The following is a 144,179-nucleotide window of genomic DNA, read 5'->3' as shown; positions in this document are numbered from 1 at the left end:
TTACAAATTGCTCCTTACATCTTATAATGGTTTTCCTCTTCTTGGTCTGTTTTGAGCCAGTTTAATTCTCCTCTCTCTTCATCACCCTCCTTCACTCCCCAAACGGCCCGCTCTCCTCCCCGCCTCCTCCTCCTCCTTATTTACTGGGTCGCTGGTATGCCTCACACTCTGTATAGGGCCCCACTTTGCATTTCCCTGCCTATCACAGAGTTTGTGTGTGTGTGTGTGTGTGTGTGTGTGTGTGTGTGTGTGTGTGTGTATGTATAGGAACCCCCCCCTTCTCCCACTAGCTGAAAGCATAGAGACAGCGTCCCTCTCCTTCAGCCCTGAGGATAAGTCTACTATCATGCTAATGTCCATGTCCTGAGACTAATAGGTCCTTTTACACTGGAGGTTTTCATTCCCCTTGCCTCACTAAAGGGTTTAGTGCCAAGGCCCTTTCACTCCTTCCTAAACTTTTAAACAGGATAAATATTTCTGTGATTCCCCCGCCTGGACGATGGGTTTGGAGACCACTCTTTGTATAATTGGCTCGAATGGCCTTGTTACGCTTTCTCTAAATACACCAGGCAAGATGCAGAAAAGCACAATTAAAAGGGCTGATCAAAAAAAAAAAAAAAGATCCAGTATTGTACCGTGTGTGGGGGTATGTACCCATACATTTGTGTGCATGTGTTTATGTTGGAATGGTTTAGGTGAGGCCCTTAGCTTCTCCGCTCTCTGTTTAGCCACAAAGAGTTTTGATGCAGTAAATCAAAAAGTTGTTAATCTATGACCTCAAAGAATTGTACCCACTATTGTTAACTAAAATAATTACTTTATTACATACACTCTAGCAAAGGCCCTATTTACTCCTAGGACCTTATCTTCATGAAATTTACATCAGTTTAGATTCACTTTTGGCTGGTTACTGTACATTCCTGTCCACCACGTTTAAAGGCCTGGTCACATCAGAGAATTTACAAGGATTCACATTCGCTAAGTATGTGGTTTGCTTGGTGACTAGGTAGGTGGTGAGCTATCCAGTTACATACTGACAAGTTGGGAACATGCAAGCGCCAGTCAGTTACATCAGAGAGCTGAAGTGAAACTGGAACTTCCGGCTTCTACTCTACTCTAGTAAATCCCTGCTTTCCAAAAGATTCAGTAAATTTTGTTATTCCAGCCCAGTCAACAGAATAAAATGTTGGCATTGTAAGTTTCTGCAAACCATGGATATATTGTTCCAAAACGTTTAATATGTATCATAACAACATTTCTACAGTATATAGCATAGAGAAACTGATGTAGTTCAGATGACTAGCTAGATGAGCTAACTTTCTTATCAGGAAGAGGAGGAGTTGGGTGGTTGGCTAGAAACAAAACTGGGTGTTTTAAGCAAGATATCAGGACATTTGCAGACATTTTTCTGGTGATAAAACAGTAAAATAAAAAACCAAACCATGATCTCTCTCTAACCCTAACCAAGTGTTTTTTGTACCTAAACCTAAACAGACCTTAAAGTCTGTGTAAAGTAAGAATACATATGTGTTCTGAGTTTGACGTACAAGACGAACAAGCTTGATTTTTTCAGACAGAAATCCTAAATGAGAGATTGCTTTAAGAATGTAATGGGACTAGAGGCTAGAAATTACATCATAACTATTTATAACTGAATAGCTGCTAACTGTCACTAAGTTTTAGCTTGTTCATTAATGGGACATACAGCTTTTCAAGGGATGTGTTTTCATCTACTCAAGTCTTATTAATGGCCTGTAAATCATTTATTTTTTTAGTGGAGGTTAAATAAATGACTTCCTTTCTGGTGATATCAACTATGTCAGTGAAATATGTTGTTTATGCGCACCATCTTGACATTTCCACTTGATGTTCATCACTCATTCAATCAATCAATCAATCTTTATTTGTATAGCGCCAAATCAAAAGTTATCTCAAGGCACTTTACACATAGAGCAGGTTCTAGACTGAAATCTTCAGGTTTTAACTTTATAGAGACCCAACATTCCCACATGAGCAAGCACTTGGCAACAGTGGCAAGAAACAAACTCCCTTTTAACAGTCAAAATCTACCCAAGGGGCCTTAATGACATCCCCATCACAGTTGGATCAAACAACTGTGCACTGTTTAAATAAATATCTCTTTTCCCTCTTCCTTGTGCAAAAACGTATTGCCTTTGGAGAACCTGAGCGACATTCCAGAGAAAAGGATGAGCGTTGGAGCATGCTGGACGTTTACTGTGTTTTGGGTTTTGCTTATCTCACTGTACAATAAACAAACAGACAATTCGCTGGCAGCAGACTATCAAAGTACAGGCCAACCGCTTCATCGCTCCATGTGTGAAGCCTCACACACACACACACACACACACACACACACACACACACACACACACACACACACACACACACACAGACTGTCAATGTTTCTATTTACATCAAGCATGAAGAAGGACCCAGATACCATTGTGATGTTGTGACACGCCACTGATGAGCCGGCCTGGTCACTCAACAAGATTTCAGCAACGACTCAAGAGGGCTCTGCAGATTTCTCTCAGTTTTCTTCAACTTGATATCTTTATCCTTTAACCAGTGGTGCTTTGGTGAGATCAATGCATTTCCCCCAAATTCTACAGATGACATTTAATCAAATGCATTGACAGTCATCAGTATGATTTATGAGTTTTATACTGTATTTCATAGTGATAGAAACGCATTGAACCTTAAGGAATGCATCATGATCGTTGTGAACATGATTTATGAATGTAAACCTTTCATGGTAGGATTGTAGTCATATAATGTATTAGTAGCTCAGTCATGAAATGCTGCTTGCATGTACATAAAAAACACATTACTTGACTTTACTGTACTTCTGATTATACCTACTGCACGTAGAGTACAATACAGCATATTCACACAGACAAACACATATTAGAAGTCAGTTGGCGGTTAAAGGAGTTCTTTTGCTGTAATTTGGCACGGGATGTGAAAGGCAGGCCTGCTCATGTCTCAGTACATGGCTGAGAAAGAAAGTAGCCTGGAGCAAGGATGGATTTGACTCGCTCTGTGTGTGTGCGTGTGTGTGTGTGTGTGTGTGTGTGTGTGTGTGTGTGTGTTAGCAGAAAGTTAAGGGCAAACATGAACAATATTTTTCACTGTCATGGTTCAGGATAACTTTTAGCACTCGTTCAAACTTAAGTTACATTTGCTCTCCTGTTCACCAGGTTGTGTTTGTGACACGTGGCATGAGGGATGGCTCACAGGCCACACTCCACTGAATCGCAGTGTCAGATCCTGTCTGTTTACATGTCTATAGTACTGTCCTTTGTGTAGTTCTGTCTGTCTGTATGGATAAAGACACCTCCCAGGTCTCATCCTTCCATTATCTGACGGAAGAATGCATGCCCTGTGCTCTTGACAGAGAAAGGACGAGGCGATGCATTCTGACAGCTCCGTCAAGCACAAGAAATGGCTGCTGGCCGTCGCTGATGCTGCTGGGTGTCCCCACCCTGTTCAGACACTCAAGCATGCAGATGTACAGTACATGTAAGTAAGCAAACGCCATGTAAGTGCCAACACAGAATACATAACGTTAAAATGTATATTTATAATGTAAGAATTTGAAAATGTGTAAATGATAAAAATTTCTATCTCAAATCTTGATACTGTGCCAGCCCCCTCTCTTTCTCGTTCAGTGGGCAGGTTGAGACAGAGAAACAGTTTCATCATTGGTCATGAGAAAAAGACAGCAAAAACCTCATGTGTACACGTGCACATAGGGTAATGCACACGCACACACACACACACACACACACACACACACACACACACACACACACACACACACACACACACACAGATAACAGAAGATAACAGAAGATAACATCTTACATGTTTTTAACTTTCATTTTCATCAGTCTTGTTTACAACAATGTCTTGTGATTAAAGTTTTAAATATTATTGTTGAAGCATATGTAAGGTAGTAACAGTAACATTAGAGTTAGAGGTAAACAAACATTTCCTTCTTTGTCTCTTACTCACTAAATTCTTTCGAAAACCAAATATGTCAAACGTTTTCATAGCATGATTTATTTGCATAAACTCATAAAATATTCAAATATCTGTGACTCAGAGCTGTGCTGGTTTTCACTCCATTCAGTTGGGGAGTTTTTCTGGCACTAATTGTACAAATATGTGCATGGTTGTTGTCAGGAGTTTTGACTTCTGAGATAGAAGTCAAATGTCCCATTAACGTTTTCCTAAATTACAAGCATTTGGGAGTTTTGCTTATGCTGAAGGCAGCCTGATCTGAGAAGTGGACTGAGAAAGGTAAGGGATAGGGGTGAGGAAAAATGAGATGGTAGTTATTGGGAAATTAAGTGACCCTCCGGGCAGTTGGTCCTCTATTTTCCCACCAAAACCTCTCTCAAGGTGAAGTATTCAGTGTGGAAATATGACAGATAACAGTGTCATCTTCCTTACATCTCTGACCTTTTAACTTTCTCTTGCTTGTTAGCTTCGGGCCACGTATGAACTCTAACTGAAAATGCAAAATCAATGGTGGAAGCAACCTCAGTCTCGTTGACAGTGGCCATTAGATTTACAATTTCAGCTAAGTGATGAAATTCATTTCGTTCATTCGTTTCTTTCATTTGTTGTGCTATAAATGTGCCTGTGTAACATACTGAGAACTTACTAAAACTCTCATATGATATGACTTAATGGTCTTAAAAGAAAACTGAAAAACACAAGTGTAGAGTGAAATTTAGCATTGAAGGAAAACCTGACATAGACTACTGTATGCTATATGTGTCTCTAGTGACTGAAATTATTAGTGCTGTGTGAGCACTAATCCCTAGTTTACTCAACAGTGTTGAGGGCAGCCTTTGTGAGCCGTGACATGCTGTGATTGACAGGTAACCTGCAGGGAAGAGGGCCAGGTATGCACACGGCTCTTCCCTCCATCTCTACATGTGTGAACACCTGATAGCTTGTGACAGGCAACCGTGCAGCCCTAACTTTGTTCTCTTTGTGTTTGTTTGTGTGTGCATGTGAGGTGAAGGTCTCTCACAAAACAACAACAAAACATCAACAACATCTCTACATTTTGCCATCCCCATCTGTATGAAGCAATAATGTAAACTGTTGAAGGCTCTGTAGAGCATCTCCTTTGTAGTTTAATGATTTCTCATTATGGCAAGAATAGCTGTGGGCCTGGTAATCCTGACACTCAGTTACAAGCCATTACCTCTTACATGCCAGTCTCCAAGTTAGCATGAAAAGGCACGCATGCACACGCACGCACGCACGCACGCACGCACACACACACACACACACACACACACACACACACACGCACACTGTCCAAATGAGATGACGTGAACAAAAACATATGTGTGTGTAATTTACTGTTTGCCTCCCTGTGTCGACAGGGTATTTGTGTTGACAGATGGATGTCTCTAAGTCTGTTTATATTAAACATGTAGTTGTGCACACACACACACACACACACACACACACTGACACCCACACACTGCTGTGACCGTTAACTGCTTTAAGTCTGTGGTTACAAGTCCTAAAGGAATGGAAGACAGACATAAAGAGGAATGACAGGAAAGAAGGAAGGATGATGACAGGCATAAAGAAAGTTTACCTCTTTATGTGATTGGGTGGGTGTGTAAGCCTGTGTTAAAATGTGAATGAGAAAGACATGATGAGATCTAATCCAAATCTAATTTCAACTTCAAAAACTTAACAGTTTAATATGACTGACTGACAAAACCAAAAAGGTTTTTTTTCTCTAGCTTTGTGATATCATGAATTAAATTAACAAGCATTAGATACATATATACCTCTTTGTGCAAACACAGACAGATGATTAAGTATCCCAGAAGACAGACAAAAAATGGCATTTATCCATTGAACCACTTATCTGGTTTAAAATATCTAATGTGTAATAACTTGTGTGTGCATGTGTGTGATTATGTTCTGGGAGCCTAATAGAAGAACTCAATTATGATATAAAGATGATATTGTGAAGTGAATGACAGACAGCAGCAGTGCATAATTTTGAAAAGAGATCACAGAGCTGAGACAATGAGCACTGGCAAGTACAGTTTGGGAAGAACGGCCCTTCTGAGTTCCTCCCTGAGGGATGAATCAGCTCTCTATTTTAGAGTGTTTTAAACCCCAGAGATGGGGAGGGTTTAATATTTTTTTGCCTGCCTTGCACTTTGAAAACATTTACTCTTTGAAAATATTGCTCATTATATTCTAACAACAAACAGCAGAATGCTTGCTCTCTACCCCAAGCCATATATCCTTTAATGGGCATAAGACACTGAAAAAAGAAACTTTGTCCAAACCCTATCTGGTTTTGAAAGAACCAAAAAATCCTGCACACTGTTGAGCATTAGTACTCATTTTATTAACATAATTTCTACCTCATGAATTTTACTTGAAGTCTGAAACCTAGTTAATAAAATAATCCAATGCAAGACCTTTGTAACATTTAAATCCCCATCTGGGAAATGCATTAGATTTAAATGCCATTTATTATAAGATGATGAGGTGCCGATTTTGTATTAATTTAGGAAATTCATCATGTTTTCAGTTGCAGTTAATTTATAAAATAATTATGGATGTAGCAATTTAGCCACATGGAAACAAAAGATGTCAAGGAATAATGAGGTGACAATTTTGTAATTATGAGGAGGTAATTAATTATGTGTAGCAATGAAACAAAAGTGGAGAAAATGAACCCTGAATGGGAAAATAGTGTAAAGAGCCTTTTGGCTAATTTCCAAAGTGGTCCATCATGTTATGTTCTTTGAATAGGTCACAGCAACCCTCTTGTATGCAGTACTGATGGATATTGTGTATAGACCCCCGTCGGTATGGGTATTAAAGGTATTCACTTTATAAAATCCAGGTGTTGGTTCCCCTCTTTTTCACTATAGGTATGAAGTAGTTAGTAAAGGTAAATTAATCTTATAATTAAAACAGTGTTCTGATACTATTTCTGCATGAGATGCTCAGATTCTCTAACCTGATCTATTGACTTTATCTTGAAAACAATGCAAAAAGTACTCAAAACTGCGGGTTAAACTGAAAGCAACACATGCTTATTTGAATTTTTTTTGTGTGCATTCATTGCACGGACCTTCGGCACATTATGTTTTCAGTGTGACTCTCATGAATTTCCTGTTGTTGGTCATCCCTCATATGTGCTCTTACCTATACTCTACCCACCCTGCTCTTTTCTCATGGGGTGTTTGTAGCTTGAGACTTCAATGTGTTTGTAATCTTTGAGAACAAATGGATGTATAATGTGTGTCAAATGGACTCAGGTATTTCTATAAGAGTCTACGGAGAGTGAAAATAAATGCATACATACAAAGCACTTTCCCTAGAGTGATAAATCATTCATGCCTCAGTTATTGTTTCAACACATAGAGGGATTCTATCAGATCATAAACATAGCTGGACTTCGTCAGTGAGTTTTACAGTCCTCAGGTCTTCTTAGAAATGTAATTGAAGTGGTAAAGAGTTGGCACTGAGTCAACAAGTAGACATTGATTGATCATGGGGGATGATATACTTGGAATTTAAGAAGGATATTATGACTACAAATGTATGAACATGTTAGTATTAGGTGATAGTATTGTGTTTTTCTGTTGTGCTACCGTATTTTGGATTAACCATTCCTTCTTCTTCTTGACTTCTGCTTTGGTTTCTGTTGTGTTGGCAAGAATGTAGTCATCTAACCTCAGGCAAAACCTATTTTTTTTACAGCTGCATTATTAAGTCACCAAACACAATGGCTAACCTCTGGCCACACAGTTGTTTACTTTTCACGTTTTGTGGACCATTGTGATTCAGCGTGGTTTTCCCCGAGTACAGACTTTGATACTGGGCCAACTTCAGTTGGTTTTGAATAACAAGATAACACAACCTCTCTTAACAAACACTGACATCATTTCTAAGTTGTAGGCAAATGAGATTGGTGGGAAGAAGAACACACACCTTTTCATTACTGTATATGCTTCTCGGCTGTTTGATCAGTTGAATGGATTGAGCCACTTTGATTCAGTCCTTAAGGAGACAGATAATTGCACACATGAAGAGATGTGTTTAATGCTCTTGAAACCTGACATGCTCTGAGAAGAATATAATTACTGTAGTACAGGTTTTGTAATAGTTATTCATCTCATTCAGAGGTTCTGTCATACAAATGGATTCATTGTGTACATCCCTCATGCATTGGTATGCCATTAAGATGACATATAAGGGCATGGTATCAACATGTGGCAAATTAGTGGGTTCATTTCCTCTCTCTCCGTCTCCCTCACTAGCTCTCCATGGTTGATGGAGGTGATGTGAAAGTAGACAGATGGGGCTGGCAGCCAAACAACAAGCTGCTGTCCTGTGCGTCTGTTACAGAGCTCTTTCCCATCACTTCCATGTATCCCATGAGCCCCTCTCCTCCAACTTTTTATATCATCTTATCTCTGTATTTCCCTTTACATCCTTTTCTCACCCACATTACTCAATCTGTGTACCCTTTTTCACATTTTATCCCAACCTTTATTATCAACATGTTTCCCCAAATTTATCTCGTTCCCCCTTCTTCACCCCCTTCCCCCTCTCGCCATTCTTTTACTCACTGCCATTATGGCCCCATGCTAACGGAGGCCTTCATTAAATGTCAATTATACACCAGAGACCACACAGTGGAAGGAGAGGACACAATGATTTCTGACCCCAAAAGGTCAACATGCTTATGGGCATTCAGCTCATGTTGGAGAACAGACGGTCTACTCTGAGATCTTAGCAGATTTTCAAGGATTTCTGAATAAGAGCTGAATAAAAATCCAACTATAGCACTTGTATAATTAAATACTTAATTTCATTCATATTAAGTATTATAATCTAAAATGTATACACAATAAACATATGCTGACAAAAATAGGAAAAGTCTAACTCAAAAAGAAAAAAAAATCAATGTCTCTATATGTGTACGAGCATGGGAATATTTTCATCACACATCTGTGCACTCCCTTGTGTGTTGCTGTGTGTGAGTCTCATGCTGCAGAGAGGACCAGGCCAGATGGTGAGTGTTAGTGGGAGGGGGGGTGCCACATGTTGTGAGTTTCCATTCAGACAAGCTGTGCAGTGTGGACATGCCCCCAGCTCTAAATAAACCTGTGGCAGCACCCAGGGTGGAGCCTATAGCACCAAGTGGCAGATAGGAGGGCAAGACAGAGAATAAAGTGAGATTTCACCAGGGACACGCTCACAACAAGAGCCTGTTTGTTGTTTTGATTGCATACTGTGCGCTGTCACATATTTTGTCCTGAGCTCCATATTGGCCTTTATATAGTTTTTACCTCATTGCACACAATGATGCAGATCTGCATTACTAGACTTCTACAGTAATGCCTTTATCTTTTTATCCTGTGCGAACTTGGCTTCGCCACTGTGAGAAAAGAAAGGGGGCAAAAGAAAGATTTGGTGTACAGCTCCAAAACCAGTGCAGGAGTGAGAATGAAATTCACTTAATTTCTGCCAGAGCAGGCTGTAAATAGATAAGAGCACCTCTATGGCAGGAAAGATGTACCATTGGGAGGTTTGTGGAGAAACTTCCTGGGGCACATGCAAACCCACTGGCACAGCAGTTTTATCCTTTTCCCTTCTTTCCAGGGAAGTACTCCCAGATTACTAATGCATCTCCCTGTCAGCAAGAGCTGAAAATAGGTGAGCGCTGACCCAGTTAATCAGACTTGTACTGACCCCTAACTAAGGTGAGAGCAAATGTTTTGTCAGGCGCTACAGGAACAGCTCAGATCATTCGTGCCCTGTGGTCTTTGATCTGAAATTAAAACTGAGTGAAAATTACAGGTAATGTCTGAGTGGGGCTGGTTGACTTTGGAATAATCTAATGTTTCAACACAGAGGTCATGGTATTTCATTTGCAACTCTTTCCCACCCTCACTGCTCATTTGAAGGTAGCACTGTTGTCTCCACATCACAGATTGTTTGTCGAGCTAACTGGTTTAGTGCTTTCTGAAAGTTGAAAAAAGTGACAGTGGGAGATTCTCATGGGAGACTGATGGTTAAGTTCAGTTGGCTCGTTGACCCACGTCCACCCTCTCTATCTTTCTCTCTGTCCTTCTAGGTGCCCCTCTGTGCCCCCTGGTCACCACCTCTGGCCCTCTGGCCCCTGACATCCACCCCCAATGTGCTCCTGTCCACCCACTGCGTCCCTGGGGTCAAAGCAGCAGCAGTGAAGGTGAAAATGCATCTCTCCCCTGGCCTGTTTGCTCAAGGCTGCCATTATACTGGGTGTGATCAAGCAACCAAGTTCAGCTCCAAGATAAACCAACCCCCCCCCCACCCCCCCACCCTCTCTCTTCTCTGTATCCCCAGGGAGATGCTCCCCCAGGCAATGTCTTCTCTTTTTCATTGCACCCCATCTCTGGCAGAGGACCTGCTCCTTGTTTATTCTCTTTTCAATACGCTCTCTTTTGTATTCTCCCTCTTTTTGCTCAACTCTTTCTCATAACCCTTACCCATTTTTAAATCGTCATCTTCCAAACTCCCTCTACTTTCTTGCCACTTTTATTTCGGCATGCCGTTTTATTCCCATCTCATCTCTTCCTCTCTCTTTTATCTTTAATCTTCTGTCTCTCTATCTCCTCTCTGATCTTCCTTTCTCCTTCCATCTCTCTTTCAGTGTGGCCTAGACACCCCGTAGTCTGGAAACTGGCCCATCCCGGCCCTGCCCTTGAGGCCCTCCGCACGGCCCCGTGGGTAATGGGCATTGTGTATTCCCACTGATCCCTGACGGAGCCATATTGTGCCTCGGCGGGATGTCAGGAGCACAAAGCCAACCGGCCTGCCACATTGTCTCACACTCCAAATGAAGAAGTTCCTCCTCTGGCTCCCAACACAGCCTTGAAATGTCAAAGGAGAGGGAGGAGGTGATGAGTGGTGTTGGTGTGTGTGTTGAATGTGTGTGTTTGTGTGTGGTGGTGGTGGTGGGTGGGGGGGGGGGGTTATTGTTGGCGATGAGGGTTGTGTGTTACTCATTAATGCACCAACACTCCACTCATTTGGATCCAAATCCCACAGGCAACTCCTAGAGAGAGACACACACAAACACACTTGGGTGCTTACCCTCGCTCTTAAAAGGCTTACATACATAGAGATGAGCGCACAGGCAAAACATGCATGTTGGGGTTTGAGTCTGGCTGGAAAACGTGGATTTATGAATGGGATCTGCTTTGCAATGTAAATTTTCTAGCGATCAAAACAACAACCAACAGACACTCAGAAAGCTAAAACAGTGCAGCATTATCATTTTACCCCAGCATAAGTCTTCCACTGAACTTGAGCACAAGGCAATCTATCTGTTCTCAGTCATCTCGACTCTCAATGTTGTCAGACACTTTGCACACAATGACTATCAAAGGTATGATTCAGATGTGCAGCTAGATAAATAGAGATAAGGATCGTCACTGACTTACCTTCACAGCTATCACGAAGCAGGAGTAATTGGGAAGAGACGTGCTTTTCAGTCCTCTCTGCTGGTCTGCTGGTGTCTGTCTAACAGAAGTCAATAAGTGTCTGGAGATAAACTGCTGCTTCAACGTGGCTCCAGCTTCTAATTTCCTGTAGTTTTTATTGGCATATGTACCGGTTTGACCTTGCATTGATTGATTTTAGTTGGCTTTTTGCTTTATGTCTGTCACTCAGTGCGGCAGCAAAATAATTTCATGTCCACAGTCAGGGCTGGCCATTAAATCTAAACGCCATTGCTCTACTACTGTGTGTCTAGTGTTCATCACCAAACACCAGACAAAGTTAGCGACTATTGCTGATGAACATAGTTCACAAGCTCATTTAGAAATAATTAATGTTGTACATGTAGAGTGTGATAAATACCTTTAAATTGGATTAGAGTGGTTTTGGATTGGACTATACATATAGTGAACAGGACTTTGACTATAGCAGATAAACATAGCACAAAAAGTAAGGAAATTTGTATTTGGTAGATTATTTCTTTGTTGTAACTATGCTTCTTGACAATAGATCTTATACCATTGGAAAGCCTGTTTATTTCCCTTTTAAATTGTGCCACATTTTTAAGGAAGATACATTTGTGGGATGAGCAGCATAGCTGAGTATCTGTGTTGTGCCCATGAAAAAATTGCCAAATCTTCTCTGCCAATGCCAGACAGCTAATTCTGCTATTGACTCTTGTTTGGTGTTGTCTGGTGGATGACTGAAGTCTGAAGAAACAAGACATATTGGCAAATTAAGATTCAAGATAACTTCATTAATCCCTGGAAGTACAATTCATTTTAAAGCTTGCACCACAACATACTCGTACACATAAATAACAAGATAAAACACAGAAGAAAGAAGAGTTGGCAGCTGTGTGCTTAAGTGCAAAATCAGTGTGTAAAGTGTGCAGGCCCTAGTCCAATAAATAGTTCATTAAGAGGTAGCCTTTGCAAGCTCCAAATGCTAAAAAATGCATTACAGTATCCAACTGCACAGTGCAATAACATACATATACAACTGGCTGACTATTTCTGTCCTTGAGTGACAGATTATTAAACCAACAGATAAAAGAATAAGTTAAAAGGCTGAATGACTGATACAAACGACAGAGAATCACTGGACTGACAGAAAAGGAATTCAGCATCAGAAGGAGATGAATCCTCTGCTGTCCATGTTTGACCAACACTTCAGTATTTGCGTCCCATTAACAATTTATTCATTTAACAAACAGGAGCCTCAGTAGTGTGTGGAAGAAGCATGCACAGCCACATGCTGGTCACCTGCCTGGTCACGCACTGCTGTGGGATGGCATCCCATTCTTCAACCAGCATTTGGTTGTCGCAGGTGAGCCAACGTGGTTGTGTCGGTCACTCTGGCACGAACAGCACACCCAGGCTCCCATCCTGCAAGTGTTCAATGGGGTTGAGGTGAGGACTGCTGGCAGGCCATTCCATCCTCTCCACTCCCAAATTCTGGAGGTAGTATCTGATAAACCCTGCTCTGTTGGGGTGAGCGCTGTAATCTTGGAGGATAGAGTTTGGTCCCACACTGTGGAGATATGAGATTGCCACTGGTTGCAGATATCTCTCTGTATTGAGATTACCTCCAATGATGACAAGCCTAGTTTTTCCAGTGGTGGAGATGCCGCTCCACACCATCACACTGCCTCCACTGAAGAAGGCAGAGTAGATTTGACACATTTTTCACGGGTGCAGCCCACATACTCATCTCTGCTGTTCATCCCACAAATGCATGTTTCTTACAAATATGGCACCATTTAAAAGGGAAATAAACAGGCCAATGGATTTACTGCCAAGAAGCATTGTTACAACAAAGAAAAAATCTACCAAACACAAATGTCCTTACTTTTTATGATTATGTTTATATAAATGTTTGTGCAGATGTTTATTTTCTCCAGAATCTTGTTTGATTTTAAAACATTCTTATTCCCATTTTGCCACACTAATAGATATACAGTTACAATAGGATTTTGAGAGAAGATGCAGTATATCTAATTTTGTTCAATCTTATTTTGTCTGAGATGTATAGATGATGCTAAACACTCTCAGTTCCCTGTAGCTTGTTTAATACAGTGGCCTCTGCCATTTAAATTCCACCCATTGCTAGAATCGAACCAGAGACGCTGCCATCATGTGGCATGTGTGGTAACAACTCATCTACCAAGGTGCTCCGTTAAATGATGTATTACTGCTGTAGATGTATTATTATTGCACTGCATTTGTTCCTTTACTTTCATGAATACTTCCTGTGCGAAAATGTAATAAAGTATATTAAAAAACTCAAGGAACACCATATACTTCTTCACAGCCCTGGTACTTCATACTACTTGAACCCATGCGTGGGATAAAACAGCGATGTTGCTTTAGCATCACACACCAAAAATTTGTGACATCACTTTAGCTCCATGGTCCAGTTTTCTTTATGATATGTTTATCCCTGAAAGTTTAAAACTCGAAAGGCACTTAGTTATTGTCCTTTTTCACATTTAATATTGTTATTAAGAATCAAAATCAAGCATGCTTTTGTCTTCTGATCCATGGGAGATTTCTGTGCACTCTGGGAGCACATTGGAACACTTAGATAAGCATTTGACAAGTGTACTTGGGCTTTCATGGCGTAATCTTTAAGACAAGCATATGCTAACAACCCACCCAGTTCTAGCACCCGGTGGCTTTGATGGAACAGGGACCGCAGCTTGACACAGTATCGGGTTACCGGCAATTAACTGGCATACGACAGAGCGTATGTGGTAGGGTTGGAGAAATTCAGTGTTTGCATGAAGCCGTGCTGCGTGTGCCAGCTAGGGTTCCCCTGCAATGGACTCCAAGTGGAAGTACCACTTGGACAGATGGGGCTTCCCATCCTCGCATGGCTCTCCCAGGCCATAGAGGCGAACCCACAGGCTGGAGGAACTGCCCGATCAAACACTGGTGCGAGGCTGGCAGGGGCCCTCTGATGGCAAGACACGATTGCCAATTGATCAGTGGGACAAAAGCGGAAATTAAACCAAAGTTTGGGCTGCCAAACTCCTGCTTAGGCAACCCAGAGAGCACCCCACGAAGGTGGGCCACAAATCTGGTTAGTTGTCGGGACCGCTCTCTGGAGGCCTATGGTCTTGAAAACTGGGTTTCTGAAAGCCTACAGATGGTGGCTTGGGATTTTCATCTAAAGGTGGTAAAGATGCTTGAGCCCAAGGGGTCTTGCCTCGCCAGTCCAGTCAAAACACTTTTTCACCAACCAGTATTTCGCAGCCCTGGTACACCAGCTCGTAAAAAGAACTGCTATGAAAAAGACTGGGGCAGTAAGGAAAGGGAGATAAAAGAAGAAATACAGAAATGGGAAAATAAATCAAACAATTATAAAACTAGAATTTTAATCATGAAGACTTTTGTCTGATCTAAATTGTTGTTTACCTCACAATGAACAGACAGAAAAGAAAAGAAACAATTTAACAATTAATTTTATAAAGGGAAGTACTAGGAAAGTCACAAAGAGGCGACTGCGATATAAAAGTAAGAAAATGGAGACCCTGGGGCTATAGACATGGGTTTAAAATGATCGATAGCTTTTTGTAAAAATGTTGCAGAGGGCATCAAAAAAAGGCAATGCAGACTGATGAAGCTCTGAGCTAGACCAAATAAAAGGTATGAGAGACAAACTCTCTTCCACATTATAAGCTTATGTGTAGTGATTTTGTGACTGCGCTCTCTATCTCCAATTGAAAAAAAAAATTTCCGGGGCTTCACATCCGTGGTATACCGCCCACCACATTGTACCTCTGGGACCCCAAGCAGTACCTGCAGCCAAAGGGTTTGTAAAGCAGCCACTTAATTAAATTATCCCTGCCTATTGACATTGCACTTTGCTCCGCACAGGAATGTTGATCTCACACAAACATAGTTTCACACACTGCCCATCACATTCGACTTACTTTTTGCAACATGGTGTTTGTGTAACACTTACATGTATCAGTGTGTACATACGTTCCCTGTGAGTGTTTACTATACACAAATTGCTGTGGTAGTTGAAAGTACATATATGTTTGTGTTGCACTTCCTCAACTAATCGCTGTGTTTCAAGAAGCTTAATGAAGTGGTGTTTGTGGGAGACAGTGTATATGTGTGTATTTGCCCGCCAGCTGGAGCAGCCAGGTCAATAAGATGTCTGAGGGTATAGCCTGCAGGTTGAGCAAACTGCCCCCTGTGAATCAACTGTGTGAGCTGTTGACACTGAGCACAGTTAGATTGGCTGTGGCTATAATATGGACATGGCTGGGGCTCAGAGGGCTTGGCTTGGGGTCGAACTCTGCTCTGCCCAGCTGTTCAGACGCCCTACAGTCTCTAGGCTCTCTCTAGGCTAGAGAGAGTCTGTCTGCATGTCTGAGCTGAAGAGCGCTAATCCTTGTGGCAGCAGACATGCCAGGTCCCACTCTCCATAACGCAAAGTAACAGCAAATGTTTTTCCTTTTTTGTGTCTCAGCTCATTTAATCTGTTTCTCACTGTTGTCTTTACAGTTGAGCTGAAATTTGAATTTCTTCACATTTTTGTAGCAAAATATATATTATAATAATCCTGCAGTTATATTGTCCATATTTTGCCTCTTTTAAAATATATCATTATTTTTGACACACTGTCCAATTCTGATGCATTACTGACCAGAGCCCCCTATAGCTTATGAACATTGATGCATAATGTTTCCTTCACTTTTCCAAAAAGCCTCTTGTAATGTTTTTACACCATTAGCAATTTAAACTATCTGTGTCTTTACAACATTTGACATTTAGAAGACCCATTGTGTAATGTCTCCATTCAGAAAGTGCAAGTTAATTGTAGATGAGAGCAGCACATCCAGGTACTTTGCCCTTATGTCATGCCCAGTCCCTTTTTGGGTGAACTGTAATTCTAATTTTACTGGGAGTATTCAAATTCGGAGGTCTTTGCTAATTCAATAAGCATAGAATAAGAAATCTTTCTGACTTTCTAACTATTTGTAGTCAAAGGGCCTAAAAATATTTTCTTCTTAGAAGATCATTTATCTTAGATGTTTTACAAGTGGCAACAGCACTGTGACATATACTCCAGATAGTATAAAAATTGGACATGTAATCAGCATTTAGTGCTATTTTTTGACAGTCTAGCCAGTTTATAATATGCTGCCTTCATCCATAGAACATGCAAGTCAGGGCAAAGTTAGAATTTCTACCAAAGGAGAGTGGGGATGAGCTAGTGGGCAATGATGAGGAGAAGCATGTTTTGTGAACCTAAATGGGAGCAGTTGTTTCAAGTGTACCATGTTCCTATTCATTTGTGTCATCCAAGACAGAGACCTGCCTGCTTGTAGTTTGACAGGGGGTGAAATTGGGTCACAATGGAGAATGTAATGTGAATTTGCTTGAAAAACATGTTGATGATGACTAAATTAAATTCATAAGAATTTAGCATTCAAGAATAATTGAATGAAATTAGATTGAAAAAAAGAGTTTTGGATAAAGAAAATGATGTCCCCGTGTCTCATTACAGGTGTATGTAACTATCTTATTACAACGTTATTATTACCATAGATTCCAAATAACAGTTGCAATTTAATTAATTTAACTGTGTGAGTATTATATGATACATTGCACTAAACATTTACCAACTACCCCCCAAAAAATAAAACATGATTTTTTTTCAAATATTTCTATTATTTAGGAAATAAAAACACATCAAAACATTTTTAATAATTCATGAAGTACAGGGCTAGTTTTTCCAGTTTGGCACGCTTTTACAGCGCTTGTTTTCACCCAAAAGGTGGTGTGAGTATTATGTATGCCTGCTCTCATGTATCCTAGCTTGTTAATGTAAGCACGGATCCCATTTCTACACCTGGAAGTTTAACTAGTTAACTGTCTTTCTTTCATATGTCCATTCAATGATGGCTGGCAAAAGTTTAGCTTTGTAAAACTCCCAGTAATACATAGTCCTGTAACCTCTATGTTACCTCAAATCACATCAAAGAATAATGTATGGAGTCACGGAGCATTGGGATTATTCAAATCGCAGATTAGACTCAGCAATGACTCTCTTTTGTCTCCTTTCATCATATTTGAGGCTGTTAGCTGTGAGAGTTTACATTTTGATAAAAAAATAAATGGGTATAGGAATGGGTTTCAGTATATGTATATAACTTTACCTACCTTACCTTAAACTGTAAAAAATGGCTCAAACCAGATCAAATGGGTGTCACATCACTTGACAATCAACAGCTGTCACTTTTGATATTTGTACAAACTTGCATGTGATATGAAAGACATACTGTGAGAATTCACTTCTTGCACACTGTCATAAAAGAGGTGTGAGAATCTAAGACTGCCGTTCTCCAAGTTTTTCTTTTTTTTTTCTTGCAGTCTCCACATGTATTACTCTTTAGTCAAATTTACATCTCTCTGTTTCACATTTAAACTCATTTAAATTTTATGGCTGCACTCCCTCTACCCGTCTCTCTTGCCTTCTGTCTCACTCCCTCTCTCCCCCTTCTCTTTTCTCGGACTTATCTTCCCATTCTGCAGTAATGAGCATGCTGTAGCTGCAGGCCTGTCCATGCTCTGTGTTAATCCTTCCTTTCAGCTGGAGGGCCATTTAGAGCAAAAGCACCCAGAGTCTGTTCCAAGATTTAATTAAACATTCTTGGTGTCGCTGTGCTACCTTGCACTCTTTCAGACATGCACACGCACGCATACGCACACACACACACCTATGCTTCTTTTTGGAATCCAGACGATCCACACTTGACAACTTCTATGTATTTGAAGAGGCAACAGGTCTCTCCCATGTCTGCGTGCACTCGTTCCAGCATCCAGCTAGTGGTAATGATGCTAATAATGTTTACCTTGTTTCCTGGCAGTGGTCGTTCCTCATACCTGTCTGCATGGTTGAAAAGTTCAGTCATCTATCACACTCAATTCAACCATTTCATTTTTGACATAACAGAAATTATTGATGTAAAATCAGATAAATGCTGCAGCAGTCAGTGATGCAGATCAGGTCATCAGAATATGTGTCAGTCATTCCCTCATTTGCTCATATGTTTATTTTACTGTTCTCTGAGTGACACCTTACAGGTGCATTTGGGATTTGAGGTTCTCTCATGACTCAGTTCAGACAAGATGCAGTATTGCAAAATAGCCGTGTTATTCCTCTACTTAGTGATTAGAGCAGGGCATGTTACAATTTATTTGACTGCAAAGAATTTGCTCAGGGCATCTCTGTAACCTCAAATGGCTGATAAAGTCTGAGCCTCATAAATCAAATCAGCATCTTACACAACACCTTAACCTGATGGCTCATTTATTGTGAACGACAAAACACAGAGACATGCGCATACGTTTGTATAAATAAATGAGACAACTACAAATTGTTTTTTCTATTAATATCTAAAAGTGGGATTTTGGTTGTTGCCATTCAACTTCTGTGTATGTGTTGTTTGTGTGGAGGATTGGCTCAGTCTCCTCTGTCTTTCTGCAAGTCTGGCAGGTTGTCATGGCTTAATGACCAAACTCTGAGCTCTAAACCTAATCAGTAGGTAGCAGAAGGCTTTTCATGTCATACATGTATGAGGGGGCATATGTAGACAGGCCTCATGCACACTCTCTCTCTCTCTCTCTCTCTCACACACACACACACACACACACACACACACACACACACACACACACACACACACACACACACAAACACCATGAAGGTGAACAGTTGGACAGGTGTAAAACATGCCCTGGTCAGTTACGCTCCACATCAAATCAGCACAGAGAGTAGGTCAAGATAAATCATTTCTCGCCAATCAGATGTTGAGGAGGGCCAGAATACACAGCGCTAGTTCCCCCTCACTGTGAGTGAGTGTGTGTTATCTTCCCTGGACTAACAGAGGCCCTCATTCATACTCAGGTCTTTATAACTGGCCAAAGAAAGACTAATTTGGGTGGAGGTTTTTTTTTTGGCGGAGGGGGCAGTATGGGGGAGCTGTATTGTTTGCCTAATCCGCAGTGACTGGGAAGTTGTACGCTGTGCAAATAGCGCATATTTGAGCAGCTCTGCTCCAAAGTAAAGCCCCTTCTGCCCCAAACGTTAAGATAAGCACTGGGCTTGGTTTTATCCAGAGAGCGGTGTCTTAACGGTCATTTTTTTTGGCTCACTCTCATGCCGTTTTGTTCTCCATCAGAGCTGCACAACACATTAAATCACTGTGGATATGCTGGTATTGGGAATGATTTGAATGCTATTGCAGAGACAATTGTGAAATTCTTATCTTACAGCAGTTTGTTTATCAGCGTCTGTATCTGCAGAGATAGGATGTGAAGGGTTATGACATTTTTCTTCTGTTGGATAGCTGTCAAAAGTGACAGAAGAGATACTGGAATGATGGAAAACAGGTGGCTTCAGGATTCCAAAAAGGATCTCTGTTGAGATTTTGTTATGTGATTATGATTTCTCCACTGCTTTCTCTTCTTCCTGCTCTTTCCCCTGCACTACTTCATGTTTGAGAGAGACTTTCAGATGAAACTTCAGAAAAGCACTCTTCTGATTAATTTAGTGTCCCCAAAATGTCCTGCGTGGTTAGATATGGGGTGCTTTGATTTATAGCTAAATTTACAAATATGAAGGCCATCTGTGAGCAGACAGCAAGTCATCCATCCATCCATCCATCCATGCAAAGAACCAACTAGGAAATAAATGCTTATTTGATCATCCAGACAGTTAGTTAAACAACCTGCTGATCTGTAATGTGCTTTACACTAACTAGCCAGTCGCTTTTTCAATCAGTTAATAGGCTGAGACCCAGATCCATCAGTCTCACCCTGGGCAGAGAGGGCAGGGTGAGACACCATGGTTTGATCCCTTTTTTTTCTTTGTACTCTGCAGGTTTATGATGATGCCAGGAGAGACAGTGGTTTATTCTCTGACAGTAAAGTTAACACTGTGAACTGTCTGTATGTGTGTGTCTTTGTATGTGTGTGACAGTTCATTGGCACAGTCAGGACTTGGTGAAATGTTCCACCGTGTTTGACGTGAAGCAGTCAGGATCATACCATGGCCTCGGGCTGCGTGCGGACTGTTATGATGATGCATAGTGTAAATCTAAAAGTTCTGACACACCGCCTACTCCACAACTTCAAGTTTCCTTTCACATTGCCCAAGGCTGACTTTACTATCTTGCCCATTATTTGACTTTCAGATCAGTCAATCTATAATATTACCATAGCATTGGTTTTCAAACACAGCAGACGTTCGGTTTGGAGCACATAAGTCAAACAGAGTGCACTGAAAGGTCTGATAAGGAGTATGGGACCAACAGCTAAATCCGCTGTTTATTCTGTAGCGTTTTAAGGCTCAATAAATTCAGACAGCTGCAGCAGTTAGTGCCATTGTGTTACCTTTTGAATTATTGTGATAGATCTCTGTATCAGAACTTTAAAGGCCTTGTGTAGTCCAGGCCTTTCCTAATCTCCCTGTCATCTGCATAGAACTGCATAAAACTACAGCTCACAATGGCAGCACAGATCAACACCAACAAGGCTAACTTGTCCAACAAAGTGCTGCTTTATTTCAGCTACCCTTTAAAACACACAAGCTATAATCTATGGGGGGAGTGTTTGGATTTGAAGTCTGAATCTCTCAAAAGCAGTGTTCCCCTTTCTTCCCTTTTTGCTGTATTGAGGAATTCCCTTATCTTGCCCCACCAGTGGCGCAGCACAGAAAAGAGCAGGCCGCTCCATTGTCAACCCCTTAGAGTTCCAGTCTTGTTTGATAGTGTTTTCTGCGGGTCACTTGACACCCCCCCCCTCTTCTTTTTTGCAGCACCCCCGCATGCCCCCTCATTGTTTGCCTCTTCTATTATTCCCCTAACCAGATTCAGGGTGTTTTGGGGTGTTTGGAGGGGGGATGGAAGGGATATTGAGAGGTGGATGAAGGGAGGATAGGGAAGTTTGTCATTGGTTTGTGAAACAGTGAAAGGCCTCAGTCTGCTAGCAACCAGCCAGGGTGAACCGAAAAGTCATGGAACCATATGGAGCCTCCAGACAATCAAATTACTTTTTTCCCCTCTCTTTTTCTTCCCCCTTGTGTCTTTCTTCCTTTCATTTTCTTAAAGAAATTATCGAAGACCTTTTGCTTTTGAAACCTCAAGGCAGGGAGGGCAAAAGTTGAAGATGTGACCAAATTCCACCGCTCCTAATAGTTAATGAAATAATGAGATCATCCCCTGTCCATCACGCCTTAAATAATTCTGTTAGAAAAGCTGTGCTCTAAAGGTGAGGACACTTAGGGGGTCATACATTCCAGACCACCATAGAAAAACCTGCCATTTGTGTGCAATACAAAACAATACATTTAAATTAAGATATGTATAAGAAGTTTAATTTGCAACATGTGCTTCCCACCAATTATTCTGTAATTAGCTGAAACATTTAGCTCAATCTGTGCTCCGTATGAGTATCTGCATTAAAGGCTGCAGACAGAAATATAGCTGGTTTAAAGGATGACTGTTTTTGCACCTGTGGCAGAATGCTTTCACCATCTCCTGTCTTGGTTGCTTCCATTTGCCATGGTAACAGGCATGCCCCCAGTCATTGAAATGGCAAGGTGAGTGGAGAATAGCCAGGGGGTGTTTCATGAGAGTGGGGCACATGCACATGTTTTGGGGTAGAACTCATGCCAGAGTCAATGCCTGGGTGGCCAATTAGCAAAATGGAAAGAAAAGACCCTGTGCCATCAACCAATGGTGGCTGGGGGAGCTGCGAGGAAGGAAGGGGTTTTTGTGTCTGTTTTCCTCCCCTTTCCTCCCTCCCTCTGTTCCTCTTTTACTCTCTAACTCTGTCTGTCAACTTGGTGTCCACAGCACAACTCCGTCAGAATACCCAATGAGGATTACTAGACTGGAAGCAGTGGGATTTGTAGAGTTGTGTGTGTCTGTGTGCATTTATGTATGTATGTGTGTCTGTATGTGTGTGTCTCACTTGTTTGTGGAACAAAAATGTCCTAGTGTGTCCCTAGACAGACATTTGGCTGTGTCACATTGGCCATAGAGGATTACAAACCCTCTTTTTGCCTCCTCACACTGGCCCACAGTGCTCAAGTCCCCCTGGCTAATGACCCAGTGAGGCATTCATTCCTTAAAACAGACCTCAGATCTGGGCTCATCCCTAATATATCCTCCAGATAAAACATTTGCACACCCCTAGATGATTACCAGGAAATCCAAAACTCACATCTGTGGATTCTTGAGCGTTTCCTTCCACATTGCTCATTGCACTTTGACAAGTTTTTAGTTGCTGAAAAGGCTTGCTGGCTTTACTAAGCAACCACTAATAATAATTTATTCTGAGCTGTCCGAGGCAGGATACTTTAATGCCCTACAGAGAGGAGACTTTTTCTTATCTTATAGCTAATAGCCTGCAGGCTAATATTGATGCTAAAGTTATTGTGGGAGAATGAATGTATACCACTGAGCTCTGATTGCTGTTCTGAGCCACATCCAACTTTCTACTGAAATGCTTCTGGAGTTCAGCAAGGTGGTGGCTGAACTACTATTAGCTGCGTTCCTCCCGGCCTGCTCATTAATGATTTGGGAGTAGATGGAGCCTTGTTTATACTCGCATGAGACACTGTGGTCTGGGCCTCCACAGATTGCGCGCAAGATATGAGCATGCAAGTATTCACCAACAACAAAATAGTCTGTGAATAAGCAAGAAGACAACCAATGTTACCAGAAGAGTATGATCCTCTGGACTTTCAAGGTCCCATCTGAATACATTTAGATTCCAAGCTTCACAATGTGACATGTAACTTAAATATTGTGCTTTTTGAATGAAGCTACTAACTAGCATAACACAACATTCAAAGCTGATCATTTTAAGTGTTTGCTGGATATGGTTGTTGTACAGTGTTCCTACTTTGGTTGATTTGCTATTTATAGTTTTAACCTTTCCTACAATGTGTATTATTGCAAAGTTTTTAATGTTGCTGTTATATCTGTCTTGGCAGTCTTGTTGGTTAGTTGTTTTTTCAACCTTTTTACTGTTTTATCACTGTATGTCAATCTTGTCACACATGATCTGTTTTATTTGATAGCTATGTTTGTTTTATTTGACAGTTATTACTATTATTATCTGTTACGCCCCACCCTTGTTTCACCATTTACCTAAAGTAAAACCATGGGATTTATTAACAAAACAAAAATACAACAGAAACTATAAATAACATAAAATCCCAGGCTGAGAAGCAAGATCAACATTTCACAAACAAGAAGCCTCTCCTCTGACACAGGAACCTGGAACATTTAACCACTTCCTCACTGGGCCAGTTGCACCTCATTGTGGACTGATTGGGTGTAGATGACTTGGGTGGAGCAATAGACAGGAGAGGAAAAGGGACAAAGAACACATACAGCTGTAACATATCATATATTGTATATCCTTTTAGCCCGTATGAATATGAACTCAGGGCATTGCTAGAAAAGAGTCAGTTTTCCCTGAATAAACAATGGCAATTTATAGAACTTCATTTTGACAAGAAAAAAAAAGTCAGATAGACCCTCATGGTTTAAAGCTCACATGGTAGTAACCCTCTGGGAATTACACTGGAGTGCATTTTCACTCATATGCTATTTTAACTTGCTAATGTACAAATATGCTGATAAAATAATGTTGTGTAATAATTCTTTATTTCACTGCATTGGAGGGCAAATTATGTGTTTTTATGGGTATGTGTGAACAAAGTCACATATATACAATCATTGTAAGTAAAACTTTTATTTAAAGACACATACTTTTGTGTTGTTTGCACATATGCTAATAAAACTAAAAAAAACTATGTTGTATTCTTTTAGCAAGTTTCTCTCAACAGCACACAGCATTTACCTAGTCACAAAAATTCAGAGGTGCACAACCAAGTGCTACAACAACTTGCGGGGCCTTTGCACTCAATGGCGTCATTTTTGGCTTGCGCACCATTGCGCCGGGGACACTGTGTCAAGTATAAACCCAGTTTAAGAGAGACCTGTGGGAGCCTGTCTTCCACTCTCCTTTGCTTCAGCATTCATTTTCTCGCTCTACCCCTCCAGTTATCAAACTGAACTGATCTTACCTGACGCCACGCCAAGCCCTGAGCATGTTACTTTCCCTCCCAGCAATACAGCCTATTTATACACATCAGGGTTACAGAGAGCGGAACGCTGCCAATGCCAAGCCAAGTGCTGCAAAAATGAGTTTTGATCAAAGAGAGAGATGTGGGATGTAAATGTTCACTCGAGGATTTATTTTTTTATACTTTGGATACAGTTATTTATTGTTACTGAAGGAACCACAAGAGACTCAATGCACATGTATGGCTCATACATTACCATAGACGCGGCTGAGCGTGATCTTTTTTGAGGCCCTTTTTCTCTTGCATCGCTTGTTTTCACTCTGCTGCAGGGGAGTGTTGCTTCTGTGGCACCAACAAACATTAGCTAGCTTGCCATTGCAATAACATGTTCTGCTACATGTGTTTTCTTATGTGCATGTGCATATGAGAATGTCTGTCTTTTGCACAAGCATTCCTTTTTAATGACTCTAGGCTGGTGAATTTGAGAATAAGGAATGTGCTAGTGGGTGTATGTGCATTTGTGTGCAAGCATGCATTTTTATGTGTGCATATGTCTGCATGTACGGGTGCGTGTTGAGGAGTGCAGGCCTGGAGTGGGGTGCTGCTACTGCATTTCGGTCTTTGTGGTACTCTGTGAAGCAGGGTCGACCTTGTGGGGCTCTCCTCTGGGGCCCACACAAAGCCGGTGCAGGATTATCCACCCCGGGACAAAGTGTGTGATTACCATGAGAAAGCAGCCAGCTCCAGCCTCATAGCCAAGGACTGCCAGGCCTGCTGGAGAGGTGGGCCGCCACTCATTAGCTGCAGGGAGACTGTGAATGCAGGCACACACTCACCACCTTACACACACACACACAAGAACACAATGACACACGCGCATGGAGTGACACGCATGCTCATACTTGTGCACAAACTCATAGATGCAATTTGTGGGTCATGCAACGATAGTCAGGTTTTCAAAAGCTACATTACTACAGATAAGCTTTTTAACATAATTTATGCCTCCAATATTGTCTATGGACTGTAATAAATGTGCATGAGCTTATTTTCATTGGCAATGTGTTCTTTATAATTAGTTTGATGAATATAAAAACAATTAAGCCAGTTTAAAATGAACCAGGGTTTTTATGATATGAAGCATGTAAGAGCAAAATAGTACACGCTAGCCTTTGCCAAAAGCTGTAAACCCAAAATGAACCCTAAACAAGTGATAGATGGTAGATGTCGTGGTAATTTAATTGTTATTGCACAAATATACTGAATTGTATGCATATATATGTGAATATAATTTATGATTGTGACATAGTCATAGTGTTTCTTTGTTGTATTTGGATCTGTGTGTGTGTGTGTGTGTGTGTGTATTTGCATAATTTGCATTATCACTTGAAACAAGTATGCTGTGTAAGAGTGTGTGCTGCACAATGCACAGACGGAGATTGGTGTCCTGTCCTGCTGCGATGACCCCTGAAAGGAGCTACAGGTCTTTTGTAGAGTTTGTATCTTAAGCCTCTGATCAGTGGATTTCCCACCTCTTCACTGAAGAGTCTCTCTGTCTACCCCTGGATTAAAGGGATGAGCTGACACTCTTCCATCTTCTCATCCGTCCCTCTGTCTCTTCGGAGGAGGTTGAGAAGAAGATGTCTTTTGTTGGATGGAGGCAACCCACTCGAGTTGAGCTGAAGAGAGTCTGCGATGGAGGAGGTTTTGGGGGGAGGAGGCGAGCAGAAGGAGGCAGGACGGGAGATGTGATTATTGATGAAGAAGATGTTCTTTTTAAAGACGCCTACCAGGAGGTATTTCAATCCATACCATAGAAGATGGGCGCAGGCACGCAGGCATGCACACACAGGCACACACACACACACACACACACACACACACACACACACACACACACACACACACACACACACACACAGAGATGTGTACGAGTGTATTGTTTTAAATGGGTGGTAGCTCTCGGTCACCAGAGAGGTCAAGAGTTCGGTCTTCTGCCACTTGGACCCCTCAGTGTTACAGCAGTTTTTTTTGTAACTCCACTCTTTTAAACCTTTTTGCCTTTTACAACTTTGTGCTATTTTACAACCTCTTTGTTTCCTCATTGTTGGGAGGGGTAGAAGTAGCAGTGGGCAGGACGGATTGCACTGGTGGCGACATGAATCATTGCAGACGTGTGTGTTACTAAAACGTCTCTTGTCTTATTTTGACAAGAGAAGTTTTATTTTGTCTTTTACTCAAATTATTATTAAATTACTATCATCTGACCTAGTCTCCCTTTTCTCTTCTCCTTGACTTATAATTATCCATTTTTGGAACTTCTCCACATGTCTTTCTTTCTTTTCCATCCATCTTTTCTCCTTTCCTGTTCTTCTTTCTCTGTCCAGGGTGGGAGACAGGTCACAGCTGTAGGGGGACGGCGAGCCTGTCACGTGTTGCTTTGTCTCGGCCTTCACCAAAACATACCGCCACAAGTTACCCTGGCAACTGCCTTTTCTTTTAACCACCCTGTACTGTAGTTTGGAGGAAATGGCAGCATTCCTCCTCTGGCCAGTATTCTCCAGTGACTCCACAAAAGGTCACTTTGACTTTTAATTTCTCTCCTCTGGGTATGATTCATGGTTTTCTCTCTTATATGGGCCGGTTGATGTTTATATTTGACTTCTAGAAGGGCTAAAATAAATCCAGATCTGATTGGACACTCAGCTATTTATCTACCTAGCGATGGCTGTCAAAACACTATGCGCTGAAGCAAGAGTTAGTGAATGTCACGAGAGAGAAATGAATCCTGGTGTGTACCTCTATAAATATTTGACTCTCCTTCCTCGAGCTCTCACTGCGAGAGGAGGCCTATTCCTGCTCTCCTTACCGGAGGGAACAGGGTGGCAAGCTGTCTGATTAATTGACTTAAAGAGAACATGGATCATGTGTTTTGGGAGACCTAGAAAAAAGTTTGTGCCTATCCTCTCTATCCTACAAAACATCTTATTCAGCAGTAAATTTGAGCCTGTTATCAGTGAAACATTACGCTGCTAAAGCCTGCCCCGCTTCTTCCACATTCCTTTGCAGGCTCTTCTTTGGCTGCAGAAACCTATTCTCTTTCAGTACCTTGTTTCTCTGTCTCTCTTTTCTATTCCTAGCTTCTAGTTGAAGGTATTTTGCAACCTGTGCTCATCACTGTGGAACAGGACTCTGTGGCTAGTTTAGTTAGCTGGCAAGTTAAGAGTTAAGACCTGCTTTTACTTTTGTAGAGATCCTGGAAATGGGACTCAGACAAAATAATTTGATCCAGGGACAGCAGAATGAGCCTCCCAAATCTTTCCAAATAAACAACTATAAACAATACATTTACAACTATATATTTGTTCTTTTAAGAGAATCAGACCAAAGCAAAGCAAAGCAAAGCAAAACAAAACAAACAAATAAACAAAAAAAAACCCACAGAAAGCAGGCCTCTGGATTAGCTATCATAGCTAACATGAACACAAAAGTAGCATTACCCATTGTCACAATGGCCGTACTTATGTGAATGAGGACCAGGTTGGAAAATGTTGAATTTTCCTTAAAAACGCCATCCAGACATTTATCAAGACGTGTGTGTCTGATATGGTTTTTCCACAAGAAAATACAATTACCACAATAAAATCCTTAAATGCCATGTTCAAATGTTGTTCATTTCAGAAGTAAAACTCCTACTACACTGTAAAATCCATTCTTAGTGTGTGTGCACTGGAAGCTTTGAGTTTTCACATCACACTTGAATATTGGACCAGCATTAGGTTCCAGACTAGCTGTGAAGTCACAAATCATGCTTGTAATCCCAGCTCTAAAAATCAGTTATTCAATGAGTGCAGGCAAACTTGAGTGTGTGTGAAAGCAGACTTCTAGTGTCAAACTCTGTACATACATCATTCTGTACAGTGAGGCAAATATCACTTTTAAGTAAAAATAAACAAAACATGCTTTTGAGCTGAGGTGGACTTAAACCTAAAAAAGGATAAAATAAGCTGTCAGATCAAGTTTTGCGTACCTCTGTCACAGACAGTTGGGGAAGCTCTGTTTTTATTGCTCTTCTTTGCAATATTTCTCCCAAGAGGATAGCTTTCACTTGAGAGTGGGTGTGAGTTGTGTGTGCACACTATGAGATCATCTGTGAGTATCACAGATGGCCTGGGGTCCCTGTGTTGACATGACTCTCATTTATAACCATCAGGGGTGGACGCTGCACCCTTGCCTCTCTACTGAGTTCATTCTCTCTCTCTCTCTCTCTCTCTCTCTCTCTCTCACACACACACACACACACACACACATACGCAAACCAAACTATAGACTAGTGCACTCTACCTAGCAACGCTCGGCAGGCACTGAATGGCATCACACTGCTCCGTGGACCAACTCTATAGTCAGCGGAATCAATAGACGGCTGATGCTTGAGGATCTGGCTGCTGTCCACAAGGGGGACTGTTTGTCTTTGCTGATCTATCATAACAATCACTCCGGCCTTATGTCATCTTCTATCCAATCAAATGCCCAGATTTTGCTTGAAATGTATAGTTGCACAACTGATCATTCTTAAACTCCTCAGTTTTTACATTATTGTCAGCATTGAAATTCTTAAAATGAGATCAATTTAATTATTATTTCCGAAATTCATCCATCGCTCTATTCAACAGTTACTATGAATTCATGAATTCCCCAACCAAGGGAACTAAACAAGCTGTTGCATCCCCCATACCACCCCCCCCCCCCCCCCCCCGCCTCCTTATCCATCTATGCCTCAACCATTGCTCATTGAAGAAAAGGGATCAGCTCCTTCTGGTGCATTTCCCTCGGCCCGTTTAGCATAGGTCCCCACCCTGGGGCCTTTGGGCATGGCTCTGTGCCCTGACACCGGAGTCTGGGGGAATGCACACCCTGCTGAATGCTTTCTAATGGTGCAGAATGGTCTTTAATGAGCTTGAAGATGCAGCGCTCTGTATGGTGTTGTTCACCTGGGAAAATCACAATCTGTGCGCCAGAGGACTGGACACAAGCCTTCATGTATAGACACGCGCGTATACGTGCCCTGCACGCACACGCAAACACACACACACAGAAAACAAGAAACACACATTCAACTGGCTTTTTACAGCCTCAGCACACTATTGTCCCTTTACTGAATAGAGCTGGAACGTGGTCGGTCACGGTTCCATTAGGGTGCGTGCTGAGTGTTTAAGGACTGATGCTTATATGTGTGTGTGAGTATGTATGTTTTTTGTTTGTTATTATGTCTAATGGTATACTCTTGTTTACCCTTTACCATTATTCCTCTTCTGTTTAACATATTCAAAGGGCAACCATCACATTTAATTAACTACTAACACCAACACTAACACAGCCAATATAAGAGTACATGGAATATATACCTTGTGATGGCCCCCACCTTTCTTCATGTTGGTGCTAGGCTGTAATTAACAATAATGGTGTTTGTTCCCCCTGTCCACCTCTCCAGCCCCTTCTTATTCCACAAGTCTACTATCTGTTTCACAAGTCTCAGGGGTCTCATAAACTACCATAGTGAATATGGACAATCCAGCATGTGCTTGGTTTCCCCAGACCAGAGCTTTCTCTTTATTAATAATTTCCTTGTTTTCTCACCTTTCCTGAATAAACCTTTTTCTCAACAATGTTCCAGGTTTGCTTCATTTGTTCTTTAATAGATTCAATTTCTTTCCCTTTTCTACTGTATTGATTCTTTAAATGTTTAATAATGTCCGTCATCTCCAATCCACCTTTTACACATTCCTCTGTTAGGGTGTCTGCTTCTGTACTTTTTTTTTCTTTGACTCTCTGTCAGTCTCTCTCCCGTCACCTCCATTTGTGCCCACACAGCTGCAGGACTCGCTAACATCCATGACCAGCAGTGAGAGGTGCTCTATCAGCAGAGGGTGTGAACGTGACCAAGCGGGGACTTCCCTCTCTTCCTTTGGCCACAAAGGCAGAATGACCAGCGACGGAACATCAGCACCAACAGAAAGGCACCTGCTTTTGTTTGCACATAATGCATACTGCCCATTCACTTATGTGCTCCCCACCTCAATCTTACCTCTTTTTCTTACCTTTTGTTTTCTGTCACTTTTCTTTCAGTTCAAGCAGCACAATAAAAAGCTTTTTTCTTCTTCTTTCTTTCCTCTCTTTCTGTGCTATCAGAAATAAAATCTGTGGTTCAGTTGCATTACAGTTGAGTGCACATATCACACAACAGTCAAAGGTGTCTTTGATGTCAACCTATGTTAATCTCCTACTTTCCACTGGTTCTGTGCAGATGTGCCCTTAGTTCCCCTCCTCACCTGAGTTTTGCCGTTCCACTTCAAAGAGCATCAGTGGTCAGGTCAGCCGAGCACAGTGAGCCTTAGCTTGTGGGCCCCAGAGTCAGGAGTTTGGGGGCCCTTACTGCCCCCCGGAGGGAGTGCCCGTGGACGCAAGGGGAGGGCAAGGGCGGCCCCGTTTGACAGCTCAACACACAGAGTCTGCTGGTGACCAGGGGGCCATCGAGGGGGCCAAACTATACTGCTTTAGATAGTTCCACACCCCGGTTCCATCCCCCAAGCCTCCGGGCTGTTGTTCCCTTGGAGAAGAGGGTGTGTTTGCAGGAGAGACCAGGCGAAGAGAGGCAGGGCCCGGGACAAAAGACGGTCCTCCGGCCAGCACTGTTCTGCATGGTAGCGGCTGTATTCTTCTCCCCTTTTTATTTTGCCTTTTCTTTTCTTTGGGTTAGCTGCCTTTGTGAGGACGTGATGGAGGCCGGGAGGCAGATATGATGGATGGAACACGGGGGCTTGGACGTGCTGGGGGGGCCACAGGGAAGACGGGGATGGAGGGGCCCAGTATCGTGCTCCCTGTCTGAGAGGAACGTGCAAGGCATGGGGTGGCCGTGGGTGGTGGGAGGATTTGGTCTGTGGAAGGGCTGGTGGGGGGGGGTTCTATGTTGTGTGTGTTTCATATTAAAAGACTTTGGATAAAAATAGGGGGGGAGGGAGCAAGCGTTGGAGAGAAAGAGTGTGTTAGGGGTTCATACGGTATATATGGATGAGGACGTAGGTGTGAAGAACAATGTTACTGCCTGTGGGGAATTGTTGGAGATGAGGGTACGTATTATAAGCAAAGAATCACTTTTCAGCATCGTGGGTGATCCAGCTCCTCTGATGAATCTGCAAGAAAAGTCCACCACAAGCAGATCTGTTCTCAACCTGATGAATACTGGCAAAAAGACAACTTGGGCAATAATGCTGTAAAACATTTAAATAATGTACTTAAATGTCTGTGATGTTCAAGGAAATCATTCCTCATACACCTCAAAGACAAAAATAATCTGAATATTTACTATTTTTAACAAGGAGAGAGTAGAGAGTAGCACTGAGTTACTTGTGTGTGTGCGTGTGTTTGTGCTTGTAGAGTATGTGTGTGCATGTACTGGGTGCTGCTGTATGTGGAGCTCAGTTCTCTGGGGGTGAAAAGACGGATGAGGGTGTAGAATTGGGATGAGGCCCGAATATTTCATCATAGACAGTATAGAACCAGGGCTGGATAAATTGTTTAAAACAATCATCATATAGCTTTTGGCCAACAACATATACCACACATGTGGCACATCATGCTGCCATCAATTCTGAAGCTTCTCCCCTCTCTGTATTTCATGTTTCTTGTGTAATCTTCCTGTTTATTTCATCATATCATAAGGACTAGGAACACTATTAATCCCAAGAGATGAACCTCCTCCACTGGTTTCTTCAATTGCACCTTGCACTGTGGAATGTCCTCTCAGAAAATCAATGACAGCCCGCTACTCAACCCGATCCCCACTCCCACTGTCCACCTTGCAATGTGGAATGTCCTAATCCATAGAAATACATGAACAAGTGCTCATCACCCCAGGAACACCATTCAGCAATTTTCAAAATAGCCATTTATCCTCCTGACACTTATCCAATCGGAATATCTTGTTATTTGACAGGTAATTGAAATGAATGAATTTAAGTTGTAAGTGACCTGTTGTAGGAGAATGTACCTTTACTGCTCTTTCATCCTGTAAACCAATTATTTGTTTTCAGAGCTGGTTTGAAATGCTTCAGGTCATTGAATAGGTCTTTAAGACAAACAGTGAAAGTAGCAACCTCATACCACTCCCACTCCAGTCTATCAGATTAGGAGCTCTTTGTTGACACATATAGACCACCTGCTGCATGACAACGTGCTCCTACTCTACACTTTCCCTTTCCTTTCACCAAGAAAGACAGCAAACCTCCTCCTGGTGCATCACAGACAGGACAAAAAAACAAAAAGGAAATCAGGACAAACGCCAATCTTTCACCCATCAGATACCAATCGGGACCTGTCAACCTGCTGGCATCCCTCTGGAGGCTTGAGATCAGTATCTGGGAACATGCTGGTTGTCCAGTAGCAGGCAGCCTGGTGGCTGTCACCCAGCGCCCAGAGAGAGACATCCTCTTAGGGTTGGGACAAAGGTGGCTGGTCCTCAGGGATTACCCATTAGCATGCTAGTTTGTGTGTTTAACACTGGCCTGAATGGAAAGGACAAGAGCCAGCAGCCCAACCTATTCTTAAGCAGGGAAGTGTTACTGTTTCAGCTGCTAATGCCGGTCTGACTTATGCATATATACGCATACATGCATATAGATGAGAGGAATTTTTAGTTTCTATCGGTATGCTGACTGACTTAATGACAGCTCTGCAGTTCCGAAATTGAGAATATCATGAGTGGAACAGGTTGAAAACCTAAAATCATTTCTTTACTAACCAGTACACTTATTTCTTTCATTTTACTAAAAATGTTTTAAAGCCATATCTCATGAGACTTTTAAGGTTGATTCATAACATTTCTTGACTGTGATATGGAAGGACTGGTGGTCCTTTAGTGGCTACCACACTGTGACATCCACTGATTTGGTAGCAAAAATACATATAGTTTTTCTGTGTGGTTGATTGGTGTCTTTATTGTATTAAAGAATGGCATGAACCACTCACATAATCAGGATTAATGCATGTTGTAGAGTCTGTCCTATCCTGAGATTTATGCTATATATAAACAGGAGCAGGACATCGAAACCAGGTGTTTGTTGCTGATTTTCTTGTTCAGTGAATATCTGTACTGTGATTTAGCTTTCTGGGTGTGTTGACCCTCAGTCATTCTCTCTCTCTCTCTCTCTGTCTCTCTCTGTGCATGTGTGTGATTTAGCCTAATGATGTGTAAAGACGCCTGTATGGAAATGTGTATTTGTAAATCTCCATGATTGTCTTCGATGATTGTGTTTTGGTGTGTATATGTGTCTGTGATTGTTTGAAATGCTTCTCTTTCTGTGCTTCTGTGTGTGTGATTATGTGCTCAGACTTGCTGGCTGGTGGCTGATAATAACACAAGAGACTGTGTGTTTGTGGATCTCTTAGCTGAGGAGATTCCCACCGTGCTCAGCGTGTCTGGGCTCTGTATGTTTTTGGGGTTGCACGCGTGACTCCGCCAGCTGTTCTATTCTCCTGTTGGCCCCCTCAACCCTACCCACCCTTCGTCCCTCACCGACCCCCTCCTTCTCTCAGAGGCCTGCTCTTCATCTGATAAGGGCCGCGCTGGCCAAGCCCTCAGCAGAGCTCCTCAGAGCCCCTCAGACCCGCTCTATGCTAACAATACGCCCTCCTTCCCCTCCACGCTCACACCATTTACATGTGAAAACACTGGGTCTTATCTCCAGTTCACTGGAGCTATGGCACAACAGCCAAATAAGTGTATGTGTGTGTGTTTGTATCTATATGTGAGTGAAAGTGGCCTTGAGAGAGCTTTATGACTGAAGTGAACAGTGAAAATGAACACTTATGTGGCTAAATCTGCCACTTGTGCTTTATTTCTTGTGCTTTTTACCTAATAGAAAATATTATCTGAAATCATCTTAGAAACCTATACAGTGAATTCAAGTCTTATTTAGCACTAGTTTCATTGGATATTAGCCAGCTTTATCATACTTGCACAGTATCCAATAGCTAACATCTATCTTAATGCACAACGAAAGACCCCCAAGAGAGTAAAACTAGTCTCTCTGTTCCATCATCTTGGAATATCGCCATGGTGTACCCTTTCCCCTTATTGTCATCATTACTGTTCTTGGCATCATATCCTGTGGATTATAACTGAAGGGACATCATCGTCTAATCCACTGGACACACTATTTCACATTATGTATATATATATATATATATATATATATATATATATATATATATATATATATAAATTACCTCCTGCCAATTCACCAGCTGCTGTGCAGAGAGAGAGCGAGAGAGTCAGGGACAGACAGACATAGAAGCGTGCAAGCTTTTAATTAAAGTCTGTGTAGTTAAGGGCTCGGGCTAAGCAAACATGGGCCTCCAGCATCAGAGTTTAAGATGAGGTAAAGGAGAGTGGGGCGATGAGAGAGGACACTGAGGAGAGGAGGAGGGGTGGTGGGAGTGAAAATAGGAAGATAAAAGATGACTATAGGAAGCGAGGAGCAGGTAGAGTGATGGGAAGGAATGGGTGTGTGCTGTTCAGAGATGGTGTCAAGTATTATCTTATGTATCATAATGCAATGCGGATATTGGGGTGGGAGGGGCAAGATGAGATGCAGGCTTTTTGGGGGGGGGGCATTACAATTAAAATAGGGGGCCACTGGTGAGATAATATTTATTAATGTATTCACTGAACTAGCTGTCATAGCAGATGTAGATAGTTGCCATGAATGCAAGATTTAAGCAGATATGAGCTTGAATGAAACATTTTTACATAAAAACACAACAATAGCTACTCTGTTCCTACATTTGACATGAAAGATTGCAGAAATGTGGCAGGACATGTTTCAGTTTAACCAATTGAGCGATCTGGCAATGAGCCTTGTCCATTATGGTGACACAGTGACATCTATTGGTGGAGATTTGGAACTGCAGGGCTCTATTCAGCTGCCACTGAAGGAAACATGAATGCAGAGAAGGAAAATTTACATCAGCAGAAAGTTTCTAACAGTGATTACTTACTGAAAGTTTTCATCTTCTCCTCCCACAGTTCAGATTCAAATGGCATCCCTATTATTAAATCTTTATTGTTTGGATATGTGTAATCTGAGGTTTGTTTGTCTAGGGCACAGCTTGGCATTACATCTCTAGACACTATTTGACGATATAATAAGTTGTTGACAAGATGTAATATTTCATCTCCAGAAAATCTCACAATAAACACAAGATCTGAGTCAGAATTTTATATTACTTTCAATGTACAGACAGACTACAGAGGACAAAAAGATCATGTCGTCACAAATGTGTAAATCGTTAACCATATGAGAACAAATCAGAAAAAAATGGAGCTTAAACAAAAATATGAACAACAGAAAAGAGCTACTGGTATAAATTTCATCCTGAGAAAGGCTTTCCAGTTTTACAGCAACATGAAATCTGTGTTACTCAATAAATCTTTAAAAAATGGGGAATATAATAAAGGTACAAAGAGTTGTGACACATAATCATTCCTTTGAAGGGTAATATCCTTGGAAAGAAGGTTAATAATGATTATCTTTGGCTTGATTGTTTTTCATGCGCCTGCATTATCACCACTGGCTCTAATAGAAAAGTAAGCACAGCTACATTCATCTCTTTCTTTCAACTCGCTTTAAACTAAATGAAAATGTTCTACTTTTAAATAAATGTCTTTACCTATTTTCTATTTACAGTGATGAACCATGTTGAAATAAGTGAACCAAGGTCAAATGAACACAGATCCTTCAGATATGGATTTCATCAGTCATTAATACTACCAAGGCTGTTTTTTCTGAATGACACACAAGATATTTACATTTAAAATCTCAAGCAGAACTTGACCAATCTGATTTAAGATTCTCAAAATTTATGGAGTCATGTGACCTTATTACTAAAGGCTTTGAATAGGCTATTTGGGCCCAGAAACGTAACACATACGAAGGCACAAAGGACCAATCCTGCACAAAATAAGGCCTCAACAAAATCCTTTCTGTTAACTTTTTTAGTCTTGACATAAAAACATTATTGGTCTTCAGAGAGAAATGTAGTAAAACAATTTTATCTTTGTCAACAGAGGAGGTTCTTTTGCTTGGAGGAATGATTTTTGAAGATCACATGGTAAAGACTTATCATCATTTTATATCATTTCTGCTCAGCATTATTTCATTAAATCGCAATGGTCCTCTTCACATTTTTTATCTGGAATTAGGGATGATCAAGAAATACTGTGAAAAAAGTTGTGAGAAAAAGCACAAAAACATCTACTGATCTTTTAGAAATATATGTTGAACTTCTCTGTACAACTCGATGGAAACACTAGTATGGATTTAGTTTGAGGTACCACTAAGGCTACGTTCACACCGCAGGCCTTAATGCTCAAATCTGATTTATTGTTTGGCTGTTCATATTACACTTTTAAATGTGGCCTCCTGAAGTGACCCGCATGCTCAGTTGATCATTAATGACGTCACACACAGAACGGTGTTTACGGAAGCTACCATGGCAACAGCAACAGCTGGTGAAGTTACTGGTAGTCTCATTTATGGTCTAATGCTAAAAACAGTGTGTGGCGGCAGCCGGCAAATTTGTGAGCGGCTGATGTTAAAAAGGAGGAAGAGGAGAAAGAAAATGAATACTTCAATGATGTCTTTATGTGGACCATTAGCTGTGTGTTGCTGCATTAAATGCGACCTGACTGTTCAGATTGAGGTCGCATTCAAAAAATCCGATATGTATCCGATTCAGTACCACATTTGAATGTGGCCTGAATCAGATTTGGAAATGTCAGATTCAATGCGACTTGTTCACATTGTCAGAAACACATCAGATATGGGTCACATTTGAGCGAACAAATCGGATTCAGGTCACTTTTAACTGTGGTGTGAACGTAACCTAAGATGTTGGAAAATGTAAATTTTGTCTGGCCATATAATAAGTTCATTTCAACATCAGTACTGAAAAAAACAGATTTAAATCTTTGAGTACCTCTAATTGAGCTGCTCTTGTATATCACAACCAAATATGTTTCACTCTTCCACAACACTACACTATACACAACTGAATTACTGTTAAAAGTGTATCATGTAACATTCTCTAAATACAGTGAGTCTTCAAATGTTCATATGTCATTTTCAACTACACAGATTTTGCCTAGTATTTTACTAGTATTTTACAATTTGAACACAATAAAAATCTCTCATGAACCCCACTATGGAAAATGGTGTAGATGTGAAATGTAGGACAGTGAGAAATAAAACAAAAGCTTTCCCAGTGCTGTCACAGAGTTACACACAGCACAGACTGCACTTTGTCAATTTTATCATATATGATGTGACAGTTTAACTCCTATTTCTTTGAAGTTCAGAATCATACACAGTATTTCCTCAAGGGGAGCAAAATAACAACTATTAACGGATGAAGGTGTAGTGCAGCCATGACTCCAGCAGGTGGAGCCAGCATACAAGATCAGTCTAGCAGGATGAGCTAGTCTTAGTCCAGTGCTTCAGTAAGCCAAAGCAGCCTCTTCGTCCCCGCTGATTCTCCTCAGCAGGTCAATGCTGTGGACTGTCCTGGCCTCAAGCGGCCCTGCAGCCTGGTCCTTCAGTCTCTCAGTTCTATATATCAACAGTCTTCAAGAGAACCCCTACAGCTGGTCCGACTCCTCTCTGGAGTTCGAACTCGGCTGCGTGCCCGAAGCCACAGTTCTGGGTGTGGGCTGGCTCAAAGGATCTTGTGTGGCCTCGTACTGAGGCAGCTCACCCTCTGAAGGAAGGTCCCCATCTGGGAGGTAAGGAGGAGGAGGGAGATCAAACCAGGGAGGCCGGCTTGGGAAGAAGAGAGACAGACAGAAACAGACAGAGGAAGAATATGATGTCAGGATCATGAGCTATGCCAAAAGGACTGTTCAATTCATATTTTTGACTTGGTTTAGCTGCTCTAGCACAGCTCTAAAAAGAAGCTGGTGAGAATGAACAAATTGGACGATCATTCTCTACATATATTAGTATCATTGTGCATTTGATCAAGTAATTTGAACTAATTTCTCATTTTTCTTTTTTGTAATATATGATCAACATTTGAAAAGACATTGACTATAATCTGTGTTTTGTTTTATAAGAACTGGCTTCATGGCATTAGAGCATTTATCAGTTGTGCATTACCAATAAAATTAGAAGAGAGACACTGACTGAAATTTCAGTTTTATTATGTTGTGTTATAATGCTATATTAAATTAGATTATACTTTGCTGGAGAGACTTTACGTATCACTATTTCTTCTTAATTCTATTCTTCATATTTTGGTTTAATCATTACTTACAGCTGAATTCCAACTTTATGGCTATACACACAAGGTTACACATTTCTATACAGCTGTTAGAATCATTAGTCCTTTCACCTGACATCCAGAACAGCTTGTGAGTATGATGGAGGTGAGTCCATGGAGAGTCCGGAGGGATACAGGGCCCCAGACAGCAGCTGCAGCGCCTGAGGAGTTGAACTGTACTGGGCGGCTGTGGTGGGGGAACCGGGGGATATACCTGGACCTCCAGGATGGACGTGGCCTCGGTCCAAGATGACCAAACGGGACAGAAGCAGGGGCTGGTGGTGATGGTGGTGATGCAGGCTTCCTCTTACGCCTCTGGGCAGCAGAACGCTCCGTTTCCTCTGGTGATGGAGCACCAAGGCCAGCAATGCCACCACCAAGACGAAGATGACGGCACTGCCAATGACAGCATAAGTGATGCTTGGGTAGTACCGCAGACGATAGTCCAGTGTCACATAGTTCTGCCCAGGAGCTTCTGTGAAGAAAGAAGAAAAAACACATGAAGAGTTAACTGAGGAGGGACAAAGTAATAAAGATGTAGGAGGCTGGGCAAAATGAGAAATAAGAGGTGGTGACGGACACACAGAGGAGGATGAGGGAAGGAAGGATGTAGAGGAAGAGGAGGGGAACAATTTAAGCATGGATAAGGGAATAAGAGGTTGACGAAACAGGAGGGTGAGCTCTGGAGTTGCAGAGCCAGGGGAATGAAAGAGAGTGAGGAAGACGGGCATGAATATCAAGCAGTAAATTGTTTTCAGGTTCATTTTGAAATGTGTTATATCTGGTTGAACAGAGGCAGCCTCTGTTGGAGATGAGAGCTGTACATAATAAGCAGCAGTACTTGCAGAGCTAAGAATTCCCAGAGACAAGGAGAACAAATGGAGCCTCATGTATAGTACAGAGGCTACTTTCGAGGCCCTAGTTCAAAAGCAGGGACCCCAAACTCTTCATTATGAAGACAGAGAAAGCACAGAGAGGCTAAATAATTCTTTGTGAGGCCAAAAACAGCTTACAGCATTTTTAGATAAAACACGACTCAAGTTGCTTGGCATTGTAGATGAGAGAAGGCAGAGGAACACCAGCGGCTGTCACAGATTACCATGTTGTGTGGAAGAGGCTGTCTGCACACTACTTAGGAGTTCAAGGAACTCAACGTTTGTGATGAGAGCCATGGCCAGTAGTGAGAAACGCAGAGCAGTCAACCCCCTGTCTCAAATGAGGAGAGGGACTACTGTAATGGCAGAGAGCAAGGCAGCTTATTATTCCAGATGGGATGAGGGAATAGCACTTAAACATTTCCGCTGACTGATATTACAATGTGAGAATTTCAATCAGGCATTCGGGGTGAGGCTCATGTATATGGTGTTTCGGCCACTTAGCGACAGACAGTACTGTCTGCTGGTAAGCAGAGTCAGTGAGGGAGAGCAAGTGGAAGGTATCCTATTTATTATGGAGCCACAGTCAGGCTGCGCTAATGAGGAATGAGCTACATAAAAGTATTTTACAGTTGCTGTATCAGTTCAAATTACACTAATGCCTCAGGGGGCTGTAAACATCAAACCTCTGTGTGCCTCATAAAGAGCTCAAAACACTCATTGGAAGACTTTCTATGTTCTGTGTTCAAGGTTTTTGTGAATTAATGCCTAATATGAACTGAAATCTCTGTCTCCTTAGCCATCATGCTGACATCTGAGGATATTGCTTAGATCTTTGCCAAGAAATGACCATTATGATATATCTTGGGGTTGAATCAATAGTACGAAAATGCTTCCATCTGTTAGGATTACATTGAATCCCCTGAAACTGCACAGCAGGCAGGCCTTTTTGGAGCTTTCTGATGTATTTAAGGCTTATATGGACTTACAGGCTCTTGGGGGATATTGTGTTTAGTACAGGGCTAGAGATTTCACCCACATGTACAAGCTAGAGCAACAGGGGCCCAGATAATGAAACATATGTGCAGAACTCCACAGAAAGTTAACTGGTGCGAACTGTTATACTGGGTCAAAGGTCCAATTCACATCAATATCACCAACTAAAATGTCCATGAAAGGAAACCCTCTCTCCGTCTGATTCCTATTTTTATGAAGTGGAATTCAAATCATGCACTGATAGAGGTCACAATGTGTACTTTAAGGAATAGTTGGACAATACTGAAAATACACTTATTCACTTTCTTGCCAAGAATTAGATGAGAAACCTGATATGTTTCTGACATGCACTAAATCTAAGCCTACAGCCAGCAGCCTTTTATCTTAGCTTAGCATAAAGACTGGAATTGCTCTAGCTATATAGTCTGGCTCTTGGGAAGGAAACCATATAAGTGTTTTCCTCGAAATGGGGAAAAAAAAATAGGAAAAAAGAGGGTTATCATTACAGTTTTTTCATTTTGTTCTTCCCGGCACCATGCTGCATGTTTCCTCTGTCTACCTGACCTTGAAGGCCTAGGGGAGTCTTTAGTAGTAGTAGTGTGTGTGTGTGTGTGTGTGTGTGTGCTAACATACTGCTGAATTCTCAACAACAACCAGCCTGGCATACAGCCTATTAATGTACCAGTGTGTAGTCAGGGGCCCCATGCCTTAATTAAATCTAATCTAATTCAGATGCTCCACCCACCCGCTGTCCCAACCAGGCACCAGCCAATAAAACAAGACCTCTCGACCCCTCCCTTGTGATTTAAAATTGGCCAGTCCTTCACGCTACCAATTAATTATGGACTGGACTCTCAGCAGAGAAAGGCCAAAACAAAGAAGAATTATATCCATAATTACCTAGTAACAAAAGCCCAAATAAAGAGATCCCACCACTGCCACCCTACGCTGCCTATCAGGTTTCAGTGCAGTCCTCTGGGAGCAGAGAGAAACACACACAAAAGGAACTCATAATGCTGTAACATTAACAATGGAAGCCTATTTGGTACATTAGCGATGGAGGCCTGAAAGGCTGTTTCAAATCACACAGGAGATGAAAAGAGAGAAAGAGAAAGAGACTGAAGCTGCCTCTTTTTCTATCAGGGGAGAGAGAGGTCCTGTGTGTGTTTACCCCCCCCACCCCCCAACTGTGTGTGTGATGGAGCTCTGCATTTTGTGTTTCAGCCCATTTCATGCTCTTAGATGTAGTTATGGCACAAAGAAAGGTGTGATCATCCCAGGCAAAGATAGGTGAGAGGGTCTCACAGTAACACAGGTAATTCACATGTAAAAGAGAGGAGTCCTAATCAGATACTAATGCCTCTACATGAAATCACCTGATAGATTTGTAGACATGCCCTTTGATAGCAGTACTCGGGATGGTTATTGTTAGCTTCTAACTGTAAATTTCATTTCTGTGAAGAATGGATTCACACATCAAAGACCTGGATAGCTGAGCTAGGACCAGATGTTGTTGCCCGCTGACTGAACTCCCTTCTGTGCAATATGCTCACACGCCATACTTGTTCATTTGTGGTTAAACTGTATGCTGCTAACTGTTTATTGTTTATTTGCACACTAACAGCACCTGGAGCACTTTTTGTATGGTAATTCAGGATTATATAGTGTATTGTACTTTATGATAATTTTGACCTTCTTTTTTGTTTTAATATTGTTTTAATATGAGGGAGTTTCGTTGTAAGTTTGTTGGGTTGTCATCTTGCAAAGCAGAACAATCAGAATAAAGCTAATGTTTAAAAAGGGGGGACAGCTGCACACTCATAACTCATAACTCAGGAGAAATGTTTTTCTATTAAAATCATATTGGACATATTGCCTTCTTCAAGATTAAAGCCAGTGATAATTGAACATATGTCACACTGTGCATCATATATATTTTACAACAGATGATTCACATTAACAAACTTATGGGACACTATACTGGCTTTCATCACCCAAATCTCTTGTGATTGGTGCGCTCACACCATAAGGACTGAAACATGCCTGATCCTCCTAGCAGCTCTGACTGTGTTCCACGTTGTACCCAATTTTATTTGATGGAACTGTCATGATCAAAGTTGGACATCAAAGTTCACTAGAGGCTTTCCTTTCTTGTCAAACTTGACATGAAAGGCTCGAGTACATTTGTGTACGAGCTGCTCAGACACTGCTGACCTCAGAGAGGGCAGAGTTAAGTGACAGTAGCTTTCCTACAAGCTCAATTTCATATCTTTCATTTCCTGTTTGACATTATAAAAATATTTCAGTTGCATACTCTTGAAGGGATAAATATTTTGTGTCTGCACTTTAATAACCTTGCCCAACAACATTGTGCCCTTTACAGGTTGCCTATACTGCATTCATAAACTAATAAACCTTCTATATGTGAAGGCTTGAGGGGAGATGGAGAATGTGAGGTGCAGCCTTTCAACTCTGCCACTTTAATTACATCAGAGTGCCTTCTCTCCACATCTCTCCATCTTATACTATTCCCTCATCTCCCCTGCCACTCCTGGTGCCTTTTGTTTCCCCCCTTGTTTCTCCTCTAATGCCTCCCTCTCCCCTTCGCTCAGCTTTGTGCTTTCCAGAGCTCTTTCCTCTACTCTACACCCTCTATTCTGCTCTGCTTCCCTCTTGTTGGTAATTTACTCTCATAGAGATGACATGTACCATGCCTTTATGATATACAACTGCACTCATGCTAGATTATGCACTCAATAAAATGCTTATCAACAGCAAAAAAAAACCAACAACAACAAATTCCTCTTTCAGTCTTTCTCCACTTTCACAATCCCACCCTGTTCCCTCGTTCACTGGCTTTTCTGTCTATACTATTGTAACACTCTCTCTCTCTTTCCTCTCTCTCTTTTTGCATTTCATTATCTCCTGCCTGCATCAATCTTATTACCACGGGCCCTGCATGAGAGGAGAGAATTATAGGGACATAGAGAGGTCATAGACAGCACAACAGTGGACAGAGGAGAGGAGTTGAAAGAGGACAGAGACAGGAACAGATGTGGATGTTTCCACAGGGAGAGGGGAAGGACATAAGCGTAGTGTCTTTTGAAGTATCGTGGGCGTACATCTCATCTCATCTGCTATAGACTAAGAGAATTCTCCACCCATGCTGCTCCAACTAGCCTTAAATTACAACAGGCAGACTCAAACAGATCCCCTGCTGTTTGCCTTCAGTATCAGAAACACACTATTTTTGCCTGGTTCCCTTTTTGTTCTGCTTTTGTCTACATCTTTATGCCATCCTTTCAAAAACTAGCTAACAATCCTCATTTTATTTGACAGTTCTTTTCTTCTTATCTTCTATTTTACTGAGAGAAATAAACAGAACTAAAAAACAATACTGGGGTTATCAGGGGGGTAGGCTTAATGGAGTAAGGTCATACAAAGTAAAAACTGCAAATGAACTAATATCATCAGCATGTCCATGTTTTAAAGAAATGCAAAAGATATAGAGGTATTTGAGATAAAGTAGTAGCCATAGTTTGTCCACCACAGAACATTTATAAGTTAATTGTAAAATGCACTGCAATGTCCATATTGCTGGTTACAATTCTTTAACAGCAAAATCAAAGGGATCTCTCAGTGAGGCCGTGCTCATGTAGGTACTTTGACCTTAATACTAATGCTATGCTCATGTTGACAAGGCTAATACTCTGCAAGTATAATATTTACTTTGTTAATCTGCAGTATCTACTAAGTAGAGCTGAGACTAATGGGATGTCAGTATTTTGCAGACCAGATGATGGCGCCACCAAACTGATTACAACTCATCCTGAGGGGGACATGAATGTCTGTACCAAATTTCATGCCAACCAATAGTTTCACTAAAACACGAACATGCCAACCTCATGGTCACTAGAGGAAAATTGAGAGCATTACTAAAATCATAAGGATCCATCACCTGGGAACCATGAATGTCTGTACAAAATTTAGAGGAGTAGATCTTTTTCATGATAAGTGAAATCCTTGACCTGCTGGTAGTACTAGAGCAGAAGTCAGAGGACCTCCAAAGTCAGTAGGATTCATCCTCTGGGGACCATGAATGTGTGTAAAGTCTGCCCTACAGTTGTTATAGATATCTATATTAATAATATATATTTTAGTCTGGATCAAAGTGGTCACAGACTGGCATTGCCATTTATAGAGCCATGCCACTAAAATGTCTTCAAACTGAGAAGAGCTAAACATTTTAGGTATTGTCTTTTTGAAAATCAATACAATCTCAAATAACCCAACTGTCTACATGACAAAATCAAAATCATTGTATTCAAGTACAGAATTATGGAAACCTGTGTTCCTTTAGATCCTTATTTGGAAAATACCATTTTATCAACCACAAGATCGACATTGTGGCACAGACCAAGAGCAATATGTAAGGAAGCTTGCACATAAATAGTTCTTAGCGGACATTAAATGAAAACAGAAATCCATAGAGAGATGCTACAGCAAGATAAGACAGAATACTGGTGCATAGATAAATACCCACAAACAGTACACTGTATACAGCTACTGAAGCAAAGTGAGGGCCAACGTTAATGAACAATAGGCTGTTGAGCATGTAGTGATTAAAACAAGCTCTGAAGCCCTCCTTTGTCCATTTTTAATAAAACTACACTGCAGTTCAGCTGTGGACATGCCGTTGGGTTGCTGAGATACAAGCTGCTTGTTTTTTTGGTTTTTCTTAAATGAAGCTTGTTCCTTTATCCTGATTCGCTACTTGCCACTGAATGTGCTAACTAAGAACTGTCAGAGTACGCTCATCAGAGGATGAATGAGTGAAATAAAATGAAAAGAAATCGGGCGAATAAAAGACTCCACATATCTTAATTGCCACACTTAAAACACCTCTGAATAAAGGGAATGGAGATATTTCCCTCCCTCTAGCTCATTCCTGAGGGGAAAGATAGGGGCTGCACAGATGTGCTGTACTTTCCCTACGCACAGAAGACTCATTTCACATTCACAAAGTGCCATCTTTAAAAGGAGCCCAAAGTGGGGGGAAAAAAGTAATCATCCCCTGGCTCCAGCATTCCAGGGTTTGCTGCTACGTGTTGGGTACGGCTGTCTTCAGCTGATAGAGGTTGGTCACAGCAGTGCTTTCCCTCATTGCAGAGTCACTTTGTCTGACGCTAATTACAGGTGTGGGGCTGCTGGATAATTTGGCAGCTCTGTTGCCACAGTTACACCCACAACGACTGAGTAATAAAATGAGGCGCATAACCAGTGACAGGTTCGGCCAGCTCGTGGCTCAACAGATTAAGTCTGGTATGAGTGAAGGGACCATAAAGAGAGGAGAGAGGAGAACCACTAGGGGGCAGACAGTTCACATGTTTATCTAGCCACATGAAAACACCCACACACGCACACACACGCACACACACACACACACACACTGCATGCATGTACTGGGTTGAGGGGTGTGCTGGGGAGGGGGCACCATCTGGCTTCAAACATAAACACAAAACAGGGTTACACATGAGCAATTAACATACAGTCCCACACACACAATGCATGCAGGCACATATGTTCATGAGCATACCTGAAGTTCATCAGAAATACAGATCAAACACACGCACGCACCCACACACAGGATGCTTTCAGAAACTCGCATGAGTTGAAAACATCTATACAAACAAAATCCCAGAAATCCTTTCATCCTGGTCCAGAGTGAGCTAACTAAACCCATGCCACATGGTGGAGAAATCTGAAAAAAATGGGGAGGAGAAGGTACAAACAGCAACTTGTGGGCTGTTTGGTGCACTCATGCTTTTACTCTCTTCAGACTCCACAACTCGCAGAGTGGAATCTACAGGGTGAAAAACAAACTCTTAAAAGTGACTGCTGTGGCTACGGTTGCAATAAACTTTGCTAAAAAGGATTATAAAACTCAAACTATCCCACTTTTACTGTCTTTCTGACCCAATTTACACCTGCTATTAAACTAAAGTCTGCATCTGGAATATAACACAATCCACTGCATTTACTACTTGTGATTCTATTGCTTTCCTGTTGTCTGCATTCTTCCTGCACAGGGATTTGCTCACATTTGTTACACACGCTCAAAGTACGCGAGCAGGTGGAGAGGTAGAGGGTTCCTCAGCAAAAAACATGGCAGCTAAGGTGATGTTATTGAACAGAGTATACTTTTTCTTTTTTTTCTGAAAAAAAACAAGTTGGTTTTGCAGCAGCTGCAAATGTTTCAGTGTTTTCTCGTTGACTTTGGAGATCAGAATTGTCCTTTTTCGGTAGATTATCTTGGCTGGTAGCAGAGCCTACAGTGCTTTTACACTGTCTCATGCAATCCCATCACTGTGCAAGCAAGATCAACTTCAGAGGTGGTCTGTTTGATTCAATCACATGCTGATAGTGTTCATGTGCATCAGCACCTTCCATTAACATACCATTTTCTTTATCTAGATAAGTCATCCAGATATAGATCAAACTTTAATTCCACGCATAAATGGGATCCATGTCCCCCCTCCTCCCAGCTCATGTTTTCACTATTGCACTCGAGATATATGGTGTTTGTTTGTCTGCTGTATCTTACAGATGAAACATGTCTGCTCAGGCAACACTGATAAATGGCTTTTGATATGAGTATCCCTGCTTAGAACCTGTGCTCCAGTGAAATATATTTTATCAAGCAGAGACCTGGAAACACTTGTTGTTAGACCAAGCACTGTACAGGTCCTCTCACTGAGGACATTGGATTTTTCATTAGGTGGCTGCATAACACAATGCACAGTATCTGCAGTAAATTAAATACTTCATTGCTCTGACTTATGCTCATGGCCAAAGCCTTTTTATGCAACTGTTTTCATGGAACCAATGGTTGCATATCACAATACATGTCTGGTTGTAAATTTAGCACTTTCATAGATTGGAAGTACAGTAGCTTGCAGAGAGGCCGACAGGAAACAGGGAGACAGACGGGAATGACCTGCAGCATAGGTACTTGGCCAGATGCGAACCAGGGACACTGCCTTTACGTGGCATGTGCTTTAACCACTCGATTACCAAAGAACTCCTTTCATAGATATTTTTACCTTCTATTCTCTTGAGCAATTTAGGGCTTGTACCCTTTACCAGACCTGCCTACATGTTTTCCCAAGTTTCTCCTGTATTTCACCCTCTCACCTGCTGTGCTCCTGTTTTATTGTTACTCCCGGGAAACTCTGATAATTTGCACAGCCCACAATTTTTTTTAGGAATAATCGTCATACACAGAGATCCATACATTTTGTATATACCTCTCATGTTACTCAAGCCGCCAGATTGTCTATACACCATAATCTACACATACAGCATACAATTTCAACCTATATCTGTCACCACAGCCTGATTCAAGAGGCGCGTGCAAGGCTGCTGTCTACGCAGTCTTTCCTCGCCTCCATGTATTTTTAAATCTAAATGTTCCCAGGTATGCCTTTACTTTAGTTTCAACCTTGTCTGCGGTTATGTGTTATTGTGTTTATAAATCCTTGCTGCCAACAAACGTCCCCCTGGTGAGACATGAAAGATTGACTGAAAGCTGCTCTGCCAAGCCACGTTGGGAAGTAAAGCATGCTCTGCCACAGGACTGTTCCAGATCCCTTTGGCATCCTTGTATTAATATTCATATCCCATGCTGTCACCCTGTTCCTGTTGCTGTGCCCTGTCATGTACTATATGTCTGTTCTTGTTAGCATACGAAGACAAAAGAAGGAATTAACGGGGAAGGCTGTGTGTGTGTGTGTGTGTGTGTGTGTGTGTGTGTTTGTGTGTTTGTATGAGGGAGAAAGGACAAAGCGAAATGCCACAATATTTTTGTACAAATACCTTGATATTGATATTGCGACAATATTCATCCCTAAAATATTGAGTGTAGGGATGAGTATTGGTGCTTTCACAAAATCAGTATCCGAAATCTTAGACAATATCTAGTCTCATATCAATTACGATATCAATATCGATATACTGCCTACCAGACCCAGTGTGAGAGTGTGTACTTATGTATGTGCCTGCCATTATTACCTTTATGGTTTCTTTGAAGAGAGCAGTAAAAGTGACTGTATATTTGTATTGTGTTTGCATGTATCTTTGTCTGTCGTGGTGCACTCCTGTCCTTCTGTCTGTCTGTACATTTAAAGTGTGTGTATGTGTGTGCACGTGTGTAGAGCGCTTTGGGGAAGGGAGGTTTTCATGCTTCATCGGACCTCTATTTGCCTGTCCTGTAATAACTTGTCCGCTCCATTGCTTGCCACTATCAGACCCCCAAACCCCAACCACCAACCCCCCATGACACTCCGTCGCAGCTTACAGTGGGCGGCCAGAGGACGGGGGAGAGGTGGGTTACAGTTAATGGATGACTTTCACATCTGCAGAACAGCCACAGAGAAGGAGGAGAAGGAGGAGGAGGAGGAGAAGGAGGAGGAGGAGGAGGAGGAGGAAGAAGAGGAGACTGGAGGGACAGATGGGAATGACATGGCAGAGAGTTGAAGGGAAGGTCAAAGAAGACAAGTGACTGATAAATTTAAGGAGCAGCTATAGTATGTGAAAATGGTTGGATGATGACTGTAAAACAATAAAGAGCAAGGTTGGGGTTAAGAAAATACTAAAGCTGATTAAATGATGCTGTAGTTGAGTACTGAGTACTTCAAATAACATATCACACTGATCTGACAATGCAAACAACAGCTACTGCTTTACTATAATGCTGATGATGATGCTGATGATGACCATAGTTGGGTTTTTAATTTCAGTATGTCATCACTATGTGGGTACAATGTAGCTAGCTGATACACATACATCATTATTGGTTCATATTAACAGTGGACGATAGTGGACAGGTGAATATACTGTATGTATAAGGACAGTGAATGCATCTACATTGAATATTGTATGTTAACTGTCTACTAAATGTCATATATTTGGTAAATAGTTTAGTTCAAGTACTTTTTTCAGAATTTTTGGAGGGAGGGTGAGAAGGGATGAAGGAATGTTAACTGTTGAAATAGTTAATACACCAGTGTCTAATACACCTTATCTAAAGCTTATGTGTTGCTGTAAAGAATTGCGGCTTAAATCCATATTGTCTTCCAAGACTGCGTATTATGATATGATATATGAGCTACAATTAACTAATTTGTTGGTACATGGTAATAGTATCTTAGCCATACAATATCAGCATCTTCTTACTGCCTGTTATTACTGAAGCAATTATGCCTTCAATGGAGAGGAATATGGAGGCAAGGGAGGAAGCAATGCAGCCAGAGGAAGTGCATCTTTGTCAGCAGTATGAGCTAGTCAGAGGGCTACTTTACATGTGAGGAACTGAAATACACTTCATTTTTTGCAGGTATTATTAATTAACAGTAGCAGTGTTTGAACAAACCTCAGTCATTTGTTTGTTTAAAACACATATATCTTAATAAAGTTATTCAATCTTTTGCAAAAATTACATTTTATGAATTTAGGCCCTTGCTCCTCTCACGTCCTCTGCTTGTCTCTGCTGCTATGGTGCAGCAGGCAAAGACTGAAATATATTTTCCTGAATAAAAGGCTTTAGATGCTGGTGAAGAGACAGGCTATGAACAAGTCACAAGGACACGTCACTCATTGTTCTATTCATAACATGTTGTGTTAGAAGTGGGAGTTTCTTTTTTCAAACCCTTACATTTGAGAAGCAAGGTTGAGCAGGGTGGGCTATTTTTTCCTGAACGAAAAGGATGGAAAAGAATGAGGAGAGTGAGTGGTTGGTCAGGATCATTGAGAGGCTTTGACTATAAGCCCATCCCACCAAACCTGACAGGAATGGTCACTATGGCAACTATTCTTTGGGGGCCAAAAGGTGAGTTAGGAAGGGGTGGAGGCAAGCCTGAGAGTGGACACAAACAGATCTTAAATGCACCAGGCGCATGTGCACACAGAGATAATGCCCAGAGCCTAGATGTGATGGAGATGACTGATAAAGCTCTCTGGAGATAAAAAGTCCTACTCTGGCCTGTGTACATGTTCAGAGACAGGATCTGCAGGCTTAGACCAGCCTCCTCAGGAGGGATGGGAGACTATAATAAATCATAGCCCACAGCTAGATTGACAAAACAGCAGGGAAGATGACATACAGGAATCACAGAGAAGTCGTAGGCATCTGACAGCTTCAGTGACAGGAGGCTGATATGGGACGATTGACTGTTCAGGGGAAATTGGTTTTGGTAACTTAACTTTAAAAAGTTTCATACAAAACAGAAGTAGCACTAGTAGAGGTTGAATGTTGCTGAACAGCTCTGGCTGACATTCACAGATATGCCTCAAATGTGAAAACACAGACTGAATATTTCATAAAATGAATGTATTTTTTATTCTTTGCAGAAACATATTCCTGTCATAAGTATGTCATCACCTGTTAAAAACAGTGAGAACTGACTTATGTAAGCACAGTACTGAATTTAAATATTTTGCTTTCCCGTAATAGATGACAAATGTAGCTCGCAGGGAAGGAGAGAGTATGTGTGGATGCATCTGGAACATTAGCCATAAAACACCTGAAATTGAAGTAAAACACCACTGTTTATATCCATTACAACTAGCCTCTAATTTAATGTGCTCAGTCACAGATTTTTGAAGAAAACGATATGATATGATGATAAAAATTTAAGAGAAAGACTATTTAAAGCTAAACTCAATTACTGGGAGTCTTAGGAAAGCAGCAGCAGGGTGTCTAGTCTTCTAATGACTGAATTGTAGAGCAGTGAGGACCATGTCATCTGTGATGTGTATTCTTATTTCTTCATTCTTATGTCTCTTATATATTTTATTATGCTTATTAATAATTGGAGCATCACTGTCAAAACTTTGTTGTTCTTCAGAGTATTCAGAGGTCTATGAACTCCTTGAACTAAAAGCTTTTCTTTTTTGTTAAACCTGAAAAATGTGCTCCTGTCCTGAATTAACAATTAGGTCTGCACCTATTTCCAGATTGTGACAAGCATCATATTGATGGTTTTTGAATGTGTAATGCGATGGAGATGTATTCATGGAACGTTCAACATTTGAAACTTGAAACCGTGTTGTTGGGAGGGCATGAAAAATGTTCTTTCATTAAAACATACACTGCTCACTGTCACATTTCAAGTGTTCTGGTGCCCTTGAATACACTAAAAATGAAGAGTTTTTTTTATAAACATTGTTTTGCTAGGAAATCTGTTTATGCTTACAAATATAATCAGCAGTAATGGGTGGCATGCAGTTCAAGGCCTATAAATAGTGCTGTAAAGGTACATACTATACCATAGTTGTCACTGTATAAAGTAATATATTTAGTATTATAATATTTATCAAACTCTCTATCCCCAGATCCAGACACTGCAGTGATCAGACATGGTTATTTATGCTTGTTTTAGGTTGAGTTTTACAGTTGCCAGTGAAGATGTCAGTTTTATTGATCACATAAGTGGCACTTAAGTCATCAGTGATTCTTGGGCTGTCACTCACAGGCTCACCTGCTGCATTTGTCCCAAAGCGCTGTGGTGGCTGCAGGTTTATAGATTAGATTAAAACTGGTGTCTGTGTTACAGCTTTTTGTGTCAGGGCTGAAATTATTGCCTGTATTTTTGTTGTCTGCATTCATATAGTGTGCTTGTTTCTGCAAAGAAAATCAATTTGTGAGCATTCTGTGACATCTATTTTGTGTTTGTGTAGAAAGTTGCAATACTCTGAACTGGGAGTTAAAATCCATTTATAAATTAATATAAAAACGTTTCAGGATATGCCGAAAGCAGAACACTCAATGTTCCCTTTCCAAAAATACACAAGGAAATGTGTTATAAATTACATTAAACTGAAGAAAACTGAATTGTTATGTGGGATTTTTATAGTGCTATAAGTAAATGCAGCAATACTCGAGTTTAATTGTGACACAGAGTGCACTCATGAAAGCCAATCAGACGCTCACAAAGACACACAAGAACATGCACAAGCACACAAGCCATTCCTCCTGGAGACCTTATCTACTGAGAAGCTGTAAAGTTCTAGTATTGTTCCAACAATTGATTTTATTCTTAGAGCAGAGATTAATTAAAGACTGCGGAGACCTGCTTCCTAATTATAGTATTGAAAATATCCACTTGTTAAATAATTGTAGTTATTTTTGACCTGGATTTAATTTGTTAGTCTTTTATGTCTTTTATTTAACATTTGCATACTTCTATTAGGCCAAGTAATAAAAAACCCAGTCACATCAACCATCATAATTATGCAAATTTACCATGTCATATCACCAAACAACTACAGTCCCATAGATTCTCTCTGCAAGGGCATTGAACAAATCAGTGATTTGATGTGAGTTTTTCAGCTAAATGACTCATGACTGTGTCTCTGAAAAACAAAAACAAAGTCAAAAATTTGATGTAATCTTGGATTTATATTGAACATTAACAGCCATATAAAGCGATTAAGTCTGCATTCAATCATGAATGAGAGGACTGATGTCCAGACAGGACAGAAACAAATAAAAAAAAATCTCAGTTTCAGCCCAGTTTGAAGCTCTGCTGCTGGTCTATAAATCTCTCAATGGGTTAGGACCTGTGCACTACAGGGATGGAAAAAACGTCTAGAGTATGTCAGACTCACTCCGACTTTGACCATCTTTCAATCAAGGTTAAAAACTTTTATGTGCTGCACTGAACTAAAATGAACCTTAAGTACTTTTCATTAACCATCATGCCCTTATCTATCCTACATTTGTGTCTCTGTTATTAACTTTTTGTATTTCTTATAAGGTGGTCTAATCTTTTAAATTAGTTTTAATGCATTATGTAAAGCCCCTTGAATTGCCCTTGTGTATGAAGAATAATAATAAACTTGCCTTGTCTAGTTTTAGCTACTGGGAAAATTGATATATAAAATTTCACCACGTGTATCACTGAAGACTGAAAAAAAAAATCAGATTTTTTAACTTTGACATATAGCAACATATAATATATATGCAATATTTTACACGGTATACAGTATGCATGTTTGTTTCTGTATGTGTCCGTAAGTATGCAAAAAGGCAAGTGAATGCTGTTCAAGGCCAAAGGCCAGCACAGACTGCCTGCTCAAGGCTTATCTTTTAAAGGTACAGTGAGCAGCGGCTACCCGCCCCCACATCACAGATCCACTTTATCCTGGCAGGCCATGCTACGATAAGCCTGAGCTCAGCGAGGAGTGAGGTGCAGGAGAGTCAGGCCAGGATTTGGCTTCAGATCAAGTGGGATAAAACCCACATAGACACACATCTGTACATGCACATAGTGTGTATATACATACAGTAATGGCTATGCAGACACGCACACACCAGAAATGTTGTCTATAAAGAACAAGCATGCCTTTGGCAGCCATGCAGACACAAAAAGACACACATACACACACACTGAAAATATCATTGCTCTTATACAATGCCAATTCTCCATTGACTTTAGTTCTACCCTATTCTTCTCCTGGTTAAGAAATAGAGCAAGACCCCTGATGCCCAATGCACCATTTAATCCTCTCTCCTTCAACAATGGGCCTGGTCAGGCTGGTGGAAGCGTAAGGAGCCCCTACGTCTTTTATCAAAGTCAAACAACAGAACAACACAGTCCATTGCTGAACGTCTGAGGCTCCTGCTCATATCTTTCTTCAGCAACAGTAGAATCAATTTCCACTGTCTGAGTGATAAGAAGCACAGCATGATGGTCAGTTGTGCAGCTTGTACATATTTACTTTGAGTGGGACAGTTAGGGTCAAGAAAGCATCAATAGATTGGGAATCAGTGCCTGAGGGGAGGCTGGTACATGGAGGTCAGAGATAAGGGCTGGTCCCCGAGCGTCTTCTGAGATAACGCTTTAAAGTCATGACCTTTTAGGTATGGAAGGGCAGAGTGGAGCTGTGGATCAGTGAAGAGCACTGGTCATGCACACTGTACAGTCTGAACAAACAATGAGGAACTGTGCTGAAACAAATCCCAGCAGAAATCTTAGTTTGCCTCACCAGAAGCTATACTAATTATGTCACCATCTCTGTGTGGTCTTTTGCATATTCCCTCACTAGTATGGCATCCAAGTCTTTGCCTTCTCTCTCCCATTTGCATCTCCTTGCACATCAAGTGACGCACACAGCTGGAAATAGCAGTGAGGCGTCTTCTTGAAGACTGTTGCAGCGTTGTTCGATAAATTGCGCAGATGTGGTGAACATCATTTTCCACATTTCCTCACCTCACCTCCTGGCTATTTACAACATCACAGCTTCATTAACAAGAAGAAAATAAAACAAACTACTCTTGTCACTCCAGGGAAAGGCTTAAACACAACAGCCAATTAGGATCAATGTTTCTAAAATCAATTATGCATGTTCTATACAGTGTCTTTATGCACTGGAGGCCTGTGGCTTATTGGTAGAATTAAAGCAGAGGGGCTCAGTATGTGTTTAACCTTTTTAGTGGGACAGGCTTATTATTTTACCTATACCCTTGCTATGCAGCTTACTAGTTGGATATGTTTAACTCATTACTTCTCTTGCACTTTCATACACCAAACCCCATCTTTATCAACAGCATTCTTTCTTTTGTTTGATCACTAAAACCTCAATGAATGTTTGCTTTGCTTCTTCTTCCCTCATGTCTTTGCTTTTCACTTCTTATGAAACAATTCAGTTGCTTTATGCCTGTTGATCCTGTGTGCGCCTTATTCCCAGCAGGGGCTTCTTTTAATGGTTTAGACAGCCATATTAATGGCTTCCTCCAAATCAATAACAGCCAGCCGTAGTACAGGTTAACACACACAGCTGCATTATTTCCAATGTAATTGATCCCTGTCCGTGCACTCACACTCACACACACACACACACACACACACACACACATACCCATTGTGTGTGTGTAATTAATGCTTTTGAAAACATGCACGTTTATTGATGATCCCATCCATCATCACCAGGCTCAGGCATGCATGCACATATTCTGTAACACAGAAACACAATCTCTCACCCACGCAACCACAGATGAGACAGACCACACACATCAAGTACAAGTGAGCCAAGGTTTTTATCAATCTAATTAATAATGCAGTTTACAGCTATGCATCATCCGTAGCCAGAGGGAATATTACAATAACACGTCAGGGCAGGTGATGATGTAGCTTACTCAACTTTCACAGACACAATTATAAGCACAAAGAGCATAACCACAACAAGAAGTGTGTCTCAACTGCATGCTAACTATGCATACTAACTATAAAATACATACAGTAATTACTTGTCTTCTTAGTCTCCAGGTGTTTTTTGTAGTTATTGTACTAGGGGTAGCTGTGTTTTCATTTTTAATTTTTTTTTACAATCAGTCAAAAAAAATCACAGCCTTGAGTTTTGAGGATATTTCTACGAATATCAACACTGCTGAAAGGTTTCCCAGTAGACCGGCAGGATCTTTCTTTGAGAAACTAGGCTAGCAACTATAAACTGGAAAGCTGTCTCTAAGGAATAAACCCAGTTGGTCTTAACATTCGCATCTATTGTTAATAGTGTACAAGGAAATCCGCCTATAGCTGGCAGAATTTCACAATTAGAAGAGCAAATAAAAGCACATCATAGCCTGTATGAGGTTTCTTTACAGGAGATAAGAGTCAATGCACCAATGCAAACCCTGAATGGCAGATACACATGATGATGGTAGTTTACTCTATAAAGAACTATGGAGCTACATTGTGTGTGGTATTTTATCTTACTTAAACACTTGACAGGTAGTTATTTTTTCAACATTTACAAATTTTGCAAGTTGAAGAAGAGGATGGTTATAGAGTGGGTTCTTCATACGCTTCATCTAAATTTCTTGTTGGCAAAGAGGCTGGTTTGGAATTTCTCATTGAGGGTAGACATTTCACTTTATTCCAATAGCCAGTTGTAAGTCATTTTGGTTCAGTAGTTACACTGCATAAAATAGTTGTGAAATGCACTGCTGCAGCCCTGTTACTCCATACATTGGGAATAAAATAGATTATTAACCAAATTCTGGTGTATATATCTCTAATGCACAATCACAATTCCCCAATAATTTCAATCACAGACTTAAAGTACACATAAACACAACAGCATATACATATGCAGGCACAGCCATACACATCTATTAAATGTAATCGATGTCTTGCCACAGCTGCACAAATTTAAAGCTAAAATATAAAGCAAAAATAATAAAACTGACATGCACACTCTTCAACTGTGATGTTATGTTGAATAATCAAATGAAAGATCCAATACTGAATGCATCAAGATGTGTGCACTGTAACTGACACATCACAAAAAGCTATTGTGTGTAGTAGAATATAATTTACCAGAGGTTTTAAGACTGTTAAAGTTTGTATGCACATCAGTCACATGAACATCAGTGCTTTTATGTGCATTGACTGGGCAGCAAACTGAAAACTCTATAAACTGTTCAATACAGCATCAATTCATTTAGGAATTATCATTTCTTGAATAAGCAAAACTTTTTACTTTGTCACTTATTTTTATCTTTTATTTATTTATCTATTTAGCATTTCCCGTTTTGTTCAACAGCACACATGACAGGCATGCATCAGTTGTTGACCAGTTAAGGCAAAAGATGAAAATGGATTCAAGTGGATAAATAAGTTAAGTCAAAGTTCACAAAAAGAGCTTGTTCTGTACTAAATCAACAAAAGGATGAACATTTTAAGGACACTGTCCGAGGTAAAACTTTTCTGTTGAATGTGAAAATAATTAGTGTGTCCTCTACCTGCATCTCTACCATATCCTGCAGTTCTAACAGCTCAGCAGCTTGCATACACCACAGATCTGTACTCACATTTGTCCTGCAGGCAAACTTGTCCTTGCTTTCTGCACATTCACTACACCACAAAAAGCTGCTTAAGAGAAGGACCAAAGGTGAAACACACCACACAAATCTCTTTCTGTTGTTCACTGTATCTCTTGCTGTGTCTTGCTCTCTTTTTCTCCCATATCCCTTGGCTCTCTCAATTTTTTAACATGCCTCTGGCGTGCAGGTGTCCGCATGGCTATATCAAACAATGAGAACAACATAAAAAGAAAGAATGGGTGAGGCAGAGGCAGAGAAAAAGAGGATGAGGAGGGTGTTAGAGGGGATGATAAAAAATACAAAAAAAGGGAACAGGAACAGAGTGGTATTATCATCTGAAGCATTGCATTTAAGCCTAGTCCATCTGAACAAAACCACCACATATTGCCAGAGGAAATGACAGAGAAAGCCTAGGATGAGAGGAGACAAGACAATGGGTCAGGAAGAGGTGAAATGGTAAAGAGAAGTGTTGAGAAGAGGATGGAAATGACAAAACTGAGTGTAGTTGATAGGAGGTTAATGTTACATGGGCAGAGTGATGATGACGCTTCGGCAATATTGTTTTCGAAACACTCATACCAATAAAGCCCATTGAATTGAGTCAGAGAGACACAGGAGAGTATGCAATAAGAAAAAAAAGAGACAGAAATTGAGAAAGATGGTGCAGAATCCGGTAAGTACCATAAATGAGACCACTGTTGCATGTAGGGACTAATCTAGACCCTCTATTCAATCTCTGAGCTTCAAGTACACTCCTGTCAAAATCTCATACCCTGCAGTTTTTCCTCTCCAATCATCATTCAGGCTCCTGTTCTCCATTTTTGTTTGCTGTTTTCATCCCTCTGTTCTCCCTTTTTTTTTGTCTACCTTGCTTTGTTTCATTCCCACCTCGACACACTGGCTCGACTTCAATCGACTCATCCTGATCACTCACTTTGTTGTCTCCCATTCCACAGCACTCCTCTCTGTTCTGCTCTTACAGTGCCTTTGCTTCCTGTACCTGTCTCTCGGGTTTCTGCCTGCTTATTCCCATCTCTGCAGATACCTTATTTCCTGCTTACTTTCTGATCTTTTTCTCCACTCAGCTCCTCTCTTCACCCTCCTTAGTGGTTTTTCTCTCTCTAGCAGCACCCGTGACCCCTTCCCCAGCTACTGTTTCCTTCTCCCTGTTTCCCTCTACTTCTTTGTCCTCCCCCTTGATTCCCTGTCTTTCTACACAATGAATCCAGAGGGTTTTATCTTTTTTCCCTCAATGGCTTTGCCACTCTCCCTAATCCCTCATCTCCATCAGCTTCCCTCTCGCTCTCTATCACTCTCTCCCTCTCTCCCTCCTGCTTTCTTTCCCTCTTTCACTATGTCGTCTTCACATTCACATTTTGTGCTTTTTTTCATCCCATATTGTACCACCTCTCTTCTCCTGCACTGTCCTCTCACATTTCTGTCTCTCACACTCTCAGACATGCAATCCCTCTTTTCTCTCTCCAGAGCACTGTTCTTTTCCCTTCGTTCCACTTAAGCCCTCCTTCTTTTTGCATTTCCCTGATGGATACACGCACGCCAAACACATATAAGGAAGCTCAAAGCACCACCCAAACCATCCAGACACCCATCTGCATTCTATCACACTTCTGTAATTGCCATGGCTCTTTGTCTGTCAAGACGCCTTCAGCTAAACCATATCATGGGTGAATGCACACTTACAGTATTGGCAGAAAACACATTTGTGGAAAATAACCTGGCCCATTATAGTGAGAGCTGACTGCCACCTAATGCATCACTTAAGGGAGTCTATCTATTTACTACTAATAGCTACACACCATTTTGGTCCACTGCCACTTTAGAAGATGCATGTAGGGATAATGCTGCCTCTTAGTTATACTTAATACTGAATTAGTTACTGTCAAGTGACTAATAAATAAATCGACAATCATGGAGAAATCATGCATGGTGTTTAACTATTCAGTGCTAAGATTGGAGGTTGTGTTTAGTGACCCAAGACCCAAATAATTGCAGGCAACATGAAAGCCTCTCAGTGGGATTTTATATTTTTCGGCTGAACAGAGTGCTATTTAAGGATCCACTTCTTTTTGATGAAATGCAACAGAACACCTAATGGCAGTGTTGATTACTGTCATTTTGTGTTAACATTTTAGCCATTATTATTTGCTTTATTCACCAGTCTGTCAACCATGCACAACTGTGACCTCAATTCTGATATAACACTAAAATTCACTCCAGCAATCTAGAGTTGCACTGCTACTTAGTCTGACATGTTTGAAGAAAAGATAATGTGGTTAAAATTAAATTGGGCTCTGGGCACATAAACATCTTTTAAAAGCAGTATCTAAATTTCTTCAACATTCATCAAAGCCATCCAAGAGGATAAAACCATAGTCACTGAACCTCTTCATTCTGGTTCCATAACTTTCTCCATATTTAATTTAATACAATAAAATTTAAAAAAGCAAAAACAGCATTTTTGTCTTGTCTTGGGCCAAACGAGATAAAACAAAATATGTCTTGTATAAACTTATGGAAACATTCCTTCTTGAAACTTAAAATCAAGAAGTGATTAAATTTTCCTTGCATGCAAAACGTATTAAAGAGGATTCATTATGCTGATTTCCAGCTTTCTGTTTTTATTTTTGGACTCCACTAAAGTAACTTTGCATGAATCCCAGTTAAAAAAGGCTAATTTATCTTACACTGGTGCTTTAGGCAGCCCCTTAGTTCAGCCTTTTTCTGAAACAGACCATTTTGGCCAGCTTCAGGCAGCTTCTAGAGGAAAGGTCTGGATGCAGTGCAAACAAACTATAGTAATCAGATTTTTCTTTTTCCTTTTAGTTCTTTATTCAAAATGTAAACTTCATAAACACATCTGTACTTATGGAGCTTCTGTAATCTCTGTGCTTTAAACTTTACTTTCTCTCTACATTCCTGTTTGTACTTTTAGATATCTAACTTATTTTACTTTTGGCTGATCGCTTTCTGCCTTGTCAGAGTTGTGTTCTTTTACTGCTGATGAATTGAAGAACTGAAAAATGTACAAGAAGTGTACAAGAAGACTGTTTTAGCAAAGCTTTCTTAATGGCGCTATTCTTCTGGTAAAACTGGTCGAGCTCTTAGTTTAGCAGACCAGTTAGCCATAGGGAGGAATAGTACAAGCACAAATAGCCACAGAATCAGCATAATATTAGCTGAGTGGTGCAGTGAACTCCAACGAGAGCAGCTGAAACAAATGCTTTGGTGCTGGGTTTTAAAGTAGAAAAAAACTGAGTGCAGTCTGAGGTCTGAGCTTTCAGCTAACAGGGATTACTTTTACATACATTTACCTCATTATTTAACATTTCAGCCACGTTTCATATCAACATCTGACAATGTAACATTTTAGATATGACTCTCAACTTTTGCAAAAAAGTAGTCAAAGTATATTCCCCTACTTTACAGCTATTGAAGACTCTGGCAGGTTGACTAATGAGCAGTCGATATCTAGTACTGGTGCAGTCTCAAAACCTCTTGGTCTTCTTTAATGTGACATTGTTCAAGAAAGATAATGGCCCTGTGAGCCTCATTGGAGTTTGCACAATGCAGACTATGCAGGTGCAATATTCTAAAAAAAGCTAGTGTACTGTGAAAAGAGTGGAGGTACTGCAAATTACTAAAATGAGTTAGCTTCAGAAATGGAAAGAGAAGAGTTAGAGAGAGTGTCATTCAAGTACACTTTACATGGTGATATCACCCCTTTCTGCTGTCAGCCAACCAATAAGTGTGTACTGAGGGGCCAGAGAGGAGCATGTCTTTCAAGCCAAGTGTCGATGGATCAAGGATATGCTGTAGCTGAGGCCAGGCTTAACGCACTCTAATGCAAATGTGAGGCTCGTAGAAGCACACATAAGTAAACTAATAAGCTTGTTTTTCGTCCCATTTTAGAAATTTTCTTGGCTCACAATCATGGGCCAGCTCAACCAGGGTTTTTTGTCCTATTATACTTCTTAATGACAGACCTGAAGTTTCTTTGGGCTCATCCAGCCAACAACCTATCAAAACAGAAGTCTAGAAAGATGCAAACAACAGATTCACCATCTATACATCCGCATACATGAACACACACAAACAAAAAAACAAAGTACTCAAAGTACAACACTAACCAAAAGGAACAGTGGAGCTTTTGTTTGGAGTGAAATTCCTCTACCAGTCTGTGGGTGCAGGTCGTCAGCACCATCACCATGGTGACTGAATGAGGATAAGTTTAGGAGGGAAAGGTTGTTAATTTACAGCAGCTTGAGCGGTGATGGCTGACTGGTCCTGATTCAAGGAAGGGGGTGATTCATGCAGAGTGTGGTCCCTGGAGTGACCCCCCTGTGTGGCCATAGCCAATGGCAACAAGGCCCTTAAACAACAGCAGCTCTGAAAGAAGTGACACTTAGCCTTAGTGAGTGGGAGAGGGAGAGAGAGGATACCAGAGAGAAAAAATGGAAGAGAAGTGCAGCTATGTATTCTCAGATTAAACACAGAAAACAAAAAACACACTGAGGTACGATTCACACAACAGATGGATGCATGAACATAATCTACTGTATTCATTTCCACAAACAGTACAGGTACTAAATGTTCCTGCCAGACCTTCCAATTCAAAATGTACTCCTACTATACTGGACAAGTTTATCTACAATTCAAATTGAGGAAACAGAAAGCTGCGCCCCCTCAGCTGAACATCGCCAGCAGCATTATCTTGCCAACTGCTTGGCCTTCCTATTGCAGACCAGCAGTCAAACCTTAACTCTGGTTTGTGAACATGCTTCAGAAAAACAAAAGCATAAACCTGAAACTTTTCCAGAGTTCAAATCCATGGGCGGTGACATGTGCAACCTCCTCTATTTGTGCCTGTCAAGTGTGCGTTGGCTCTGATAAACTGGCACTATTACATTCCACTCCCACAACTCAGTCTACTGCCATTATATTCCCTTACGCCATTTCACACTGCCTCCCACTCCTTTCTCTCTCTGCCAGCACTTTGAGTGCTACTGACGAAGGGCATGAACGGACCAACATCTCAGCGTCACACACATCTCTGCCACAAAAATTGCACATGGATTAACTTGTCATTTTAATCTATAGCACCTACGTATATTATTCAGGCTCAAAGGCTGGCAGCAATCAATGGGGGAGGCTGTGGCTGTGCGAGAGGCTATTAACAAGCTAAAAGGATACCAATAGTGAATACAGGCTGAGGGACTTTTAATCACTGTGACATTCTTTGTTCTTTCTATATATCAGACTGACACTACATATTAATGTCTAGTTTACTGGCAGTGCTAATGGAGAGACAGGAGTTACTGCTGGATGTCAGCAGACAGTCACTGTATATACAGCCACCAATTGAATTACTGCTGTTTATTAGCCCTGTAAATGGCAGGGATGTGAAGGCAGGTTGTTGAATACATAGTGCTTATGCAAAAGAGAAGATGCAGTGCTAGTGGATCTATCGAGTAGTTCTTATACAGCCTTAGGAGGATATAACAAATAGAAAGCTGCAGATTACTCTCAGTGGGAGGGAGCATCCCTGGAGTTTAAAATGAGGGATTTGACTTCTCTGAGACGGCGCTCCATACACAAACCAGAAGGTTAAAACTACTTGTGTGATGGGGATATACAGTAGAGGGTTTTTAAATATGTGGGCATGATGGTGGCGATGGGCCGAAATGAAACTCATGGCTATGTTAGTGTTTCAGACAGATATTGTTACAATATGTCACATTCCCTTGACAAGCACGGTGAAAACGACTTATTCTCACTGAGAGGCTTATAACAATGTACAAAAGAAATTGGCAAGCTTCATTTTACACTGTCATGTTCTCCAAAAAGTCCTGCCGCCACTTAATTTGCGGATCTTGATGTTTTACGGGTGGCCCAATTTTCATCAAACCAATCAGGGTCATGGGTGAGGTCAGCTGCCGATGTTTTGACAGTATACTAATGTAGCACAATGTTTATTGTCATTGTTTATTCTACCCAGAATCTTGCTCAGTGGTTCTCTCTGATTTACTATTATCTGAGGACCTGTAGGCCAACACTTACACTTATGGGGTCACTGTTAAAAAAAAGAACAACAAAACAAACAAACAAACAAACATAATGAATGAATGAATAAATGTTGGGATACTTCTGTTTCATGGATCGTAGTATGAAATATACCAGCCATGGACACAAAGCATCAAGTAGGTGAGGCATAGCAGGGTTTTGTATGTGCTACACAGGATGCATCTACGTCACTGCATACGTGTTCATATATGAGTTAAGGCAAGTGATGATACAGTTGTTCAGAAGTGTAAGATATGTTAACTAGTACTGAATTAATTAAGTGAGTTATTTTAATTACAGAGTCATGGATACACATTGGTTTGGTCAATTTCTTTTAACGTGGAATCAAAACAAGCCAAGCAAAAATGGAGATGACCTGTCTGTCTAGCAGTTTCAAATGATTATAATGGATGTGCTCTGCTGTGGTCATGCTGTGACAGACATGTTGCGCTGTGTCCATCCCCAGTGTACTTTGAAGTCTACACATAAACAAAATATGCATACTATACAGGACATATTGAGGTGTAAACAAAGTCCTATGTTGTATGATTTCTTTATTGTAAGAGTGAAACAAGATACCCTTGAACAGAGAGACGATAAATCATTTTATTTACAGTGCATTGTGATATAAATGACATGTAAATTGATTTATCCAGCAAACAAAGTAAATGTATTCCAGGATGTGTCATGAATGCCAACTTTTCTGAACCGTTTTGGTTGACTGAATTAATGTAGCCGCTTTTGTTCGAAGTGGAGGCCTAATTGATGTTGTGATGATTTCAAAGTGTTTATGAACCACAAGCTGTGAAGTTTTTACAGTTTTAAAGATTAATTCACCTTTTATTTGTCCTATTATTGCACTGATATGAAAATAAATGGAGTCTATAGAGTATGCAGTGGTGAAAGCATAAATCTTCCTCGTGAGGTGTGGAAAGCTGCAGTACATCATGAAACGTAATGCAGGATCATTCGCTTTTACAGCCACAACTTCACTCTGTTTTTACTGGTTTTATGTACAAGCACATGTAGAAATGTTGACACATTTGGGTGTCCAATGAATGAACAAAACACACATTTACACATCTATACACACACACACACACACACACACACACAACCACAAGAAATGCCTTTGTTGCTTTTGACCATGCAAAGCATATAATCAAAAACACACAAAGGCAGTTGTGAGCTTCTAAAGCCCTAAAACTATCCTCTGACTCTCTGTTCCTACCTTTATATCACTTACACTCCTAATTCAGATCAACTTCACTATAAAATGAGGCCAAGATGAAGTCTCTTTGAGATGTGAGAATTAATCTCTGTCTCACTCTCCCACAGTCACCACGCCATTTGATACTCTTTGTCTACTTGTGCTAATTAATGCATAATGAGAGACACTGATGTGTGCATTTTAAATCAATCACTTTTCTTAAATGACTCCAGTGTTTCCCATACAGAGACCAATGTGTGGCGTGGCGCCACAGAATCATCACCGAGCGCCACAAATTGATTACGGGTTTTGTTTTTGTTTTAAACTTGATTGAAATATAAATATCGTTCAGTTCATTCATCTCCGCATAGCACTCTTTCCCCCAGTCATTCTCGTACACAGACACACATACACACACACACACACACAGATAGAAAGAGAGAGGTGCATACTTGCCAGTGGGGGTACTTATAAAAGACCCGCAATCGCCCAACGTTTTCAACCAACCCCAACTGCAATTCGGACTGCAAGTATTAATATTAAAATAATGTACCCAACCTGCTTCCCGACCCTCTTATTCTATAAGGTATCCTGATTAGCTTAATCATGGCTTTATTGGCTTGCTTAAAACTGACATCCGTGAGTCATATGCATTTAAAACAAACGTGAGGAACCTGCATTATTGCATTAGCCTATTTTATCCCCCTTCAGCATTCATGCAAAAGTTAATAATAATAGCTTAACAGTCATAATAAATAAGGATTTCCCACTAGCCTACATAAAATGTTGTTTGAGCAGTTTTTCATGGAGATGCCTATCTGATGCTATCTCCCAAGCATAGAATCTGAATATTTTAAGAAAAGTCTTTATTAGTGGACACATTCATTGACAACTTTATTAGTCAATGAATAGCCTAGGCTTGACATAGGCTACATATTCGAAATAAAACGGTGACCTAAATCAGATAGACAGTTAGCCTACCTGGTCTAAGGAAAAAGAAACGTAAAGGTTGTCTCTAAGTTGGCACCTGGAAAGCTTGTGCTTCTGGTCCTTCTCAGCTATGAATAGGGTAAGCACATAGAAATTCATTATTCCTTAGTATATTTATTGAAATAGTGGGCATTTTAGTGCTTTATTGATAATAAATTGTATTTTATTTTATCCCCAGATAAAAACAGAACAGACGGAAACGGAACAGGCTTCAAGGGGAACACCTGGCAGCCTGCTTAAGAATTTCCATAAATGGGCCAGAACCCAAGAAGGTCCCTTATGATAGGGCACTTGAGTTCTTTTTCAGGAAGCCACATAAAATGATGTGTTCTGATAGGGCATGCAAGCTTTGCACCAAATAGGCTAAAATGTTTACGGGGTCAAAGCCCCCTGGTCAGAGCCCCTGCCCCTCACAAGGTCTCCATACGGCAATGCACCACACATTGCTACCTGGTCTGTGGGAAACACTGGACTCTATGGGAATTCAAAAAGCCATGTCTATGTAATGTCCCAAAAAATGACCATGGTCTGATATGTATGTATGTATGTATATGACTGTGTGTGTGTGTGTGTGTGTGTGTGTGTGTGTGTGTCTGACTATGCTCATGCACTAATGCAAATGCTTCCTGCGAGGGCTCTCCCAGCATCTAGCCAAGTCCTGTGTGCCCTATGGCTGTGTTTCAACAACAATTTGTCGGAAACATGCGCTCCATCATTGCACGCTCTATCCCCTGCTATAATCAGATGGCAAGAGCAAAGAGAAGCAAAACTAGCTTTCGTGTCATTTCTGTTTCCAGAGTTATACTGCTCGGCCTAAGGGCTCGACTTGAGATGGATGCTGCTCTCATCCTCTGGGGCTTATCGCCACCACTCGCTCAGTTCTATCAAAATCCCTGCCTTTCTCAGCCAAATCACCTGTCTCCCTTTGCTTACCTCCATCTTCCTGCCCATTGCTATTCATTGCTCCTTGCGACTCCCTTTCTGGTTCACTATATTATGTTCATGTGGTGCCCTACTCGTTCCTTTATCTTACTATACAGGCTTATAATGCCACTCCCCTCTGCTACTTCAACAATCAATTACCCATCAAATAAAACGATAAACAGTAAAAGAAGCTCTGTGTACCTCTATTTTGTCTAGCTGTGCCAAATAGTTTCAAATGACTCTGATGGGAAATACAAACACTGGAGGCAAAAAAGAGTCAGGAGGAGGGTGCTGTGGATCCAACTGTCTGATACCTCTAGGGCAGGATAACCAAATGCTGGTCCACAAACATTAAGATGATCTCTCACTAGACTATTCTAATAAAGGACCCGAATGTGGAGACCACTGAAGTAAGTAATTGTGGGTAAGGAGGAAAATGAGTTGAACAGAGGAAGATAGGTAGAGGTACAGGGGAGAAAGGGAGGAAGGGGATGCTGTGCTCAGGTGGCTTAGAGCGGATATTGTACACCTTATCTGTCACCTGCAGGTCTGTGCTTATTATAGAGAGAAGCAAAGTCAGAGCAGAATGTAAGGAGAGTGTGAGCGTGAGTGCATATAGGAGAGAAATGCAGAGAGTCAAACTGCAGCGATGCCTTCACTTCTTCGAAAGCACAGAGGGCGATGACAAAAAAATAAATCAATTTTAAAAAAACAAGAGCTGAACTGCTCTTCCGTGATCTTTTTTAAAGGCTACGGCAACACAGAGCTCATAACTTCTCAACATTTGTAATATATGCAGCTGCATAATAAGCATTGGTACATTTAGTTAATCTGTGCCACGTACATACAAATAAAAAAAAATCTGTGCTGACAGTGAGTCTTTGAAAATGTAACATCTCCTCCGAGCAGACTCAGGTTAGATGTGGGTGTACTGACACATTTCTGTGGAAGCTGAATTAGTAAACGTGTATACATACTGTAGACTGTGTATATATAGCGTAAACTGTTCTGCCAGATTGCTGAAAAATAGAGAAAAAGAAACAAAACTGGGACAGTCTATCACTAGTCACTGCTAAGACAGTGGAAATAATACAAATGCTATCTTGCTCATGCTCACCTGACCTGGAGTTATTGTCAATCAAAATGCAGAACACACTTTCTACCAAGGGAATTTACTTCGGTCATTATCACAGCATTCTATATATATTTGATATTCGATATTTGCATAGATTTCAACTGCCCACAGACTGGTAATCCTGATGCTACGCTCAATGTTGCCGGATACCTCAATCAGGCTAACCTTAAGAAGGTTACGCCTGACCTTCATCAACATATTGACTGTGCCACAAGGGGAATAAACACTCAGGGTCACTGCTACATGCCCGTGTTCTGGAAGAGAGACCATTTCGCCATCTTATGTATATAAACAAACTATGACGCATGTCCCCAACGGCATGAGAGGTCAGTAGATGGCCAGGCTAATCAGAGGCCGCCCTACGGTCTACACTCCATGATGCAGTCTTCCAGGACAACACCATCGACATCACCAATGACTTAAATGGATTTACTGAGTCTGAGGTGGATTTAATTTGTGAAACAACACAAGCAACTGTACCCAAAACTAGAGTTAAATCATTCCACAACCAGAAACCATGCATTACCAGACCATCACAGATGCCATAAACAAATTCAGTACAGCCTACAAATGAGGGCTGCAGTCAGGAACAAATGGACAATTATAAAGCAGCAGCCTACAATGTAAAAAGATGAGTACAGGAGGCAAAAAAGGACTGTGGGAAGAAAGTGGAACTATAATTCCAGGAGGGCAACACCAGAAGCATGTTGTAAGCTTTATGAACTATGACAGATTACAAGCCCACGCCTTCCTCTTGTCAAGTGATGATGTGTCTCTCGTGAGTGAGCTAAACAACTTGTATGCTCACTTTGAGGCCATCGGCAACCAGCAAGCAAAAACAGCTGAAGCAGAGGTTAATGGATGGGTGGGTGCTCTTTTCACACCGATCACCCTTTCAGAGCATGTTGTCAGGAGGGCATTCAAGCGTGTGAACACCAAGAATGCAGCAGGACCAGTCAGTGTCAGTGGGCAGGTCCTCAACTATGTGCTGACCAACCAGCGGCAGTGTTTACAATGATATTCAATCTGTTCTTGGCTCAGTGTGTTATACCCACGTGCTTCATGAAGTCCACCATCATTCCTCTGCCCAAGAAAACAAGACCAGGCTACCTGGATGACAACCGCTGAGTGGCACTCACCTCTGTGCTGATGAAGTGCTTTGACATACTCAGCACACTCCGTCCCGACTGATCAACAGAAGACACTATACACATGCTCAACACCACTTTATCTCACCTGGACAAGCTATGTGAGATTACTGTTCATTAACTAGATTACCATACTGTAGTTCCCTCCAAGCTTGACACAGAGCTCAAGCACTTGGCTTAAACACCTCACAGGGTCTGTCAAAAATGATGGCCCGATGGCCCGCGGCCCCAAAAATGTACGCAGGGCAAGCGATTGGTCAGTGACGGCTAATCAGAGTCATGTTGTAAAAATAAATTGGGGTCACTGGCCAGACGGCTGATAAATACAGTATTTTGCAATCACAGTGTAGGGCCAGGTTTACATCGCTGTGTGGCACAGCATCACTGCTAAATGATGAAAGCCACAGCTGAAATTTCACATTGTACATAATAATCATGTTAAACACAAACCACATGCACTTTCTGCACTTTGAGCAGCTGACTGGAGCTAGTGGGGAGAGAATATCTCTCTACTGTACTCTCTGGCAGTGTCTGTATGCACAAGAGCTGAGTTCCACACAAACAAAAAACACAGCAGAGCAGAGAGGCCACAGTGGACAGACTGAAACAGACTTTAGGTTAAACTTTACTCAAGTTGACTACGACTGTTCACTGCTGTAAGTACAACAAAATCTGGCAGTAAGGGAGATGATGAGAGCAATTTATCAAACTGTGGAACAAGCAGAACATAAGCCTAAATATAACATCTTCCAGCGGTCAACTCCCCCCTCATCCCCAGCAGCTAAATTTTACAGTTATACTGAGCTCATTATGCTAATAGCCATTGTTATGAACAAGTACATTTACAGACATTCATTGACTGAATCTACTTGGCCAAGTATCTTAAAGATAGTTGGATTTCTGTAGACTTAAAACAGAGGTTGTTGGTTTTTAACTTTTGATGGATGGCCAAAATAATTATGTGTACTTGCTATCTATCATCTTTTTCTCTTTCAGGCACATGTGCACATGCACAGACACATAAAGTGCTTGACTTTGCAATATTTTTGCTGAATATGCATTTGTTGACTTGCCTGCAACCAAACTTCTATCTTATCTGTACAGTTTATTTTATTGAGAGACCACTTAAGTCCAAAATTAATATTTAAAAATAACATCAGTGTATAAAAACCTGCAGGTAATATTCTGTTCTGTATAGTTCAGGTTTTCAAACCTCACCTGAGATTCTTTCCTTTCAGTTTGTGGATTTGGGCAACACAACTCAAAAGTGATGCTCAAACCTATCTTTAAATCATCTAAAAATTTTTCATTAAACTAATGAACTTATGGTTAATACTGTGACATCAGAGCACACCTGAGAGGCTGTGGCTCATCTGTCTGTGTGTCTGTGCTGTTCAGGCTGCTGCTAATAGATGATTAAATGATGCCTGACAGTCACAAACAGATCAGTTGGACAAGCTGTGACTAATATAGCTTATAAATAATATTCATGTCTCAATGATACATATGCAATAATAACTCTGCTCTACTCATGAAAAGGGGGAGAGATGGCATTATATAGTAAATATTTCTCCCTCTAATTTCAAAGATTAATGTTTGAACTGGTTACAGAACATTCTTAATAATTAAGCTCAACTTTTGAGAAGAATTTTCACCAACAGTAATACAGTTCTGTCTGTGCAACTATCACAAGTTAGCTAACAACATGTAATGCCTGAAATTAAATATATCAAATGATCTTTTGTCCAGTGATGTCTGTGCGTGTGGATCTTCCTGATGGGCAGACCCCTGGGTGGTGAGGGTAGGTGGACACATCTCTTATATCTCATTTTTAACACTGGAGCACCTCAGCCCCCTGTACACACGTAGCCACCACTAGACTACAACACCATCATCAAGTTTGCTGATGACACAGTGGTGGGTCTGATCACAGGTAACAATGAAAGAGGCCTACCTGAAGGAAGTAGAGGACCTGGCCTGCTGATATCAGGACAATAACCTAATACTGAATATCAGCAACACTAAGAAGCTGACAGCAGACTTTAGGAAGAAGCTGAGAAGGGACTACGGCCGCCTTAATATCAATGGCCCCTCAGTGGAGAGGGTTATTAACTTTAAGTACCTTGATGTCCCCATCTCTGAGGGTCTGACCTTGGTACTGCATACAGACTCAATAGTGAAAAAGGCAAGTTAGAGACTGTTTTGCCTCAGATGCTGTACGAAATTCAGGGTATCCGTTCAAATAGTCAATTTCTACTTCTGTACCATTGAGAATGTCCTGACAGGGAACATCACTACCTGGTATGGAACCAGCACCAAACAGGACTGCAAGGCCTTGCAAAGAGAAGTTTGTTCAGCTGAACATATAATATGCGGTGCTTAATCCTGCCTAGAGGATATTTATACCAGATACTGCAAGAATAAGGCTAGAAGAATTTTTAAGGATCCCAACCACCCAGATAAATGCCTTTTCTCCCTGCTGCATTCAGAAAGAAGGTACAAAACCCACCAGGCCAGCACTGAGAGGCTAAGGAAAAGCGTCTCCCCTCAGACCACTACGATCCTAAATGAGATTACCTAAATATGATTACATGTGACAAATAAACTTGATAGATTGATCGACTTAAAACATGTTAGAGATGGAGGCAGTCTGAGAAGTCTCTCAGTAAACCATAACATGGCTTTTAATAAAATCACTGCTAGGCAGAACAATTTCTATTAGTTAGCAAGATCATGTATCGTAAAGCTCTATTAAGATCTCCACAGAGCCCAGGATGAGGTGCACAAACATTTTATAATGGAATGTGTTTGAGTCATAATTGACTGAACGTTTTAATGTGTTTGCTATAAAATGCATTTTTAAAAATGTGCCACTTCAAAGGAAAATAAATTCAAATTAATTATTGGAAGCTATGCTTATCTTGATTGTTAACTGACGCAAACCTTTTTTAAGTTCATCTGATAATGGCTCAGAAAATTACTTTTTGTTAAAAGTCAAGTGAGCGATGGTTTTAGCTAATCATACAGTATCCAGAATTATGTGTGAAGGCTGTGATCTGAGATCTAATGCCTACAATGCTATAAATACACACAGCTACATTGTGCCAAACAGAATTGGAGCTGTTTACTTGTCTACAAGGAAACTGAGTGCAGTGGACACAGATATCAATCAATATTTCGGCATCACTATACAGTTCTATTCAGCATGCTGTGGCTCTGCATTGAGAAGTGAAGTCTGTGATGATCGATAGATTTTCTCTCTTTCTCTCTCTCTGTCTCTCTCTCCCCCTCTCCTTCTCTCCTTCTCATAAACACACGCAGGTAAAAATAATAAGAATATCAGTAAATCAGCTTCACTAATTTGGCAACATTTAAAATATGACATTAAATCTAGATTTGTACTGTAATTGTAATTTGGAGTAATTATCTCCTGTAACCATGATTTGATCTGTAGTTGTCAATCAAACAGGATGAACAGGGTGTTTATTTTAGAGAATAAATGGTGTTAAAAGTTTTACCAGGATTTAATATGCACTTACTGTAAAGTCTACTGTACTACTGCGGCAGAGCTCCTCTTCTGTTTATCAGACATGTTTTGCCTCTTGAGTTTCGATCATGTTTCTGCTGACTTTGCCTACCTCAGTATTGGTAATAAAATTACTGTCTTGTGGGCTACACATGCTGATGGGTTATTGTCAACCTTTTTCCTTTTGGTATTCCACACCTATGCTCAGTTTTGTTATTTCTGACAGACTTTTTTTTCCAACAGAATAAATCACTGTGACAGCAGCACCTCGACAAAAGGATACAGATACAGAATATAAAAAAGTAGATGCCAATTGAAGCAACTATCTAAAAAAAGGGGGGGGGGAAAGCATATTGACTATGGTCCGCATTTGGTTGCTTGAGGTTATATGCACATCGGGGATGGGCTGCTGGCAGAAATCATGTCAGCTTGCTTGCCAGTAAAAGTACAGCTGAAGTGTTGACAGAAGTCGACTCTTGAACCATAGTGGCAGCAGTCTTCTGTGAGAGGTAGGGTTGCCAGTGGAATAAGAATAGTATGCCAGTTGTAAGTGGTGCCTGCCAGTGAATCAGACATTCTATACCAGAAAGCATCAGACTCACTGTCAGGGATGATACTATTTATGTTACAATCCAAAGTTTCACATTATCAAAAGCATCATCTTTCACAACATTACGTGAACAATGCCATGGTGTATTCATGTGTGTTAAATAGGCATAATCAAGAATGCTCCTCAAAGTTGGAAGAGTAAAATCACAGCAGCATGTCTACTTTGGCATAACATTTAATCTGTCAGTGGCTCTGCTTTATCTTTATAAAGCATGGACTGCAAAATACATTTCCCAAGTAATGGCGCCAGAAATATCAGATGATGTGACATATTGATTGACAGAATCTTCCAGCTCCTCTGTCATCATTATATCCAGTTTAATAGAAAAGCTAAATACTGTGTCTACAAACTTCCACCTGTTCTAAAATCTATTTGTCTGTCTGAAATCTTAACTGCCAATATTTTCAACAATTACCACCTGATTCAATTCAACAATTTGTTGAATTTGTTGGGGGGACAGTAGTTAAAAGGTACTTTATTTGTCACAGCCACTGTGCATCGACTGGGGACCAACTCCAGTTATATGTAAGTGCCTTGGTCAAGGGCACAGACAGGAGAACTGTTTTTTTTGACAATGAGAGGAAACTGGAGCACCTGGAGGAAACCCATGCAAGCATAGGAAGAACATGAAAACTTCACACAAACAGGTCCTGCCCCACCCAAGACCTTTCTTTCTGTGGGGCAACAGTGCTAACCAATGAACCACCGTGCTACCCAATCACGATATCCATGATAGAGATGACTTTGGTGCAAGCATTCTGCAGATTGAAGCTGCCAGTTTGCCCAATACAGCGTTTTTCCCACTTCACAGCTCTCCATAAAAGATTAACATGTACATGATCATTCTTGGCATTAACCAATCAAGTGATTGTCAATATAATGCTACTTTTGTGAACACTAATTTATGTAGACATTTAAAATAACACAAAAAACATTTATTTTTATTTCTAATTCATATGTGCTCTTTTTCCTACATTTTACATTTGTGCAGAGATAATGAAACTTCATAGTGTGGTTTGTGAGGAAGGTAGGGTAGACAGCTTCTTATTTACATTCTCTATACAAACTATCTACTTTCAATGCATTCTTTGTGGATTTTGCCTTTAGTGTCTAATGTCTGTACATTAAATAATAGAATCATGGTGTCATAATAATGCCAGTGCAAATACATTTGTACACATCATATATGTATGTGAACTGTCATTATCATGTTCTCATATTTCTCTTATTTGTTACTTTGCATATATACTGTATGTATACAATGAGCCATTACTGTTTTGCATGAATCTTAGCATTCCCATACTACTAATACTGTACATTAATTTATATCAGTTCAAATAAATTCTGCTGCTACGTTTGCCTCTATTAAGCACGCCCTCTTAAGGCTGTAATCCATTCATTTTTCACATTCTCATAAAGAAATCCTACTTTACATATTCTGGTTGTAGCATTGTGAGGGATTTAGCTCTGTTCTTTCACAATTTCCTGCTGCAGCAAGTTAATGTGCTCACAGATTTGTGGAAGTATAAGTACAGTATCAGCAAAATTGACTTGAATAATCAAAAGTAACAGTACACTATATACAAGTAAGTTCAGGCATCTCAAAATTGCACTCATAACTTTACACAAGAGTACCAGTATCACAAAGTATCTTATCTCCAATGAAGCCAATGAGAGGATTAGAAATGTCTCTGATACACTTCACTGTGCTCCGGCTGCTCCTGTGTCTGATGCTCTACGTCTGGCCAAATTCCTTTTGAAAAGGAAAAGGAAAACTTTTTTTCATCTCTACATGACCTTCTCCTACATTTGAATTATTGGCTTACCTGCTGTAGTAGGGCAGAGCTCCTCATCACTGTTATCCTGACAGTTGTCCTGGCCATTACATAAGAAGCTGCGGTCTACACAACGGCCATTTCGACACTTGAAGCGAGTGTCTGAGCACACCAGTGGGTTTCCTGCTGTGGTTGAGTGAGAGCAGAGGTCAAGTGTTAGTTCAAACAGGGGTTCAGTGAAAGGTTTCCAGTTCAAAGTTACTTGAGAACACGTGTGTGACTCTCCCTCTGAGAAATAAACTTCTTGTGCATAAACAAAGTTTTTGAAAGCAAATGAAATGAATATTCTCCAGTGGTTGTTTGATCAATTTGTTTGAAGATGATTTGTGTACTTGTTGATCCCAGCCCAAATACAACACTTTGATGTGATTAAATTTAAAATGAAAACACAGATATTACAAGGATTTTCAGGGAAGAAATAGATCATTAAAAACAGTGTGAGATAGTAGAAATTTTGATCTGGGCAGTTTGATATAATCAACCAGAAACTCTACAGAAAAATAAACAAACAAACAAACAAACAAACAAACAAACATGACTAAATCCTTCCCAGCACCATTGCTCCTTTTCAGCAAATGATCTGGTTTTGACTTTGTCTGTAGTTTTTGCAAAATGAGGTGGAATTATCTTGTGAGAAGATCCAGACAATTACACAGTGGTGACGCAGGATGTGCTGGGAGCATGGAGCAAAGCTCCATTTAAATAGCTAGATTAGATTTGTGAGCATGGGGCCCTGCAGGCTAGGCACACTGCCTCTGACAATACCATGATTGGCTTGATGCATGTTTCCCACTGGTAAAGCAGAGATGGGGTTATGTGAGGACAATCTACATCTCTGATCATATATACTATTATATGTAGACTACACTTAGATCCTGCTGTTACACTTACGCTGTTTGTTCAGCTCAAAATGACATAGGCAGCAACTTGTCTATAGTCAGGCACAAAATGCGTAGGTAGACAGAAGGGTGGATGGTCAGAGGTTACAGACAATGAAAACAAGTGAAGATGAATCTTTTTTGAAAGGGTAACATACTTTGCTACATTTATACTTTCGGTACAACTATTATTATCTGCACTAAAAGCAGGATTTGATAGTGAGTGCAAGGGGCAGCAACAATAGAGAAATTGAATTCTCCCTCATTTTATTCTGCAAAATAGGAAAATAAAGAGTATCTTCTTCAAACTTGAGAAAATAAATACTGTACTGGCATTAGATAAAGTGATAAAGTGAGACAGAGCAGAGGTCATAAGTCTGAAAAAGTTTCCACAGCCAAGCTGTAACTAAATCCGGTATAGGGTGATGTGCGTGCTGTGCCTCTGGAAAAACAGTGGAAACAATGAAAAAGTAAGATAGACAAGGAAGGAAGAAGAGAAGATAGGAGAAGAGGAGTGTGGTGCCTTTTGTTTTAACTGTTTATCTTTATTAGTCTGACTACCTTTGCTGCTCCTTAATTTAATAGATTAAAGCATTTTTATCAGTGAGTGCTGTTTTTTCGATTATTTCTCACTGGCTCATTCAAACTACACAATATTAAAATGATAAGTAATTTGTTCTATTTGTAGCATATCACTGAAATACATTAACAGATTTACAAGAAAATGTGTTTTTTTTACTTGAGTAAAGTGTATTTTCAGCACTCTGCCATCCTCTGGTTGTATGGTAGTGGTAGTAGCTGCAGTATAAACTGTAATGATAGGGTGCATGGATTCTGGTGACTTACTGCAGTTTTCCTCATCACTCCCATCAGGACAGTCACTGAAGCCGTTACATCGGAAGCGTCCGATGATGCAGTGGACCCCGTTGGCACATGCGAAGAATGTAGGAGCGCACTTTGACTTGACTTTAGCTAAGGAGAGAAGGAGGGTTGGGCAGAGTGGAGAGAGATAATAAAACAATGGATTAGACAATGAGTGATGGAGGGAAGATGGAGCACATTTCAGAATTAGCCTTGGCTGTGATGCATGAGGGGACTAAGTATGGTCAGATAAGGAAATGTGTAAAAGTTGAAGTTTTATGATGGTGGTGCAATAGACACAACAATTTTTAGCTGTATATCTAAAATGAAAACAGCAAATCATTTAATCACTAGACATTGTACACGGTTCAAGTAATCACAGCTGCTGTGTTATGGAGACAAATTAATTACTCAGCCAATTTTGTAATTTAAGACTTATCTTCATGTTCTCTTAAGTATGACAAGGAGGAGGTAAGATCCCAAGCACAAAGTACTGATAGGAGAAGAAAACGAGTTAATGACAAAGACAAAGAGAGCAAATTGTGTGGGAGAGTGTTTGTATGGATTCTGCCATTGATCACCCTAAACAGGCCACGGGTCTTATCTCACAGGACAGGCCCGAGACTGAGTGACGAGCCTGCAGAACATCAATGCTTGGCATCCTCCGTTTAGCACTAACCCAGAGCTTTAACTCAAACACATTGATCTTCCCTGGCAGAAGCAGAAAAACAAGATAACAGGTAGATGCAAGCAAAGACATCAGAAAATAAAGGACCTTGTTTTGGCTCGATCACTGTGAAGTTAGACTTTTAACAAGGAAAGACGTACAAAAGACACTGCGGTGTACAGCCTTTGCTATTTAGTTTACGATAATAACCCACATCTGAGTGAGAAACAGTGTCATCTGTCAGACCTCTGTCTCTCTACTCTAGCTTTTTGTCAAACTAGTCATGGAATATTTCTTACAGGTAATTTGCATGACAATACAGCAGCTTAAACTTGTAAATTTGGCTTTGTGTGAGAGCTGCTCTTGTTGCAATAGTATTTCATCGGAGACAAAGAAAGGCAAAGCTACCAATTACAGCTTAGACATTGTAATGATACTAGTTAAATAAGACTAGAAGTTAATGCCAGTGGGGGAACAGCATTGTAAATACTATGGAGCAACAATAGGATTGAGCAACCCACACATTCAAACACACAGGGAGGGAGAGAGTGAGTGGGCATAGCATCTCAAAGCGAACCACCAAATGGTCTTTTTTTTTTTTACCTCAGCTGAATACAAAGGGTGGAATTGGCCAGCTCATAGGTTGGCATTGTGCCGTCTCAAATGCCAGGGGCGCACATTTTTCCCTCTACAATATATTGTGGTAGGCTGATTTATGAGTTCTTTCAAGCTGCGGCGATTATGTGTGCCGATGGGGGAGGGCTAGGCATAACAACCAAGAGGGTTTGAAGCGGCCGTCTCCAGGATGAAATGTAATCCACTGAACGCAGAGGGAAGCTGGGATAGCGCCCGTTCTCTGTGTCTATGGTCTGGGAAGCCTTTGTTTACCTGGACAGCACATGCCCTGATCACCCAAAGCTCATTTTGCATAGCATATCACATTCATTAGAGACCAGGGAGAAAAACAGACATGGCTCTGAGCTGTAGCAGCACATAAAAGACAAGATAGAAAAACATGCTACTGAAATTGAAATTAATTTAGCCACAAACAAAGGCAGTATCACACTGTATGTATTATTTTTTATTTATTTAACATGTAGGCCAGCCTGTATTTTTATTTTTTCATTTATTTTTTAAACCTTTTTACCTTCTGGTGTTTTCGGAGACATAAAGTCTACAAATGTATTCTTCTCTTCATGGACATAGACACTGACTGTTTTTCTTTTCATTTGCAGGCTTGGCAAAGTCAGCTCTGTTATTGCTGTGAGATTTGTCATTCACTTCCTCCCTCATCCCAATCCTCATTACCACTTCTACTAAGTGCTAATTTTATGACTCACTCGCCAAAGGGACTGGTAGATGAAAAAAAAAAAAAAAAAATTCCACCAACCAAGCGTATTTTTATCAGCCAAAGGTGGAGAGCTACAACACTGAGTAGATGTCCTGTATTGTGAACAGTGCTGTGAAACTAGGAGTGCTTGGGATGGTCTGAGGCTGGTGCTTCTTTTGAGCGCCCCTACACTTTAGACACATGTAAAAAAAAAAACAAAAAAAAAACACATGGTACACATGTCTATACTGTATTAGGGACAAACATAAGTCATTTCCTTCCAGCTATAATTCCAGATATTTTATTACCTGACTATTTCGGCAAATGAACCCTCATTGATGCTTGGTGGGAATTTTTTTGCTTCTCCTGCTATTGATCTGACCCAGTGTTTCTGTTTCAAATTAGCTCAAAAGTCACATGAAGGGCATGCTCATGGAAGGAAATTCATGGGTGGTAGAGACAGCGCTGGTTGGAGGGATAGAGATAATGTGCTTAGCTGTTTTTGGGAATGCATGGCCCTTTGTAGCCTGAGCTGAGCAGTTTTCAGAGTGAGGAGACAAAAAATTAATTACAGGAAGCGAGTTCAGTGCAGAAGAGATAGCAGAAGCACAAACTTATTAAGTTTTTCCTGTAAAGGTGTCTCACCTGTTTTATTCCACATCCTAGACTCCTACTGTTTAAATACAAAGCTCTGCTCTTGATCCATTTAATGCTGATTAATTTCAACACCTCTGCCTTTACTTTTCAACCTATAACCATCCATTTCATCCCATATTCATCCCCTCTGTCATCACTCTGTTCCTTCGTCTGAATTGCTTTAGTTCCATGCCAAATCTTCTTTCTCTTCTCTAAGCCTGGGTAGAAGTTGTTTACGAAAAGCAGGCAGGGTGTTGGATGGCTTCCAAACTTAGTTCCAGTGTTCAGCAGAGCAGCACAAATGAAAACGAATGAGGTAGCAGTCAAGCTGATTCCTTGAGGTAAGACTATCACTAGCAGAAAAACATGGCTGGATCACACCGAAACACACAGCTGGAGGACACACAAACCATGGCACGCCTTCTCTCCTGTTATATCTCCCATACAATTCTAGGCACATGTGGGCTTATTTTGACACCTGCTTAAAATTTCTTTCACATAACATTTAAAGCTACTCTTACCTTTGTTACATTTTTACACATTTTTTTGTTTAGGTTAAAATGCTATTAATAAGGCAATGGCAATCTAAAATGTTAGAGAGATCCACCAGGCATAGAAACTCATTATTATTCCATTCTCATAATATTCTATGAAAACTCTGACCAATCATATCATTCGGTCCGAATGATATAATTGGCCGAGCGACCTACCTGTTTTCCCCTTCCGTATTACGTAATCACACGCACCCCCACCCGGAAGAGAGTCTGTTGTGGATCTACGGCATTATAATACATCCATGATACACGGAGATAGCCGTAAACAGACAGTAGCGACTGACAATGACCGACAAAAGCGGTCCACGGCTTCCACCTCCAGCCGCTCCCACGGGGAAAAAGAATATATAAACTATATATATATATATGTAGTGCACGTTCGTGGAGGGGAAGGGAGTGCGGGGGTGGGACATAGGAGGGAGGAGGGGTTGTTGAGTAGCTTTAATTGGAAATACTGCATTACTGAATATCCGTGCAGATGTAACATACTTTACATATTTATTTTTTATGAAAGTTCATGCAAGCAAATAAAAAATTAACAGTTCAAATCTAGGCAAGGCAGTGTAGCACCTCACTTTGGCTTCAATAGTAAATCATTTGATAATTTAACACGAAGCTGAAATACAATACTTCAGTTGTCTCTTCTTCCCCAGTCTTTATCTCCCCCCCTGACTTCAGCATTCATGTCAGGCAGATTCTGACAGCATAGCTCCAGCTGCAGATAGTGTGCTTTGCTCTTCCCCAATATACACCTCCATGCCCTTCTCCTCACTTCCCCACCTTTTCTCCCCTCTCCTCGCTTCCCCTGAGAACAGAATAACTTGTTCAGCACAGGTAGGCTTGGTCGTGATGGGCATGCATGATTGACGGAGTGAGTAGAGACGCATGCCGGAAAAGGACTGGAGGAAGAGAGACTAACAAGGAAGAAAAAAAAAAAACAGTGGAGATGGAGCAGGAGAGAACAGAGACTCTGAGAGAAGAGACAGCTGAGGACTTCAAAGGTTTCTCTGACCTTGCCGAGCATTTCTGAAGGGAGGAAATCAATAGGTAATGGAGTCAGGGTGTAAGCAAGAAGGGCAGGAGTAGTTTCAGACTAGGGGTGCTGCAGGATCAAAATAATCACTCCAAACATTTCACTGTCTAAGCCTTGCACGCTAGACAATAACCTTCAGTGTGCAGGAAGAGTCACTGCAACATTTCAGAGCTGCCCTCAACACAAAAACCAAGTATTCATGGGCCACTGGGTGCTCTTGCAAAGCCATCAAACTTACTGTTAAATGTAGAAGTAAGTGTAGCTCATACACCATACAGCAGGAGCATGTGCAAAAAATAATAATATTTCAACATGTACCGATAAAAGGGGGGAAGGGAAGCAAGAGCATAGTGAAAAAGCAGCAAGCGATTTGTCAGATAATAACCCTGCTGCAATATTCATCATAGAAAGCAATGTGCTGTTAAAATTGCCTTGTTTGATCTGGTGGTGCCCAACGTTATATTGTACAATGACAAGAAAGCATTTCTTATTCCTTTGAAGATTTTCGGAGCATCATTTTGCCTAATTTGTGACAATCGATGGAACAAGGATAGCATTCAGTCTAAAGTAGAGAACTAGTCAGAGGAAGAGAAAAAAAAGAGACTTATAGCAAGAGACTGAATCAGAGTAAGAGAGACAGTATGTAAGACACTAATCAATATTTCATCCCTGTTCCTTGGTATTAATTACACCAGCTCATTGATCAGTCAACCATTAAGCACATGGAATGCACCGCACTGAGTCCCATTAAGCCTCCCTCTGCTTTCCTTACTTTTCCAACTATTAATGCTTCATAGTCTCTTCACTTTCTTTCCATTTTATCCTTTTTTTTCCGTTTACTCTGTTGACAGTGTCTTTTCTGAGCTAGGCTGAAACGACGCATTCAAACCAAGACATGCTCAAATCTTTAAAAAAAAAAAAAAAACCCAAACTCTTCAATCCAGCCTATTTTTTCCTTCCACAGTGTCTTCTTAAAATGTACACACAGAGACACAAAAATGAACCCGCTCTCTGAGCAAAGAGCGCCTACGCAGAATGAAGCAGAGCAGAACCAAGCAGGACAGAAGAAATTATAAAAAAAAAACACACACAAGAAACACACACACCTGTCAGTGCATTGATCACTGTTCTTATCACAGACACACACACTTTAATCTTAGCAACCTCTTCCCTCCCGATGGTAGGTTCGGTAAAAAAAATGGTGTGTGAGCCATGATATCTGCATCATAACCAATCTGTTTCAGGAGTCTCTTTAGCCGTGTCCACCCATGCTGTTAAGGAGTTCTTTGTTGTTGATAAGCATTTAGAAGCTCTGTTGAACTTAATATCTCATGGGCATTGTGTGGAGGTCAGTACTCATGCGGACACAAAAAACCCCCAAAAAGCAAAAGGCAGCAGTGATATTGCTCCAGGGCTTGGCTGTGTTGTGACTGTGGAAAGCAATAATGTGATAATATGCGAGTAATCCAATGAGCTGAATATATTTTGCTCCTAATTGTTGTGAAGAACAAAGAGGATCAATAAACAGTGCATTACATAATGAAACTCCAAATGGTTATCCTTCATTGTTATGAAGTATTAATTGACTTTTAAACTAACTGAACATCAGCCACTGTGTGATTCTCCAACAAACTGTCCTTCTAGTGTGTGTTAATTACAACAGATAACAAGTGGGAGCTGCCTGGACTTTATTATATGAAAAAATCTACCTGATGACACACAAGACACTGTTATGTTACACACAGTGCTACTGGAACTCAACTTTCAATTTCATGTATGGATAACTTACTAGCTTGATGTCAAACTCTCGCTCTCACTATTAGCTCTAACATATGTTATATTTAACTTAGTTTTGGGCAGACTATGAGGAGATGAGCAGGCCTTTGGTGTGTTTGATGTGCTCTGATCTTTTCTTTTTTTTTGGAAGAGCCACTGGCCCTGTCGATGACCCTTCCAGTTAAAAGCAAAAGAAAAGTTAAAGTTGCACACAAGTTTTGTGAGAAACTGTGTAGAACTGTGAATACATGGACAACTCCACACAGAGAGGCCATGCTCTCAGCCAGCAAGGCCGCTAGTTCACAACTGTCATTTCTTTGAAATATGCTTCTGTCTTTTCTCTTCCTCTCAATTGCATTTCTGTACCCCCTTCCCCCTTCTTTGATTCCCCCCTCCTTGCGTTATACACCATGCCCATTCACCCTTTCGGCCCTTCTGCACATCTCTCCTCTCTCGCTTGCTCAGACAAGGGCAAAGGGGCTAATCCCGGCTCTGAGGCCCAGTAAGCTCAGTCAGCTCTCCTCCTTCTCTCCTGTCAGTATCTATTTCGTCCAACACTCTCCAAGCCTGTCGTTATGGACACCAGAGAGTAGAATGGTACTTTTGACCTCTTTGTGTGAAGAATTAGTCAGCAGCCTGTCTCTGAATGATTGCATGAAGACCCCTCAGCCCTGCCAACACATATCTGTATAAGCACTCCAGCATAGAGAAGATTGAGAATAGTGTGCAAACTACTGGAATGTTTTCATTCAAAATTCTATTAAATTCACAAGGAACAAAGCAGAGGTTACGCTGCGTAAAAAATTGGACTTTATAAAAAATGATCTATGGGGGGTCCTGGCATCGCACAGCAGGAGAGTAATACAATAAGCTGCATCTTTAATGCAATAGAGCTCAAACTGGAGCTGTTGCCTCTCTTCTCTCTGCTAAGACTGTTATTTAAGAGCCAGCAAAAGTATTTACATGACTTGAGTTGACCCTTGTGCTGGAGGGGACCGGAAGAACAAACAAACAAGAGAGGAGCAGCAGGGCTTGGGAGGAAAGGAGAGTCAGTCTTTTCTAGACGAATAAACATTCCCTGACCACTGGAGAGACAATCCCTAGCCCATGAGGCGTAACAGACTGGGACACGTCAGCAATAAGTAAGTAAATGTACACCAGGTTTGCATGGTTCTCTTCTGAATGTCCACTGGAATAAAATATAGTCACGTCAACAAACAAATGAAGGAGTTTCTGAGGCAAAGCAACTGCTAGTAAAAAATAAAAGCGTGCCAGAGAGTGTGATCATAAGGTCATGTGTGGGTGGTTCTGTTTTGCACCTTGGTATGCGTTATTACAGTTTCATTCAGATGTAACAGAAAATGGATCCATATATGTTCTAGCATGTAATTTGCAAGTCCAAATCAATTTGTTCTCTTTTTTGTTTCCCCTTTAGCTACATGGCTCACAAAAACTAAATTCTCATTAATGAGACACAGGGGAGATGTCACCACATATGACCTTTACCTCCAGCTCCACACAAGTATTCCTTGGATCAGAGACACCCACATCAGCACAATCTGCTGGCTCAACAGCATGGGCTTACAGGGGATCTACTCTCTCACTTCAGCTGTCTTCTGCTGCAATGTACACGGTAAAAATAGGCACTGGTCCTTGAGCAAAAGATGTGGCATAGAGTTTTATATGTTCACATCTTTATATTATAAATGTTTAATTATTGTGTGCATATGCATGGATGCAAAGCACTCATATGTGCCTAACATGTGTGTGGAGACTAGATTCAGACTCATTTTCCACAAATTGACGTAAAAGTGGTCAATAAAAGCTGCATCCACTGCTCATGTTTCTGGGAAGCTCTTGACAGAAGCCATCAGCTCATATTACTGATTAGAGGAAATTTAATATCCTGTGATGGTCAACACTGCTCTGCCTCCATGGTAATGACTGCGATTACAAAAGGTGAGGGAAAGACATCAGATACTATGCGTCATTTCCTGCTTGGCTCTATAAAGGTAGTGAAAGTCACCCAGATGATGAAATTATACCACAAATAAAAATTATTTGTAATAACTGAATATTCTGAGAAGCCTGCATTTAAAACTCACTATTGATGGTCAACATAATTTATAAGAAACTAGCAAATCTACCACACCACTCTGTTGAATACATACATATATATTAATGCATGATTGTGTGTGTTTTCTTTGAGGACAGTTTCTCTAATTATGATTCCACTCGCAGACAATTCAGTGCTGTAGTCTGAAAGTTTTCAGGCATTTTGCTCTACTCAGATAATAGACATCCAGACAGAACTCCTGCTGTAGTCACCATAATGAGTTCTCCTCTCTACTTCCTCTCCTTCCCTGACTCCCTTGTTTCCCCTCTGTCCCTCCCTCCCTCCCTCCCCCCGTCCGTCTGTCTGTCTGTCCCTGCAGAGACCCTAATGGAGCCCAGGGTTTGAGGATTTTGTGAAGCAGTCGCCAGAGATATCGACCGAGAACAAGCCAGGATAATAAGACCCACTTATGCCACAGCAGATAATGTAGAGTTCGACAAAAACAAACACAAACAGTCCTCTGACATCAGGGCAGGCAGCTTGAGCGTGATGCTTTATGATAACTTGCTTTTAACTTTTAGCAGTATGACATGTAGAGTCAGTGAAAGACAAAAAAAAAAAAAAAAGAGAGAATCTGCTTTTTTGTGGGTTCAAAGTGATAATACCAGAGATGGATTTGAGTGAAGATGTGACAAACTGGCACCTGAACTGCATCATCAGATAAAACAGGAACATTTAACTATTTAATTCTGATGTAATTACCTGAAATGTAGCTGAATATTATTTTATTCAAGGTCTGATGGTTGTTGACAGTTTAAGGCCAGTGAATGATGAAACCAATCCATCTAAAAATTGTATTCATGCAACATACTTCTTTCATTCAAAACTAAAGGTGTAGTAAAGAAAGAAGTCTATGACACCTCTTATACAATAAAATGACCAAACTAAGAAGATTGATGACTGCAATTTGTCTATATAGGCTGCGTGTGCCTCTGTGCATGTGTGTGTGTGTATGCTGGTATGCCATGGGACAAAACTTTGTCAAAAGCAGTCTGCTGGCTCGCTGAGCTGTCAACAAGGAAGAACAATGAGATAACTGACTGCTGGAGGAGGAGAAAAGAAACTATTGAGAAAAGGTGGCAGAATGGAGGACAAACCATATCATTATTTTCTTTTGGCAGAGAATTGGCTGTGTAAAACAAATCTCTGCAAGAAGAGGGTTATGCTTTTCTAATTGAAAACAAGCCTCTGTGAAGCAAATTACAAGCCAAAAGCCAAAAATCATCATATGAGATAAAGAGTGAAGGCGCGAAGGGTTGTGAAAATGGGATGCTAGAGTGTTAGAGAGATGAATATATCTGGAGTGGAGATGTCTGTCAGTGTGTGTGTGTGTGTGTGTGGGGTGGGGTGGGGGTTCCATTCAGTGTGGTGAGGACTCAAAGTCAATCTTCATCAGCAATCCCATCTATGTGTGGAGCTCTGGCTGGGAGGGATGGGGAAGAAGGAGGAGCAGCAGACCGAAAAGATCAAAGCCAACTAAAAGTGAGGATTTAAAACTGAACTATTACTGTAGCCTTACAGTAGAATTATGCACATGCTACTATTCCTGCACACAGAAGTAATCGGCCTTTGCTTTGATGGTATTAAGCTTTGCCTTGGTGCTAAACTGGGGCCAAGGGTCTGGCAGGGAGGAGGAGGAGGAGGGGAGGGGTGTGCTTCGGGGGAGAGAGAACCAAGGATTGAGGAGGGAAGTTGAAGTTGGCAGAGAATTAGGTTCAAATGGCCTTTATGGCTCTGCAGAAAGGGAAGGGAGAGGAGTTACAATTGTTGGATGGCGAGTGGGGTTCAGGAGTTGAGAAGACATAACGTGACTCTAAATTGGCTATCTTGCTTTACTGCACATCTGAGGCCAGACAAAAAAAAAAAAGAAAAGGATGTGATAATGAAGCCTAAACTGGACTTACGGCAGCCTTTCTCGTCACTCTTGTCAAAGCAGTCCGGCAATCCGTCACACTGCCACCCGCCCGGGACACACTTCCCATCTCCACACATGAAGTTTCCAGGGATGTTGCACTCTGTGGTGAAGTTGTTCCCTGGGAGCAGCTGGCTCTCTGATTGAAAACACACACAGAATGACACAAAGAAACAGAGAGAGAAAGAAAGGGAGAAAGAAAGCAGGCTATTACAATCTCGCTCCGTATAGAATTCAAACAAGTCGAGGGATATTGCATTCCAGCGATATTCATCACCACGGTCAAAATGGAAGACTGTTATTATCTCCATTCTCTAAAGATAGAGATTATTATTAAAAGGCAGTGGTTCTATTTAAAAAGCCATATCAATCTAGGGGCAAATAAACAGAGGGCAATCTCATGAATACTAGAGCAGAGGATGTCATTTAGTGTTAACAGTATTGTGGGCGTGAGCGTCACTTTAGAGCCGGGGAACATCATAATAGGGCAGATAAGGACACGAACACCAAATAAAGCTCACATACAAACAAAGCACACATTTCTTGGGACACAGATGCACAGATATGCACACAGAGCAGAAATAAACACATTCAGCAGAAAGCATGTGCCCTGAACTAGTTTAGGGCATTTTCTACTTGACGCAGTGCAGCTGCGGCATAATGGGCTGGAATGTTAAACATGGCCTTTTGGCTGAGGTTTGACACTATGTGGTGAGCAGCTTAGCTCGTAAACAAAAAAAAAAATAACTATAGAGCAATAATGAGGAGTCTCACGCATACCAGGGAACACTTTCATGCTGCGGTGCTGAAACTGGGTTCAGCTGGAAGGCTGCTTCATTACACTTGAGAGCCCGATGCAGGGGCTGCACCTGCTGCCAAGAGGTTTGGACCTTTAAGCCTGACTGTGATGGTGTGGTTAACCAGAACTGTGACTGATTGGGTCACATTATAGATCATTCCTGCCTAAATGACTCCAATTGCAAAGAGCGTGGGTGCAAAAATGTGAGAAAGGTGCTACACTGAGCAATTTTGTCACATCAAAATTATCACTGTCAATTTCACTGGCTTAATTACTCTAAACAAATGAGACTACAGCTGTGACAGCCTCTATCTCACACTCAGTTAGATCCACTGACACTAGTGGTGTTTACAACAGACTCACATTTCAGAACATACGTCATTTCTACATCATCTGGTGTCACTTTCTTTGTGTTTAGTATCCTGTTTTTCCAGAATAGGATGATTGAGTTGAAACACATTTTATACCAAAGGGTGTAAAAATTATTCTCAGTCTGACTTTAAGAAATGAAAAACTAAAGTTTTGAGCAGCAGAGCTTTCTTGTGTCATGACGTGCATCAGTATCAATTGTGATTCCACGTAACACAACTTCAGAGAATGGTCAATGGTTTACAAAAATGCACCACTGACACAAGTATATTAATGTTAATCTTCTACAAATGGCACACAGCATGTTTATGTCCATTTAAACATGCTGTCTATCATAAGGATGCTGTATTCAATTGTAGCACTATTTAAAGAGAAAACTTGACTTTTATTCTTCCATCATTTAAAAAAAATAACTGAGATCCGTTAATTCAATTTGTGCAGAAGGAAAAAAAACGGTTTGTCTTCTCTATTTAATCATTACAAAGACGCATTCTTGACGAGGCATTATTCATCCGTTGAGAGACCCGTTGTACTCACTCACAAATCGAAGGCATCGACCTTTGAACGTTTGTGAATTCATAAAAAGAGCTCGCAGGTTTGGCACAGTTAGTTGATATTCACTGTGTAGACGGAGTGCGGCCGAGTTACTGACACATAGAAATCACCTGTGCTTACATCATCCTCCTCCTGCTGCCCTTTTACCGGAGCAGCTTGTGGAAACCATGTATAGATCCTCTCTTAAATGAGACAGCACGCCCCCTCTGATTCTCTGTGGGGATGATGCAAACACCTCTTTTGTCTCTTGCAATATAGAAAAAGGGGGAGTGACTGGAAAAGAGAACAGGTTCTTGTAATTTATGTAGACTGGAACGCATTCCAATTTTTATTTCTTTCAGTGTCGGGAGGACCTGTCAAATACGCATATGTGGTATTTGACAGGCATGCGTGTAAATCACAGGTGCGTTGGATCAAACATTGTTACACATACTTCTGGTTACAACTTTCACAAACCTAAAACAAACTGTAGACTGTGCCTGTTTCTCAGTTCAGTTCAATTTCACCTGTATGGTGGACGATTTCAGTAAATAGAATCCCAGATGATGCTGCAGGGACCATTTCTTGTAGACAACACTATACCACAGTGAGTCTCTTGGATATATAAACAGCCATCCAGGTGTGTTTAAACTCTTTTTTGATATGAGAAAACACCACTATCTTCACATAATCTCCCCACCTGCTTCACCTTGTTTGTTTGTGTTTTTCCTGAAAAAGCAAGTCCTACTTAAACATCTGCACTTCGGTGAGAAACGTAAGCTCATCTCAGACATGGGATATTGTAACATTGCTGGCTGCTTCTGTTAAAGTGAAGGCTTTTTGTCTTTTCTTTCATGTTCATGTTCCTTATGTTTTCATTGAGGGCTTGAGTAAGACCTGGGGAGACTGGTGTTTTCCGAATAGTGTAATGGCTTTGACACAGCTTTAGTTCTTACTTAGACATGAGAGGGAGAGAGAGAGAGAGAGAGAGAGAGAGAGAGAGAGAGAGAGGGAGAGGGAGAGGGAGAGAGAGAGAGAGAGAGAGAGAGAGAGAGAGAGAGAGAGAGAGAGAGAGAGAGGGAGGGAGGGAGAGAGAGAGAGAGAGAGAGAGAGAGAGAGAGAGAGAGAGAGAGAGAGAGAGAGGGGGAGAGAGAGAGAGAGAGAGCGAGACAGAGAGAGAGAGCCAGAAGCAATGCCAGAGGGCTATAGCTACACTATTGTTTACTAGCTCTGAATAGTTCTTCATAATTACCATAATGTGTATACATTATATGTATATATATATATATATAAAAAATCCCTAACAGCTTACCCGCATACTTAAGCAAAGGCAGGTGGTGTGATTAAGGCCACTCAATGTCAACAACAAATTGCTACAAAATACCACAAAAATGTCCACTCAGACCCACACAGACCAAAGTGTAAGAGAGAGCTGTGTAAAATGACTACAAAAAGCTGGCTGTTAGAGAGGCATCAGGTTAATTGGAGAGTTGCTTTGAGAGCACAAGAGAGAGAGAAGACAGAGAGAGGGCTGTGTATGTGTGGGGTGTGTGGGGTGTGCGTGTGAGGGGCAGCCAAAAAGAGTGATGAAGAAAGAAGTTTGACAGACAGCTCATCTTTTCCCATGAGTCTCCGATGACGCCAATAACAAACTTGTGCAGCAGCCCTCACGTCTAGGTTGTGTGTCCCTCTTTTAGCAAGCTCGACACACCTTATTATTTCTGTATGCCCTTGTCATTCCATCAACACGGTAATAAGCCTGACTACTTCCAGTGGTTTAGAGTTGAGGTAACGAACATGCCCGCCTCATTACTACAGTAAGTGTGGCTACACAGCTCATTACAGACTTCTCTATAAGCTTGTTAACATAATAAAAACTTACTACAGTTCTCTGTGGGCACTGCAACACTCCCAAGGTGACCTGCAGAATTTTAATGGACATGACAGTCAATGCACAGTGATTCATTCATTCATCCTATAAGCTTTTACTATTATGTTGTGGATAGCTCAAGTCATTATGCACTGCTGCACAACACAGCTGTGTACAACTGTGGTCACACAGTGAGCGTATGGGGAGGGCACCAAGTGTCAGAGGGGGCATCAAACACACCTCTGTAAAATTGGAAATATATTCACAGATTTGAACTTCCTGGATCAATAATTCATAAGCGAAATGTTGTTAAAACACACACAACACCTCTTTCCTACCATAGAAAAGGTAGAAAACAAGCTAAAAACTCATCAAATGAACCGTCCTCTGAGCGGGACTAATTACATTGGTCTCTATGTACAGCCGGCTGTGAGACAAGTGCATAGGGACCATCTAAATGTGTAAGACCTAAAAGACATACTACAAAAATATTCAGTAAGTCTTGTATGCAGTGTATGAAATCCTGTCATACATCGATGGTCTCCTGTTGGTTATACTGCAACACTTTGGAAAAATGTGCTTTTACACAATTTGGGTGAATTTAAATATTTAGTGCCTTCACTCTTACACAATGTAGTGTCCCCAAAATCAGTTGTCACATTGATAATGAAAAATAGATTTCCATGGCTTATTTTTATGAAAACAATTGCATTTTTAAATATACAGTATATACATATAGCCTATATGTACATATTTAGGCTACTGTCTTTGTAAAGTTTGTAAAGTTGTGAGACTTTTCTTCTGTTATGTGTGACTAATGGTACAGTTCAGTTCTCTTATTTGTATTTGTTTATTTGTTTTATTCAAAATTGGTTTATTGTAAAATGTTTAAATGTATTATATTATTATTGAATTATAATTATAGATTGCTGCCTCATATATAGTTAGTTATATAGTGCAATATGTTGTAACACTTTATTTGTGATTTCCCCCCTCCCTTTTTTTTGAGGGGGGGGGGGGCAGGTGAGGTGTGGTTGCGTACCACCCGGCAATTACGCCTAAAGCACCCAAATGGCCAGCGGCTCTATGAGTGTGTGAGGAAGAACTGGAGGAGATAAGGCAGGGATGACGCTGGACGACTGTGTATCTTGCTGGGGGAAGTGTAGACCAATTACTCAGAGTAAATATTGACTATACTATTCTTGCCTTTGCACATCCATCCTCTGCCTCCCACCTTTTTCCACCCTCAGCCATGCTTTTGTCCACTAAGGTCCTATTTAGACTGTTAAATCATCAGAATCTTCCAAGCATCAGCTAGATACTTTTTAATTAGCATTGACAAGTTTCACTGTCTCACCCAGGGTGAAATCTTCCCTTATTCCTCTTTCAACTCAGCTGCTGTTGCTGTTACTGTATGGCGCACCTCTCTTACCTCAATTATAATATGAAATATAAAATCAATTCCCAGCATAAACATGACTCTAATTTCCCTGTGGTTCTGAATAATATTGAAATTAAATTTGGAATATTTTTTGCAATATTTTCTAAAGGCAAAAATCCTCCATAATGCATTCTTTCCTTTTCCCATGTTGAGTCATAAGTAACATGCAATATGAGCACACTGTTGACACAAGGTTTACAGGCGACCCTTCCGGCATGTTTTCAGACCAAAAGTAAACTCACTGTAAACTCTATTTTCAGTGTATGAGCACTGGAGGCTTCAATTTTCCATCACACTTGACTTGTGTAAGTTGCACATTGGCCACAAAGTCAAGCTTGTGCCTGCACGTGCTAAATTTAAGATGAACAAAGAAAATCTGTCTACCATCAGCAGATGTGTGTGTCTGCACATCACCTCACATCAGCACACATCAAGCTGCACATACATCATTCTGCACAGTGAAGGTCAAACTCCCCAGTAACAATAAGCTTAACACACTTTTGAGTGGAGGAGACCTTTAAACCAAACCTAAACTAAAACCACCATTACTGTGTTAAATTTGACCTTGAGTGATGTCACAACAGAGGGGGTAAAATCTAACTCATCCCACATGCAAGTGCAATAATGAAATTAAAATGTTGTGTCTCAGTCTGTACTTTTCTCATGACTGGAAATAGAAAGATCTCTTAAAAGGGTTGTCAATTATTCAGTATCTTTGACCACTGTTGCCCATTTGAACACGCACAAATCAAATCAATGCATTAATGGCAAGCTTCCAACTTTCATTTCTAGATTTTCCATGAGTGCACTTCATACATAATAATTCTGGAAATGGCAGTTTAGAGACTTCAGTGCACCCTGAGCAATCTCTAAATATGCAAAGACAGGCACAGCAAGGCAGCCCATGGTCCAGCCACCCACATATGCTAGTTTCTCTCAGGTCTTATAAATATTTCCATGGCAAATATCAGCATGCTACCTCAACACTGAATACCTAACTCAGGGCTTTCTACAAGGATATGGAGTAGACCACGGTGGGTAAAAGAAGCCAGCTAGGGGCATCTGGGGGCTTACACCTCAAGGCAACATTTGGGCCATTACAGCTCAAATTTGGTGGCATCTGGCACACTATCCCACTATACCATCATATACACTGATTTTAATTATTGCATATTTTAATGAGTTTGATAGCTTACTTTTGGGTGGCATCTTTCCTGTACCTTTTCCTCTCTACTGACATACTCCACACCTATGGGCAGTAAGATGGCATGATGTACACAAAGCAGAAGAAAATTATTCAATCACAGGACAACCAAAAATGTCCCAAAGTAGCCCATCTATCGAAGATGTTCCCTGTCTGTGGAATCAATGCAGTTCTTACTGTGTTTTGTCTTCATTTATTTTGCTAATATTTGTCAAATACTGAAGGCGACTATTGCTTTCTACTAGTCATGATAGACAGATAGACATGTTTCTCTATAATTATGCTCATATTGTTTTGAAGCAGAGGCTAGTGGTTGTAAATATACACACATCATGAATTGCATGTCAATTAAATGTATTTTATTATAATCAAATATAAATATAGTAAAGTAGATGGCTGAACTTAATTGAGTAGTTGAGAGTCACTTATGGAAAGCTCTGCTAATTTGGTATTAAATTCTATAAAATACAATTTTATAAACCCTAAAGCATATTGATTACATCGTATATAAAACTCCTAATCTGGAAGTACAGTGTGGGCAGAAAGGAATGATAAAAAAGGCTCCTATGAAGAGTAAACACCAGACTATGAAGGGAAAATATGTAGAGATTGTAAGCTCATGAAGGAAAAGAGAAGATAAAAATGAGGAGATGAAAGGTAACAAATGGGAAGGGAGAGGGACTAAGGATTCAGTTTGAAAAGAGTTGCATCAAACAAATAAAAAAGGAAAAGGTAGAGAAACAATAACAAAGAAACAGAGGGGTGGACAGTAACATCATTTTCAGCCCTCAGATTCCTAGTAATAGCCGCCCTAAGCGAGTTCTATTCCCTGTGCTCTGAGCATGAAAGGTCAGTCATATAAATCTATATATGAGATGGCTATTGGCTTGGCTCTTACTGCTTTAACCCCATCTTTCACAGCAGGCTTAGATATATGACCTGCATTGATTAGCCCCAGGTGAAAGGTTGAGCCTCTGATTGGACGGTCTTTGTACTGTATACTTTGAAAGCTTAGGTAGAATTGAAAAGCAACAGCCAGGGTATGAGAGGAGTTTTTGTCAATGTGAAGGTCATAGAGCCTGTGTACTGTGTGTACTGTGTGTGTTTTGTGTGTATTGCAGGTCCTTGGCTAGGTGGAACTGAGGTACCAGGGGACACCTGGCCAGCGTCTTCATTTAATTTAATTTAATTTAATTTAATTTAATTTGATTTGATTTAATTTAATTGACATAAATACATTTCAGTTTGTTACGTTGTTTGTTAAGTTTGACCTGCATCTCCCTCCCTTGTGGTGGCCTGTCAGCCAGTCATAACAGTAAAGAAAAGTAATCCCAATTTCTCATCAACTATCCCTCAACACAGCTTTTGTCCTCTATAATACAGCTTGCGGTGTGAAACAGTCTCAAGTGAATTGTGTGAAATTCTTTGCGAAGTTTGAAGCCAAGTTACATTACAGCCTGATAATGTCAATATAAACATTGAAGACAAGGTCTGTTGTGTTGGAGGATAAAGGAGAAGTGAATCAATACGGCCTCACTCAGAATAATAATGACTGACTTTTCACTGATAGGGATAGAAACTTACTTTTGCTTGTACCACAACAGAGGGGCCAGCACTATAACTGTGGATGTCCATGACTGGCTGACTTCCTGAGTAGTCTAAGTTTAACGATTGGTTAGCTGGCTACATTTTGGAGATTCCCATTATCCTTTCAAAATGAATCAGCATGAAAAGTTTTCTATCACATTCTCAGGGGGCATTAACAGCAGTCCTACTCATTGACTACAGCTCATTCCAAATGTACCACACGTTAATAGCACCCTGCAGACGAGTCAGCAGATGCTCTACCTCGGTCGGCACCTGGACTCCCACACCATCACTGTATGACTTTCGGAGGAGCATGTGGAGGTATTGTGGCTGACTCGCATGAGGTCTGCGGCCTCGTTGCCGGCGGGGAGTGTCATGTTGTTTCTCGGGATGATGTTGGCAGCTCACCCAGTGGTGCGCCTGAGGCTGCTGAACATTAAAAACCTCCAGCATTGGTTTGCTTGCAGGGTAGGAGAAAACAGCTCTCCATGTGCTGAGAGGCATGATTGAGAGCGTACAGATAAAGCATCCTGAATAACAACTACTCAAAAACAAAACACTCAATACAGATTGAGTCTTAGAAAAATAATAGACATCTGTAGACAAACAAATGAAAGAGCAGGGGGAGTTAACAGATAATTAGAAATGAAAAAAAGCCTTCTTTTAAATGACACATCTGTCATGGACTAGGTTCCACTCAGCTTAAACACACCGAAGAAACTCCAGGAGACCGATGGTTCATTTCCATGAAGTTTTACTTGGCATATTGTGAAACTGCAAAACAGTATACAAAATACAATTAAATTCCCATGCTAACAACAGCGTAGCAAACTAGAGCTAACTGAGCCTAGCATGTGTTAACACAATGAGCTAATGAAGCTAGCTAGGCCTGCTCATGCTAATTATCATCTTAGCTGCCTTAATAATGAACAACAATAACCCTGTGACTTATAACTCAATGTTACACAATAAAATACTTACAGACGTTGCCTGAGCCAAAGGGAGAAAAGAAAGGCGAGGAAATAAAGCTGGAGACTACTGCGAGATCACATGTGGCTGATCACTGCATGACTGCTTCCTACTTCCTGTTTTACCCAGAATGCACTAGTGGGTGCTATGGTTACAGAGTACACAAATAAACTGTATAGCTGAGATAAACTAACATCTTAAAACATAATATTAACTATATTTTCAGGCGGCATGACACTCCCCGCTTGGGGTCTTTAAAGAACCCACATTACTTAACAGAATCAGTCTTTGGAGAAAAAAGCAGAACCACTTCTGTAACGGGTCGGGAGAAAGTCTTCCTGGTTCCATCCTTGACAACTTCTACTTCAACTTTCCGAACCAATCCATCTTCCCCTGGAAAGGTTTTTGTGATGATGCTGATAGGCCATTGATTTCTCTTTGCCTGATTGTCTTTCAGGAGGACGATGTCTCCTTCCTGGAGGCTTGGCCGTTTTCCTTGCCACTTGTGTCGAAGCTGCAATGTCTTGAGGTATTCGTGTTTCCACTTGTTCCAAAACATGTCTGCTAGGCCTTGAACCCGCTTCCACTCCTCTCTGACGAGGTCCGCTTCCTCAAAGCTGCCTGGCGGAGGAGGTGGTACAGCCCCTGTCTTAAGGGTCAGGAGCATTGCTGGGGTGAGGATGAGAGGCGATTCTGGATCCGATGACACAGGGATGAGCGGTCTAGCATTCATGATTGCAGCTACTTCGGCCATGAGAGTAGTCAGAACCTCCTGTGTCAGGTGAGATTTCCTTTGCTCGAGCAGCATGCAGTCCAAAATGCGGCGGGCGATGCCAATCATTCGTTCCCACGCGCCGCCCATATGGGATGCGTGGGGCGGGTTAAATACCCAGGTGCAGCTCTGAGTGTCCAGGTACTTTTCCACACTGTTGAAGCCTGGATTAGCTTTGTCCATCTCCAGCTCACGGGAGGCGCCAATGAAGTTAGTTCCGCAGTCAGAGCGGATCTGCTTTGCGGGGCCCCTGACTGCAAAGAACCTCCTTAAGGCGTTGATGAAACTGCTGGAACTCATTGTCTCAATTACCTCGATGTGAACTGCCCTTGAACACATGCATGAGAACATCACAGCCCATCGTTTAGAGTTGGAGACTCCTCCTCTTGTGCGGCGTGAGACGATGTCCCATGGTCCAAAGACGTCGACACCTACATAGGTGAAAGGAGGTGCTACTTGTAGCCGTTCTGCTGGCAGGGCTGCCATCTGCTGATGTTCGGTCTTTCCCCTCAGCTTTCTACAAGTGATACATCTGTGAAGCAGACTGCTGATGCAGCGTTTAGCTCCCACGAGCCAGAACCCTGCAGCTCGAATGGCACCTTCGGTTAGATGTCTCCCTTGGTGTTTCACTGCTTCGTGGTAGTGTGACACAAGCAGGGTTGCGAGATAATGTCGGCCAGGAATGATGATGGGGTGAGTCTCGTTCAGGCTCAGACCTGATTGTACAATCCGGCCTCCTACTCTAAGGAGTTGATCTTGGTCCGTGGTGGGGTGCAATTTCCACAGGCTGCTTGAGGATGGAAGGTTGGCTCCCAAGCTGATGCACTTGAGCTCCTCTGTGTAGCACTCATTCTGGACGCTCTTCACAATGCAGACTTTGGCCCTCAGTAACTCTTCCTCTGTAGGACGACAGATGTGCCACCCCTGACACTCCTTTTGGGTCGAGTGGGCGAAGGAACGAGCTATGTGGATGAGGTGAGCTACGGCTGTGAGGAGAGTGCTGAACTTGGAGAAACGCTCGAAGCGTTGTGGGTGTACCACGTCTCTGGTAACCTGAGTGAGACTTGTCGCCACCTGAGGACGCATTTCCGTGTCGGTGTCAGGGTCAATTAGATGGTAAGCCTCTTGAGGCTCAGATGAATGCAAGGATGCGTCATGGAGAAAGGCTGGTCCTTTGAGCCAAGTTGTGCTGCTAAGCAAAGCTGGTGTTACGGTTCTTGACCCGATGTCAGCTGGGTTGAGGTGCGTTGGAACGTACTTCCACTGGCCAGAACAAGGTGACTGATGGATTCGCTGGATCCTGTTGTGTACGTAGACATAGAATCTTCTTGACTGGTTATGGATGTACCCCAATACTACCTTACTATCTGTGTAGTAGTTGATGTTGTCAAATACTGTGTCCATCTCTGTGACAACCATCTCGGCGATCTCGACGGCGAGTACTGCCGCACAGAGTTCGAGCCTCGGGATAGTCAAGCCAGGCTGAGGGGCCAACTTTGCCTTCCCGAAGACAAAGCCAATCTCAGTCTGCTCTTGGTGGCTTGTTACCTTGATGTAGGCCACAGCTGCTATTGCTTTGACTGATGCGTCTGCGAAGACACAGAGTTCTCTTCTCAGAGCACCTGAGGTGGAGAAAGACGTATAAGGACGTGGTATCTGGAGACCCTCTAGATCTTGGAGCGACTGTTTCCATCGAGTCCACTCGATCTCCATGTCTTTGGGAAGAGGTGAGTCCCAGTCCTCTGCTTGCGTGGTAAGTTCCCTGAGTATAAGTCTCCCATGAACCGTGATGGGTGCGAGGAACCCTAACGGATCGTAGAGGCTATTCACAGTTGAGAGTACCCCTCTGCGGGTGAACGGCTTGTGATCGTCTTCAATCTGAAACGTGAAGGTGTCTGTACGCATGTCCCAGGACAATCCAAGGCTGCGTTGGATGGGCAAATCATCGACGAAGAGATCTCGGCTGTTGACGTCCTTGGATCGATCTTCGGACGGGAATGCTTTGATGACTGCAGGTCGATTTGAAGCAATTTTGTGTAGCCTGAGGTTAGAAGCTGCAAGCATCTTCTGCGCTCGCCCAAGAACGCTGATGGCTTCTTCCTCTGTGCTGAAGGACTTTAAAGCGTCGTCGACGTAGAACTCACGATCGACAAATCTTCTTGCGTCGCTGCCATAGTCAGCCTCGGCTTCCTTAGCTGCCCGTCGCAAACCGTACACTGCAACGGCAGGTGAGGGACTGTTCCCGAAAAGATGGACCCGCATCCTGTAGTCCACGATGTCAGAGGTAGGGTCGTTGTTCCTATACCACAGGAAGCGGAGAAAATCACGATGTTCCTCCTGCACGACAAAGCAGTGGAACATGTGTTCGATGTCAGCGGTGATCGCCACCTGCTCCTTCCTGAACCTCATAAGAACACCTAGCAGGCTATTATTAAGGTCAGGGCCGGTGAGCAAAACGTTGTTGAGCGATACTCCCTCACATGAAGCGCTGCTGTCGAAGACTACACGGATCTTATCCGGCTTCCTCGGATGATACACACCGAACAGGGGTAGATACCAACACTCTCGTTCAGGCTGTAATGGCGGTGCAACTTCTGCGTGTGCCTTTTTGAGCATCTTCTCCATGAATTCTAGGAAGTCAGCTTTCATCTGTGGTCGTTTTCCCAATGAACGCTGGAGTGAGATGAGACGGTCGAACGCCTGTTTCCTGTTGTTAGGCAGCCGCTGTCTCGGCGACCGGAAGGGTAATGGTGCGACCCAGCTTTTGGAGCTGTCCTGATAGCAGCCAGCTTCCATTATCCTCAGAAACTCCAAATCTTCCATGGACGGAGCGAGTCTGTGATCGTCTGGAGTACGAGCGAAGACGGTCTGCCCCAAGCAGCCTCCAATGAGCGTCGTTGAGCTGCAGGTGGAAGTTGATGCTGGATAATGTTGATGTTTAGGTGCTTGACCAAATACCTCTTTCACTATGATGTGGTTGTTGCATGGCTGAAGATGGCTCGCACGACCGTTCTCTAGGATGGCTGTTTTGTAACTTCTCACCTCGAGTGGTCTGTGAGCGCCTCCAAGACACACGTCACCGACGACGACCCATCCTAGGTCGAGCCTTTGAGCAAACGGTGCATCCCCTGGGCCACTTATCTGCTCTCGGACCTTGTGGACCCGTAGGATGTCTCTGCCCAGTAAGAGGAGTATTTTGGCGTCCGGATCCAGAGGCGGAATCTTGTCGGCGATGTGCTTCAGATGGGCGTGATGGTAAGCTGCGTCTGGCGTAGGGATCTCAGTGCGAGCGTTGGGGATTTGGTTGCACTCGAGGAGTGTAGGCAGAGGAATGCTTACTTTCTTATCCACTGGCTCCACAGTGTAACCGCTGGCTCTCCTCCCCGCTGTCTCTGTACGTCCCGCACAGGTCTTGAGTGTATACGAGTAAGAGCCCCCGGAGATCTTGAAGACCTCGAAGAACTCTGACCGTGCCAGGGAGCGATTGCTCTGCTCGTCCAGTATGGCGTACATTCTCTTGGACTCTTCCCTGCGTCCGTTAGGGAACACACTGACGAGGCAGATCTTAGCGCATGCTCTGGCGCTCAGTCCTTCACCACATACTTGTGTGCACGTCGACTTGACCTCCTGGTTATCCGCTTTGTCCTCCTCCCCGCCATCCTCTGAAGTGGAGGGGGACGACTTAGATTTCCAGGTAGGTGGATAGGGGTGAAGTGCCGTCACATGAGTGGTGCTCTCGCACTCTGTGCATTTTATCTCTGCGGTGCAGTTCTTTGCAAGATGCTCTGTGGAGGAGCAACAGCGAAAGCAGATGTAATGTTCTTTCAAAAGCTGTCTGCGATCATTTATGCTCTTCTCACGGAAGCCTCTGCACTTCCTCAGAGGATGGGGCTTTTTATGCAGAGGGCAATGTTTGTTTGGATCGATTCGTTCTGTGCTTTCTTTAGACTCAGCTTTAGCAGCTCCTGAGACCTGCGTCTTGTGAACATAGACGGATGTCTTTGCGGGCCTCTCCCACTTGCTCTTTCTCTCTGCAGGAACTTGCGTGAAGAGGTTGAAGCTTGGGTCTGCGCGAGCTCTTGCCTCTGCGGAGATGAAGTTTACCAATACGGAGAAAGGTGGGAAAGTAACAGAATGTTCTTGTTTGTATCTTGTACCGAAGTAAAGCCACTTTTCTTGTATGTTGTATGGGAGTTTCTCAATGATGGGCCTAATTCCTCTGGAGGTATCCAAGTATGACAAGCCTGCGAGGTAGCCGTCCTCCTTGGCGGCTTGTAGCTCTGACAAAAGATCGGCTAACTCCCTGAGTCTTTGCGGATCCTTTGTTGTAACCTTTGGAAAGTTTTCTAGTTTGTTGAATAGAGCTTGTTCGACGGCCTCTGGCGAGCCGTATATTTCGTCGAGGCGCCCCCATGCCATGTACAGTCCAGTGGCTGGATTTCTGATGTTGACTGTTTTTATTCGCCTAACTTGTTCTGCCGACTCTTTCCCCAGATACCTGGTGAGGAGGTCGAGTTCTTCTGCAGCGGACATGTCTAGATTGGCGATAGCATTTAGAAACGATGATTTCCAGGCCCAATAGTTCATTGGTTGGTCATCATATGTGGTGAGGCCTGATGTCACCAGGCGGTTGCGAGCAAGGTATTTGATGAGGTCTCCAGTGGATGCAGAATCATCATGGCTAGCTCCATAAGACGTCCTGTGGACAGGCTGGTGCGCAGGAGGTGAGAGATCCTGTTTAAAGTTCTGTTGCGGACGTCTTCCACAAAGCTGAGGATCTGGAGAGAAGTTAAGGGACTGATTGAAGCTTTGCTGTGGCGGTGCCCCACTGGTCTGAGACGCCTGAGGAAGCTGGTGTGGCTTAATGTCAGCAGGAGCAGCAGCTTGCGTTTGACCTACATTGAGTGGGTGGGCTAGTGAGGGAATAACATTGAGTGGTTGAAGAGGTGGAAGATGAAGCGTTAGCGAAGCGTTGTCGTTCCCTCTTTCAACGGATAAACCCCTGCTGCATAGGCTGGCTTGTGCCGACACGTAAGCCGCGACACGCTCGTCTTTAACAGATTGGTGAACCTGGCTGTTAGCCTCACTGCGTACTTCAAAGCCCATATCTTGTAAACCGGCGACGAGAGTATTAGCTTCTGCTATGGCAGCATCCTTTTCTTTTTCCTCCTTTAAAGCATCAAGATTGGCTTGAATACGTGCTTGCTCTACTTTAAGTTCAATTTCCTTTTGTGAATGTGCCGCTCTAGCTTGCGCTGCTTCGGCTTTTGCCTTTGCTTGGGCGATGGCCATGTTAATCTTTGTGCTGGACGATGAACTAGATGAGTGACTGCTGCTTGAGCGTAAAGCCTCAGATGGATTACCTCCATTTCTTTGTTTATTGTGGCTGCGCTGTGACATTGTGACTCACTGCGTTTTCAATATCAGGAGAAGGGAGCTAACGTGAAGCTGTCTCGAAGCTGTAGTGTTAGCCGCTTATCTCTTGTTATTGCGTTGCTCCGTAGAATGGCAATCTTTGCGTCCCTCGTTAGCTGTATTGCCGTCTTTTCACTGTCATGGACTAGGTTCCACTCAGCTTAAACACACCGAAGAAACTCCAGGAGACCGATGGTTCATTTCCATGAAGTTTTACTTGGCATATTGTGAAACTGCAAAACAGTATACAAAATACAATTAAATTCCCATGCTAACAACAGCGTAGCAAACTAGAGCTAACTGAGCCTAGCATGTGTTAACACAATGAGCTAATGAAGCTAGCTAGGCCTGCTCATGCTAATTATCATCTTAGCTGCCTTAATAATGAACAACAATAACCCTGTGACTTATAACTCAATGTTACACAATAAAATACTTACAGACGTTGCCTGAGCCAAAGGGAGAAAAGAAAGGCGAGGAAATAAAGCTGGAGACTACTGCGAGATCACATGTGGCTGATCACTGCATGACTGCTTCCTACTTCCTGTTTTACCCAGAATGCACTAGTGGGTGCTATGGTTACAGAGTACACAAATAAACTGTATAGCTGAGATAAACTAACATCTTAAAACATAATATTAACTATATTTTCAGGCGGCATGACAACATCCAAAAACAAGAGCGGAGAGTATTGTTCTTGCAACTTCATTCATAACCTTTTTTTTTTTTTTCTTAACTCAAGCTAGCTTAATCAATACACTTTAACAACAAATGATATTGGGACTACTACAGAAAATAGCAGACACGTAATATCCAGGAATTCACATTATAGACACCACCACTGACTATTCCTGCAACAAATTGGCCACAATTTTATACACTGATCATACACAGTATATGCAGGCATATACTAGGTTTTGACCCAACCCCCTTTTACACAGCCTACTGTATTTATTTGACAGTCAACAATCTACCCACTAGAAACAGATACTGATGTAACTACAATGCTACTTCAAGGTACTGAAAAATATCACAGGCATTATGGTGTTCAGGACATTCACTTGAGGAAATGTTCACAAATTGGACCTCAGTGAATTGAAATCGAATACCCCTGTTGTATACGATACATAGCAGCTTTGCCTGTGTTTGAAGCAATGTGCACCTCAACACTCAGTTCATATATGCCGGCAATGTTATCTCTAAATCCGAAATGCCAGCATGTTGTGTAAAAATCACATAGGGGACGGCATTATGTTGGCTTTGTTTGGTCCTGTGTGAAAAAGTCATACGGGCATAATGAGGGGTCTTCTTTATGGCAATATTGTGGGATCTCTAAATAAAAAGGAGCTATAGTCTAGTTCAGTTTCACACCACTCTTAATGAGCTGGCTAAATAAGCAGGTGGAGGTGATTTAGCAGTGTGTGTGGTGGAGAGAGAAAGAGTGAAAGAGCTTCTCGGAGAGAGGAAAATGATTCACCATCCTGTTCCTTTCAGCTCACCGAAGCATTCAGTAAAATAAGCATGAATGTAAAGAAGCTGGTCTGCATCAATTAAAGGCACCCAACAGACAGCCAAACACACAGGCAGGGCAGCATAAGCACAGAGCAACAGAGCAAGCAAGGTCTTAATGGGGAGTGATTCGGAAAAGGTTAGCCATGCATGGAAACAGACAGCAACCCTGAATAATATGATACTGGCTACATTTAAGGCCGTGCCTCTTTCACCCAGTTTGGCCTTTCCAGCCTCTAACAGACACATGGAAACTATTTTCTGGGATGAGGTTCCCTAACTGTGTGTTTTGGTGGAGGGGCCACAGGCTTCGCACCTTAGTGTGCACTCCCTGTCCATGACAGTCGTGCTAAATGAGCAACTGAACAAAAAACACTGTTTTAATTTTAGACTTAATTTTGAATGAGAGAACAATGCAGATCTTAGGAAAGGTTAAGATAAAGTTAGATAATTATCATTGTCGAAGTGTTTAAAGAAATAAATACATGTTGTGTTTATCCATGTCAATCAACTAAATCCCTGTAAAATCCACAACAGAGCAAAAGATGAAGAAAATGCAAAACAAAAGCAGATTATGAACGCAATTAGGCTTAAAATCAAGTAGGCAAACAATACTTGTGTAGCATTTATATACTCGAACAAATGGCCATTTGTGAATGTATGCTGGTTATTTTACAAGCTGCATTGAATATAAATTAAAAATGAATTTCCATGTGCTGTTGATTTTTGTCAATCATTCACATCAATAAGCCCTGATACACTTTCAAAAACCCAGTCTTATTTGACACAAATATCATAGATGTTTTAATTATAAAACATACTTATAGTGCAAATGCCACCCAGTTCCAGTATGTCACAACCATACTGTGACTGAGTGATTGGATTAATATTACTGATAGGTAATCAGTCATATATGGTGGATTACCTTTCGTTCCTCATTCTGGCAGAAACTGAAACAATTTCTTATAAAGATGCAAATTAAGGGGCATTAGTGAAAAAAAGAGCTGTAAAAAATAGAGAGAGAAAATGGAAATGAGCAGAATATATGTGAGTATTAAAATTAGGGGTTAGTACATCAAACATTGTAATGCTTTTTTTTTGTTTATGAAGAATAGAGGTTCATGCTTTATAAATAAACTGCAGGGAGGAACGTTGACAGCCACTTCTGTAAAAAGCTCTGTGCCTACACTGATTTTATAATTCACAGGTCATTAATCACATTCTGCATTATCAGTTAGTACAGGAACACTAGGACAGAAAAATAACATGACAAATTTGGAATAATTACCAGCCAGCAAAATAATAGATGCTGAGTTAAGCGGGTACATGGCATTCAGTATTAGAGAGAGTAGATAAGTAACAATATGTGGCTGAGGCAGATAATCTAAGACAAATGATTTCAATGACCAATGCACAACATTTGAAGGGAAATTCCAGTTTATTTCAACCTGACATATTTCCCATAAATGGCTATAATGGCTCTCATGTGAATTTCCACTTGCCTACTGCATTATGGAGATTTTGTGAAATGAGGATCCAGACTTTGCATGGATCCTCATTTCATAACATATCATGGCATGCTGCTGAGCCTCCTACATCTTTCCAAACATGAGTTTTACATGAATAATTTCAAATGTCTAAAAGTAAGTAAAGTGAAACTAACCACCTGTAGAAGCAATTATATCTAACTGCATAGAAATCTTCGTCAAGGGCAACTCGCTGGCTAACCTAACCACCCTGCATATTCATCCATGCATTCTGGTTTTTGATTTACAAGACTGACTTTCACTGAGGATAAACTTTGCTCTGAGAAAACTCAAAAATATGAGAGCAATGACAGAATATCCCATGGACTCTATGAGGCCAGTCGTGAGTCATTTCACTTTGTTGGTCAATTATACTTAAGAATGGAGGCAGAGGCACAAAGGCAAAAGAACTGTAGAGTATCGGCCACCTCTGAGAAACTGCTGGTGTCCCTGAGGTCACTGCTGTCCTGAAGATTGAAAAGAAATGTTTTGCAGGGTGGAACCTGTTAATATCAGATTTGGAAAATCTATAAGTGTCCACAGTTGTGAGTGATCCCAGCTGTTTAACCACTACACATGAATAGCTGTTTGCAGATCTTTTCAACTTTGTCCTTGAAGAAATGTATATTAATAATAGAGATACTTTTTAAACCCACATATTCCTCTCATTTAATGCTAAACTATTACAAAAAACAAAGTTCTTGTATTGGCATGAAACACATGGTTTGGAACAAAAGCTGAAATTCAAACCACACCTATCATCAAATGATAGGTGTTACTGTCTAATTGTCTAATGGCAGTGTGCCAACGTTATCATGTCTTTTGGGGGAACTCATATACTAGATAAGCAAAATATGATAATATTTCGGCCGAAACTACAAAGCGACTTGTCCACAGCTACTTTTCCACAATATAAACTTTTATTCTTTTAATTGAAATATTGGTGATAGAAGTTATAGTTTATGGCTGATGAGATGTTTTTGGCATCTAATTCATGTTAAATCATTTTTGTTTTTATTTCTGTGACGGTGCGCACAACAGCTGAGACAGCGTTCACAGCACAGGTCATTTTTCCTCATTCTTTGTCTTTCTCAGGACCTTTAATTCCACCACTTACACACTAAATAATAATATGTGTTTCTGTTGATCTATTTCTGAGAGCAGGACCTCAGTCTGATAGCTCCTAAAGTTGTTCTTCTTAGTCTTTAGTGCCATTTTCATGACTGGAGCTTCTCTACAACCTGCCGATCGTCTGACCTTATATGGTATTTTGGCGGCATCATTCATGTTAATTTACTATTCTTGGGAATGCACATTCATTTAGAACAGGTGGGATTCATCATGTTTACGAAGGTCATTTACGACTGTTTCCTGGTGAATCCGACGTGGCACATTCATAAATTCCACCTCATAAAAAAAGTACGACAGATTTAAGAAGAAAAATACAAACATACATGCATCTGGCCCATTAACTGTATTCAGCTTGGAGTGTAAACATATCAGTGACATTAAGTGGCGGGTGCTACATGGTGTCCCACAGCACCAAGTCATCTCCATATATGAATATTCATGAATATGTGAATTTTTGATGATGTTTTTTTTTTTTTTACTTAAATGTATACATGACGCACCACAGAGCCAGAGGCATCGCCATTTTTGAATATTCATAAATACTGGAACTTTTGATGAGGATATCAAACATGGTTTTTAGGGGGTAAAACTCCACTTTTTGCATAATATTCATTATCTTACTTGTCTTAAATATCACTAGTGGGGAAACTTTTTCGGTTTGGTTGATTCTACATGTTAAATGAAGCAACGCATTAGTTCATGCAGGACACGGAAGTCATAGACCCCAGCTGTGATCAGCTGACAGCCACTGATTGAATCGGCACACCTTATCAGTCACACACCAATCACAGCCATTCTCATCAAAAGGCGGTCCCTTTAAATATTACTCCCACCTACACTGATCTAGCTTCACCATTGCTCAGACTGCTGCTGGCAAAGCTTGCCTCCACCACCCCAGGCTCCATGAGATGAAACAAACCCCAACTTGTAAAACAGAAACTGCAGAAAAGGGTTCACACTGGCATGGCCAAAATGGAAAGTTCATGTCTTGACCAGCTCAAGACAACCAGGCTGATTGCTGCCAGCTGACTTCACCACCCTGGGAAATTGAAGTGGAATTGGAGTCCAAAGACATAAAAAAAAACACCCACTGACCAAACCAAAAAAGTCCTCATAGCACCAGCCTGCCAATAACATAGTGATTGATTCTCAACAGGATCGACCACAGCACAGGCCAGCTCTCACAAGTGGCACCAAATCCTGTCTGCATCTGGATAGGAACAAACAAAGGACCACAAGCTGTTCCTCTCTATAGGCTACAGGAAGATGACTCACCAGCCATACAGCAGAGACAACTGTTTGGCTTGTTATTTAACAAAATAAAGACAGTGGCTCTCAAGGCAGTAAGTCAGAATAAATTCCTCAAGGAAGAAACACATAATATAAGCCTGGCCTTCAGATGTTCTTCTTCCCCATATTTATTATATAAAACACAGAGGAAGCAGACAAGAATAAAAAACATGCATCAATAACAGCATAAATTTCACACATTCAATGATACTCACGAGGATTAACAAAAGTTTCCAAACGGCAATTACCCTTGATATAGCAGTCATTGGGTTTTCATTCTTGTTTGTGTAATGCTTGTCTGAATACTGTGATAATTTGGCAACATCAGAACACAATCATTATCTCAGGCTGTGCAATTTAAGTCAGTGTTTCCATGCATAAAGACCAGGTAGATAAAATCATAATGCATACAGACCAGCGGATGTTCAGCCCCAGAAAAAATGCCAAATAGACATATCACAACACTGACGACTGTAGCCTCAGTTTGGTGCTCACAGAGTTGCTGGTACAATTACATCAGAGGGACAACTACAAACTAATAACCAAAAGATTTAGTCCTTTTTCTGTGGCAGTGAACACAACATAAGACCCACCGGTAACTAACTGTAATGTCATCAGAGCTTAAAAAGATATCCAGAAGGCTAATAATTAACACTATGAACAGCGGGGCCACAGCTCCCCCACAGACACACAGACACTGGACAGCTTCTTATAGAGCCTCTAGCTCAGCTACAACACAGGTAGCCATAAACTTTTAAAAGTGCCATTAATATGCCTCTGGTGACTGTCAAAGCTCCAGCAGACTCTGTGTTTCCAGCTTGGACACAGAGAGTCTGACAGCAGCATTTCTTCTTTGTTGTCACCCACAATTGCTGTTCATCTGACCGTCACCAGTCTGATTAGCACCTCCATAAAGAGGCAGAGGGTAGTGACGCTCTGGTAGTGGAAAGCCAAAATAGCTGAATCAATTCTGAGCAGCTCTAAATTTAAAAAGAAAAGTAAGCCTATTGATACTTGGTGCCAGTGCAAACATTAAGTGGAAATATCATGATACAATGCAATATCTTTTTTTTTCCCACCCTGAAAACAGACAGGCATTAGAAATCTTTTTTTTGATGTATGGAAAATTAAATGTCCAACAGGGAATGCTAACTGTGTAAATAGGCACATGACAAAAGGCTATGGAGAAATATTCAGGATCAAAAGCAAGTTAAAGTATTTTGATCTCTTGAATATATTTAGAGTTATTTATATGCTCAATGTATATAAACATATATGTAGAGAGAGGTATTCATAAACATTTGCTTAACTAGTTTATTACTGAACTCATTGGTCACACGCCGCTCCATCACACGCCGCTTCACCCACCAGCACGAGTACATTTTCAGCCTGCGGGGGACACTGAACGTTGGTTTTGTTTCCTTCCTCTTTTTGACACACATCATACATGGTGCTGTTTTCAATCAACACGCCAGAATAAATGGAACTATTCTAACCTCCTATAGCTTATGGGTATTACCATAGACGTTGAGGGATAACATTGATTTTTAGAGCGCATTATGTAGAAAACAAACATCCTCTGTGTCCTTGAGATCTCATTGTAACTAATCCAAACAGACACATGCACAACGCACAAACTTAAGCAGGCTGCAATCACATGGGTTTTGCCTGAAAAGTTCACTGACTGCATGAGACTGTCTGGGGTTTCCAATGCCTTACAAGCCCTCTGCTGTCTGCATAGATGCATACTAAATATTTTCAAGTAGAATATGAACTTTATAGAGTGATAGAGCAGCTGTTTTTCCTTCTTGCTTTAGCTACCATTTCATTTCTGCCTACAGCTATGTTGGCAGTGCTCCGTTTTATATGTTATTTAGAACTGAGCAATGCTAGTATGTGTATATGTTTTTCAAATGTTTTTCCACTAAGATGTGACCACCCAGCAACTAGCAGGCATCTAAAAAGAGAGGGGCACTCACAAAACATCTTAAAAGCCTCAGCCTTGTTAAAGAGGCTGCATTATTGATAGTGCATCCGTGGGCTGAAATAGCACCAGTGAGCAGAGCGCACACACATACTCACAGATACACAAATAACTACGTAGCATATACAGGATATATATAATTAATACATATCAATTTTAATGTTGTGTTAGTTATTTCCTTTCATTGATTTTTGATGCATTGGCAGTATTGTTGTGAGATTGAGAGAGAGAGAGAGAGAGAGAGAGAGAGAGAGAGAGAGAGAGAGAGAGAGAGAGAGAGAGAGAGAGAGAGAGAGAGAGAGAGAGAACAAAGCCGTTTATAGATGTGCACATTTGAAACAGCAGAGACACAGTCAATAGAGCTGCAATGATTAGTTGATTAATTGATTAGTGACAATTCATAGAAGAAAAAATTGCAGATGAATCAATTAAGATTAGCTTCTGCCCTGGAAGTCAATGGCTAAGATCATTGTAAATATTAAATTCTTTCCAACCTTGAAATAAACTTAGTTGACATTGGAAGAGCAATGTTGAATATCAGCTACATATGTATGTGTTGGATTGATTTAATGTATTATTAAAATGATGCACACACACACATATACTAAAGATTGTAGCTTAACAATTTAAAGCATAAACTCATGCAGGGTAGTAGTAATATATGAATATATATGAGTTTTACTCTTCTTTACATGTTTGTAAAGGGCTGCTTACAGATTTCTGTAATCATTTTTTTCCTGAGTCCCTGATGCTGTTTCTCTGTCCTCACCTATGGATACATAAAGGTTAATGGAAACATAAAGATGCATATTTTGCAAGCAAACATGCATACACAGCTCTTTGGCAACATGAGCTAAACACTGATTGTTTCATTAGCCTCCACCTTATTATTAAGTATTCGTTTAGCAGCCTGTCCTTTGTCAAACAGGCCTCACAATGACCGCCTTTTGGATCTTTGGAACAGTGACTGGCCAAATTAGCCTGGCTTGGCTAAGCAAGGCCCCATTAATCACACACTGGTCTCTCATTAATCTGGGATCACAGATCACACTGAGCCTATAATCCCATAGCATTGGTTTATTTTGGCTGTTTATGCTTCCATCTGTGGGTAAATTAAAATGGGGATCAGAAGATGAATGCATTAAAATGCAGGGTTTATAGTGAAGACATAAAAACCAGCGCTGTAATGTTATGGCACAAAAAAATACAAGCTTGCATGCTGGCAGTATAGGGTACTTTCAGAAAAGGTGTTTTGTTGTAGTTTTCTTTTAACTGCTTGGCTTGGGTTTCAGAGAAGCAGTTGTCCGTCTAATCCTCCAAGGGATGACAACATTTTTTTTAACAACATCCCAGCCTATTAACATCACCTTGGGATTACCTTCACAGAAAGGAGGAGTTGATGGAGATTGGGTGGGGTGGGGTGGGGGTGGGGGGGGGGGGGGGGGGGGGGGGGGGCGAAGGATGAGGAGGAGAATAATGACTAAAATGAGATTTAGATGTTGGCACTGCAGATGAGCCACTCAAATTAAGACAAACAGCAGTGTTGGTTGACACACAGACATACAAACACAGACATAGACATTGGTTGAGAACGCACACGGCTGCAGAGCTTCGCACCAAAGTACACACAATACCAGCCAGACAAATATCTTCTTATAGGCTTGTATTCCTCATCAGTCCCGAGGAGGAAGCCTTTCCTGTCAAACAAACACATCTATCCCATTAATTCCAATTCCCCACATTGGCCCATCACTGGCACAAAACTAAATGTCAACATTCCCCTGCGTCTCTTTCATCATGCAGTCGACTGTCGCAGAACACACCGGTAAACAGCGCACAACCTTCATCCACCGCTACGCCGCGAGACCCCTTACTGAGCAAATTGGCATTTCCGCAGAGCCAGCCGGATAGTGAAAAATGATGCAAACAGCGGCACAGAGGGAAGCTGCCAGGGCTGACCTTATGTTACACCTGTCAGACTTTGTGTTTTTCACTTTGCCTCTAGTCACACAGCCTGCACTCTGAATGTGACAGGGGGGAAACATCTGCAAATAAAGAAATGACATTCTCAATAAAAAACAAAACAAAACAGTGCTCTTAGTACAAAAAATATAAAGTAAACAGAATTAAAGAGCAGTTAAGCTTTCTGGAGGTTAAATGAGCTGGAAAATGACAGATGCAGATATTCAAAATGTCATAGGTATATGGCTGAGAGTACATTTAATTACATAAAAACAATGCTTAAGAAAATAAAATTGAACTATTAATTCTTCTTAGCACACCCAAGCACATTATGCACCATGGAGAAGAAGAACTGTTGCAGAGGGTAGGATGACAAGACTGGGAAGAAGGAGGAAGAGCACCCTTTTATTTAAAAAGTGCCTGGGGACAGAGACAAATTGATGGAAGCAGGGCGTACACAACAAAAAAGGCACAGACTGCCTTTGTCTGTCTTCTAGTCTGAGTATTAGCAAGTAATGAGCTCCTAATTGTGGAGCCAGGCCATGGAGTCACTGCAGGGGTTGAAAAGCAGTTGAAATGAACTATATATCTGCCAAAAACACTGGGGCAGAGCGAGCGACAGAGGAACAGAGAGAAGAGAGTGCAAGGTGAGCGTGAGAAGAAATAAAGGGATGTGAGATAGAGACACCACATTAAGGAGGAAGGGTAAAGGGGGAGTGACGGGGGCATTACAATGTAATTATTTCAACAGAATGCAGATGAGGGAAAGAGTGCCAGTGGCCCTTGCCCGGACTCTCTGTCTCTTTCTCTTCGTTTGTCTCCCCTCTCTCTATCTCGCTGTATAATATAATATCTACTCATCCGAATGCTAATGAGTCAAAATGGTAATAAGTCAAATGGAGGGCCTAAGTTTAAAAGGTAGACGGTGTATGAATAGTTCTCTCACCGTGGCAGATGATGTTGTAACTAAAGGTCATTCCAATAAGATTTCAGTCAATGTGCTATCTGTAAAAGGCCAACTTAGACATAGAAGCGACGTGACAGGAAAATACATGAATGGTGATGAGAAAGGTCATGAGAGTACTAGGTCACCAATTTTTCCAGTTGCTAATTACAGTCAGGGCAATAAGTTCACAGCATGAGGATATTTCTTTCTCTGGCTCTCTAAGCTCATCTCTTTTCCTCTGTGTGATAGCGAGTGAGAGATATTAATCTGTCTCTTTAATGTGTGTTCATGAGTTTGACTGTTTGTACTTCAGCAGGTGTGTGCACAGTATTTGTTCATCCACGTCTATCTGGAAATGATCACAGAGTCGATATAGGCCCTATTCTGTGTCCTCGCTGCTACTTCATTCTTCTTTTTTAGTGAGTCCATTTCATCTGGCTTCACTTTCCCTTTGAGAAATCATCTGCATTACTCAGAACCATGATTCTATTTTATTCTCTCACACAGAAAGCCCTGGACCTTTACGTTGTCATGGTAATGGCTAAAAAAGTGCGCTCAATGCACTGAGAAAAAGCTTCATTCATTTACAGGGCTCATGTTATCAAAGATGGACATTTGCTTCTCACTACATAACATCTGAGTGCTGCTGCTGCACGTATGCAGACTCACATCCTGAACTGCTTCGCCTGAGTCAATATCACCATCTACTCTTACATTCTTCCACTGTCTTCTTCCAGTCATTGTGTCTGACAGCCTGTACTCCATTTCAAAAGCAGGAGAAAATGCAAAGACCAGCACTTTGGTAGCTTGTTGATGTGTCAGTCTGCAGCAGCGATTAGCGCCATCCACCTCATTTCTCTTCCTGCATCTACACCAGTACCATCTGCTGTAAAGGAACGAGGAGTGGTGGTTGTGGGTGGAGGCGGAGGTGGCTGCTCTGACAGAGACACACTGCTCAATGTGCTCTGTGTCGCACCAGTAAAGACACCAAACCAAATGAAAACAAATGGCCCAGATGCTCAGAAAGCATCTTGCACGATGCGCCTGGTTTGGGATTTTGTGTTTTTTTTTTAACTGCAGGTTTGTTTGCTTTCATGTGAGTTTGAATTAATTGAGTTTGGTTCAATACACTTACTGATACTGATCTTAACTAACTTGCAAGGACAGTTGCAAGCAGCACAATGGCAATTCATGACCTTGTGCATGTATTTGTGTAGATGCAGAAAGAAGAATGTGTCCATATGTGACTTTATGTCCTGTGTGTCCATGCTTGTGTGAAGGTACCTTCCCAACACTTGCAAGGTGAACATGCAGGTGTGGACTTTAGTGTGTGTATTTACACATTTCCCTGCCTATAAATTCATGAGTGTCTAGGTATATACTTGTGTGTTTGTGTGTTTATGTGTGTGTGTGTGTGTGTGTGTGTGTGTGTGTGTGTGTGTGTGTGTGTGTGTGTGTGTGTGTGTGTGTGTGCAAGTGCAGTAAAGACTAAGTGACACGCTGTAGAGGTCAGTCAAGGAGGAATCTATCATAATCCATCATAATCAGCTGCTGGGTTGCTCCTTGAGGACAGATGAGCTCCTGACCCATGGCGGATACGCTGGAGATGAGAATCACATGAGGGTGAAATGTGATGTTTACCAGCTTGACTGGTTTCGGTATACGACATTTTAAACTCTATTGGGGGCCACGAAGACAACACATGCAGGTCAAAGCATCTACGGAAGCATGTGGTTTTTGAATGAGCCAATGACATTTAAGGTGCATGTATGTATTCTTCATCTTGGAAATGTCGCTAGGGAAATTTAGGTGCATCAGATCCGATCACCAGTGATCAATATGCCATGGTTAGTTAGGGCTTTTAAAAATGTTATTATCTTAGTATATCAGTGACAGGGACACCAATACAATACTTCATTGAATACATTTTTTTTTCTGCTTCATTCAGCTGCCATGGTAGTGGGCCAGTCAAACATTGAAGAACACTTGTAGTAATTGGCTGCAAGCAAAACCACACAAATCGTCATTTTCTTCCAGATCTGGGTACAAAAAGGATGGAATGCAGGTATCGTTGGACAGGAGAATTCTTTTTTGATACTGGGTTATTTTGGTTAATACCTGGCTATTGAGTACTGACACCTAGCCCTAGCCATTGTGCATTAAGCAAATATGTGAGAATACAATGTGCAATTTTGGCAATTGTGTAATTACAACTAATGAATCAACAGCCACAACTATTAAGATGAATAACTTGGCTCCACACTTACTCCAAACAAGCAAACCACTTTTTTATTTGGAAGATATATTTGAGATGTATATGAAGAATCAGAGGCACATAATATTTGGCTCCATAAACATCTAACATGGTCCATTAAATTCTCTACAAAGTGAGAGTCTAGTTCGAGTCTTCCCATCATAGAGACCTATATGATATGGATAGATTACTTTTTCTGTCATTGGTAAAAAAAATGGCAAGAATCAATAAAATATACTTATCCAGAAAAAAATACACGTGTAATAGAAATACAAATGACACACACCACTTTTATCAATGACACAGAGCCCTGTCAGGACATCAAAAGCAAAGAATGTCATTACACAAGTCATCAGAGTGCACTAACTCTTGCAGTACATTAATCCATCCAAGTCTTTGGAAATCCCACCAATCCTTATCTGGAGTCATTAGGCGCAGGACGGCCGAGCTGACTTATTGTCCCGGGCATATAAGAAATTAGTCAAATCTTAGGCCTGCAGCTCCTCATTAGAGGAGGCTGCACAGAGACGGACTTAATTACCATCTCTGACATACTAGACCCTTGCAAAACTAATAGTTCTGTCCCAATAATGACCAAAGCCAGGACTGAACTTCCAGCCTTTCACCATCTCCTCAACAAGTCCACACATCCACTTTCACTTGCCCTCTCGTAACTCTGTTCTGCTCTCCCTGATTCATAATATCACAGGGTTAAAAATGGATGCCTGTCTTGCATTCTTGAAGAGTAGGAACCCCCTTTCTACTTTGGTATTCATTGAACAAGTGAAAAGAATTCATTTTGTGGCCTAGCGCTGGGGGCTGCTGCCAAGCCATGGTTGACAGGGAAGCAGCATTAAGGCAATTAACATGAGCTTTGCATTTGATTTTGGCTGGCGAGACTGCCTCTGTAAACAGCAGGCGGGATCGGGTGATTAGTTCCTGTGAAGATGAGCGCCTCGCCTCCCTTGGTCCCTGTCCAAGAGAGGATTACCCTTTATACATATTGCGCATACACACTGTACCTTACACATACACATACATTAACTCAAATGCATAATCTCTGCTAAAGAAAGAAGAACAAGCATGCAAGCTACAGCTAAAGGGGTTAAGCCATGTTTGTGACATGACAGAGGTGGAGTCATGTGTTAACTTCCAGCTTCTAGATCAGATCACCTCTCCTCCTTAAAACACGCATGGGATTTATCCCTGACTTCTTTGACCCTTTTATCATCCATTTAACACAGAGACTAATTCTTTGAATTCAGCTCCATTTAATGAGCAGATTTTAAGGTATGTAATAATGGGAAATTCAATATCAATATCAAGGGGTCTTGAGTCAAAGCTCTGAAATTAATTGTGACAAATAGGCAATTATTTCAAGTGAGCTGAATTGAGATTGATCTTATTTGTTCATCTATACGCTCGCCTGGAGGAGTAGCATCAAGGGCATAATAGCCTCTGCGTCCCTAGATTGGAATTTCACCTGAGAGGTTGCTAAATCAAATGTGTGTCCGTTTGAACGAACACACAGTAATAGGTGAAGAGAATTCCACTGACACCATCTACTAAATGTCAATCTGGTGCAAAAAGAAGAGAGGGTCACATTTCTCCCTTGTGATTTTCCCCCTGGATAGATGTGGAGATCAGAGTCTGAATGTGAGTACTCTCTGGTGTGAGTCTCGGATATAGAATGTACCCTTGACCTGCCAAGCAATCCTAAATCATTGTGTTGTATCACAGAAGGAGAAAAGAGTTACGAGAAAAGGTCTCCGTAATCCTACAGATAAATCTAATCCTGCATACAGAATAATTAGCAGTAATGCACTGGTTTATAAAAACCGGTTGCACCTACAATTCTATAAAGGCAATTTGCATATTTATCACACATGACACAGAATACTTATGTAATCACAATTGGCAGTCACAAGAGAGAAACCTAGAAAATGTCTTTGTGATTGCAATCATAAAACCTTGTTCAGTCAAAATGAATGTATGATTAAATGTTTGGAAAATTGCATTTAATTACAACATCCAAAGCTGCTGGACAGTGCCGCCCACTTACTGGAATGATGAAACTGCCAGAGCTGTATCACAATTACAAAACAATTACGCATGAGGCAAAAGGTAGATCCACGTTAAAGTTTACTGCAGCATATAATCATCACCACAAGCATTTGGCAGCTAATCTCTCTGTGCAGATGATTGGGCATTGGGCAGCGGGAACATAAACATGGTAGACATAGACATAGACATTAATGTTCTGTTAATGTATAAAATATCAAGGACACTAATTGTTCTTTCCCATTATCCACCTTATCTTTAGAGGCCAATACTAAACACAGAAATTGAGAGATTATTTACACCTCATCACCTAATGATGGGAGAAAGTGGAGAGATTAGGAGACATTCTTTGACTTTTTAGACAATGCGAAGCTCATTATCAAGGCCGCACTCATCAAAGTCATACAAAGATCCAAATATATGAAACCGCGCTCACACCATGTATATTTTCGTCCGAGTAGACAAACAAACAGAGGATCAACTGCCCTGATGTTATCTGTGTTTCTCTTTGGGTTTTTGTTGACCTTTAAGGTAGTGTTTGTTTGGTTTGACAGAGGGATGCTAGAATTTCAGTCCAAAATAGCCTGTCAGTGTCCACACTGGCTGCCACGGTGGCTGTGAGACACAGTACAGCAAATGACTGCTGATGACGGGGGACAGCAGGGGAGCCAGCTGTCATTCTGCCAGGGTCCATTCCCTGTCTGTCTGCAGGCTGAGCAACACAGGGAACACATCCAGCAGGTCACTCTCCTCTCAGAGGGGACACCATGGATAAAGATAAAAGCAGGGTAACCAAGGTGACTGTGCAGGGCAAAACGGAGCAAATGTGCTGTGTAAGCAAAATAACCTATAACTCTGGAGCTATTTCCTAATTTAGTGGTTGGATCCTCCTAAGTCTGCATTTCTATACTGTGAATGCATCTTTAAAAAGGTCAACAATTAATCATTTCAAAGACAAAAAACTTTGGACCAAACTCAACAACAGACTGACAGCTCGGCCCCGGTCAGATAAAACAACTGCAAATTAAAAATTCAACATTGATCCAACATCATCAGCTAGCTAGAATCTCTGTAATTACACAACTGGAGCTGGACAGGTTTTGTCCAACTATAAGTCAACATGGTAATGAACAATTAAGTGGTCATTTACCTTGATATTTTACAGGGAGAATTGGAGCACATCCACAAGTTTAACTACCCTCATGGTGCATAAATCAAAAAGCCTGAGTCCATAATGAAAATAAAAACATGTTAGTGGCAGATGGGTTAATTACACTTTTCAACTAAAAAACCCATCAAAGAGCAGAATGGTTGTAACAATTACCATCATGTTCATCATGAGTTGTCGTTTGGTGGATCCAGGCCCTGACATGGAGACACCGTCTATGTGTCTGTTTACTATTTAAAGTATTGGAAGCTGCGAGGCTTCTGACACCTCCCACAAACCTCCACTTGTGGGCAGATCAATCATCCAGTTTGCAGCTTGCTTCCATGGTTGCTGCAGTTTGTATTCACAAATGATATAGATCAATGCAGAAGCTGCACCAGAAACATATGGGCTGGTTTTTTTTTCCTGCATTAAAATACTATGTTACAACTGACCTGAATTTACATTTAATGCATAATAAATCAAAGTCAAATGTCTTCATGCTTGTTTCTTCCTTGTTGTGCTTCTTTAAAGCCAAGTGGAGTGTTGAGTTTACCATTTTACTCAGGGCTCGAATTTCAGCGCAGGACTGCAGGTATTGCGCACAATTTAATTGATTCCCCCAAATCCAACACTTATGATGCAGGACATTCCCGCACACATTTACAGTGATGTATATTAATGTTCAACCAACATCTGCAGCGGTGCTTACTGCAGGACGACTGGCTGGAACCGGTGTTGCGCATTTTATCAGCTGATGTTACAAATGTCAATTTTAAGTCACTGACTATAAACTGAATATCTACTTAAGTGTATAATACTAGAGAACTTGTAATTACTATAAATATAGTTCAGAGAATAAGTTAACTATAAAAGATAGACTCAATGGCTAAACATGTGCAATCTACAGTAATTTAATCCAATACAGCAGCTCTGCTATAAACTCTACATTTATGAAGCTTATACATTTTTTGAAAAGAAGGTGAAAATTCTGCTTTATGTTCATTATTGAGTGATTGTGGTGTATTAGGGTGCATTGTATTGAAAGGTGTTCCTATTATTTTGTCCACTCCATTAACATACATGAGGAGGGCAAAATATTAAGAACACCATTCAATATAATGCACCCAAGAACACCACCACCACTTAGTACAACCTCAGTAATAATCAAAGTAGAATTATCACTTTGTCAACAAAAACTGAAAATGTATAAACTTAAAAAAAAAGCAGAATTTATAGCAGAGCTGTTATATTGGATTGAATTATATTGTGCACATGTTCCTAATGAAGTTGCAGGTGACTGTAGTTCAGAGAATAAAACTATTAAAGTGTATACTAAATAACTAATTACTATATAATATAGTTCAGAGAATACCTTAAATTGAAGGAAAGTGACAAAATACAATCTGTGGTAAGAATTGGACAAGGTACAGCCCTACAGCCCCCCCCCCCCCCCCCCCCCCCAACAAAGTAAAACCCCCCTTATATCAAGCATTTAAGGAGGGAATTTCCCCTTATTTTAAAAAATGACTTTCAGGCCCTGTTACTAACATTGATGCTGAAAAAGTAAGTCTGCTGTCCCCTTTCAGTTCTTCTGCTGCACATACAGTTTATGTAGTGTGCGTATGAGTCTTCAGCAGTCTTGAAACCCCCCTAAGACATTCACTGCATCGGTTTTACTTTAAAAGAAACTTCTCAGCACATGTCACGTTATCCTTCGGGGCTGGCGCTGTAGACAGTTAAAATTGATGTTGAGAACAAACTGTCCTCAAATCTATCTCCACTGAAGATAACTATAGATAGTATACATTGTACTGGGTAAACACTGTATTTGCTGAGAAACAACGAGTACCACGTATCCAAAAGTTGACAAAAGCTTCAATTCACAATCTAATAGCTTTTATTTTCAAAAACAACTCTACTATCCATTAAACAAGCAAGATTCATCCAAGACCAACGTTTGATCTTTGCAAACAAGGACGTTCTAGATCAATATGAGGCAACCACCTGGGATTAACAAAGCCTCTGCATCACTGCATGGCAAATTAGTTAAGATCAATACAAAATCAATATGTAATGAGCTGTCTTCTAACTTTTTCCAGTACATTCTACCCCTCACTCTCTGTCTCCTTCTATCCATGTACCCCAGGTTCCATGAAACATTTAGCTTCATGACTTATAGATCAGAGATGCTCAAAGAGAATGGACAGAGAGCCTCCATCTCACACAGAGAGAACACCACCTTATTTACAACTAATGGTCAAACAACCTGTGATGTACAAACTTAAACGCTTTATTGGTCAAAGCTACAAAACACGCAATGTGTGGATAATGAAAGCGCACATTACGTGTTTACAGCATTTAAAGCCACACTGTTACTAAGGTCTGAAATGTGACTCCAGTCATGTGGCTTTGTTTAACAACTCTGGGAACTGAAGCTCCTCCTTAATCACTGGCCTGCTCTGTGCAACTCTAAGGCTGGAAGCGGATCAACCGTGTCAGCCAGCGCGAAAACACAATATCTCCTTCTCTTTCTCTACTTTTCCAAAGACACGCAAAGATGGGCACAGACACACAAGCGTTTGTTGGGCTAGCTGGCCCGGATCTGGGAGGCCACAGTGCAGAAATAACAAAGCACAATAAGCAGGAGACAATGTGATTCTGCTTCTTCATCCAGCGGAGGGGGGGGGGGGGGGGGGGATGACACAAATAGTCTGCAGACATAACGCAGCACACATTTGTTGATTGAGCTGATACTGTCACCTTTTTATGCAGGACACTGGAAAAACAAAGAAAGTCCAATATGAGCTTTGACAGTTGTTTTGTATACTGTAGGGCTGTATTGGATTGACTAAACCCTTAACTCTTCCAGTAGGTGAGCATCACAGCACTATGTTAGTCATCAAGGTTTCATCCAAAATTCCTCACTCGGGCAAGACCTGGGCTTTTAGAGCTCTGTGAGCATCTATTCATGATGAATGATAGAAAATAGTTATGAGGATATGTTCCATTCATTTTAAAGCCTAAAAGCAAGGAAGCAAGCTAAGCTCTACCCTCAGGTTTTACTAGTGTGTGGAGATCAAAGGGAAACAGTTCAATTGTTACCTCATGTATTCATATGCACAGATGCTTTAAAAGCACAGAGACAGATTTTAAACATGTATCAGTTAATTTAAAAAAAATGTGGAGTATATAATATTTGATTGCCACACACACATATCAGTAAAATACTTAACATTAAAGAGTACAGTTTTTGATCCAAGCAGTAAACTTTCTCATTTAAATGAATGGGAATGTATGTCCAAACTTTTGACTGGTCCTGTATATCACACTGCTGATTCTAAATAAACAAGAATCATCCTCTGCTATCTGCAAAGTTAATTCATTCCCACATTTTACCTCATTTTATTTATATCAATATTTCCTCTGATGCAAGCCCAGACACATCAGCTGAACAGCTTAAATATTTTTTCAGGCTGCATACCAAAATATCATAAACAAGCCTTGTTTGTAGCTGCATTGCAACATTTCAGTATTGTTGGAGCATGTGTCTAAAGCTCATATTACATAATAGCACTGATTTATATCATGTAGCTTTGGGAGTGAGTACTAAGTTATACTAGAAAAGAACCGGTTCATGTGAGTTCATGTGTTGGTTTGTCTCATCTAATCAAAGGCATTTTTATTTTTTTGAACAGCCTTTCTTAAAGGCAAAGCCTGCTGTCACACAGAGGGGGGGGGGTGCAATATTTGTTTAAAATACAGGGACACCAGCTGAGATGAACAGATACTCTCTCCTGGAAATCATTCATAGCGTTGCTCTGGGTTGTAGACATGAAAAGCGACAGATATAGCTGTGTAGAAGAAAGACAAAAACAGAGCTTTATACAGACGTTCAAACCCTGGCTCTTTTGTCAGCTACACACAGATGGCCAATCACTGCAAGAAGTGCTTGAGAATAATGGATTTTCTGTTTTGAAAAGTTACAGAAATTGTCGGAGGTAGCCCTCCCCCCGCCCCCCCCAAATCCAAGGTCAGAAAGGTGTGTGTATGTTTAGCTTCAGACTGCTAGACTAAAGAGTCCAGTTCTGTGCAAATGATCTACAACATCTGTTTTCTGAAAATGATAAGACATCATTTAATTATGGGAGCACAGTTTTTTTTCTCCATTTGTTTAGAGCCAAAACATATAAAACAATAATGAAAGTCTGCTATCTCCCAAAAGTATTTCTAAAAAGGGAAACTGATGACATCGGCTGAGATGAAAAGTTTCTGAGCCTGTGCAATTTACCGAGATATTTATGTTGAATAATGAACATCTAGTGTAGCTGTGATGTTGTGTTTTTAGTCTACAAAATATCTACACTATGCTGAGTATCACTGTGAGCCATACATCTGTGAAAGAACTCATTTGTGCTGATCATCCAGTCTCACTTTACAGTTTCTGTGATGGAGACATGAGGTTGGTGCAAGAAATGACTGTACTTTAAATCTCATCTTTGTATTTATGGCTCTGCAATATTCACGACAACAATTATATGTAGGTAGCAAAATATTGAGATTATACAACACTTACTGGAAAAGCACTGAAGGTTATGCACAGAGCATCAAAACATATTTTCTATTGCATTCATACAGATTTTGACTTATTTTTAGTACTGAATCTGTGAGGGGTGGGAAATGCTGCCAGTGTAATTGCCTGTTGCCATATCTTCAAATGTCAACATTGTGATTATCATTTTTATAGGTATTCCCGAGCTAGAGGACCCAAATACATTTTGAAATGTATTAAACCTTATTTCTTGGTTAAATGTCAAATTAAGTGCAAAATATTGTGACAGAACATCAAATTTAATATCATTGGCGTGATATGTAGGCTAGAATATGAATAACCTATAGCAAAGTCCTGTGAGAGGACAACACTCGCTGGTAATATCTGTGCTCTATATGTAATTTATAGGCCTAGGCATAAATACAACATACACGCACATACTCATGTCTAGCTGGTGTTATTATTACCCTGGTCAGACTATGAGCTAATAAAATGCTGAAGCACCATTTGTTTATTTAAAAGCTGACAACATTACAGCAACAGGATATATTGAACAAACCAAATCAGATTTCCCTTATCCATTCTGTAGCAAAATTAACATTTCACACTATCATTAATATTAATGACCTACTAATGATTTTCAGTGGCATACTTTGTGAGCATGGAACAGCCTACATTATCATCAAATTGTTTCGAGTCATCCTCCCTCTCCTCATTCTTCAAAGGACATCTACATGAAAGGTAAGAGTAGCGTAGCTCCATTAAGGACTAGGGCAGTGTTAAATGTGTGTGCGTAGTAAATGTGTGGTGGAGAGCGAGTGGCAGAAAAGCAAGGGGGAATGCAAGCAGAGCAGAGGAAAAGGTTAGCACAAAGTTGTCAATCTGGCAGAAAATGTACAGCACAAGCTACAGTGTCAGTTAATAAATGCCCTAGAAAAGTCTGTTGTTGCCCCAACTGCTGGAAAAGTGAAGGAGGCTGGCTCCAAAATTAGCAACAATGGGATAACCTAAACTAACCAGTCTCACTTAATCAAATCAATCAATCAAACCTTATTTGTCAAAACAAAACAAAACAAACTTAAGGTGGACTGACCTTTAAGTTGGACCATGCTATTCTCATTTTAATGTAAATCTCAGCCGCTCTTAAACAGAGAAATATCTGGCTCTTTTGAGTTTGTGCTCTCAGCCCCCTCCCCACCTTCTCCCGGCCAAAAGCAGTCAACCCCGGGGGAAACACTGCAACTACAGTAATATTCTGAGAGAAAATTTCTGACATCAATCATGTGTGTGTACGCTCCTTTGCTCCAATACAGGAGATTCTGTAGTGGAAAATAAACCAGGGTGGGATTTGCAGCCCACAATACAGCTCTCTTCCACACCGAAAATAATGATATCCACAATTCACTCCCACTGACACTGACTAAAACACAGTGATATGCACATGCTTGATCCTGACCAATATAGAAGAAAATAAGTATCAAATTTTCCATCCTAATCTGAGGCATATCCTAAAATAAAACTAAACCAACAGGTCCTTTTTCACAGCAGGCATGACTTGACTTATCATAACAGGAAAAGTATAGGTTTTACAAATAATATCAAAGGAGAACTCCATCGATTTGTAAGCATCAAAGTCTGTTTACAGGTCTATAGGTGAAAAAAAGTTGTATATAGTTTTTTGTGGCCCCACTGGGAGCTGCACAATGTCTGCAAATTGCCTCAAGTGATGTCAATTGGGTCAATGTCAGTGGGAGCTTAAGAGCGCAAAAATCTAGGGGTGCGGAGTTAGAAAAAGTGTAGCTACTAGACCTCTGTAGCCTGTTCCTCATCTCTTCAAGTGGCTCACAAGGCTGAATGAACCACATAGGTCCCTCAAATCTGTACAATTGACTGAATCGAGTTGAGTTGCACTGCAGTCAGAAAAAACTATGCATTAGTTAAAAAGACTACCTCAATTTTAATTTTGATTTTAAACCATCTGTTGTGAGTCTGACGTCATAGTAGTAAAATGTTATTCAAGTATCCCAGTAAACCGTGAACCAGAGTCAGTATGCACAACACCAGGACCCTTAAACCAAAGCAGCTAAATATAGCATTCATTCATTTTTTATCTGTGCTCTTGTGTCTACCAGTATTTTGTGAAAAAGGTCTATAGTACCAGAAGCATCATAGAGACTATTAGCCACACCCATTTAATGCACCTGTAATACCTGGTTAGCACATCAGGATGCACTGTGGATGTGATTGTGGTATGGCTAAAAGCATTTTAACAGAAAAGTGATATTTATGAATGATTTATTTGATTGTTACATTCCATAAAATTGAAATATGTGCCATAAGAGCATCTTAGCTTAAATGCATGCAAATCAGGCCACTATCCCTTTACTGTACATGTAGATGAGTTATCATTAAAGCAGGTGCAGTATATCTAGTTTGCTATATTCCTCTAAATTGCTCATTTCACAAAAGGTGTTTCACATAAGTATTATTAATCACGCAGCATGCTACAGTATAATGACCAGTGCGTTGATACTTGTGATTGGAATACCAGCTCACAAGTGCATCCACATGGTGAAAGAGAGTAAAGTGCCAACTGGCTGTCCTGTATATGAACTTTAGGAAGGACTTCTGAACAAGTGTCCCCCACTGGGCCCCAGCTGCCATGGCGGGGCTGGAGAACAGATTGACTTGTCAATACACTGCCCTGTCAACAAGCTCTCGGTCATGAGTTAGCCCGGAGGAGCTCTCAGTAAAGCATATAGTGGATGCATATGACATGGAGGGTGTCCGTAGCAAAATGATTCTAACTTAGCAGTGAAGGGGACAGGCTCCCAATGCGATGTATTCGACATGTAGGAAAAACTCTCAGACTGCTGCAGCGGCTGCTACAAATCCCAATTTAAAGACACAAAAAGAAAAAGAAACTCCAGTTCACTCGATGGAAATCAAAAGTCGCAAAACTTCTTTCCATTTCGTGCGCACTCGTCGAAGGAAAACATTGCTTTATCCCACAAGGCGAGCACTTCAAAGGATTTTAAACTGACCCCCTCCTCCTCCTCCTCCTCCTTCCTCTGACCCACCCGTACACTGAAGCGTGTCCGCGCCGTGACAACAACATTAGTTTCCGTGTGCTTTTAAAAACTTACCAACAGTTCTTGAGCCTGACCCCGAACCAAGCAGAAGGTACCAGATCCACATCATACGCTCTCCTTTCCCCCCCAGGCCCGTCCCGTCTGTCCTGCCCCGCCGCGGGGCCAAAAACTGGGGGTAAAAGAAGAAGAAAAAACTTCTCCGGGGCAGCTAACTGGAGTCACTGCTGCCTGTTGTACTTTTCAAGTGGAACTTTTTTTTCCCTCCGGCAAAATTAGGAGTACATGTGGCGTGTATGGGTCAGAAGTATGGAGTCCGGTTTGGGCTTCTTGGTGACGGCAGGCAGGCAGGCAGGCTGGGGAGTCGATGGCTCGTGTGTTGCTGCTCAGAGAGGCGGAGTCGGAGGCAGAAAACCGGAGAGCAGAGGTCGGTCAGCTCGGGAATAGCGGTTCCGCTAACGGTCCCAGCTAGCAAAACCTGAGAGGAACGTTAATTGAGTTCACCGTTAACTCGGTTAATCACAGAAAAGTGTGTTAACACCCACTCATTTAGCAGTAGTAACACAAAGGGATGAAACTAAAATAAAGCTGTTGACAAAACCTGATACCACACGAGTAGAGTCGATAGGTTTCCTTCAATGGAAACATCTGGAAACTTAAGGGAAACTATAAGAAACTAGCAGTGATGGAAAGTTGGTCTGGTTCAGTTACTCTATTTTACTTAAGTACAATTTTGAGGCACTTGCAGGCTACTTTGAGTATAATTTCAGCTTTTTACTACTTTACACTCCACTACATTTCATATTGCACTTCATATTGCATTGCTATTCCACTACATCATTTGTCACAGTGAATAAAACAATAACGGGCTTTTAAAAAAGTGGTCAAGGTCACATTTCAGATGTCAATGAATTGTGAGCAGCGTCACTAAATTGTGTTTTTCTCTCTAAGCTTCTGACATGGTTTAATTTCAATAAATGTCCAAATAATCCAATATTTTTTATCATAAAAAAAAAGGTTAGAAAAAAAGTCTACAAACTGAAAACGCATTTGTGTATGAAAACTTTGTTGTTGTTTTTTTTCTTATTTTCATTATTCATCTCACAACCCCAGATTTATCTCAGGACCCTTTAGGGGGGGCCAAACCCTAAATTGGGAATAAACAGGTTGCTCTGAGGTGTGAAAAGTGAAGCCATTGTGAAAGTGCCTTAGACCTGCAATCTATCGAATGTCCAGCAGGAGGAAACTCCAAAAAGAAGTCGTTTCATATAGAAGTTTATGGGAAAATTCACACTTCATTTATTACCTCAATAAACACCTTTCCTTTTCCTTTCATGAGTTTGTGGTCTCGATCACTAGTTTAAAGTCTTCTTTAATATTGAAATGATGCTTATTTTTTTGGCTACATTTAGAGTAAAATAGATGATAAAGTAGGGTACGCTTAAGGGCATGGCTAACTTGTTATTGACAAGTCACTACGATGGTAGGTGTTTCAGTTGGACCCTGGGCAGCTCCTCCCTGGCTTCCCGCTCTCATTTAAATTATGGGCTGTGTACCGAATCACTTACTTTTTATTTTTAGTACATGCTACAGCTGCCCATAAGTATGCACTGTTGTATGCAGTACACACACAATAGGGACATACCACTTCATCTTTCATCATGGCTTTGACTGATTTCTGTCAATGCTCTTTCAATGTGCCGTCACTGGTCTGTGCTCTCTCAGAAGCCAGTAGCAAGAAAAGCATGCTGACTTGCATAATGCAAAATATGACTGGCTGTAGCAATACATTCTGGCACACTGTTTCTGACATACTATGTGTCAGGACATGCTGAATCTGTTTCTTGCATACTAAATAGTATCATAGTATAGGTATTGGAACGCACTTGCACACATACTCATTTCTCATCACTTCTGGCTCCTAAAAACCAAGATAGTGATGGCTAAACTGGAGGCTTAGGAAGGGAAGTCCAACCAATGCGTATTGTCACCATGATTATGTCCATTATTTTACATATCGTTAATGGTTGGGAACCACTGGCCTAAACTAGCTAACTGTATGTAGTTCAAAGAAGCTCCACCTCTAGAAACTACAACAGTAGCATGCTCTTTACACACTGATGCTTCACTATTAATAATCAAATGATATCCTATATAATAATATATCAGTTAGAAGGACAAAATGAGTACTTTAATTGTAAGTACATTTGCTGCTAATACTTAATGCTTAAGTAGGACTTTCCATGCAGGATTCTTACTTGTAATGAGGTCTTTATATATTGATGTATTGATCCTTTTCTGGAGGAAAGGACCTAAATTCTTCTTACACCACTGGAAACTGGCAACAGATGGGGGAAACTATTTGGAACAATCTTTTAACAGATGGTTTGCCTTGATGAAAGTTAAAAGAAGCAACTACTTGTAGGAAATCAAAGCGTGAAAGCTGTGTGTGTGTGAGAGAGAGAGAGAGAGAGAGCATGCTGGCAGAGAAGGCAAGAGAAAGACACACACAAAGAGATTCTTTTCTTTCCATTGTATTTCTGATGTTTTCACACAAGTCAAGTCTAGTCAGTTGTATTTGTAGTCTATAGCCCAATATCATAAATCATAAGGCCATACAATCTGTCCAGCATTCAACATCCTTTGAGGTTAAATACAAACACAAACATACAAACTTAGCTCTATAGCAACAACCACATTGTGAGAAATCCAATATTTAACAATCACTGTCCAGGCACAGATCCACACAACACGTACATTCATATGGAAATACAAGGCTGGAAGTGGTGTTTTCATGCCAATTTAAGTTGAAATGAATTGGAGAGAGGAGACAGAGTGGGATGGAAGGACAGGAGGCTTCACCTACAAAACCTCTCTTCTTTATCATAGAGCTGCAGCTGTGTGCAACAGACAACCTCGCTTCAAACAAACCCCTCCTTTTGATAGCATGCTAACCTGGAGGCATACGATTGGGATGAATCCCAATATCAGACTCCTGCAGCTCACTTTATATTCATCTACACAGTTCCTTATCAAGCCAAAGCCTTGTGCAGAGGTAAACTCCAGGGGAGGGTCTTGGCATGTTGGTCGGATCTGTTTAAACTTTGTCAAAGATTCCTGCTTGATAGCTTTTGCAGGGGCTTGTTGTCCTTGATTCCCCCCATTGTTGCCTGTAGGCTCTTATGTATTTCATTCTGTTTTGATGAGCACTGATGCTCAGTGATTGTGCAAGTGTACTGTGAAAGCATTCTTGAAAAGTCTACAGTTGGCAGATATTAATACTTCAATGATTGCCACAGTTAACAAAAACAGACACAAGTCTCCTCAGCACAAACCCTGAAAACAATCAACACTAATAAAACTAAATGCATCTTTAGAAGGAAGCACATTTGTCAGTCACTGTTAAATGGATTTTATTCTGCTCCCCTGGAGTTATCATTAATGTTAATGCTGTACTGTCTAACAAATTACAGCCTGATCCATGAACCGCAATACTATAATCTGTTTTAGGGGCGTCTGCCGAAGAGGGCTTCAGGCTAAAAGCAGAAATGGACTTGGCTACATTACTGATTGACACACAGTCTTTTAGTAATGCCCATCAATTAGTTTAGGCTATCTATAAACAGCTCAGACCTAATTAGCTGCTGGCCAACAAATGGACTCATTAGAGGACATTAAACTCTAATATGAAGGTTGTTATTGACTTAATCGCAGGAGAAACCCAATTAGGGGCCAGATTTGGGAAATGAGGTAGTGAGACGATCTGATTGGCAAAATGGGTGGAGCGTAGTGACCTGGGATGACTTTGCCTGTGGGTGTGAGGTGGCATTGAGAGAGAGTGAGAGAGAGAGATAGATTTAGCCTGAGATGTAGCAAGAAGTAAGGGAATGTATAACAGGAGCATCACAAATGGAGTGGATGTGTGTGTGTGTGTGTGTGAGTGTGAGTGGGTGTAGAGCGAGAAAACAGCACTTACAGAACAGTGAGTGAGTGAGTAAAGAAGCCAGAGGCAAGAAAAAAAAACAGGAGGTGGAAGAGGAAAGCGAGAGATGAGGAAGGTAAAAAAGAAGAGAGAGACATATCAGGAGAAATAAGGGAAATGTAGTAGTTGAATAAAACCTTACAAAATACTTAAGGTCTTGCTGTATGCTATTTCAGATGATTACATTCAAGCTCTAGGATATAACTAAAAATAAACACTGTAACTTTGCCAACAAGAGTAGCTGATGCCACTGTCACTGAGAGCTTTGCTAATATATCACTTCATCTAATGACAGTGTGAAATGAGGGGGAGAGAGCAATAATACAACTCATGAGAGCTCCAGGATGCGAGTCCTTGTCATGTCAGGGTGCCATTGAGGTAGCTGTGAAATGCCAAGGCCCCTAAAGGACTGGCAATGGTAGTTTCACTCTAGTGCAAGACTCTTGACATTCATCTTACATTTAATAACCAGCGCTCTGATGTGAAGGACATCTTTGTTTATGTGTGAGTGTCAGACTCAGAAAGTAAAAGTGAGAAGAAAAAAAAAGGAGAGGACACATCAAGGGATGGTGCGCTAATGATTTCACTAAGTGTTTCTGCTGGTGCAATATGAAGTTGACTTTAGTGGCAAATATTCAGACACCTCCAAAAACCATGTTGCATACTCACATACTGGCTTATGTTACCAATTGCGTAAAAACACATGCGCAAACACACATGATTATACATACGTGCACAAATTTGCTCACGCTCATGTCCACCCAGGTCTCCTTCATGCTCCTCCAAATGCATTAATTAGATAATCATTCAATTATGTGATCAATGGCTTGTTCTTTTGACATTAGTAAAGCTGACGTCTTGCCTGGTGTCACTGCAGGGACATCAGATAGGCTGCAACAATTGAATCAGAAAGAGATGGAAAGGGTAGCTGTGTGTGCACGTGTGTGTGTGTACGTGTGTGTGATCCAGGTATTCCTGATATTGTGGGGACATAAATCTGTTTACACAGTCATGTTGTGGAGATTTGTCTAGCTTATGAGAACAAAAAACAAGTCCCCTTAACGCAAATCATTAATTTTAAGGTGAAGACTTGGTTTAAAGTTAAGGTAGGTTTAAGGTTATGTTAAGGTCAAGGTAAGGCTTAGGCATGTGGTGGTTATAGTTAAGGTTAGGACAAGTCTCCAGGAAATTAATGTAAGTCAATATAATGTCCTCTGAAGTGCTGGGAACACAAAACACACACACACACACACACAAACTGTCAATCTATAAGGCCCAGGCTGAGAATCAAATGAGGAGCAGATATTGATTTGGGATTTCAGGGGCCAATAACAATTTGAGTGGGAAATGCCCGAGGCATCAACAACTACTTTCTTTATTACAAAATGATGTACAGAGTGGAATGGGCTACATAAAGCTAATTGCAAAATACAAGGGTGATAATAAATATACCAACATTAACATTAGCTTCACATTTTTGTAATGTAATAATAAGTTCAATCCCTTAGCTGAGTTGGTTGCTTACACTGCTGGGTCTGTTAATGGCAAGTGTTTGTTGCAATCCACTGAGTGAACAATTTACACTGAACAATCTTTAACAATAAAATAGACAATGGAAAACAGGACTACACGGTCATTTAACTGAAGACTAACTGGCAGTTAATATTGAGATACATAACTAAATAAGTTCAAACGTGAAGCTCAAGGAGGCTGGATTTATTCTCTGTGGCAAACTGGCTCTCAAGGCCACAATGGTCCATTAGACTATCAAATCTGGTCTCCAAAGAAAAGGCAGTGGCATTTCTAAATAAAGGCTGCAAACAAGGTCATGTGAAGCTGAAGAATGAGCTATCTTCTCTCACTTATACATGATTAGTAGACATCAGTTAGCTGTGAGCACTCATCAAGGTTTCATCCCTCAGATTTAGTCCTTCTCTTTAGGCAAAATATATAATAAACAGATCCCCATATGATCTTAGATGTCACTCTAAATTATGAAAATACTGTCAACTGAGTTTAAATGATGGTTGATTAGAGAGAGAGGATACACCAGGGGCGGTATGTCAGAATGAGATTGTCCTCTGTGAGGCTCTGTTTAGATACTGTGGTGCTTGGGGCTAAATTCAGGAGAGTAATGCTGCTGGAATTGTTAGTTTGTCAGATATTTAGTCATAAAACAAAATACTAGAAAATCTAAGATGAGATTTGGTTTGTTTTAATCATGACCATGGTCTTTAAAATCAATCGAGTAGTTTTAGTTGGCTAAACTTAACTGAACCATAACCGTAGAAGAGGCAGATTAGGTTTTGTAACTGTCATGTTATTTTGGAAGGCCCTGACAAACAATGTTGTCAATATCCAATGTCAAGTTAAATCATCAGAAGATCAGAAAATGTTCCTTGTCTGATTTGTGTTATTTTGGAAAGCAATGACAAACAAACTATTTCATTATTTCTGTTTACTATTTCTAAACAGCTCACATGCACCAGAATTGCATTTGTAAGCATTAAACCTGTCACATCTCAGAAAATAAAAGAATTCCTCTTCTGACACATACTTTTTTAAGAATATTGCTTGTGTCTTGCTTCATTGTTCCCCATTGCCCCTCCTCCTCAATTCCATTTCTTATTCTTAGCCTGGTGTGTCAAAAAGTTTGTTCACATTAATGTCAGTAACTCTGTTTATCAAATTCAAAATTCAAATGTTTTTTGAATTAAGCCAAATTAAAGAACTAAACTTATTCAGTTTTGTCTGTCATGCATAAGTCTGAGCACAGGGGCACAGAAGGACAGACAAGAGGATCAAGGCTAGAAGGTCATGTGATGAGTAATGCCTGGATGAAAAGTAGCACCAGTGCTCCCAGCAGGTTTGGCCTGTTTTAAAGCAATTATTCTGGCTTGGCCCACTGCTCACACCCGCAGGCTGCTTTCATTTAGTGGACCACCAACTATCGCAGGTGTTTTTTTTATGGGCCAAACTGGGCCACTCGCTCCCTGCTTCCCTGCTATGCCCTGGCCCTATTCTGCATTTTTCATCACACTGCTCCAGGCTATATTTGTGTTAGATAAAAGGACCCAGATTTGTGGGACGGTAACATTGAGAGTAACCTTGAGAATTTTTACAGCAGTGTTATATGTCTCTGAGATGCTGGAAACGAACAAATATGTATAGCACCAGCAAGTGAGTGACATGTTTGAGCAATTGAAGTGTGAATTAGAATAGAAGGAGCAGCGGACAGCAAGAAGGAGCAAACAGGGAAGAAAGAATTGGTCCATAGTTAAGATTCAGCAGTCAAGTGCATATATAGATGGATATGTGAGAATGGGGTTAAGAGGAAAGAGAGCATGAAATATCTTAACCAAACTGAAAGTTCTGGGCACTAAGAGAGGTTTCGTCAAGGGCGTGATAGACTTGATTATGGTGGGGTTAGAGACCAAACACAGGGGAGTATGGATAGAGGTAGCAGCAGTGTTGCAGTGTAGTAGCTGTCTAAAGGTTTCTGAAAAAGCTATGACTGAGAGAGATTGCTTAAGTCTGGGTGTAGCTGGAGAATGCAGATTGACCATGAGGGAAGAAAGTTGGTTTTGAAGGGGTAAGAGTCAGCACAGTGAAGGTTTAGCGGTCAGGCAGGACCAGTAAGATCTGCACGACCCGGGGATAATAAGCAAGCAGGACCACCACTACGTTATAACTCACGCCTGGTTGCTCTGGCTCCTGATTGGAGCAGCAAGGAGAGGGGGTGGGAAGGGAAAATAAGGGGAACAGAGAGAGAGAGAGTAGTAGAGAGGGCTTGTTGAGAGCCGGGCCTTTGATCATTGGGTGAAGAATTACCAGCTCAATGCCCACTGCTGCTGGGCCCCAGCCCCAAAGCACCACGGGAAATCTTTATATTCAAATATTAACCCTTTTCTCATTGCACGTCTTTGATTCATTCATTGGCATGCACACAGACAGAAATATGTACACATACATTCACACTCACAGCCTGAACACAAACAAATAAATTGCTTTGTTCTGTTACCTTGCCTTCGGCTAACTCATTAGAGTCACCGCTGATGGGTTACAGAACTGTGACACACAGTGACAATGGGTGATGTCAGTCTGCACACACACACACACATTCACACAAACACATCAAGCCAGCACTGACACACTAAGACTGAAAAAGAGAGCGGCCATCAGAGGCATCTAAACAATAGCAGGGGAAAAGTGGAACATCGCTGAAATATAGGACATCTTTTGATGTGTGAAGATTACATGGTTCAGAGTCTAAACATGTCTCTGGCTGCCTCAGAGCCAGATGTAGGAAGCCATTCAAATTCAAAACAAACAAAACGCATTTCACCTATAAATGAGTCCCTTGATGAACACAGGACATGGCCACCAGACACAGTGAAATGCTATGAGACTTTATGAGCAGTAATAGAAAGTGTCTATGCCCTTATTTGCGTTTTGCCGATGCCCTCTCAAGCATGCCTGAAGCTTACCCTGCTGGCTGATACAAAGGTGTGTGTGGGCCGAAGGGGGTTTCCTGCCGCCTGTTGGGAGGGAGGAAATGTGAGCGTGGAATGAGCATGACTTTGATAGTTTCTAAGCCTCAAAGGAGGGGGCCATCTCAGCACGTTGTCAGAGGAAGGCCAAATCCAGCATTTAGGAAGAAGGGAGGCTTGGTGCATGTTCAGGCCTATGTGGCGTCTTGTGCTAATACAATAGCTGAACGTCATGATACTTGAAATGATTATTAACATATGTGCTTCAAGTGTTTGTGATGGTGGTTTCTGGAAAAAATTGAGAACAATCCATCTGTTGTAAGATTTGATATGGCAACAAACCTCCTTACGAGTAGAAAACACTGTCCCCTGTTCTTGTTTTGCCATGGATAATTTAATTGAGAAGGTCTTATTAAATGCCATTGCTGGTAGCGCCTGGGCTCAGACTGAGCCTGACCTTTCATCATAAGAACAATTAACATGACTGGATGCTTGTTTAATCAGATGGCCATTTTATTATCATTATCTTAATGGCGACTCATATATCATGGTTAGTCAAACCCCGCTCACCAAGTTGTGGCCTCCAGTGCGATGAGGTGGGCACAGGGTTAAATGAGCATAGTGATTGGCTACAGCTTCCAGAGGCTTAAAACATACTTTTGAAGAGACCACAGAAGCCACAAAGTGGATGTTAAAATATGAGGGAGAGAAGCAAGTTTTATTGTATCCACTCATTATTCCACTCAGTCCTAGACAAAGCTTTCAAGTAGAAAGGATTCTATATACAGTTTGACTGTGACTCAAGTGCAGTCTGAATAAACAGATCCTGCCACTCAGAAAGAAAGAGTTAGCACTCAGGGCTCTCAGTTAGTGTGTCTGCATGCACATTAGTGCTCATATTTGAAGTGATCATTTATAGAGAGTGATCTTTGTAGGTAGAGTCTTCTCAAGGACAGTGGTGGACGGTAACTAAGTACTTTATTTGTTTTACATTTGGTGCTACTTTATATTTACACTCAACCATATTTCAGAGGGAAATACTGTACTTTCTACTCTACTGCATTTATCTGAATGCTTTACTTTACAGATGAAAAATGTACATAATATCAGCTTTTAAAATACAACACGCTGATAAAGATTTAACCAGTTGTTTCCAACTTGGACTTGTGTTATAGTCAGGGTTGTTAACAGCTCCACCAAATAGTGATTTTTTTATCTAAACTTCTCCGAATAAATGTGTAATTGATCCAATATTTCACTAAGAATAAGAGATTAGAAGAATAATCCACAAACTGAAAACAGATTTGTATATCAGAACTTTGGTTTTTCTTCCTCACGCTTCCACAAATCATCTTGCGACCTCTCAGATTTATCTTGTGACCCTTTTATGTATATATATATATATATATTAATATTATTTATATTAATTGGATTATAGTAATATTTCAAACTAACCGTTTTCTTCATTTTGTGTAACACATGTCTTCAATCTTGTAATCAGTCAATCAGCCTATTTAAATGGAGAAAAGCAGTCACTCTGCTATATGGTATCATAGTGTAGTATGCACCACTCTGAACATGGACCAGAGAAAGCAAAAGAAATAGTTCTCGGATGACATCAGAAAGAAAATTATAGACAAGCACATTAAAGGTAAAGGCTATAAGACCATCTAAAAGCAGCTTGATGTTCCTATGACAACAGTTGTAAATATTATTAAGAAGTTTAACCACTTAACGCACGCTGTTCCGTCTTCGGGACGGGACGGATGTTAGGAGGTAGCCACACGTTCTTCTGAATGTTTTAAACACCAACCCTTAAACATATATATTCATGCCGTACATCGTTGGAAAGCTTAGATTGTCCTGATTCATTCAAGACCACTCACGACTTATATGGTTGCTCACAGCAGTAATAGTATTAGCGATTAGCTCGGCTAGCCCCTGAGCTAAGTAAGAAAAGCTATAATGCCTACATACCTTCAAAGTCTTCCCTTTATCCACAACGATCATCTTATGACACAGGACTTTATGTACAGCTCGCCAAGTATCCATTCTTGTGAAATATGAAATCCGTTTCCATAAAACCAAAATACTTTCCTCAATATGTCAACATGTATTTAGTCCAACACGTAACGTAATAACACAAATAACAAACCATATATATATCCGTTTACGTCATTTCCTGACCTGCACGTCCATCTCAGAGTACACGTGACTAGATGTTTACGACCGTGAGCCTCTTCTGCTTCTGACGACACCACACACAAGCCAATCGGTGTTTAGGATTAGGCAGTACATGTCTCCAAAGCCAATGAGGACATGTGACCGACAACAATGACGACATGGCTTTGATTGACTGCTGTTCTAGCCTATGGAAATATTCGGTGAAATGAAGTTGATGACCTTTTAGCCAATAGTCAGAGGTTTCCAACGTTGTATGACACTAAGCTATTAGTTTGGCTGTCCATAAACAAACTCCAAGCGTAACCGGCGTGCGCCCTGTGCTTAAAAGAGTTGAACCATATATCATTACGCACTCGGCATTTTGGTACACGGTTGGTTCTTCTTCGACTTAACATATGACTTATACCAAAATAAACAGATAGATAGATAGATAGATATGGCCAAACAAAAAAAATATGGTTATATGTAATAATAATAATAATAATAACAATAATAATAATAATAATAATATGGCGTCAGCTTTCATTAGAGACCAAGATTTTGATTGTAGGCAAAGGGGATGTGAAGTTATAGGTGTTAGTGTCAATTTGGAGTCTCCAAAAAGGACCTGAGGAAAACATGGACCCAGGAAGACTCAGGAAGGAAGACTCCACTGATGAAAGAAAAATATTAAAAAGCCAGACCCAAATTTGCTCAAATCCAAGTCACATGTCACAAGTCACAAGTCACAATGCTTCTGGAAGAATGTCTTTGGCACAGATAAAACAAAACTAGAGCTTTTGACAAGTCACTTCAGCTGTATGTTCAAATGAAAAAATGCAGCTTTTAAAGAAAAGAACACCATGCCTACTGTTAAACATGGAGGCTCGGTTATGTTTTGGGGCCCATTGCTGCGTCTGGCACAGGGTGCCTTGAATCTGTGCAGGGAACAATGAAATCTCAAGACTATCAAGTCAGTCTGGAGAGAAATGTACTGCCCAATATCAAAAAGATCAATCTCAGTCACAGGTCATGGGTCCTCCAACAGGATAATGACCCAAAACACAGAGCTAAAAGTACTCAAGAATGGCTAAGAACAAAACATTGGTCTGTTCTGAAGTGGCTTCTATGAGCTCTGATCTGAATTCTACTGAACATCGATGGAAAGAGCAGTCTGGAGAAGGTACCTTTCAAACCTGAGACAGGAGCAGTTTGCTCAGGAAGAATGGGCCAAACTACTTGGAGGCAGGTGCAGAAGTCTCATTGCGGGCAACAGAAGTTGCTTGTATGCACTGATTGAAGTTGTGCAACAAAATATTAGGTCCACTTCTGTACCAGTCAGAGGGAAGAAGAATTTTACATTAACACTTTAAGTAATTTACATTTTGCTGCTAATACCTACACGTACAGAGTTTGTGAATGATAAAGAAAGGACAGGAGAAAGAAAGAGTTGTCTATGCAACTTATTTATATGACATCTCACAAGCACATTCATCGACGTGTGTTTGGTATTCCACCCACAGGTAAAGATCGCAAGGCCACTCTGAAACAGTCCACGCTACCTTGGGACAGCTCCGGCTCTCACTTCACAGTCCTCCTGTATACTGTGAGAAACTGTAGGGCACTCAGAGGGGTGCTTAAAATTGGAACACATTCATCTCAATCCCTTGCCTGCCAGCACTAATGGATGTTAGCCTGTTTTGGAGAGACAATGAAATCGAAGAAAGACAGGATTCCAGCCTCCGGTGGTGTATGTGGACAGGAGTGAGAAACACAAACACATTTAATCCCTTTGTGCTCTTGCGTGTATTATACATGATTTGAATTCAACAACAGTCGCTTCTCAGCCTTGAAAGCAAAGCATGCTTCCTACCACTGTTTCGCAGGAGCCCTGATAAGTCTAGTTTACTGCAATCATTTTGAAGAATAGAATTACTTTTCATTCTGCTCCATCTTCCCATTGTCTGCCCTTTGTTATAAGTCCAATGTCCCATTTCCTCCACTGCAGATAAAAGATGCATCAATAATATTAAAGGATAATTGAATACAAACTTCTTGCTGTGTGGCTGGAAAGGCATACTGAATGAACTTGATTCTAAAGCTCCTTGAATGCAATAACACCCACATTTATATGTTAGCCATATCTACACATCATAAGACATTTTCTATTTGTAGTAAAGTCCTGATCCAGGTGCTCATGCTTTGTTTACAGTCTTATTTCTTTACTTTTCATGTGTTTCAAACTGCACTTTACAATATTTATTATGTTTTTCTCTGCCTGTAATGTAGTTCTGTTTTTTTCTGCAGAAAATATATCACCCCTTGAGACCACACCTTTATTCTCTCCCTTAAAAGGGAGAAGCAAAATCACAAACATAACAGACTGAAATATCTACTCTGCCAATTTAACGCTCTAGTTTTGGAGAAATCCATCAAAAATAAGTCCCTAGGTTAAAAAAAAAAGTCATGATTTCTCTTTCATTTCTTTGATTCCTCTTGTGGCTCGTATATATACATATAAATATAAATAAATGAATAAATAAATATATGTTTTTATATATATATATACACACACATATATATAAATATATGTATATATACCCACACACATATATATATCTATATATAAATATATATATATAGATACATATATATTTATATATATATATAAATATATATGTATCTATATATATATATTTAGTGAACAGATGTCTATTGGAAGTTTTGGGGCTACAGTATTAGTCATCTAGAAATACTATATAACACTGTAGTGTTTTGATTGCAGTCGCCTAGCAGCAGTATTATGAGCAATGTCTGGATTTCTAGTACGTTGAGGAAGTGTTGAAGTGCTGCAGAGACAGACGCTTCTATCTTACACCTCACTGAATAGAGGTCATTAGCACATCAGCTATGCCAGCAAGTGTTGCTTCTATATGTGAATGAGCTTTGGGGTGAAAGCAGCACCGAAGAGGTGACAGATATATCAACAAAAAAACAGGAAACTGAAAGGTGCTACAGTCTTCAGCTATGAGAAGGCTGAACAGTTTCAGACAAATTAATGCTGCAATTTGTCTTCTATATTTAGTACTATATAGCATGCATTGAGAGGTTTTAGTTCAGAGAAAAGCCCTTGTTGAGTGAGATTTTTTTGGATAGAGAATACATAAAAGAGTGCATGTTTAGTTAATGACTTATCATCACTGCAACCAATTAGGATCAGATTTTAAAGCTACTTGTCATCTTGATTAAGCACTCATCGTGAAGACACATTTAGTGTAGGCGGGAAGCACAAGGACAGACAGTAATTCATCATGTCAGTAAAGTACTAAAAGGATAATATCATATTGACTGTACAAATAATCTTACTGATATTTTCTTTCCTGTATCCATATTTTATAGATATTTCCCCATTCTTGTCTAATTTCCTTGCTTTTTAATCATCTTTACTCCACAGCTATTCTGTACGGTAAAATCTGATTTTAGAGGTTTGCAACAAAAGCTTTCATAGCCTTGAAATCACACTTACAAGTAGCTGACTTTTGCAAATATTACTGTAATTCTTAGCATTATAACCTGACATTGCTTCAATGCAATATTGGACTACACATCATAACCATGACCATCTTCCACGGTGGAGAAGCATATATTCAAGTTTGGCTTATCAGGGCAAATCCACCAAAAGCACACGTGGAACAGTAATTGTATGCTACACGTTCATAAATTTAGAGTCAGCGGATTGGATGAAAGGGATTTACCAGCATTAATACAACTAAGTTTTCAATGTATAACCTTTGTCCTTTTTCACTGCAACTACATGCTGCAAGGGACAAACTTTTGTCAAGCAAACACATCATGTTTCAAACTGCTTGGTCTTACACAAATCAAAAGTGTTACTTCTAGTACCTGACTGGAAGCAGCCTGCACAGAAGAAATTGACAAGCTCCCCATATTCCAAACTGCAAGGGTGTTTGGTGGGTTGGTGGTGCAAATTTCAAATGTGCTGTTCCACAGTAGAAATGAGCCAAAACTGTACAGCAAATTGTGAAATAGAGCAGATTGTTCCTCTCTGACTTGAGAAGGGTTATGATAGGGGGGGGACAAAAATAATTTGCATCACATTAGTTTTAGGGAAACAATACCGCCTACCCCTACATTTCTTTCCAAAATGTAATTTCAAAGACATCCCTTCAGTCCATGTTTAAGACTGCCAAAGAGCACCACTCTTGGCAGCAACTCACACAACCTTGAAGTAGAAAACTCAAGCAACACCTGTTATGTCATACTTCATTAATCACTGAGAGGAAATTTGTCCTCTGCATTTGACCCATTCAGACAATTTAGCAGCAGTTAGTAGCCATGGAGCAACTCCCAGGAACCAAATCCAGTTATGAGGTCAGTGCTATGGTCTAGGTCTAGGGTAATGGCAGGTTCATTCTTAATAAGACCCAACATGCATGTCTTTTGAGGTAGGAGGAAAACTGCTGATAGAAAGTCCCCAGTCACCTTCTATGAGGCGACAGCGCTAATGACTGAGCCACCTTGGCAGGTTTTGGCCTCTTATATTCAGTCCCCTTTACTGTGCCTTCATCTGTTTTTATAGTTCAATACTATATGTGTTGCTTAAGATTTCATCTTTATGATTTCCCACTTCTCCATTCATCTTTCCAGTGAGTCAAATTGTGTGAGAAACCCAGCCTGTGAAACAAAGTGATCAACTTCTTCTATACATTTTATCAAAGTATGCATGTTTTACAGTACAGTAAAGAGCCTAATTTTGGGTGTTTTATACATTAATGGTCAACTGACTTCACAGGTTTCTATCCAAATACTGCTTTTCATATATTTAGGATAATTTCCACAGCAGAATCTCCAGTCTTTCCTCGAATACCCTGATGAATGGGGGCCACTGACACCAAGCTAGAAACCGAGAGAAAGCTATTTGTACAACATCAGGCATTTAAGACTGCCACTCTCATGCATGTGGCTCCACAAATTAGACAAATTGATGGTACTTGATCTCCTTGTGTTAGAATAAAGAGAAACTAAATAAATTGAAAAAACTGAGACACACCTCCACTGTAGGTCATATGATGTGCTGCCCCAGTACCAATAGGCAAAGTTGCACTGTATGGACTCAATGTAGTAGTTACCTGGATGTATCTCCAATTCTATGAGTACAGCATGGGATGTTGAAATGCCGTGGGTGATTTGCTTATTGTAGTTGTAGTCTATTTTTGATGAACTTGACCTGTACTCTGTGCAGTGAGATTATTTTTTGAAAGCAGAACATAATGAATTTTTGCCTTGTAGATAGAGGCACAAGTGATATAATTACAATTACTACAGTGAAATGTAAGCGACAAACTAGTAAATGATGTCTGTAGGTGGACCAGCATTGTATTGAAGTATATTTCTCTGGGAAAAAAAAGTGTTTATTCAGGGGCGGTGACGCTGGAAATAGGAAGGTGGAGTGAAGTGTGGAGGGGCAGTGGATTGATGCACACCTAGCCGTCAGTGGGGCAGGCTGTACAAAAAAACATTACGTGTGGCCGTTATGATGCACACCAGTTTGGTGGTAGTTTGGCCTGGCCTTAACTGTATGGCCCTTATGTAATCCAGTGGTCATCACAATATTCTACCATCTGTTGTGCAGCTGCTGGTAAACTGTTCAAAGTATATAGTGCAGAACATCTATGCTGTATTTATACAGTATCTGCAGTAAAGTCTAGAGAGGACAGCAGCACAAGTTTTATGGTAGACCCTGTCCCTGATAAAACTACTAATGCTATCCATCTCATCAAACATGGAGGCGTGTATCTAATCTCGTAGCCTTGGGGCAGACCTGGGGGCCAGACTTCTGCACCCTTCCTCTCCTCAGGCCAGGCCAGAGCAATTACTACTGCTGCTTCACACACAAACCTGTGTCACCAACGCAATTAACAAGCTCCGGAGGAGCCTGGGCAACCAGAAAGGGACAGACTGTGTACACAGCATGAATGATGAGAGGCATGAGGAAGGATGGTGCTGAGGAGGAGAGGGAGGGAAAACATGCGTCGATCAAGCCAGGTTGCCAGGTTTTAGTGAACAGTTAGAGTGTCAAACTCACTTTTTCTGTGGAAGGAAACAGGTGGACTGGAGGATTTTAATACTGCATATCATTTTTGGAAGTTATACACATGTAGACATATTTGTGTCAACCAAAAAATATAATGTTTCATATTGATATTACAATATAGACACATTGTTTTCACTTCTGAGTTCCTTTGGGCAAAGATTTTAGAGAGCCAGCCCGAAAATACAATATTTTTCCTCCCACTTCTCTGCATTCTACATTCATCCTTGTTGTGGAGATGATTCATCACAGCTGTGACAGAGAGAGTATAATGTGTTACAGCTCCCAGAAGCAACAGCAGTAGGTGTTATCTAGGCGGGATGTTCATTTTATTCAGAGGCACGTTCCATTATCAGCTGGAGGAAACCAAGCATCCTGGCTCCTTTCCACTGCATCCGCGCCATCATGATCCCCATCTCTATTACCTTGCATGTGAACAGTTTTGAGTGTCCCCATTGCAAGCTACATTTTAAACTCTAATCCTCATTCTATACCCCGGTATGAGTCTGTACTCTGCCCATCTGCTGCTCTTTTGATCACAATACCTCTTCAGTCTCTTCTCATTTCTACCCTACAATTCCCTTATTTGTCCAAGTGAGATGCTCAAGCAGGGAAATATTGCACATAGGTTCAAGATAGAGGCACTAAGGTGTCTTTGCTGACTCTGGGATGTAAGACTGATGGAGGCTGTCGAGACGAGAGATGGATTCCCTGGCCGTCTCGTCTCCACCCAGTCATTGTTCATGAGCTAGGGATGCCAGACAGCTGTCGGTACCTGCCACCTCTGACAGATGCCTGCTGTCAGTCAGTCTGGAATGGGCCATAGTCTGCATCACCTTCTTGCTCGCTGGATCTCAGGAGACGAAAATTGACGATTGATTCTTTCTCTGTTAGTCCTTCTCAGAGGTGTTTTAGCCCTTTGTTGAACATTTTACACAAAAAGAGACAAATTGGAGGTGTAAAAATACAGATATCATTCGATTTTGATGTGTCTTTTTTCTGATATACTATCTACATACCTTGGATGGGTTTTTGAAGTTCCATTCTTTTGCTGATATCTTCTTAGCCGATATGCTAATGGTTCCGGGTCTTCACCTCCCATTTTGTATCCAAAATACACAGCAAAAAAACATCAGAAACCCTCAACCAGAAGTCGACGTAAGGAAAAATATGCTATCTTTGAGTCTTCAAAACACCATCAGATAATGTAATAGTCATGTCTGGTTTCATGGACTGGCTGAACCCAAAGCAAACAAGTGGGGGATTGAAAAATATGAGCAAGCATCCCTTTACTGATGCCTATATCCTTGTTTTTGTGTGTTTGTATGTGCAGAAGCCAAGGGGAAAGATGAATAAGAAAGTGCATTTACTGTGAGACAAGCAATACATTCTCTTGAATGGTACAAGAACATGCAATCTGGGCAAGGGCGGAGGTGTGGGTCCCTGCAAATAAACTGTCATTTTTCACAGGCTAATGCACATCCTCACACAAATCTAAAAGCACACATATTTAGACATACATATGCGACACACACACACACCCACACACACACACCCACACACACACAAATACATCTCAGGGCAATGTGTGGTCCCGTTATTAGAGAAAAATTTCCTATTTCTCTTCTAGCTCTAACATGCTAATAAACAGAATCATTAAGGCATGTCATAGTGGGTTGGTGGGTGGTGAAGCTGTTCCATTATGGTGAAACCACAGACTCCAACTGTCTATTAAATGACAGCAGAGACGAATAGGCTCTATTGAAGACGGCAATCAAAGCTGCTTCACCACTAGCAAGCATGTCACGTAGCTAATTCAATCTCACAACCCATGAAGCAATTAATTCATGTCAATATGAATACACAAATATTCTCTTTTTGCTCATCAGTAAACGGGGGTCTCATGGCTATGCTTATGTTTATTTGTGTGTGCGTCTTTGCATCTCCGTGTGAACATGCTCAGTGAAG

At 41.0% G+C, this 144,179-nt stretch overlaps 1 protein-coding gene across 1 annotated transcript; it reads right to left on the bottom strand.

The window, feature by feature from the left end:
* Positions 1-38,164: 38,164 nt before the first annotated feature.
* ldlrad3 (low density lipoprotein receptor class A domain containing 3) lies at positions 38,165-125,837 on the bottom strand. Its single transcript, XM_053319677.1, has 6 exons — positions 125,522-125,837; positions 87,046-87,192; positions 77,015-77,140; positions 75,282-75,416; positions 39,148-39,550; positions 38,165-38,576 (listed from the first exon to the last, which is right to left on the bottom strand). Exons 1-6 carry the CDS (start codon positions 125,574-125,576, stop codon positions 38,396-38,398), a joined length of 1,047 nt encoding a protein of 348 aa, XP_053175652.1. The 5' UTR covers positions 125,577-125,837; the 3' UTR covers positions 38,165-38,395.
* Positions 125,838-144,179: the final 18,342 nt, after the last annotated feature.

Source organism: Scomber japonicus, chromosome 5 (assembly GCF_027409825.1).
Source record: "Scomber japonicus isolate fScoJap1 chromosome 5, fScoJap1.pri, whole genome shotgun sequence".
Classification (NCBI taxonomy): domain Eukaryota; kingdom Metazoa; phylum Chordata; class Actinopteri; order Scombriformes; family Scombridae; genus Scomber; species Scomber japonicus.
This window is presented reverse-complemented; position numbering and strand designations above follow the sequence as displayed.

What these genes read in the sequence shown, in the direction of transcription:
- ldlrad3 (XM_053319677.1), bottom strand. Translation starts at nt 125,576, where the DNA reads ATGATGTGGATCTGGTACCTTCTGCTTGGTTCGGGGTCAGGCTCAAGA. An exon ending in GTCAGGCTCAAGAACTGTTG is followed by an intron (nt 87,193 to 125,521) that starts GTAAGTTTTTAA and finishes GTTTTCAATCAG; the next exon opens with AGAGCCAGCTGCTCCCAGGG. An exon ending in GCTCTGCCCTACTACAGCAG is followed by an intron (nt 39,551 to 75,281) that starts GTAAGCCAATAA and finishes CTTTCTTCACAG; the next exon opens with AAGCTCCTGGGCAGAACTAT.